Genomic DNA, 129532 nt, shown 5'->3' with positions numbered 1-129532 from the left:
CTTTACCTCTTGTTGAGCAAAGTCACATTTGCTCTCTTTAGCATACAGTTTGTGTTCCCTTAGTTTCTCAAACACCTTCGCCAAATGTTCGGCATGCTCCTCTAGTGTCTCGCTATAGATCAGGATATCGTCGATATAGACGACCACGAAGTGATCCAGATAGGGTACAAAGATGTGGTTCATCAACGCCAAAAACGTTGCCGGCGCATTGCACAGCCCAAAGGGCATCACCAGAAACTCAAAGCTCTCATACCTCGTTCGACAGGTTGTCTTCTCAACATCTTCCTCAGCTACCCTGATCTGGTAGTATCCTGACCTTAGGTCAATCCTCGAGAAGTATTTTGCCTTTCCCAACCTATCGAACAGGTCCTCGATCCTTGGTAAAGGGTACTTGTTCTTCTTGGTATACTTGTTGAGCAACCGGTAGTCTATGCACATGCGCATAGATCCATCTTTCTTTTTCACAAATAGCACCGGCGCCCCATACAGCGACTTGCTCAACCTAACATACCCTTTGTCCACCAACTCCTCTAGTTGGCTCTTGAGCTCCTTGAGTTCTTTTTCGTTCAATCGATAGGGTGGACGAACCACCGCCTCAGCACCCTCGACCAGCTCAATCTTATGTTCTATCGGTCGTGCGGGGGGCAACCCTGCCGGTAGCTCCTCCGGCATGGTATCCTGGAATTGGTCCAGCACCTGCTGGATCACTAAAGGTACTTCTTCCATTCTTGTCTTTTTGTCACTCTTCACCGAGAGTAAACACAAAAAGGCTGCCTTAGTTCCTTTAGTGAGTTGTCCTCTCGTGGACACCAGGTTTAAGCATGACTCTTTGGCCTTGCTTTGCCCTACCTTTAGATCCTGGGCCTCCACCCTAGATCTTCTTCCTTGGGCATTCGCCAATACCACAAGGTTCCTACCTTGTCCATGCAGGGCTACCACGAACCAATTAAACCAATCCATTCCGAAGATCACGTCAAATCCCGCCATGTCCAAGACGGTGAAATCCATGTCCACTTTCCATGTCCCCACTTCGACTCTCACTTGTCGAAGTACCTCATCGGTGCTTTGGCTACCCTGAACAAACTCTATAGTCCTTGGTTCGCCTAGCCGCTGCACCGTTAGTCCGGCTTGCCGGACTATGTCTGCAGCCACAAAATTATCCGAAGCACCCGTGTCAATAAGGATCTTAACAAAGCTACCTCCGAGCTTCCCTCGGAGGGCTAGTAGATGTCGCGAACGACTCTCTACCAAAGTTGCTCGTGTAATGAGTAACTTTGAGTTAGGGACTGGATCACATACCTCAGTTTGGACTTCACCCGACTTGATGGCCATATTGGCTCTTGCCTTCTTCGGGTTCGAGAAGTGTCCCGCTTCGCCGCAGTTGTAGCATACGTTGTTTCCCACGCTGCTATACGACTTGACCTTCTTATCCGTGGGTTTATCTTTTTTCACTTGACTCCCCCACGTACTCGCTCGCTGGCCACTGGATTTGCCTTTCCGGAACCCCGAGGACTCATTCTTAGAGAAACTCTTTTTGAATTTCCCCTTGCTATACGTTCCCCTTGGTTTAGCCCCTTTGCTAAATGTGGATCCCGACCCCGTCGTGTTCCCCTTTCGCAGGTTATCGTTGAAATGCACCTTGATGGCCGCATCCAACGCTTCCTTGTAGTTGGTCGGGTTCTACCGCATCACCTCACCGCGAGCCCAGGTTTGCAAACCTGATATAAAGGCATGGAACGCATCCATATCCCCCATGTCCATGACAAGTATCCTCTTTGCCATGAACCCATTCACATATTCCTGGATGGTTCCAGTCTGCTTCAGCCTACTCAGCTCATCTCTTAGATGTAGAGTGGCATTCGGAGGAACGTATGTTGCGCGGATCCTCGCCTTCATCATGTCCCAAGTGGCCACTGGTCCTTCGTTGGCCTCCGTCGTTCTCCACCAAGACTTGGCATTATCTGCCAAGTATGGTTTTGCACATGGGACCTTCTCCAAGCTCGGTAATCGCAACGCTCGGAAGTAGTCCTCCATATCGTAAAACCAATCCTCCACCACTTTATAGTCGTTCACTCCCTTGAAAACCGGTGGGGGCTTTGGTTTGTACTTGGGAATTGCCTGAGGGACTGATTCTACTTCGATCTGTTCGACCTTGTCTGGTTTTGCCTCAGTCCCGGCCGAAAGATCCGCACCTTCTGCACTGCCAGCATCCGCAGTCTTTTTCTTTTTCTTCCGCCTCTCGTCACGCTTTAGCTTGCGTACGAGAGTTTCCAGCAGTGCATTGGTCTGTGCCAACTGTCCTTCTAGCACGTCCAATCAAGCCTTGGACGACCGAACCTCGCCACCGGACTCCTGTTTGGAAGTTTCCTCACTAGAGTCCTCCTCATGCAAGGATTCCTCATCCATAGCCTCTTGTTCGATCGGAGGCTCCAGCTCCGGCAGAGGTTCCGTCTCCGCCTGGGTTCGCTTACACCCTGCCCTTGCCATCTCCCAACAATCCGCCTCTATCCTTCGCTAGAACTAAGATAAAGGCTCCGATACCAAATTGTAAGCCACAAATTTTTCCTTTCCAATTTGCCAGCTTACCTCGTCTATCCGTCCAACACCGCCTTGGCTTTTGCTAAGTTCCCTTGCCAAGGTTCTCGCCTATGGTACCAGCTCCTACTTGGTCTCAGCTACTCACTGCACGAGCAACGGAGTGTTAGCCATCCTTCCACGGATTCCCAAATCACTCCCAATCCCCCTCCCCGGGTTAGACTGGACTTAAAGTTCGGCTACACTCCCCGCAAGCACAAGCAGCCAAGCACACCAAGCTTCCAGGTTCCTAACATCCTTTGGTACCACAAGACTTGATCATGGGACCCTCTAAATCCCAAGTCTTGAGTGCAACACTTGCTTCGGGATGCCGGGGCGAAACACCGTGGCCTAACGGCCCGGTATGGGTACCTCTCGCCCCCCACTTCCATCCCGAAGGAAGGCCCAAGCCCCTAGGAAGGGCGAGGACCAATGAGCCGCATGGTACTCAAGTGGTTGACCACTCCACATGAGCCGGGAGCACCGCAATCGGTTTCCTTTTCGGGAGTAGGAGTTGCTCATGAGCACTTCTTTGGATGGCCCCTCCGGCACCAACCAAGTCCATGCTCACTCCCACCCAAGGCCCCTCGGTCCCAGTCCCAACCTCAAGTCAGTTTGGGAGCCCCACTGGAGAGTCCCTTCTAAACTGGTTCCTGGACCTCACTATCCCTACTATACTTTTGGAACCCCCTGCAGCCCCCCCCCCCCCCCCCCCCTGGGAGACGCACGCTTTGGGCTTTCACCCCTTGACCCGTATTAGTATTTGGACTTAGTCTTTGGCTCGATCTCGGACCCGATTTCGGATCCGACTTCGGATTCGGGTTCGGACTCGATCTCGGACTCGATCTTGGACCCGATCTCAGACCCGACCTCGGACTCGACCTCTGACTCGGTCTCCGACCCGATTTCGGATCTCGGACTCCATCTCGAACTCGGTCTCGAACTCGGTCTCGGACTCGGTCCCCGAGTCGGTCTCGGACTCGATTCCGGACTCTATCTCGAACTCGGTCCTAGAGTCGGTCTTGGACTCGATCTTCGACTTGGTCCCATCCGATGAACTCTTTGTCATTTTGGTCATGCTTTCGAGGTTCCTTTAGCCTACGACACCTCGGCGAGTTGGTTCCTTACAGTCGGGGTGAAACACCGTGGCCTAGCGGCCCGGTATGGGTACCTCTACCCCCCCACTTCCATCCCGAAGGAAGGCCCAAGCCCCTAGACAGGGCGAGGACCAATGAGCCGCATGGTACTCAAGTGGGGCACCACTCCACATGAGCCGGGAGCACCACAATCGGTTTCCCTTTCGGGAGTGGGAGTTGCTCTTGAGCACTTCCTTGGATGGCCCCTCCGGCACCAACCAAGTCCATCCTCACTCCCACCCAAGGCCCCTCGGTCCCAGTCCCAACCTCAAGTCAGTTTGGGAGCCCCACTGGAGAGTCCCTTCTAAACTGGTTCCTGGACCTCACTATCCCTACTATACTTTTGGAACCCCCTGCAGCCCCCCCCCCCCTGGGAGACGCACGCTTTGGGCTTTCACCCCTTGACCCGTATTAGTATTTGGACTTAGTCTCTGGCTCGATCTCGGACCCGATTTCGGATCCGACTTCGGATTCGGGTTCGGACTCGATCTCGGACTCGATCTTGGACCCGATCTCAAACCCGACCTCGGACTCGACCTCTGACTCGGTCTCCGACCCGATTTCGGATTTCGGACTCCATCTCGAACTCGGTCTCGAACTCGGTCTCGGACTCGGTCCCCGAGTCGGTCTCGGACTCGATTCCGGACTCTATCTCGAACTCGGTCCTAGAGTCGGTCTTGGACTCGATCTTCGACTTGGTCCCATCCGATGAACTCTTTGTCATTTTGGTCATGCTTTCGGGGTTCCTTTAGCCTACGACACCTCGGCGAGTTGGTTCCTTACAGTCGGGGTGAAACACCGTGGCCTAGCGGCCCGGTATGGGTACCTCTACCCCCCCACTTCCATCCCGAAGGAAGGCCCAAGCCCCTAGACAGGGCGAGGACCAATGAGCCGCATGGTACTCAAGTGGGGCACCACTCCACATGAGCCGGGAGCACCACAATCGGTTTCCCTTTCGGGAGTGGGAGTTGCTCTTGAGCACTTCCTTGGATGGCCCCTCCGGCACCAACCAAGTCCATCCTCACTCCCACCCAAGGCCCCTCGGTCCCAGTCCCAACCTCAAGTCAGTTTGGGAGCCCCACTGGAGAGTCCCTTCTAAACTGGTTCCTGGACCTCACTATCCCTACTATACTTTTGGAACCCCCTGCAGCCCCCCCCCCCCCCCCCCCCTGGGAGACGCACGCTTTGGGCTTTCACCCCTTGACCCGTATTAGTATTTGGACTTAGTCTCTGGCTCGATCTCGGACCCGATTTCGGATCCGACTTCGGATTCGGGTTCGGACTCGATCTCGGACTCGATCTTGGACCCGATCTCAGACCCGACCTCGGACTCGACCTCTGACTCGGTCTCCGACCCGATTTCGGATCTCGGACTCCATCTCGAACTCGGTCTCGAACTCAGTCTCGGACTCGGTCCCCGAGTCGGTCTCGGACTCGATTCCGGACTCTATTTCGAACTCGGTCCTAGAGTCGGTCTTGGACTCGATCTTCGACTTGGTCCCATCCAATGAACTCTTTGTCATTTTGGTCATGCTTTCGAGGTTCCTTTAGCCTACGACACCTCGGCGAGTTGGTTCCTTACAGTCGGGGTGAAACACCGTGGCCTAGCGGCCCGGTATGGGTACCTCTACCCCCCCACTTCCATCCCGAAGGAAGGCCCAAGCCCCTAGACAGGGCGAGGACCAATGAGCCGCATGGTACTCAAGTGGGGCACCACTCCACATGAGCCGGGAGCACCACAATCGGTTTCCCTTTCGGGAGTGGGAGTTGCTCTTGAGCACTTCCTTGGATGGCCCCTCCGGCACCAACCAAGTCCATCCTCACTCCCACCCAAGGCCCCTCGGTCCCAGTCCCAACCTCAAGTCAGTTTGGGAGCCCCACTGGAGAGTCCCTTCTAAACTGGTTCCTGGACCTCACTATCCCTACTATACTTTTGGAACCCCCTGCAGCCCCCCCCCCCCTGGGAGACGCACGCTTTGGGCTTTCACCCCTTGACCCGTATTAGTATTTGGACTTAGTCTCTGGCTCGATCTCGGACCCGATTTCGGATCCGACTTCGGATTTGGTCTCGGACTCGATCTCGGACTCGATCTTGGACCCGATCTCAGACCCGACCTCGGACTCGACCTCTGACTCGGTCTCGGACCCGATTTCGGATCTCGGACTCCGTCTTGAACTCGGTCTCGAACTCGGACTCGAACTCGGTCCCCGAGTCGGTCTCGGACTCGATTCCGGACTCTATCTCGAACTCGGTCCTAGAGTCGGTCTTGGACTCGATCTTCGACTTGGTTCCATCCGATGAACTCTTTGTCATTTTGGTCATGCTTTCAGGGTTCCTTTAGCCTACGACACCTCGGCGAGTGGGTTCCTTACAACTTCCAGGAACCAGTTTTGAAGGGACTCTCCAGTAGGGCTTCCCAAACCGACTTGAGGTTGAGACTGGGACCGAGGGGCCTTGGGTGGGAGTGAGCATGGACTTGGTTGGTGCCGGAGGGGCCATCCAAGGAAGTGCTCAAGAGCAACTCCCACTCCCGAAAGGGAAACCGATTGCAGTGCTCCCGGCTCATGTGGAGTGGTGCCCCACTTGAGTACCATGCGGCTCATTGGTCCTCGCCCTGTCTAGGGGCTTGGGCCTTCCTTCGGGATGGAAGTGGGGGGGTAGAGGTACCCATACCGGGCCGCTAGGCCACAGTGTTTCGCCCCGACGTCCCGAAGCAAGTGTTGCACTCAAGACTTGGGATTTAGAGGGTCCCATGATCAAGTCTTGTGGTACCAAGGGATATTAGGAACCTGGAAGCTTGGTGTGCTTGGCTGCTTGTGCTTGTGGGGAGTGTAGCCGAACCTTAAGTCCAGTCTAACCCGGGGAGGGGGATTGGGAGTGATTTGGGAATCTGTAGATGGATGGCTAACACTCCGTTGCTCGTGCAGTGAGTAGTTGAGACCAAGTAGGAGCTGGTACCATAGGCGAGAACCTTGGCAAGGGAACTTAGCAAAAGCCAAGGCAGTGTTGGACGGATAGACGAGGTAAGCTGGCAAATTGGAGAGGAAAAATTTGTGGCTTACACATTGTAAGCATTGCTGAAGTCATCAATGTCGTCTTTCATCTGATCTCCGGATTGTGAGCAGATATTCATGGATTTTAAAGAGCTATTGACGACTCCTCCAATTTTGGCATATCCTGACTACACTCGACCTTTTATTTTGCGCGTGGATGCTTCTGATATTGGTCTTGGAGGTGTGTTGCTGCAAAAGAGCTCAAGTGTGCCTGGTCAGCGCCATCCCATTGTGTATATAAACCGTACATTACAACTATTGGAGGTGAACTACTCCATGACAGAGAAAGAGTGTTTAACAGTAGTCTAAGGTTTTGAGAAACTTCATATATATTTACATGGTTCTTGGACATTATTTAAAGGTGATCATGTTGCCATTACTTCATTATTGAAGCGAAAGAACCTAGTTAGTCATACTGCTCGGTGGGATTTGAAGCTTTATATATATAATTTTAATGTGGTTCATCACCCAGGGAGTTTTATGGCTGATGTTAATGCCCTTTCTCAAGCTCCTCTTCCTTCTCCACTTTCTTCTCATGTTTCTAACGAGCTTATTGTTCTAGCATCTATGAATTTTCTAAATAAGGATTTTGTGCTATCACTGATAGTTGTAGTTGATATTTAGTGTCCACAAGATGAAGAGAAAGATTTACCTTCTTTTGATGAAGTTCACAAGGCTTAAAAGATTGAGCCATAGATTCGAAGGCTTCGAGATGGGTTTGAGAATCTTGCATCATTTACTGATGACTTGCCTTTCTGGCATTTACATTCTCAATATTACTTTGAAGATGGCCTTCTTTATTTTGTGGGGAAGGATCCTAATGATCATTTACAGCTGGTGGTGCCTTTTATCTTTATTCCGTAGTTTCTCCATACCTACCATGATTCTCCTGTTTTAGGTGGGCATATGGGACATCATCGTGTAACCAAGAAGCTGCACAAGTCTTTCTATTAGCTGGAGATATGATGTGATATTATTCGGTATGTGCATAGCTACATTTGGTGCCAAGCTTGTAATACTCTCCCTCGTGCTATGAAAGGACGGTTGGAGTCAATTGTAATTTCCCGTCCATTTAAGTTGGTGGTGTTTGATCTTATAGGACCTTTTCCATGGTCAACTACTGGCAATGAGTATGTTATTATTGTTTTTGACTACTTGACTCGTTGGGTGGAAGTTGGTGCTCTTGCTAGCACCTTTGCAACTGCTGTTGGATACTTCCTCCTCAATCAAGTGGTATTCTAGGAGCGGATTCTTTTAGATAATAGTCTTGCATCTATGGCTAAGGCATTTTATGTTTTGACATCTTGGTTGGGGATATGCCACACCTTCACGAGTGTTTATCATCCACAATCAGACAATCTAATGGAACAGCTCATTCGAACGTTCAAAGTGAACTTTCAGCATTTGGATTAGGATGGTTATTTGCCGATATGGTCATAATTTAATATTACTAATGGAGTTGGGTTTACCTTTACAATTGTTATGAGCTGCCGATGCTAGGTCGTGGGATCAATATTTGACAAGCATTCTTCCACTTGTTTGAGCAAAGTCTGCCGAACACTTAGGCCACATACAAGTGTGACAACAACAATGCTACAACTTCCATTATCGTCCACCTACGGAATACAAAATGGATGACTTAGTGTTAGTCTATTTTCCCCATCTTATTGTACATGGTTTATCTAAAAGGGTCCTTGCTAAGTGGAAAGGACTGTATCAGGTGTTGTGGCAAGTTAGACCACAAGTTTATGAGGTTTGGCATGACGTCCAGAAGGCCGATCCTCCAAAGATTGTGCAGTGGTTGAAACGCTTCATACAAAGGGATCAGGAGCAATTATTACCACCTACAGATCTGCTAATTCCTCCTTCTGACATTCCTCCAGATCCTGGCCCATCTACAAAAGAACCCTAATGGTCTTTCATTATTCTGAGAGGAGGGGATGATATGAGGGCTAAATGTATAGCTATAATGCTGTATACTAATATTAACGTAGTGGGATTTTGGTAGCCATCAAATTGATTTCAATCCGGACCACTCACTTCTACATATAAATTAGGGTTTTTGGGCTAATTGATATGCACATTTTCTATATTCCCTTTCCATATTCTATGCACTCACAACACTTAAATATAACAATTAAAATATATTATAAATTAAATTATTCAGCTTGCCCAATTCTTAAGGTATCTCAAAATATGTGATTTTCTATCAAGTAAAAATTGAATATATTAGCAAGTCCACTGGCTCTATTGTGAAGGCAATCTGCATTCAACATCAGTTTTTATGTACATCCAATTTCTATGCACATAGGCCAAGCAGCCAAATCTGGAGAACTCAAGAGGTATTCCTCCAGTAGGTTGTATTAAGGCTCACACTTCTCATACTCTCTGACTTGATTGAGATCCAGAAATAACCCTCTGTGCGTCTTTTCCCTTGAAAGTGTGTTTTCGCATTTTTTAAGTAAACATTTTTTATACATTGTTTTTGGGTTTTTCTTTCATATGCTAATGCTATTTGGCACTCCCTGTCCCGTGATGCCTTTAGAAGACGTTGGGTAGAGTGCTTTATATGGGACCTTTACAGGGCCATGCCTGTTCTTGAAGGATGGATCTTTGTTCCTGCTCAAGATGGTCTCACCAACTTTGTCGATATCTTCTGCAAACCTGTCAAACGCCTCGAGTGCCTCTTCGTTGTCGGTCCAGATATCAATATGTCGCTGCCCAATGTATTCCTCGGTGTCAGCATGGCCTGATAAAACCTCTATGGCGCTCATCACTACAAACGACTCCATCTTGTTTGATATCACTTTGAAATAATACTCTTCCGGATTTCTTAAAAGCTTTCGGTGCTCCATGGATCCTTTTTCTGGAACTGGCAAGTAAGTTGCAGTGGGACGATTTGGGATGAATCCAGCATATGCATATTGACTGAAGTTAACAGCCGCATGGTTTGCAGTCGTGATCCATATGAAAGTTGTCAGTGCCACCGTCAGGCCCAGTTTGGAGTCCATCTTGAACCATGTCGGGTCGTCCTTCAGATCGCCATGCCCAACGTTCACCACCTCACTCCACCAAGCTTGGAGCTCGGCATCGTTCTGAACTGTGGCATCGTCTTTGTAGTGTACGTCCACATATTCCTGGGTCCATTTCGTCAGCGCAGACCATATCTCGAGACCATCTGCCGCATATGGATAATCCTCAATGACGAGCTTCATGCCGTGTTTTGCAGCAGGATCCGGAACAGCCATCCCTCTGTTTTGAAGAGACCAATGTTAGAAGGATGTATAGTGCAAGGCCTTACCTTTTTATAAGGTCTGCAAGGAGGCCTTCCATGGCAAACTTCCACGACTTGTAGGCCTGAGACGTCAACTCCATGCAATACATTTTCGGGGTGAAGCCTTGCTCGGCAATTCCTGACGCACTAATAAGTAGTTGCCTATCAAGTGCATTGATCTGCAATGTGTACTTCATGTGTGGCTTCAGGAAGGCAAAGATCGGATGAAGGGCACTCAGCTGCCTGTGCGCCGCAATGATAAACGGCTCCATACATGCATGGCACTTGAGCCTGTATACCTAAGTTAGTGATACTCAGTTCGGGGCAAACTTTTCTCACTCCATACCAGTGGCCAACAAGCTGGTGAGCTCCTGAATCGTTTGCTGCTGTGTGTGCTTTTGCGAGCTCCCACAAATAGTCGGTCTCTCCTTCTTCGGGTGGGACGAGGACTCTCCTTGAACTGGGAGTGCTCAGCTCAATGGCGATGGGCTTGAGCGTTCCATCCCCCCTGAGGAACAGGAATGTCCTGGTTGCATACATGTAGATGTCTGGGATCTTGTTGATCCTTTCAATGTAAGGCATGAAGATGTCGTGAAGGTCCACCAAAAACAGCTTTTTGTTTGCGACTGCCTGCAAGCATCCTCTCGAGAGACATGTAAGTAACAAGTGACTTCACTGATGAGATCGCTTCAGACCTCTTGCACTGTCGTCCCCTCCAAGAAACGAGAGATGTGTTCCTCTGTTACAGTTGATTTCCTTGAGCCATACTCATCACCCAGGCCGCTGGTTGGAGGGAATTCCTGAGTACAAGGCGATGTTAAGAATGTGATGGAAACACCATTGTTGTCTACCGTTAGGCATTGTATCAAGATTGGATGTGTTCCAGCCAGCAGTTGCCTCGCATACTCCCGATCAGATCTCCATGCCTGGCGATCAGCTGACAACGGCGGAGAAGTTTACAGAAGTGGACATGTTAGTGGTGCATTGCTTACTTTCTAGAACTGCAGGAATGGGAAACTTGAGCAAGCTCTTATTGGTGTGATCAGTCGACAGATCGTTGAGTATGTCCAACGGCGAGTCTATCCCTTCGATTGCTCCCAAGGCCAGCTTCGACAGGTCAAACCCGCGGTCGTACAGGCTCTCTACGTCCTGAAACGAATCAAAGTATTTGTCCAAGAGCCCTCCAAACGATGTTAGCGTGGGAATAAACGTGTGAGAGAAGCTCCTGACGGTCTGCACAAGGACGCTGGCGGTCTTGGACGAGCTGTAATACTCATCACTGGGAATGTAGAAAAACGGTATAGGAAATAGGTTCTGACCGCCTGGATACGTTTCCTCTGTTGGTTTCACAATCAAAAGCACAGTATTAGAAATGTATCGAACTGTGGGTTACCTCCCAGAAGGCCTTGAATGCGACCCGTACGACACCTTCGCGGGTATGGCATTTCCTTGGATCCCCCCAGCTTTGGTCTCCCAATGCCTCCCAAGTCATTGTAAATGTCGTAGTCGTAAATCCTTTCCGAGTGTTGCCGGATGCCCGTACCATTGCCCTGGAGCTGCTTGAGGTCGGCTTCGCGGTAGGGTACTAGAGACGGCGGTGTGTCCTGTGGCAGGTACAGCTGCGAGAAACAAGAAATTGTTGTATACGTTTGTTTGCAAGCTTTCAGACAGATTCTATCCCTTACGTGGTTGCTGAAGAAGATGCGATTTGGCTTTGGGACCAAATCGAAGCCACTGCTCCTGTACACCCACGAGTTGCAGGGGAACTGAACTTTGCTTCCCCTGGGCATTCTGACGGACAGGGAGACGAAATAGATCTCAGAGCTGTGGTTGTTTTGAACCACGACTGCCCCAGGGGTACCAAAATCAGCGTCCACTTCGAAGTTTATGGTATACTTTACTTCATCCTTTGCAAGCAAGCTTGACGAGAGGGTCCAGTTCTCGATGCGTGCGGGCTTGCTGAGTTTAGGCTCTGCAAGGGAAACAACGAAAGATTAATGATCATTTCCCCTCGGGCTTTTTAGTACTAGCTTCCATCACTTGAAGTTGAAGTGATGCTGATAAGCTGAAGGATGACCTTGAGGCCAATTGCCTCACTCACAGCATCCGTGACTACTCCCAAAGGATTCACAATATCAAAACTATTTTGCTTCTTTACCAAGAGAGATCCTTTCAAGATGATTGCATGGCCTGTCAGATTCACTTTCTGTTGGATAGCAGGAAAATTTGAGGGGAACATAGATGTTGTGGCTAAAACAAGTGTCGATGCAAAATCCATGTGAGAATAAAAGAAATAATTACACAGGTTGAAAGAGTTGAGTTTCAAATCAAAACCTCTATATGTTTTTATACTAAGGATTGCATATAAAAAAAGTGTGCCTAGAAAAGGATTTGTGCACATGGAGGTCCCTCCGAAGTACTGTTATTTAGGCTTTATATATAATGGCTTGACAACTATTCACCAAAGATGTACGTGCATTGAAACAAACAAACATTGTTATCACCCTAGTACTGGTGGCCAGATACATGCAATCCTTGATATAAAGAAATATAAAGGTTTTAATTTAAAACTCAAGCTCTTTCAATTTGTGCAATTAGTTTTTTCTCACCTTGGATTTTCTATTGGCACTTGTTTTGGCCACAAAATCTATGTTCACCTCAGATTTCCTTGCTATCCAGCAAATAGAAGATGTTTATTTTTTAAAGTTGTTTTACCCTTTTCCAATTATTCAGTTAGATTGTCAACAGCGGACTACATGAGTGGATGTTGTAATTCAATATAACAAGCCATATACACCAACTTCTTTTGAGCCTGAGACACACACACACATTGTCTCCAAGATAGACCATTAATTGTGACATTGAAGGATGACCTTGAGGCTAATTGCGTCACTCACAGCATCTGTGACAACATCAAGAATATTTTGCTTCTTTACAAAGAGAGATAATGTTAATGTGATTGCATGGCTTGTCAAATTGACTTTTGGCTGGATAGCAGGGAAATCTAAGGGGTAGGCTGAAACAAGTGTTAATGGAAAATCCATGTGAGAATAAAAGAACTAATTGTTTATATTTTTCTATACTAAGGATTGCATATAAAAAACATATGCCTAGAAAAGGAATTATGCACATCATGTCAAATCAAAACTTCTAAATTTTTTTATACCAAGGATTGCATATAAAAAAGCATATCTAGCCACCAGTACCTAGCCACCAGTATTAGGGTGATAACAATGTTATGTCTTAATCCACGTACATCTTTGGTGAATAATCATCAAGCCATTGTATATAAGTTCCAAAGAACAGTATTTGGGCCTTTAGTTTTGGCATTTTAAATATCGAAACTCAAGCTGTGCAATTAATTTTATTCTTCCATGGATTTTCCATCAGCACTTGTTTCAGCCACAGAATCTATATTTCCCTTAGATTTCCCTGAAATAGAATTTTTTAAAAACTTTTTTACCCTTTTCCTATTATTCAGTTAGGTTATCAACAGTGGACTATATGAGTGCATGTTCTAATTCAATATAACAAGACATACACACCAACTTCTTTTGAGCTTGAGCCACACACATTGCTCAACCTTGTTGTCTCCAAGATAACCCACTAATTATGACATTGTGTCCACAACTGATGAGCTGAAGGATGATCTTGAGGCTAATCGCCTCACTCACAGCATTTGTGACTACTCCTAAAGGATTCACAACATAAAAAATATTTACTTCTTTACAAAGAGAGATCTTTTCAAGGTGATTGCATGGCTTGTCAAATGGATTTAATGTAGTGAAGCTGTCTACAAAATATAGAATAATGTCTTGAGAAAATAGCTGCTTGACTAAAACGTTATTGTTTTAAAACACCATTCCAAACTCAAGACTAGAAAGGCCAAGAGTGATAAAAATATTCCATTACATCTCTCATATACTAATGTAAAACTATTTTCCAAGATGTATTATTTTCTTATACTTTTTAATTGGGTACAACAAGATATGAGAGAGAGAGAGAGAGATTTGTGTAGTAGTCCCTCCCAAGAATTGTTATTTGGAACTTATATAATGCCTTGACAACTATTCACCAGCAATGTACCTACAATGAGACATATACAGGTTGTTATCACCTTAGTACTAGGGTGATAACATACATATTAATGCTATTCAGAGAAGTGGGTGATGATTCGGTGCCATATCAATTTGTAAGAGGCTTTTCTTCTGTCCAGTTAGGAGTGTTAACACTTTTTCATATCGCACGTTTTTAACATGTGTATGAGACATACAATTCAACTTCTCTCTACACGTTGTTATCATCCTCGTTGTCTCCAAGATAAACCACTAAGTTTGTTGCTGTGAGTGAAGACAGTCAATATAAATTCCTCTACTCTAAAACGGTGCACATTGCAAAATGGCTCCCTACCCCTACTTCCTTTTGCTGGTTTTCGTTTTGCAAGTGACTCAACAGTTCCAATTCTCAGCTCTGGAGCTCCCATCCGAGCAGCTTGTGAGGCCACTCTTTGATAGATGGCGTCTCTATCACAACAAGGGGTATTCATCCCAGGAGGAGGAGGCTAGAAGATATGAAATCTTCAAGAAAAACCTCCAAATGGTATTAGATCACAATGCCAACAGTCTTGTGTCCTCATACACCCTGGGCCTGAATCAATTTCAGACATCAGTAGTGACGAGTTTGAAACGAAAATGTCCCTCGGTGTCAATGACATTAGGTTCCCTGTAGCCACATCCTTTCTAGACGATTTTGCTGATGGTGACTCTAAAAGTCTCGAATCTTTTGACTGGAGGGAGAGGGGTGCGATCACTCCTATTAAAAACGTTGGATCCTGTCTGGGTATGTTGATGAATTTCTTTTTTAAATAATAGTTTTCCTTACAGGAGGTACTTGGGCTTTTGCAACAGGAGACTCACTCTCAAGTCTCAATAAGATACTCTTTGGAGGTCTAGCTAATTTTTCAGCGCAGGAGTTTCTAGATTGCACTAAGAAAGCCAAGGGATGCAGAAGTGGCTTTCCCAGTGACGCTTTCGAATACGCACGGACTCATAGCATTGCAGCAGCAGCTGATTATCCCTTTGTTGGGGAAGCTGGGGCTTGCAAGCAGAAGGTATGAATTTATTACAATGCCGCTATTAGAAGCTTTGCGAATTTGCAGGAAAAACAAGGCAAAGTTTCTCTAAAAGAATTTGAGAGCATTGAAGGAACAGACAAAGCAATCGAAAGAAACATGTTGAAGGCAGTACGCAATCAGCCACTGACTGCTGTTATCGATGGCTCAAAGGCCGAGTTCAAGAGCTATGCTGGAGTAAGTTTGTTCTAATCCAAGTCTATGATCACATTGACTAATGACGTGCCTAATCCGTCCTAGGGGATTTACAAAGGACCCTGTGCCGAATCTGGAAGTTTATCAGTGCTGGTTGTGGGCTATGGTTCCGAAAATGGAGACAAATATTGGATCATAAAAAATTCGTGGGGAACTGAGTGGGGGGAGAATGGATACATGAAACTAGAACGCAATTCGAATATCTTTGGTGGACGGTGTGGATTTACATAAACGTGTTTTATCCCACAGAGCTAGGGCCCCCTCCGTCACATTTTCCTCCACCACCACCACCACCTTCACCGTCTCCACCGCCACCTTCACCATCTCCACCACTGCCTCCGCCAAGGCAACGCTGCTATACGCAACTAGGCAAGGCAGGAGAAGAATGTTGCTGTTACTGGGCTCCATGTAAGTTCTTCCACATTTGCTGCCCAAAAGGCAAGTGTGGAATTACCATCTTTTACCCATGCAAACTTATATGAAAAGGGGCTTTGAGCAATAAACACAGCTGCTAGCCATGAAACATTGGCTTCCAGAGCTTCCCAAGCTGGTCCTAGACAAGTTCTCCAAGCAGTGTGTGGAGTATTACTTGCAATTGAGGAATGGCCACACATTGTAGTGGCTCACCAGCATAGTGGTTTCGTGCACAAAGCCCAGCACTGTCGAAATGGACAGCTCTTTTGTCGAAGTATACACTTTCTATAACATGATCTTAGGTGGCAATAGTGCCACTTCACTGATCCAGGTGTAGGCTAGAGGCGTGTCTCTTGACCATGTATATATATCTATAATATTATATATGACTATCCTTCGAGTCATCCTTGTCCATCGTAGCTTTTGCATTTCTCTTCACCTTTCAACCATGTGCAAAATTAACAAGATCAGTACTTGAACTCGCTTTTGCTAGCATGCCAATTGGTTTGTTCTTTAACCAGAATTTGCTAAAGAGGTAAGATTTATCAAGCTGCAGCTCGTGTTTCCAAGGAGGATGCCATTGCAAATATGAAGAAGGCTCGTTTTGCTCCAATATTTTTGCAGCAAAGGTGAGTAGATTGTGTGTTTCCTTTGAGCTTTTTGGTTGTCATTCTGATTGATCTCTTGCAGTACCAACGAGAAGTATAACTTCAGCAAAAAGCTTAAAAGATGAACTACTTTTCTGCGAAGTATTCAAAGGACTCGTCTGGTACGTATCCAGATGGGGAATACATCCATGGTCTGTTGTACTTGCCTCGCGAGGAGTTTATGCTGCCGAACGTGAGAATGTGTGGCTCCGGTTTATGCGACTCTTCTTCCAGAGCTTGATCCGAATCGTTGCTGGAGACAGTGCTCTAGCCTGGACCGAGAAGGACGTTCGCAACATTATCAATGCCAGGATCAAAGCTGCATTTTTTGGCATGTATCCAGCTTCGTCTGTCGATCTTGTGATATCTTGTTGCGATCTAAGAAGTAAGCAGCGAAAGATTGATGTCCTTCCCAGCAAACACAACCACAGTTGTTTTGTTGCAAGAAACCATTTGTTCGAGTGCTTGAGGAAGTGGCGACTGCTATTGCTGGTGACAAGATTGGGGACAACAAATCCCTGGATCCGGATGCTTTGCGTGCTGCCATGGAAGAGATTATTGACACATCACTGGACGCTGCAGTGTAAGTCTCAACAATTCTATTGAATTCATGAGTGCGTTTCCTTGTGTATCCAAGCAGTTCTTACAGAGCTGGAGGAATCATGGTGCATGGAGCGTTAACGCTGGACCTTTACAAAATCATAAAACAAAATACTACTCCAAGGGTTGCTATATCACCTCATGAAGTTTATGAAATGATAATGCATTATCAAAGTGGAACGCCAAGGTTAGCTGGAGGCGATGATGATCATCTTGAGAGCTTACTAGCTGACGCTGAAGTAAATCTTATTCTTTCCACATTTTTGGAACCTTGTGGCTCTGATTAATTATCTTTCATCTTTTTTGTTTTGTCTTAAATGTGTCGGCAGGACTATTGATGACTCTGATGAAACTCAAACCGAGCATGGCTTCCAACGACTTCAAGGATTAAGGACTCTGGCTACGGTTTTGAGAGTGGAATGTACATCGGTAAGTCTTGAAGTTTGGAATGTTTAACTCTTTAACCAGAATACTGCTACCAGAGATGAGATATATCAAGCTGGAGCTTGTGTTTCCAAGAAGGATGGCATTGCAAATATGAGAAATGGTTGTTTTGCTCCGATCATTCTGCAAGCTTGGTATATGGTCAAAGTGGAGAAACAATCGAGTTGTGAAAGTGTGAACTCTCACATCCGGCAGCGTTCCCATGGACGTACTCCCCGTCTGGATACGATTACAACGTGAATAGAAAATGATCGCTCGATATCATGGAATATGATTTTTCAAATAATACGGAAAGGACAGTGGCTTATTCTATAGAACATTTTGGTAATTAAATTCACGTTTAGCGGTTAGGTTAAGGCTGTCGCGAGGAATCCCAACCGTCCGTTGTCGACGTCCTTTATATGAATAGCTGTGTCTCTTCATGGTTTGTTCTTGCGATGCCCGCAGCTCATCTGGATGTCGATCTCACGCCACAATCTCCCAATGCGAGATTCTGCGCCAACGATGGCGGGAATTACGAGTTTTGGCTCAGCGCCCACTCCAAGATGTTGAAGGAAGCTCGGGTTGGGGTCGCCGAAATCGCCGATTCTAATCAGATCTTTTATGTGCTCGAAGGTAAGCGATTGATTTTCTAGGATGTGAATTTTTTTCTCATGCATGCTAAATTCCGGTCTTCGTCCAGGAATGGTAAAGTAGGACTGACTTTTGCGGAGAGTCCCGGCGGATGCGTCTGTTCCTCACGGCACTGTCAACTGGTGGTTTAACTCTGGCACTTCGAAGTTTAGTGTTTTGTGTCTCGCAGACACGAGCAAAAGCCTCAAAGCTGGAGAATTCACTGTAAGTTCTTCTTGGATTTTCTTTTTTTCTTTTTTTGGTCTTGTTGTGACACACTGATAAATCAATCCGCTTGTAGGATTTCTTCCTGGTCGGTCCTGGTAGCGGTGGACTTCTCAAAGGTATACTCCGGACTTCATCGCCCAAGCATGGGATGTCCCAGAAGAAACGGTGAATACTTTGCTCCATAGCCAGAAGGAGGAGAGGATTGTTTTGCTCAAGGAAGGCATTTGTATACCGGAGACAACCGATTTGAGCAACTCTCCCTATGGAGAGTTTGCTTACAACTGCGAGGAGGCAAAGCTCGACGTGGATATAAAAAACGGAGGCAGAGTTTCCGTTGTTTCCAGCGATAGCTTGCCGATCTTCAAGCACGTCGGTCTTGGTGCTGATCTCGTCAAGCTTGATCCGGTAAGTTTTAGCTGATCACTTGGATCTTATAATCACATTCGTGAATTTCTTGCAGCATGCGATGTGCTCGCCAGCCCGACTCCGCGTACCAAGTCACTTACATTGTCCGTGGAAGCGGTCGAGTCCAAGTCGTGAACCAAAATGGCGAGAGAGTTATTGATCATATGCTGGAGCCCGGCTGCCTGTTTATCGTCCCACGATTCCACGTCGTCTCAAAGCGAGCAGGAGAAAATGGAATGGAATGGTTCTCGATCATCACCACCGAGAAGTAAGTTCTCTTCTTTTCCTTCAGAGGTTCTGATCGACCCAATTTTTTGCTGGAAAAACAGGCCAGTGTTCTCTCATCTCGCTGGAAGAACTGGCGTGATCAAGAGCTTGTCGCCCAAAACGATTTGCGCGGCTTTTAACGTGGAAGATGGAGTTGAGAAGGAGCTGCGGCCTCGCAGGACAAACGACGCCATCTTCTTCCCACCCAAATAAGATGAGCCCACCTAGTCAATGCAAGTCAATACAGAGTCAACTCTGGCAATGCGCAATAAAAGTATTCAAAGCTCATTGATTCCAAATAAATTCTAGGGTTTATCATCGCATCGCATCTCGCGCGCGAGGGCGCTGCTTCGCCCTGGCCGATCCGGTAAGCTGCTAGAATGAGATTCTCGGCAATGTAGGACGGAGTTCAGGACATGATTTCTATCATCGGGGATTGCCAAACTCTAGAACAAACGGGATGGAAAGAACAGGAGCAAACACTCTCTTCACGATGTCTCGAATCAACGAAGGAAGAATTTCGAATGCTTTGATGCTGGAAGGTAGAGCCAAACATTTTTTATCCTAGTGACAAAACCATTCGCTATGCTGTCCAGGACGTCGCTGGATCCTAAAGTTCTCACAGGCGATACGAGAACTTATGGTACTACCGGCAACGCTCATCAGCTCGAGAGAAGCGCTTGCCTCGCGGCGCTAAAGTCGTGCTCCAGAGCTAGAGACGTCGAAAGTGGCCGGCAAATCCACGCGAACGCGAGAGAAAGTGGTGTGGATTCGGACTCTCACGTAGCCAGTAGCTTGGTGGCGATGTACATGAAGTGTGGTAGCGTGGTGGAAGCACAGCAGGCCTTCGACAGGATTCCTCGCCCCGACGCAGTGTGCTGGAACGCTTTGATCTTGGGCTATGCGGAGAATGGCGAGGCCGAGGTGGCCTTGCAGCTCTTTCGATCGATGCAACAGTGCTGCGGAGCAAACTCACGAACTTTTGCCGCTGCGCTCGCTGCGTGCTCCACTCTCGCAGCTGCCGAAGAAGGCCGGAAAGTTGATGGGAGGATGGTGAAAGTTTTTTCGCTGCAACGAGGCATAGAAGTTCATCGTCAAGCCGAGGCTGGGATGGGAATAGATGCTATCCATCGCAACGGCTACGTGGGGAATGCTCTCATCGACATGTACGTGAAGTGCCGGAGCATGGTGCTTGCTCAAGAGGTTTTCGACAGGATGAAAAGTCGGGATGTGGTCTCGTGGAACGTTTTGATGCTCGGCTACGCACAGGGTGGTGAGAGCGAGGAGCTAGCTCTCGAGATGTTTACGAAGATGGTGTCGTCCCGAGGCTGTCAACTCGATAGCTGGAGTGTTGTTGCTGCTCTCAAGGCCTGTAGCAATCTCGCAGCCAAGGAAGAAGCTCGGAATCCACAGGAGAAGCTCAGGTTTCTAGTCACGGGTGTGGCGATCCACGGCACGGCCGAGAGACTGGGATGTGACTCAAATATATTCGTGGCCAACGCTCTTCTCAACATGTACGCAAACTGTGGAAGCATGGTGGATGCGAGGAGAGTTTTCGATAAGATGCAGCGCCGGGATGTGGTTTCCTGGAACACGATCATCCTGGGCTATTCTGAGAACGATGAGGGAAAGATGGCCCTTCAACTCTTTGGAGATTTGCTACACTCTCGGTGCTGCGTACAGGACAGGCTGACTTTGGTGGCTGCGCTTAAGGCTTGTTGTACCCTCTCGACTCAAGAACAGGGAAGGCAAGTCGATGGGAAGATCGTGAAGCTGAGTTCGCTGGAAGCAGGAATGGCGGTACATTCTCTGGTATCAGAGCGAGGCTTTGATCTGGAAGACTTGTACGTGGCAAACTGCTTGGTCGACATGTATGGGAAGTGTGGGAGCATGGCCGATTCTCGCAGAGTTTTCGACCGTGTGAAGCATCGCGACGTTGTTATCTGGAACGCAGTGATCTCGGGATACGCACAGAACGACGAAAGTGAGGCTGCTCTAGAGCTGTTTGAGGCTCTCTTGTGCGAAGGTGTTTCTCCAACGAGCTTGACAGTCGTTGCGGCTTTCAAGGCTTGCGGCAGTCTCGCAGCTAAGAACAAGGAAAGCGATCGAATGAGAGCATTGGAAATCACCATGGCTGTTCATTGTGAAGCTGTGACGAAGTTGGAAGCGTCCGAGTGGGACGCTTACATGACGAGCAGCTTGATCGATGCGTACGCCAAGTGTGGGAGTCTGGCGGATTCCAGCAAAGTTTTCTCGAGCAATACCGGCCAGCTTCGCAACGTGGTCTCGTGGAACGTTTTGATCCTGGGCTTCGCGGAGAATGGCGATGCTAGACGAGCTTTGAGGCTGTTCCACAGGATGAGACGCGAAGGCTGCCGACCAAACGCATCAACGTACGTCGCGGTGCTGAAAGCTTGCAGCAGCAGTATTCCTTCCAGTCTAGACCTTGGGAGCGAAGTCAAGGCTCTGATCTACCGTGGAGGCTTTGAGGAAGATGGAGTTTTGGCTGGATCCCTGGTTGACTTTCACGGCAAAGCGGGAGACATGGTTTCCGCTCGCCAGGTATTTGACTCCCTACCGGGAGATGGTGACGAGGCCTGGAGTGCGCTGATCGCCGGATACAGCAGGCAAGGGGACGCAAGCCAAGCGCTGACGCTGTTTCACGAGATGGTAAACTCTGGCATCAAACCGAATGGTATCACAGCTCTCGCAGTTCTAACCAGCTGCAGCCATGCTGGTTTCGTCGAGGCAGGGAAGAAGTTCTTCCACGAAATGCCATCCAGATACGGCATCGTCCCCGAAGTGGAACACTTCCACTGCGTTGTCGATCTTCTCAGCAGAGCAAACCAGCGGGAAGAAACTCTCGCGCTGGTTCAAGGTATGACGAAGAGCTGGAACTTTGAAGCTAACGAGGTAACTTGGACTACCATTACAGGCACTCGCGGAGTGGAATCCAGGAGTGGAGACGCTACGCTTGTCGCGGAGCAAGAATGGCCGTTGTGATGCATGAAAGCTCTCCCGTTTCGTTTCATGTCTCCCAGTCTTCAGAGTCTTCAAGCATTATGTCGGACAAATTCTGCTGAAAATGCGATTTTATTTTTTTATTTTTTATTTTTTGTCAGCGTCTTCTAAACAACAAGAAAAACTTGCTAGCATAGCCTAGCATAGAATTAAATATATGTTCAGTTTCTTCTAAATACCCACTCTTGGTGATCAAACATTTTGTTCATGTAGCATAGAATCTCACTAAACCGTGTCCCGCATTCGATCAAAGGCAGAATACATTAGTTTACTAATTCAATTTATACAATACATTTTTGTGACGAACACGATTTTCTCAAAGTACTCACGAGGAACTACACCGTCCAAGCCTTCAGTCGTTTCTGGACATGAAGAATCCTTCATGGCTTTGGCCAAATCCAAGTATATGAGCACCTCCATTTGCTTGAGGCAAATCCGTTGCAAAGTGTATATGGTTCCTCTACATTAGCTTGAGACCTGAAAAGGTGAAGTTTAAATCTGCAGAGTTCCAGCTTCTCTTTTGTTAATGTTACAGCTTGATGCCTTAAATAACCATTTGGGTTTGCAAATGCAAAGTTAAAAAATTTAACACAATAGCATGACAACTACTTATTGTCAATAACACAACAACACAAGTCATTCTTCTTTTCATTTGCCCAAAGTGTGTATAGTTTTATGATAAAAATAATGAATATTCTAAGAATATATCAAGTGGCAGTGGATTTGAAGTCTTGAGATTTTCCTTGTTATATTAAACATTCAAATCCTTATTAATCAGTCTACTGCTGCAGCTATTGAGAAGAGAGCTAAAAGAGGATAAATGATTTTTCATCTAAAATTTATTTTGGAGGGAGGTACTATTTAATACACGAAAAAGGTCAGTATGATAAATTGTCTATTAGACAAGAAATTTAGTCAATATTATTCTGTTTAGCTCTAAAAAAACTTATTTATTATAAGTTGGTAGATGTCAAGAGAGTGAACTTAAAACAAAAAAAATTAATCTGCACATGTGTAAATATATAATGCATGCATATTCATTGCCATAGATCAAGGACAAATCATGGAAAAGTTGCAAAAATATTATGCACACAATCACTTTTAAATTGTTATATAAATGATCAAAACTTGATTATGTGCATTATCATGGAATATGCCATGTATGCATGGGGTATGACACCTCAGATTGCCATGCAAGATTGATGCCATGTCATCTCATACAACATAACATCATTATAAATTTAGTGAGGTTTTTTTCTCTTTATTTTTGTGTCATTAAATAGAAGTTTATAATCTCCTGATTATGACAATTTCTCTCCTCCTTTGTAAGCACACTATTTACCTCTCATTTTGTGCAACTATACTTTATCTTTTGCCACTTGGAGGCTTATTTCAATTTTAGTATGCTCTAATATAAGCACTATATTTTGATTGCTCTTACAAATGCCTTTTATTTTTTGCAACTTGTTTGCAATGTGATGCATTAATCTAGGTAGTGATTGATTGACACGAAAATGAACACAATCAATTGGAGTGGAAAGGCAAGCATAAATCTTTTCTTTGGGTGTTTAGGGTGTTAAGTATGATGGCTTTTTAATAAGCAAGTGAATCATGTTGTAGTAATTTAGTTTTGCTTCAATTTTTGGTGTTTCTAATCATGTGTGTAGGTTTTTGGCATTATAATGGTTTATTATGCTTAAGTGTGTTGCAAAGGAATAATATAAACCTTTCTTTCTTAAATTTTTAAATTTTTGTTTTAACTTTATGGTTTTTGCAGTGATTGTGTTTAGGAGTGAGGAGTATTGCAATATAACATTTGCACTTAAGTAAATAAACAATTTGTATCCATTTTTTTTCAATGTACACATTAATGTATATGTTTTTCATTCTAAATTCTTTACATGGCCAATGAGTTTTGCATTCGTATGAATAATGCACATCTAGAACATAACTATAATGTGGCAATTTACTAATTTTCTGGGCTTAAAGGCTTATATCATTTTGCTGACATAGTCACAAAAGTGCTTCAACCACATACCAATGGCAACTTTATCCTACAATATCCAAAAAGAACTCAAAATTTGCAATCACACTCGCAAACCCTAACCCAAAGTCTAATATATCATAAAATCTGATGTGAGTCAAAATTTATGCAACACAAAAAATTGCATGATCTTGCTATACATATGTGGCAACACTAATGCATATCTATATCTTTAAAAAACAATTTGTGTTTAAAATATTATTTTGTGAGTCATATATGTATATTACAATAATTCAAACACACATGCATTTTTATTTTATATAATTTGCAATTTTGTATAATTTTTTGCCATACTACCCACCCTAGGTATACCTCCTCCAAACAATTTCCATTTGTCATATTTATCTGCATGAAAAAAACGAAGAAAAAAACTTGGAGGAGTAATTATTATTATTATTATTTAATAATTAAAATATAAGATAATAATAATTGTATATTTTATTATTATAAAGAACATAAAACATGATTTGAAGTTTCTGATGCCCATAAAATTTTATTTGGATATTTAGTTTCATAGAGAACCATATTACAATTATTTTGAATAGAAAATATTGTTGGTAGCAAACAAAATGGTTGTTTTAAGCAATATGTGTTAGTAGCCCATAAAACACTTTTACCATGATATAAAACTAGATTGCCATCGTTTTGTAAAACTAAAATACAATTATATAAATTATTTTTAGATATATTTATCTCCCAAATCACATAGAGTTTTGAATACAACTTAAGATTACAATTTGATTCCAAAATTAAGACATTTTTAGTATTTGAAGAAACTAAAAAATTACTAGTATAAAGTATTGATTTGGTAAAATAAAGACTACTTACATCAAAATAGCAAAAGGAATATAATTTATTATAAGGAAATTGAAATTTTGGATAATAATTTTGTAAATAAAGTTCTGTATCCTTAATTAAACTATATTGTATCATAAAATTTATAGTCTCACTTTTAAAAAAATTTGAAAGATTTATATGTATATCATTGAAGTTATTATGTAAAATATTTTCAAAACCTTTTATTATACTTTCACCATAGAATGTTGTTTTATCAGAACAATCTTTTTTAGCTTTAATAATTAAATTAACAATTCCTTTTGATGTGGATATTTCTATACTATCACTATAACTTGCCGGATATGTATATGCAATTTCTAATTTATTTATTAATTTATAACAAGTTGCAATTATTTGTGCAATATCATGTGAATTTAAAATTCTAAGGTTTCCAAATGATGTATGATATTGTGCTGCATATATAAAATAAAATTTTAAAAAAATCAAAATTATTAAAATTAAAATCTTAATTTTGAAAAACATTATGTTAAAAAAAGTTATATTATTAAGCTTTAAAATTGAGATTTTTATATTAAAGTGCTAGAATAGATTTATACTTTTACTTTAACTTTTATTTTAATAGTTTATGCTAGGAATACTTTAATATATTTACTTTACTTTTATTGCTATACATATATTTCTTTTTCTATTCCTAAAATATTTAAGTACCTTGATCCAAAGGACACTCAAATAGACACTTTGGTATTGGTCCAAATCAATTTCAGTGCAAAATACTTACATACTAAAGATTGTACTCATTGTTAATATATGTCAAATTTGAAAATTAGTTTTTAAATTACTCAATTAATCTTCATTTATAGTATATATACCGAATACAAACATGATTACACAAATCAGTTGCATAAAGTTAATTCAATCTAATACTTGTATTTAGGATAGTTTCTATTTTGAAACACAAATGCTTTTTGATTATCTTACGTCTCATCCTGTTCCACAGGATGAGACGCGAAGGCTGCAGACCAAACGCATCAACGTACGTCGCGGTGCTGAAAGCTTGCAGCAGCAGTATTCCTTCCAGTCTAGACCTTGGGAGCGAAGTCAAGGCTCTGATCTACCGTGGACCCACCCTAGTTGACTTTCACGGCAACGCTGGAGACATGGTTTCCGCTCTCCAGGTATTTGACTCGCTAGCGGGAGATGGTGACGAGGCCTGGAGTGCGCTGATCGCCGGATACAGCAGGCAAGGGGACGCAAGCCAAGCGCTGACGCTGTTTCGCGAGATGGTAAACTCTGGCATTAAACCGAATGGTATCACAGCTCTCGCAGTTCTAACCATTTGCAGCCATGCTGGTTTCGTCGAGGCAGGGAAGAAGTTCTTCCACGAAATGCCATCCAGATACGGCCTCATCCCCGAAGAGGAACACTTCCACTGCGTTGTCGATCTTCTCAGCAGAGCAAACCAGCGGGAAGAAACTCTCGCGCTGGGTCAAGGTATGACGAAGCGCTGGAACTTTGAAGCAAACGAAGTAACTTGGACTACCATTACAGGCACTCGCGGAGTGGAATCCAGGAGTAGAGACGCTACGCTTGTCGCAAACCAAGAATGGCCGTCGTGATGCGTGAACAGTTTGTATATAGAGCTCTCCCATTTCGTAAACTTTACTACGCGCTGAGCGAGAGCGAGCGCTAGAGATGGGAGCAGCAGCCGCAAAACTTGCTGCTCTAGCTGCTCTACTATCGCTCTTCTTCTCAGGTACTTCCATCTTACGTTCTCTTTAGTTTTTTTTACCAGAGATGGCTTTCGTCCAGACATGGTGTAGTAAACGAATGCCAGTTCTCCGCAATAGTGGAATTCACATGAAAGGAGGGTGTCTTCCTCGAGCCGTCCAAGTAGCGGTCCAGCTATGAGGAAGAATTCTACTCAATCCTCCTGGTCCATTGAGCTTGGCCGAGTTTACAGTGGCCAAGAACGGCAAGGACACAATGGATATAAGCCTGGTGGATGGTTTCGACGTTGGAGTGGCGGTGAATCACAGCGGAGGAGGATGCATTCGAAATGGAAGCCCGGCTCCGAGCGGGATCGAGTGCCGGATCGGCTTGGAGCAGTGAGATCAGTGAAGGATGATCCCCACTTGCAATCCCGGGGGAGACTACACGGTGGTGTTCGTGCCTTTGGTAATTGGAAGTTTTGAGACCTCTCAAGTAGACTCTCAAGACCCTCTTCACGATATTTTCGTCTCCATGGCATACTAACATTGCTCTTACATGGAATGCACCACAGAGTCTTCAAGCATTATTCTGCTGAAAATGCGTTGTCAGCGTCTTCTAAACAACCTAAATGTGAAAAACTTCGGCATAGAATGATTCGGTATATCATAGCAATCTATGTGATCAAGTTTTTCTCTGGGACTTGATCAAACGTTTTCTTCGTGTCTTCTATGGAACCTAGAGATTAAGCATTACATTCCATGACACCAAGTTGTATTCTGGCATCTCGCAAAAAACAGAGGGCCGAGCTCTCAATTTGCCCGTTTTGGGCATTAGAGTTTCACTAAACCGTGTCCCGGATTTGATCAAAGGCACAACAATACATTGATTTACTAATTCGATTTATACACTATTCTTCCGTTGTGACGTACACAATTTTCTCAAAGTACTCACGAGGAACTACACCATCGAAGCCTTCAGTGAGCACAACCCCGTTTTCGGACATGAAGAACTTCATGCCATCCTTCATGGCTTTGGCCAAATCCAAGTATATGAGCACCTCACAGTTGCTCCTCATCCCACTTATCACACCGTCTTGAGGCAAACCCGTCGCAAAGTGTATATGGTTCCTCTTCATTCGCTTGAGACCCGTTTTGCGAATCCCCCTAAAGTTGTTTCGAAAGGTGCCGTGGACGCACACAGGCACTTCGTCGGCGGACTTGATCTCCCTTAGCAGCTCCGTTGTCTGCACAACATCCATGGTATGACCTTGGTTGGCCCGTATGTAAACTTGGCCGTCGTCCTCCTCGATAGTTGAGAATCTCTGCTTTGGATCGCAGGCTACCATGTTGATCACGTCGGCTACTGTGAATGAAGCGAGCGGGATTCCATCGCTAGCTTTCACGTCCAACTCTAGCAAATCCTTGATATTGCAATATCCGTCGCTGCGAATCTTCAAATCCATTTTGACAGCACCATGCCTCAAAACCCACGCAATAGTCTTACTCAACATGTCAAGCTATTAGGGCCCTTAACAAGGTTATATATAAACATGTTTAACCTTTTATGTTGTTGGAGTTATAAAAGTTACACAAAAGTTACCTGTTAAGAGAGGCGTTAACTTACCAGAATATTCACACAAAATCTTGCATTGGGGGTTTAGGGTTTAAGGAATTTAGGGCAGGAGAAAGGGGGCGATGGAAGGAATCTTTCGCTCTAGCAGCAGCGATCGCGCGTCACTGGCCAAGACGAAGATCGTGTGCACGCTAGGCCCCAAGTCTCGCGAGATCCCCATTCTCGAGAATCTCCTGCGCGCCGGCATGAATGTGGCGCGCTTCAATTTCTCGCACGGATCTCACGACTACCACCGCGAAACGGTCAGCAATCTCCGCGCGGCGATGGCCAGCACGAAGATCCTGTGCGCCGTGATGCTCGACACGAAGGTGAGCGATGGATCTCGGAAATCTTTTTCCTTGAGTCGTTCCTCCAGGGGCCAGAGATTCGCACTGGAATGCTCAAGGATGGAGCTCCAATCCAGCTGAAAGAGGGGAATGTCATCACGATCACCACGGACTACAGCATCCAGGGCAACGAGACGACGATCGCGATGAGCTACAAGCGGCTCGCGGAGGATCTAGCTCCAGGGAACGTGATCCTCTGCGCCGACGGCACGATCACGTTCACGGTGGTCTCCTGCGATCCAAGCGCCGGGACGATCGTGTGCCGCTGCGAGAACACGGCTGTTCTTGGCGAGAGGAAGAACGTCAATCTCCCAGGCGTCGTCGTGGATCTTCCAACCGTGACCGAGAAGGACGTGAAGGACATCCTGGAGTGGGGCATTCCCAATAGCATCGATTTCATCGCTCTCTCCTTCGTCCGCAAGGCCCAGGATCTGATCAACGTGAGGAAGCTCTTGAGCGATCATCACCCCACCGCGGCAAGAACAATCCAGATCATCTCCAAGGTTAGCTTTTTCTTTCGTTTCTCTTGATGGATCATAGTTTTTCTTACATGATCTCTTGGAAGTTTAGATCGAGAACCAGGAAGGACTGGTGAACTTCGACGAGATCCTCCGTGAGTCGGACGCGATCATGGTGGCCAGGGGCGATCTCGGCATGGAGATCCCAACGGAGAAGATCTTCCTGGCGCAGAAGATGATGATCTACAAGTGCAACGCCGCTGGAAAGCCCGTGATCACCGCGACGCAGATGCTAGAATCCATGATCAAGTGCCCGAGACCCACGAGAGCCGAGGCCACGGACGTCGCCAACGCAGTCCTCGACGGCACCGACGCGGTGATGCTCAGCGGTGAGACCGCCGCGGGGCTCTATCCGGAGCTCGCGGTAGCAACCATGGCCAAGATCTGCGTCGAGGCCGAGAACTCGCTCGACTACCCGGCCATCTTCAAGGCGATCATGGATCAATCGCTACTGCCGCTCAGCCCGCTCGAGAGCCTGGCTTCCACGGCGGTCCAGACGGCCAAGGAGGTGAAAGCTTCGCTCATCGTGGTGCTGACGCGGGGTGGTACCACGGCGAAGCTGGTAGCGAAGTATCGACCAATGGTACCGGTTCTATCGATCGCGGTGCCGGTGGTGAGGACGGATAGCTTGACGTGGTGGTGGAGTAGCGAGTCTCCGGCGCGGCATAGCTTGGTGGTGAGGGGATTGGTGCCATTGCTAGCGCAAGGAGACTGGAAGGCAACGGAGGCGGAGTCTTGCGAGGAGATTTTTGGGGCGGCGGTGAAGTATGCTGTGGAGAGGAAGATGTGCCGAGCTGGGGAATCGATTATAGCGCTCCAGAGGATTGGGGATGCTGCGGTGATCAAGATCATTGCAGTGTGATTGATGGAAGAGAACTATTGAGTCAACGATATATTGTTCTTTAATCTCTAGCGGTTTAGGGTTTAAGAGCTCAGCTGCTCGAGGAGATCACGAGAGTTTGTGTCTTGTGACCGGGGAGAGAGTAAGTCCTTCATCTTCTTGTTGAGATCTATCTTCGAGTCTTATGTGATGCAAACCATTCCAACCTAGACCGCCAAGAAAGTAAGTCCCTTCATCTTCATGCTGGTTTTCATAAACAAGTATATGCTTTGCAGAACTGGCACACAAGATGCCTGGCTGTGCAATTGTGGCATCTAAAAAATGAAAGTATATTATATAATAATCCATATACATTGGGAGATTAACGTAAAATATAAAGTTTTTTTCTATTAAGTAAGCTTTATCTTGAATTACAATATTTCAGAAACTAAGGTATGTTCGTGGAAGTCCAAAATTACCTTCAGAAACTGATGTAGAAACTGGGATGCATATCCTCCAAATCATATGTATATATTGCATCCAGCCACTGGAGCTTATTCAGCAGGAGATGTGCATTCTTCCTCATTATGATCTTGTGTGGAAAGGAAGTGACCATCCAAAAGAAACACATTCCACCTATCTAGGACTGCGTTCTAAGGTCTCTCAGCTAGGCATGGCTCCAACTGTAAAGGGAACTTAAAGACCTGAGCTCTTGTTGAGTGCGCATGCCAAGGCCAAAGCTGGTTTATGCTTGGTTTAAAAATAAGAAGCGCACTTACAAGCTTGAAAAGCTGACGAAGTAATCCTTGATCTCAAAATATTAGTGACTTTTTACTGAGCGAAAGAGCCTTGCCCCAGCGTGTGGATAATATTTCTTAGGTGCAATTGAAACAAAAAATATGCACTCATATGCAATCATATATCCCTTGCCAAATGCATGAGCCAATCCTATCCACCAAAGAATAGGAAACCTCAAAAGTTTGTATACTAATTTATCCTTTAGGGGTTCTAAAAATGAGTTGCCTTAATGGCAAACCAAAATAGATGGTTTTGAAAAATAGAGCAGATTGATTTCATTCTTAGTAAATTCTTTTGGACAGACATAATTGATATATTTAGAAATTAAATTCTTATATTGTTTACAACCCTTTAAACCTAACATATTTTTATATTGAAGCTTTTGTAAGTATTGATATTAAAGAGTTAAGCAACGTTTAGTAAAACATTCGATTTATATAAAGAGAATTTAGGGCATTCAATGGAAACGCTGGACTCCAAGATCAGGGTCATGCTTCGCAGTATGAAGAATGTTCCAGTCACAGCCCCCAGGAACTTGAGGATTGGGCATCCCGAGGTGAGCCCACTGGGGGACTTCATGTACCCAATTGAGTATCCAGAACCGCCCACGGCCCAATTTCGTTGCGGCTTGTATGCGCTTGTGAGATCCGAGTTTTACCATCGCTACGATCATGGCAAACGCATGATGCGCCATTTGTACACCATCACAAGAGAAGGTGGCGACGTAGAGAAGTACCAAGTTGTGCTGGCGGAAGACTCGCTTGGAGAGACAATCAAGGGGTTTTCGAGAATGGATTGGGAGGATTGTGCGATCCCTGAGAATGGGGAGCTTAGGCAAGGGGAGAGGCGGTGTTCTCCGAGGAGGGAGATGACGAGTTATGAAGTTCCATCCAAGGCGGTTGAAAGACTAGACTTGATGATGAGCCAAGATAGAATCTTCCCATCATGTAGAAACTTTGTGAAATGAAGACAAGCTCTTCTCAAGCTTTCGTGAGAGGATTTCGCAGCATCAAAATGGCCACTCTCACATCAAAAGTATCAAGATCTAGGCAAACCTTTTCTTTGGAGGACGTTCTCGCGACTTCCCTCATCCGAGGTAAGAGTGGCTTCCACAGCCAAGCTGTAGAACGGAGGTGCCAGATGCATGCAGGGAGTCGTTCCTTTAAAGAGCTCGCGGCTGTTGGTATCGCGCGGCTTGGATGTGAGGATGTCTTTGCTACCGAGAGAGAGAGAAACAAATAATTGATCGATGGAAACAGCAGCTGTATTACCTGGATACAAAGACAAGTTTTTTAAGGACCTGCAATACGTTCTTCGAAGGCCGTGAGATAGTAAGACAACTACTCTCGCAAAATCTGAAAACGAGCTACCTGATCAAGACGGTCAGAATCTTGCAGGAACCAATTTTTCTTGGGGAACAAACTGGGGGAAAAAGGGGGAAACTCTCGAACCAAACCTCAAAAAAGGCCGGTAAATGTCTTCGGGAGATCGTCGAACAATGCAGCACGCTTAATCGGATCCACTGACATGAATTCAAAGAATTATGGTTCAGTCATTCCTTCAAAAGCTATGGACTTGAGCTTACTAGAGGGCAACGCTACCACACACTCCACCGTTTCTTCCTTCGTGATGTTGTCAAGTATCACATAAGAGACACCATTCTGCCAGAACGAAACGAGAAATCAAATCCAATTCAATAAAAAACCACCATCGCCACCTTCACACAAGAGAGCCTCAAACAACTCTAGAGCAGCCACACTTTCGTCGTTCTGTGCGTATCCAGAGCTCACTGCGTTCCAGATAACAACGTCGCGATCGGTTGAAAACTCTGCGAGAATCAGCCATGCTCCAACACTTACCATACATGTCGACCAAGCAGCTTGCCACGTACAAGTCTTCCAGATCAAAGCCTCTCTCTGATACCAACGAGTGCACCGCCATTCCGGCTTCCAGCGAACGCAGCGTCACGATCTTCCCATCGACTTGCCTTCCTGTTCTTGAGTTGAGAGACTACTACAAGCCTTCAGCACAGCCACCAAAGACTGGGAGTGTAGCAAATCTCCAAAGAGTTGAAGGGCCATCTTTCCCTCATCGTTCTCAGTTGAGAAGAGCGTTGGCTATGAATATGTTTGAGTCACATCGCAGTCTGTCCGCCGTGCCGTGGATCGCCACACCCGTAACTAGAAACCTGAGCTTCTCCTGTGGATTCCGAGCTTCTTCCTTGGCTCCGAGGCCTGGAGAGCAGCGACAACACTCCAGCTATGGAGCTGACAGCCTCGGGACGACACCATATTCATAAACATCTCTAGAGTTAGCTCCTCGTTCTCACCATCCTGTGTATAGCCGAGCATCAAAACGTTCCACGAGACCACATCCCGACTTTTCATCTTGTCGAAAACCTCTTGAGCATGCACCATGCTCCGGCACTTCACGTACATGTCGATGAGAGCATTCCGCATGTAGACATTGCAAAGGATAGGATCTGTTCTCATCCCAGCCTCGGCTTGACGATGGCCTTCTTCGGCAGCTGCCAGAGGCGAGCGCAGCGGCAAAAGTTCGTGCGTTTGCTGCGCAGCACTGTTGTATCGATCCAAAGAGCTGCAAGGCCATCTCGTCCTCGCCATTCTCCGCATAGCCACTTCGTCGGGGCGAGGAATCCTGTCGAAGGCCTGCTGTGCTTCCACCACGCTGCCACACTTCATGTACATCGCCACCAAGTCCGACTCTCGCGTTCGCGTGATCTTTCGACGTCTCTAGCCCTGGAGCACAACTTTAGCGCCGCGAGACAAGCGCTTCTCTCGAGCTGATAAGCACGCCGGTCTTGGTGCTGATCTTTTTTCTTTTTTTTTGTGATCACTGGATTTGTGTGCTCGCTCGCCAGGGTTTTCCTCTGCGTACCAAGTCACTTACATTGTCAACCGGTCGTATCCAATTCGTGAACAAAAATGGCATAGGAGTAATCGATCATATGCTGGAACCGATAACAATGTCCTAATTCCACGCAAGGCTGTGCAACGTAGGATTGTTTTTCGAGTCGAGGCAGGCATAGACTCGCAGCTGCTTGTCACTCGGCTGCCTGTTTATCGTCCCGCGATTTCACGTTGTCTCAAATCGAGCAGGAGAGAATGGAATGGAATGGTTCTCGATCATCACCACCGAGAAGTAAGCTTTCTACCTTTTTTGGCCTGGAGGGCTGATCGATCCAACTTTTTTGCTGGAAAAACGGGCCAGTGTTCTCTCATCTCGCCGGAAGAACTACCATATGCTCTCCTATCGGCTGTGAAAACTTTAGGATCCAGCAAGTCGTGGACAAAATTGGCTCTAAAGCGCTCGAAAATTTGCCTTCGTCGGGACATCTTGAAAAGCCGTCCACGCTTCTTTGAGCGCCATCTCCTCAGCTTCCTCTTTCCAATTGATTGGTCTAGAGTTTGGCACGGATCCTCGATGCTAGAAATCAGGACCTGGAACCAAATCACCTATCCTTGCGGATCACGAAGATGGGACAAGCGAAACCCTAAAATAAAAAAGTTTATGTACTGGGTTGACTCTTCATTGACTTTCATTGACTACCTGGGCTCTTCGTTTGTAAGCTATTTGGGTGGGAAGAAGAGCGTCGTGTGTCCTGCGAGACCGCATCTGAACTCCATCTTCCACGTTAAAAGCCGCGCAAATCGTTTTGGGCGACAAGCTCTTGATCGCTCCATGCTGGAAACAATGGAAACTCTGCCTCCGTTTTTTATATCCACGTTGAGATTTGCCAAGCAAACGTTGCATTATTGCATGAATATTCGAAGAATAAACATAAATGGAGAATATGTTGGCGGTTTAGGGCTCATCTTTTCTGTCCACGAACGGTGGAGATCTAATGGGGGATTGTCTCGTGGCTTTGTATTCAGGTAATATAGTTATTGTTTTTGTTTTTTCTAGCCGTGAGCTCATTTGGCTGAGACCACAGTGTACTACAGGCCGTGAAACTCCTGACTACCTTGATAGACATCGACTAAGCTGGTTTTCAACAGCGGTGGTCTTGTTTTTCGTGTTTTTCTTTCGGAACTCTGTTTCGGAACTCTGATTTGAACTTTTATTTAGCGAACATTCATGGAGGCACCAAAGATGGTGCAAACAGAAAAACATACCTCAGAAGTAAAGGATTCTGAAGTGGAATGCTACTCCAGGTCATACTCTCACAATCCAGAAAAAACAGCTTATACTTATCCGGAATCATTAAGGTGCCTTCGTAAAAACAGATTGGAAGAAGAGGAATGTGGCCCTCATTGTAAGGAAAGCTTGTCTCCTCAACAAATCTCTTTGATGCACAGTCCAACCTTATCAGCATCATCTTCAGAACCCCAAAATCGTTTACCACAGCCACCTTGAAAAACTGTGTTGCTGGTGTTACCACCCAATTGTACACATTCCAGCAAGCTTCAACAGGGGAATGGCCCATGAAAGATGACCACTCAACAGTCCATCTCATTTCTTCCATGTTGAAGCTCAAAGCCCCCCACATACGTTCATGTTCGCATGGAAAATAAGCGTTGCTGTTGGCCATCCCAACTCCATTTTCGAGACGATTCCAGCCAGGAAGATAATCCACCTTGTCCCACACTCCTGATCTCGAGCTATATACCAGCAATTGCTTTTTTTTGTTACACCGCTACACAAATCCAGTAACCCTGCATACACGGTTCCAAAACCAGGGCAGAACGCCATACTATTACTACTTTCAGGGGTGGCGGCGGGAGCACCTTGAGAGCTGTGGTGAGCGGATTGAGAACAACATAGTCATTGCCCATCTGTCCAAACACCAATCCACCACAGGCCTTGAAAACCCTGATGTTGATGGTAAACATCCCTGACGGACCCAACCCTTCTGTGTTTGAGATCCAGCAGCAAACGGGTTTGCACCGATACACTCCCTTACCGAAAGAAGTTACTCCCAAGACATGAGGAGGGCAAATCTGCTTGTTTCTAGAGTGGTGCGCTGAATGAAACTTTCCAAATCCTGGTGAGTCTACGAGATCCCTCCACCGCTTGCACACGACTCTGATGCGGCGGTGCAAAACAACTGCTGGCAAGAGCTTCAACACCTCCTCCTCAACTATGTTGTCCATACCTGCCCTATTACGGAAAGGGCCTCTTTTAATCCCCGTTTACTTCAAAGGATAATGATCGTCCAAGTCGAGGAAGAAGATGGAGTAACTCTTCCCAAGAGCTACTGGGATCCAGGAGGATGGGAAGGAACAGCTCCTTGGTCTTCACAAGAATCTGCTCGACATATGGATCGAATTCTCCGCAAAAGTGGTGTTGTTGCAATTGCCCTTTTATTGGGGCGTAAGGGATATTGTTTCCTCGAAGGCCATTCCTCCAGACAGTGTTGACGTAAGTGAGGCCGGAGACGATGTTGTGACTGACAACGAAGGTAAAACTCCTTGAGAGTGAAGGTATGGCTCTTAGACGCGAATGACAGCGCTCAAACTTCTCAATCGCTTCACTCACTCACGTTCACTCGCTCTGGTGGGGATCAAAAACAGTCCCCCATGCCCGTCGTTGCTCGCCTAGGAGTGGTGTCAAACCGGTTGTTGCCGCGACACTTTCCAATGGCCGCATGCTCGGGCCTGCTCTGTGGCGTCCTCAGAGACGACTTCTTGACTGATTTGGAGCCACCATTGTCGCGTATGGCCGTTGCGGGTGGCTGTTTGCGCACCGGATTCCAACTTGAGCTTCCTGTTGTGGAAGTGACCTTTGCAAACGCGAGTGCTCCTGATTTTGCGTTTGGACCGGGTCAGATCAACTTAAGAATAAGATCAGGCAACCAGGAGCAGTTTAGCATTCACCTGCTCTATGGACGGTAGCTGGAGGTCACAGCGTTTATACAGCGTTTCCCATGTCTGGAAGTCATCGCATACTGACGGGACATCTTGCTGGGGAGTTCATCTTCCGGGATAGCAAGCTGCAGGCTTACGACCTGCGCACTGAGGCAATGGCAATCCCAGGTGCCAAAGCTTTGAACGACTTCCCGCTGCCTCAAGAACTCAAACTCGCGGGCTACATTTATCGCAGGCTTGATCCTTGCATTACGGGCCCAAGGTGATCGTGGTTGGCCAGTGCGAACTCATAATAGGTCATCTTTTCAAGGGAGGCATCGTATTGCTGGAGCTGGATGAACAAGAAGAATGCGGGCGTCACTGGAAGGTGGTTACGTGGGCAAAAGCGGAGCAGTTTGCAGATAATGACACGCCACATTCACGATTCATTACCCATTTTCCTCTTCAAGGTGGCGATCTGGTGGTGCTGAACGAAAAAAAGCAGGTTCGATTCTGGACCAGGCTGTAGCTTTTCATCTCAAGCATCATAATTGGTTGGAACTTCCTACAAGAGCGTGCGGTGGCCTCCTCGGTCTCCTGACAGCCTGCAATGGAGGAGGAGGATAAATTTTGCGTCTACAGCTCGTAATCTTCGTCAAATAATAGGACAAACAAATAACAAAAACAGCGCAACAATGGAGGGAGGAGGCAGGATCTCAAGAGATGTACCATGAATTACTGTGTATGCACTCGAAAACAAGAAATAAATACGATTGCCAAGAAGGAAGCTAGAAAATAAAAGTGCTTCAGCCTTCAAAAGCATGTTCATCGTCTCTGCTTATTTGCTGGAAGTAAGTCAAATCCTACAGTTTAGAAATTTCACTTGACATATACGTCGTCGTGATAAAAAGCGTACTTTGATCCTCGAATTTATCCCAGTCATTGCGTGTTGCTGATGCCAAACGAAATACTAATGCTCACTGTTTCTGCATAAGATAAGTACCATTGCAGAACGCAAGCCAGGCTTTTACTCAGTAACCTGATGTTCCGCAACCCAATCTTTCCTATGACATTCTTCTTTGCTGCTGACAAAGAAACTGCGGTTTAGCTCAAAAGAAAACAAACTAAAAAGTGTAACCTGGATATTATCCACCAGCCTTGACAATGTCGTAATCACACGCAAGGCTGTGCGACGTAGGAGTGTTTTTAGAGTCGAGGCAGGCATAGACTCGCAGCTGCTTGTCACTCGGCTGCCTGTTTATCGTCCCGCGATTTCACGTTGTCTCAAATCGAGCAGGAGAGAATGGAATGGAATTGTTCTCGATCATCACCACCGAGAAGTAAGCTTTCTACCTTTTTTGGCCTGGAGTGTCTGATCGATCCAACTTTTTTGCTGGAAAAACGGGCCAGTGTTCTCTCATCTCGCCGGAAGAACTACCATAAGCTCTCCTATCGGCTGTGAAAACTTTATGATACAGCGAAGTCGTGGACAGGATAAAAAAAAATTTGGCTCTACCCAAAGCGTTCGAAAATTTGCCTTCGTTGATTCGGGACATCTTGAAAAGCCGTCCACGCTTCTTTGAGCGCCATCTCCTCAGCTTCCTCTTTCCAATTGATTGGTGTAGAGTTTGGCACGGATCCTCGATGCTAGAAATCAGGACCTGGAACCAAATCACCTGTCCTACATTGCCGAGAATCTCATCCTTGCGGATCACGAAGATGGGACAAGCGAAACCCTAGAATAAAAAAGTTCATGTACCCTTGCATTGACTGAGTTGACTCTTCATTGACTTTCATTGACTGCTCTTCGTTTGTAAGCTATTTGGGTGGGGAAGAAGAGCGTCGTGTGTCCTGCGAGACCGCATCTCAACTCCATCTTCCACGTTAAAAGCCGCGCAAATCGTTTTGGGCGACAAGCTCTTGATCGCTCCATGCTGGAAACAATGGAAACTCTGCCTCCGTTTTTTATATCCACGTTGAGGTTGCATTATTGCATGAATATTCGAAGAATAAACATACATGGAGAATATACTGGCGATCTTTTCTCTTCTTTTCTCGCAGGTAGCTCGTTCGGAGATTTTGCGAGAGAAGTTGTCCACGAACACAGGCGGTGGAGATCTAATGGGGGATTGTATCGTGGCTTTGTATTCAGGTAATATAGCTATTGTTTCCATCGATCCACCGAATGATTTGTTTTTTCTATCCCTCGGCAAACAGCCGTGAGCTCATTTGGCTGAGACCAGTGTCCTACAGGCCGTGAAACTCCTGACTACCTTGATAGACATCGACTCAGCTGGTTTTCAACAGCGGTGGTCTTGTTTTTCGTGTTTTTCTTTCGGAACTCTGTGCATGTGGCTCCTCTCGTTCTACGGCTTGGCTCTCGATTTGCACGGGACATGGTCGAGCACGGGATGCCAAGAACGTTAAAAGCGTGGACTGACGAGGTAAGAGCCTTGCTTTTTCAAGCTCGCATGTAAATCCGTGTTGGCTGGTCAGAAAATCTGACATGGCTATGGTAACTTTGGGATTTACTTTGGGATTTGCAGGTACAGGTAAGAAAAAACGCTTCAAAGACAAACGGATCTGAAATGATTTGAACTTTTATTTAGCGAACATTCATGGAGGCACCAAAGATGGTGCAAACAGAAAAACATACCTCAGAAGTAAAGGATTCTGAAGTGGAATGCTACTCCAGGCCATACTCTCACAATCCAGAAAAAACAGCTTATACTTATCCGGAATCATTAAGGTGCCTTCGTAAAAACAGATTGGAAGAAGAGCAATGTGGCCCGCGTTGTAAGGAAAGCTTGTCTCCTCAACAAATCTCTTTGATGCACAGTCCAACCTTACCAGCATCATCTTCCGAACCCCAAAGTCGTTTACCACAGCCACCTTGAAAAACTGTGTTGCCGGTGTTACCACCCAATTGTACACATTCCAGCAAGCTTCAACAGGGGAATGGCCCATGAAAGATGACCACTCAACAGTCCATCTCATTTCTTCCATGTTGAAGCTCAAAGCCCCCCACATACATTCATGTTCGCATGGAAAATAAGCGTTGCTGTTGGCCATCCCAACTCCATTTTCGAGGCGATTCCAGCCAGGAAGGTAATCCACCTTGTCCCACACTCCTGATCTTGAGCTATATACCAGCAATTGCTTTTTTTTGTTATCCGCTACACAAATCCAGTAACCCTGCATACACGGTTCCAAAACCAGGGCAGAACGCCATACTATTACTACTTTCAGGGGCGGCGGCGGGAGCACCTTGAGAGCTGTGGTGAGCGGATTGAGAACAACATAGTCATTGCCCATCTGTCCAAACAGCAATCCACCACAGGCCTTGAAAACCCTGATGTGATTGTAAACATCCTGACGGACCCAACCCTTCTGTGTTTGAGATCCAGCAACAAACGGGTTGCACCGATACACTCCCTTACCAAAAGAAGTTACTCCCAAGACATGAGGAGGAGGGTAAATCTGCTTGTTTCTAGAGTGGTGCGCTGAATGAGACTTTCCAAATCTTGGTGAGTCTACGAGATCCCTCCACCGCCTGCACACAACTCTGATGCGGCGGTGCAAAACAACTGCTGGCAGGAGCTTCAACACCTCCTCCTCAACTATGTGCACCAGAATGTCCATAACTGCCCTACCCTATTACGGAAAGGGCTTCTTTTAATCCCCGCTTGGTTAAAAGACGAGGAAGAAGATGGAGTAACTATTGGGATCCAGGAGGACGAGAGTTTGCGGTGGAAGGAACAGCTCCTTGGTCTTCACAAAAATCTCCTCGACATATGGATCGAATTCTCCGCAAAAGTGGTGTTGTTGCATGCCCTTTTATTGGGAGGTAAGGGATATTGTTTGTTTCACCGAGGGTCGTCCACACTTATTCATACCCTTGTCTTTGCCGGAATCCCACAGGGTGTTGTAGTTAAGTACTGTTCGAGTGTGGTCCACTGTAAAAGTCGTGTTTTGCTAGGACCAAATGGACACTCCATTGAGTGTTCTTTCATCTCGCTGGAAGAACTGGAGTGATCAAAACGATTTGTGCGTGGAAGATGGAGTGCTGCGGTCTATCTTCTTCCCAAAATAGCTTACAAACGAAGAGCCAATGCAAGTCAATGAAGAGTCAACCCAGTCAATGCAAGGGCATATTCAAAGATGTAATTGAGAACTTTTTTATAGGGTTTCGCTCGTCCCATCGCCCGCGCGAGGATCCGGCAAGCTGCAAGAATGAGATTCTCGGCAATGTAGGACAGGAGATTTGTTTCTTGGAGTTCCAGGTCCTGATTTCTAGCATCGAGGATCCGTGCCAAACTCTAGACCAATCAATCGGAAAGAGGAAGCTGAGGAGATGGCGAGAGCAAACATTCTTTTCAAGATGTTCCGAATCAACGAAGGCAAATTTTCGAACGCTTTGATGCTGGAAGGTAGAGCCATCCTTACTATGCTGTCCAGGACTTCGCTGGATCCTAAAGTTCTCACAGCCGATACGAGGTACTACCGGCAACGCTCATCAGCTCGAGATAAGCGCTGGCCTTGCGGCGTTAAAGTCGTGCTCCAGAGCTAGAGACGTCGAAAGAGTCCGGCAAATCCACGCGAACGCGAGTGGACTCGGACTCTCATATAGCCAGTAGCTTGGTGGCGATGTACATGAAGTGTGGCAGCATGGTGGAAGCACAGCAGGCCTTTGACAGAATTCCTATGCTGAAACGCTTTGATCTGCACGATCAAATGCAGAAGAACGAAAAAGAGAAATCAAATCCAATTCACTCCAAAAATTAGTGCAAATCTGATGCTCTCAAAGTATGAGGAGAGAGGAATAGACTGCTTGAGAAGAGCTTGTATTCATTTCGCAAACTTTCTACATGGTGGAAAGATTCTATCTTCGTCCCCGCCCATCATCGATGCTAGTCTTTCAACCGCCCTGGGGAGAACGTCATGGCGCCCCATCTCACTCCTCGGCCAGCACCGCCTCTCGCCATCCCTAAGCTTCCCATTCTCAGGGATCGCACAATCCTCCCAGTCCCTTCTCGAAAACCCCTTGATTGCGATCCCACGCGAGTCTTCGACCAGCCCAACCTGGTACTTCTCAACCTCGCCGCCTTCTCTGGTGATGGTGTACAAATGGCGCATCATCCGCCTGCCCTGATCGTTCTCAGGGTAGAACTCGGACCTCACAAGCTCGTACACGCCGTGGCCGGGCAATTCGGCCGTGGGCGGCTCTGGATACTCGATCGGGTACATGAAATCCCCCATTGGACTCACCTGGAGATCCCCAATCGTGAATTTCTCCGGGGCTCTGACGGGAACATGCTTCATAGTGCGAAGCATGACCGCGATGAACTCCAGCGTCCCATCAGCCATTGAGTGCCCTAAAAATTTCCAAGAACCCTAAAAAGCAGAGCCCTAAATATTCAAGAGAAAGGATATCTTTAGAATATGCTCATTTTTACCACTCTCTGCCCTAAATTTTGGTTATGGCGCTCGCGCCCGAGGCGGTGCTCTACTCCGGCTGCTTGTGGCGGCAGTCAAGGATCTTCTCCTCTCCGAGCTCCGTGGTATGTCACAGCAGCAGCAGGAGCAGGAATCGACGTAGCAGCGGCCGATTGAGCTCCGCATTCTTGGCTGGGAGGAGGGATTGGAGCAGGGGTTTAGGGTTTAAGAGGGAGAGCGCAGCAGCAGCAGCAGCCGCGGCGGCCGTGGATTCTTCCACTAGCGAGGTAGAATCGGCGGCGGAAGCGTTGAAGCTCGAGGAAGAATCGGCCGCGGAAGGTGTAAAGCTCGAGGAAGAATTGGTGAGAAAGGAAGAGGAAGATGGAGCTGCTGGGAGTTCTAAGAGAGACGAAGAGGTGGAGTTTGAGAAGGGATTCAGCATGAGGAGGGTGTGTGACAGGTTGATCGAGGTGTTTATGGTGGACAGGCCCGATCCAGACGAGTGGAGAAAATTGCTAGCGTTTAGCCAGGAGTGGAGGAGGATTCGTCCTTACTTTTACGAGCGATGCAAGGCGCTGGCAGAGTCCGAGGACGATCCGAGAAAGATGGGAAATCTTTACAAGCTCTCCAGAAAATTGAAAGAGGTATAAAGCTTTTCTTGTGTTCTAGGCTGTGTGAGATTTTGTCTTAAGTTTTAGCTAAGTTGTTTTTTATCTTTCTTTCCAGGTAGATGACGAGATGATAAGGCACGATGAGCTGCTCGAGGAGATCGAAGTTAACGAGACGGAGATAGATGTCATTGTTGCCAAGCGTCGGAAGGATTTCACGAGCGATTTCTTCAAGCATCTTCGAGTTTTATGTGATGCAAACCATTCCAACTTAGATCGGCGAGAAAGTAAGTCCTTTCCTTCATCTTCATGCTGGTTTTATGAACAAGTCTATGCTCTGCAGAACTGGCACAATTGGCAGCAAGATGCCTGGCTAGCGTCGAAGAGTATGACAAAGGTGCTGAGAACAGTGTAGCCTTGGATGCTGCTCGCCGGAAGTTTGATGACATCCTGAACTCCTCGTCCCTGCAAGATGCCTGCAAGAAGATTGACACCCTCGTCAAGAACAAGCAGTTTGATCCGACACTGATGCTGGTGATCAGCAAAGCTTGGGCTGCTGCAAAGGAATCACCACTGATGAAAGAGGAGGTACAGTCTAGTGAAAAGGAAACGACAATCTCATTTGTTTGTGTTAATTTTCCAGGTGAAAGACATAATGTTTCATCTGTATAATGTCGCCAAAGGAAATATGCAAAGGCTCGTCCCAAAAGAAGTCCGGATCTTGAAGCATCTGCTGACGATTGAAGATCCTCGAGAAAGACTCGGTGCTCTGGCGCAGGCATTCTCCCCTGGAGACGAACTTGAGGGGAAAGATATCGACCTGTTATACACGTAAGTGAGCAACCAAATGCAAGTTTTTTTGTGATCTCTGTGCTCTTTCCAGGACTCCAAACAGGCTCTACAGGCAGGTGCTGTTCATTCTCGACGCTTACTACAGTAACAAGGAGAAGACGCTGATCCAAGAGGCTCAAAAGCTCATGGATCCACTCGTGATCAGCAGGCTCGAAATTCTCAGAGATGTGATCAAAACCGAATTCCTATGAGCAAGCTTTTGTAAAGATTAATAGATGTATTGCATCCTACTTTTGTGTTCCATTCATCCTACCACCCTCATGTCCTTGGCGAATTTCACTCCGACCTCGGCAATCGTGGACACAGTCCGCAATGCACGCGGGACCTCGAACGAACGAATCTATATATTATTAGTGAAGATTTCTTTAAAAGTTGGTACAAATTTCTAAAACTATTCAAATCATTTGACAATCATTTCTCTCACATTCCTCCTCTGAGACGAAGACTCTTTCTGCGTCTTCAAGCTGCTTTACTGCAATAAGACACTGCTGATCTTTCACGCGAGCAGTTGATGGTATGAAGGACTTCATTTCCGACTAGCTTCATCTTGCAGTTCGGCTGCAACTTAAACTACAACATGGAAAAATGCAAGGACTCAGCATCAAACAAAGAAAAAAAAATGTTCAGTTCCCACCTCAGGCAGCAGCTTGCGTTTCTTCACAGGTTGCTCCACCATCTGAGCGGGCTCCTTCTTTGGCAGGCAGACAACAACTGCCTCTTGGTCACTATCCCAGCTGAGGCCTTCCACTTCTCTAGAAGAGAAAGGAAAGACAATGTCCACAGAGCACTCCTTGGTAGGAAATGCATTGCTGAAGATTCACCCATCCACGAGACCACTTAGGAAAGTCACTCTGCCTGCAACACAGTGATGAGAATGAATCACATGGATTAACTCAGTCCTCCTTACCTGCAAAGTTGGGGATGTTCAGCGTGATTATGTAACGCTCAGCATTCTCTTGCAGATCCCAAAGATCCGTCGTCGTCCTCAGCTCGGCCAGGTACAATAACAAGTTTCTTTCAAAGTACCTGGAATTCAAGACCTCCCGCTGCTCCTTTCGGATTTCTATCAGCCTCTGCCGGTAGATATTCTCCACCACTTCTGGGGTCCATCCCAGAAACTCGTTTCCAACATGCACACGCATGAAGCCTTGAACAAAATTATACGCGTCAGTCTTCAACAACACACTGGTAACGCCTGCAAGATGAAATGAGTCGTAATCAGTATCTAGCAGGATCATTTGACAAACTTACTCAAAACTTGCAGGCGTGATTGTATGGTTCAACACCTTGACGCTTCCGAAAATGTCAAGAATACCATAATTATACTCCTCTTTTGCCCAGACGTAACAGTAGGGCCTCTCAATCGGGTGAGAACTCTTGAGCTCCTTGAGCAACTTGTTGCAACCGGATGAGCCAACCTGATATATATCTTCAGGAGCCATACTGACCAAACAGAAAATTAGAAAGAAAACAAAATAACGAAAAAAGCTTACATCCACTTTGCCTCTATTGCTGAGGCCGGCTGCCAGAAATTGCATGACATATATTGTTTGTCAAGCCACTCCCGCAGTGCAGATTTTGGTCACGAATTCACACCTCCACCTCTGCAAAATCAACAGAAAAACTGTTAATAAACAAACGAGAAAACTTCACAGTACATACCCTGTCTTCCTTTTTGTACTGGATCTCATGAGACTCCTGAAAGTCAGCTGAGATTTCCACCAAAACGGGTTTCCCGTTGTCTCCAACGATGACTTCCCCCGTGTTTTCCCGAGCAACCACAAGATAAGTCACCCCTTTCACCTCAGCAACCATGTCTCTGTCCTGCGGTATGACGTATCTAAATCCTGGAAAAAGAGAACCCATATAAATTCTATCTTGGTTCTCCGAGGAGGCGTCCCGGAAGCAGGCCTTTGTTTCAGTAGGTCCCCGAAGCACCTTGTCCATAATCCGGTCAAGCGTCTCGTTCTTCAAACCAACGCGTGATTGATCCATTTTGTCGTTGGTTGGAACACCTCTGAACAGATCACCAACGGATTTTGGGTTCGTCAGCTTGAAATGGAGGACACGTTAAAAGAGCTTTGGCAGAGGATGCAAAGCCCACCACTTCCGAGTTTGCCTGCCCGGGTGTTGATAGAGACGACAAGGCCATGCTTCTGAAACTCAGACACGGTACACTACCTCCCGGTGCTTGTGCTTGAAGTTGCCTGTTCAACGAGGTAATGAGAAAAACCTTAACAAGCTTAGAGAGAAACCGGAATTCCTATGAGCAACCTTTTCGAGAAAAAATTGTGCGATCCCTGAGAATGGAATGGCAAGACCGAAGAGTGAAATGTGAAGAACTTGACTGAAAGATTAGAATCGATGATGGGTGGCAACGAAGATAAAGTCTTCCCACCATGTAGAAACTTTGCGAAATGTATACAAGCTCTTCTCAAGCTTGTCTTTGACAGACTGTTCCTCCGTGATCTCGCTCCTCACTCCTCTCATCTCCCCATACTCACTGAGTGGAGCGGCCAAGATTTTTTATTTTTTGTTCACGTCACTTTCTTACTTCTCTATTATCGTGACGCATCACTCGATCTTTGCGGGGCAAAACCTGAAGAAAAAAGCATTATAACAACTTGAGAAACTTTCAAGATGGAAGTCATTGTCTTCAAACCTCTTGATGTTTTCTTTCCGGAGCATCAGGAACCTGAATGTACTGTTGTGCTGTCGCAGAAGACATCAAGGGAGTCAAGAGTTTCACCTCAAGTTGTACAAACATGGATCATCGTGGTCTCTTAGCAGAGTAGTTGGTATTGCGCAGCTGGGATGAGAAGCGAGAGAGAGAAAAAAAAAAAAAAAAACTAGCTATATTACCTGAATAGAAAGACAAGGTTTTGAAGGACATGATGCGACACGTTCTTCGAAGGCCCAGACTTTTGTGAGATCTCCACCGCCTGTGTTCGCAGATAAGCGCTTTCAAACAAGAAAAATGCCTGGTCAGAACCTTGCAAGCTTTCTCTTGTAAGAACCAATTTTTCTCGGGCTGCAACAAACCGGAGAAAAAATGGAAACTCAGTGCTTGTGCCAACCATCGAATAAGGAAATCCTCACCTCCCAGTAAATCTCTTCAACTTAATAGAGAGCATAACCACACATTCCACTGTTTCTTTCTTCGTGATGTTGTCAAGTAGTACCATAAATAAAATCCAAAGCTGGATTCAAGCAAAGAAAATTCAAAGTACCTATCAATCTGCTGCTGATCGTAGCGCAGTCCAGCCCTAAGAAAATATCTTTCCCGCCTAAAAGAATTTGTAGAATATGCTCATTTAGTGAGTGATTAACAATCTTTAGTGATGGTTAATTTTTTTTGATAGCCTGTCAAAAAGTATGGCAGAATAGCATAATTGTACATCCTCAATTCCTCATCTTTGCAAACTGTTTATTAATAGCTTGATTTAAAACTCCTCATCCTCACAAGATCTTTATTAACAATTTGATCCAAAATTGATATAGCGAAGTTTGGATTGTTGTGTAGGAATCACATTTGATAAAAGAAGAAGTAGCAGTTTTGGATCAATATCAAATTTTTAGATGATGGAGGCGGGAAGTTATCTTGGAAGTTACATACATGAACACTTCCTTATTCAAGTTTATCTTCAAAGGAGAATATTTATATGAGAATAATATATTTTGAAAAAACATTTCTAGACTTATTTATGAGAAAATATTTTAATAACAATATATAAATATATAAAATATATTTTAATTGCATTTTTGTTCATTTAAAATAAGTTTTTAAGGTATATTATCATTTTATATGCTTAGTAGATTCAAAGTTTACACCATCAATGGCACTATAAGTTTATGGTTTTCTTTAGGAATAAATATTTTTGTAACAATATATAAATAAATATAATATGTTTCACTTACATTTTTTATTCATTCCAAAATAAGTTTTTAAGGTACATTGTCATTTTAAATGCTTATTAAATTTAAAGTTTACACCATTAGTGGCATTATTAGTTTATGGTCTTCTTTAGGAACAAATGTATAAATAAATATAATATATTTCACTTGCATTTTTTATTCATTCAAAATAACTTTTAAAGGTATAGTACTATTTTAGATGCTTAGTAAATTTAAAGTTTACACCATTAGTAACATTATCAGTTTATATTCTTTTCTAGAAAAAAATATTTTTATAACAATGTATAAATAAATATAATATATTTCACTTGCATTTTTTATTCATTCAAAATAAGTTTTAAAGATATATTGTCATTTTAGATGCCTAATAAGTTTAAATTTTACACCATTGATGGAACTATTAGTTTTTGGTATTTTTTGGAGGTCAATATATATATGATTGGAATAAAGAATAATATAAATATAAAATATTTATTATTAAACTAAGTTAAAGATATTCGTTTATAGGATTTTTGCCTACTACAACTTTCACAAAGTTCACAACTTGATATAAAAATAAAAAATTATATAAATAAACATAAAAAAGTAAAATACTTTAGAAAATTAATATAGAAATATACTCCACATTGATTCTACAGAAATAAAACTAATTAATTGGTAACTTCACAAGACATATCATTATCTTCATTGTCTGAGGAATTTGAGAAAGGAGAGAGAATATTGACTATCTTATATAATAATTTTCATTTTAAAATTTATTAGTTTTATAATTTTAAACCTATATGACAAACTTAGAATATCAACCATTTTATTTAATAATTTTTAACTTTTAGAAGTAATATAGCTCTTTTTTATGAGGTTGTAATAAAAATAATTATTTTTGAAGTTTATGAATATAAATAAATTATAAATTTCCTCACCTTTGATTACAAAAACCACTTGAGGGTCTCTAACTCCTCCCACGAGTTTGGGACAAGATCGTAAAGTATAAACTCTTTCCTATCAAGGAAATTATTTTAAAAAAAATTATAAATAATAATATTGTTAATAATATAATTATATTTTAGTTTTAATATTAAATTTTTTAAATAAATATAATAGAAAATTCCTTAATAATAGTATGTGATATTAAATACATTAAAGATTTTATGAAAATTAGAAAACATATATTACAAGTGGTTTTCTTTTACATTTTAATTTAATTTTTAATAGAAAGATCTACTCATTTTTTTTGGAATTGTTTAAAAAAAGTTACCCTATTTGTCTTTTATGCATATTTTTTATTTATTTTAGATATCAAAATTTAAGTATTTTTAAAAGTGAATTCTACTATACTTACTTTTAATACATGTTTTATTTACTAGCACTAGCTGCTGTATCAAGAAATAATTTTAATAATAAAAATTAAATAATTTTAATATTAATAAAATTAAATAATTTTAATATTAATAAAATTAAATAATTTTAATATTAATAAAATTGAATAATTTTATATAATAATTAAATTGAATAATTTTATATAATAATTAAATTTCTCAATAATTATTTGTGAAATTTATTTGAATAAATGATAAGTACACATTCAAATGATTTTGGGTATTTAATTGACCTTTTAGGGTTGAACTTACTATTTGTTCTATATAAAAATATATATAAGTTTTATTCTTGAGGTTTCTATTATTTGCCCTGATTTTCAACATGGTGTATGCAGCTACAAAGTCTGCACCAAACAGCAGAGAAGAGCTTGGAAAAAACAAAATGCTCGGTCGCCAACTTATGACCCTTCGTACCTGTGGGACACCAGCTACTCCATCAGCGTTATCTGGCCATACTCCCCAATGGCCTCAACGGAGGAGGGGCGGTAGAACGTTTACAGGTTTGTGGGCTGCTCATGAGCTGTATGAGCGTGTCCTCGAGTTGTCAAAAGAACGGCGAGGGCACCAGATTTCAGTGATGGGTGCAATGGAATTGGGCAAGTCGTATTTGGTTGCTGCAGTTTGCAGTCACATACAGCAGTCTGGAGACAGGCATGTTGTCTTCCTCAACGCTGGAGATCTAGTCCGGAGCTTTCTGCCGCTGTGTGGGAGGGAATTCTCATGGCATTCCATGGCCACGAGACGGCAAGCCAGGAGCTGCGAGATCTGAATGAGCTCTCCTTCTGGTGTGGCCGCAGACGGGAGCAGCTTCTGTTCGTGGTGGATGACTGGGAGGTGTTTGACGCCCAGCACGGGGACAGTGAGGAAACGAGGACAAAACTAGACAACGCATACTCGACTTTGTGCGGCGCCGCCTCTTGGTTGAGATCTCAGCCAAACGCTATCATAAGGAGCAAAGTCTCAAGAGGAAGCTGATCCTGGACAGGCAGAAGTTTGTGCTTGACGGGCCTTTCAGCCAGATGGAGCTCAAGACATGGCTGGCTTTGTCGTCGTTACCAGAGAGCCTCAAGACGTCTGCTAGCATCCATTACCTTACTGGTGGCATGCCGGGCTTGCTCGAATACCTGGAAGTGACAAATGGAGACGAGGCTGTGTACCTGGAGTTGATACAAAGGTGGTGGTGGTAGCATTTAGATCTTCGTTTGATCCTTGAAGGTGATGAAATCATTTCACTATTAATGTTAATGTCGCTAATGCCTAATTATATTATTTACTATTTATTTATTTATTCATTTTGGTTTTTATTTATTTTGCATAAAACTTGCATACTTTGCATTCAACAGAAGCTTCTGAACACAAATCAGAGCCTCCTTTCTGACTTCACTGTTATCGTGGTTCATTAGACGCATCACTCGGTCTTTGGCTCTCATGTCCAAGACAATGCCGCGGCCAGCGGGATGAAACTGGATAAACTGCGCAATGTCTTGGCACGCGACGGCCTGCGTTCTCGGATCACGAGAGTTGTCGAGAATGGTCACAAGTATTCGCAAAACCTGGAGCAAAAACCACAAGAACTTAGATCCCACCTTTAAAGAACTTCAACACTATACCTGGAAGTCATTCTCCTCGAATTTCTTGATGTTTTCTTTCCAGAAGAGAGGATCTTTGTGCATCGGAGTCCAATCCAAGTTACCGGACAGCACCTCCTGCTTGTACTTCTCGAACGAACTCAGCAGCTTGAGGTTCTTTTTCAGTGTCTCTTCCATGAGATTGAGAGCTTCGGTGAGATCCTGTCCAGCAAAACGTATTTACATATGCAAGCTTGAAAAAGCAAAAGCTCTTACCTCGTCACTCCATGCTTGCATCTTAAGGTTCTGGATGATCTTTGGCATCCCGAGCTCGACCATGTCTCGTGCAAAAGTTCCTTTCGTGAGAAGATTTCGCAGCGTCAAAATAACCACTCTCACAACCTGCAACACTCTCGCTATTGTTTCGAAAGTAACACAAAGAAAGATGAAAACAAACCTTTTCTTTGGAGGACGTTCTCGCGACTTCCACCAGCCGAGGTAAGGCTCGAGTGGCTGCTATAGCGTCCACGGCCAAGCTGTAGAACGAGAGGAGCCACATGCACAGAGTTGCCTCGTACAGTAGCTAGAAACGGAAAACAAGACCACCGCTGTTAAAAACCAGTTGAGTTGAGAGCACAGCATCACGAACCTGAATGTACTGCTGTGTTGTTGCGGGAGATATCAATGGAGTCAGGAGTTTCACGCCCTCAAGTTGGACAAACATGGATTTCACACCGTGGTCTCTTAGCAGAGTAGCCAAAGAGCTCACGGCTGTTGGTATTGCTCGGCTTGGATGAGAAGGATGTCTTAGCTGCCGAGAGATAGAAAAAACAAATCATTCGGTGGATCGATGGAAACAGTAGCTATATTACCTGAATACAAAGCCACGAGACAAGTTTCTGAAGGACATCCTGCAATACGTTCTTGGAAGGCCCAGGCTTTTGTGAGACCTCCACCGCCTGTTGTCGTGGACGAGCGCTTTCAAACAAGAAAAAGTAAGACAAATTCTCTCGCAAAGTCTCAAAACAAGCTACCTGATCAAGACGGTCAGAATCTTGCAAGCTTTCTCTTGCAAAAACCAATTTTTCCTGGACAACAAACTGGGGGAAAGAAAAGGAAGACTCAGTGCCTATCCATCGAATCAACAAATCCTCACCTCAAGAAAGGCCGGTAAATCTCCTCGGGAGAAAATTCTTCATCGTGGAACAATGCAGCATGCTTTATCGGATCCACTGGCATGAATTCAAAGAAGTTTGGCTCAGTCATCCTTCCAAAAGCTATGGACTTACCAGAAAGCATTTCATCCACCAACGCTACCACATACTCCACCGTTTCTTCCTTCGTGATGTTGTCAAGTAGTCTCAAGAACACTCTCACATAAGCAACACCATTCTGCCAAAAACAAAGAAATCAATCCTCTCCAATCCAATTCAATCCAGGAAACTAGATTCTAGCAACGAAAATTCCCAATTACCTCTTCTAGCATAGCAATCTGCGCATCCTCGGGCTTGTGATCGTAGCGCCTCAGCAGCTGCAAATCCGTGCTGGAGATGAGCTTCGCATTGAGGTAATTCTCCCATGGAATGTCTCTCGTCAACACCTGCAATGGGGTTTTCGCTGAGAAAAATCCATCGCAATGGGGGGAATCTACCTGATCTCGCGTGAGATCCATTGGCGGATCCATCGCCTAGTCCATCCAAGAGCCACAAATCCAGCAGCGGCAGCTCGGATCTATCACAATTCGCGCAAAGAGAAGAGAGAGCCTCGTTGCCCTAATCAATCCTTTCACATTATAGGGCTCTTCACAGAAACCAAAAAATCTGGACGAGCAAAAGAAAACTTTCCTTTCTTTCCTTTTCCTTCTAATCCTTGAGAAAATGGGGTGAGAGGTACTTGGTGATGCCGATTCCAAGCAGCGAGTCACACTGGAGTAGTTCTTTGAGCTTGGCGTCGCAAATCACTCGCCTCCTGTCCTCTGGATCCTGGAAAAATAAGAAAGTGTTGGATCGATCAAGAAAAAACTGTTTTTTTCTTCTTACCTGAAGGTTGTGCTCTTTGATGTAATCCCACATGAGCTTCACCACGTCCGATCGCACCATCTCCGTCTCGTTCGTGGCCAGGAAGGATTTGAGCGCTTGCGAGATCCGAAAAGGCTTGCTGAGGCCAATTCCTCTGGAAGACGAAGACGAGGATGGTGACTTCGGCGGCTTTGGCTTGGATACTCCAGTTGGTCCTGCCACCATCGCCAGAGCATAGTAAGTTCTCGTCGAGAAAACAAGACCGAACTTCACTCCCAATAAAAGTTTCTTAATCTCTTATGAATCTAGTGGTAAACTATGAAAAATGCTAGCTCTCCTTAGAAGGAAACTATGAAAACAATGCTAGATCCCCTCTCACGAAAACTAAAATGCTAGCACTCCTCTCCTAAACACTCTCGGAAGAATCTCTCGAGGCTAAGAAAAAGGAGGAAGTTTCTCTTACCCGTGTATGTGAGATGCCTGGAGAGTAATCGGCTCAGCTGGAACATATCAGTCCTCTCCACGCCCAAAACTTGAGCCAAATCCGCATTGCACACGATGCTTCGCCGGTCGGCCGGGTCCTGGAGGTTGTGCTCGTGAATGTAGTTCCACACGCTCTTCACCACCTATAGAACGGGAACGATGAGACCAAAATTTACAAGGAAGAACAAAGAAGTTAAGAACAAACAACCAAAGAACATAGAAACAAGCAAAACAAAGAGCATCGAAATGGATGAAAGAACAGAAGGAAAAATTTGCTTGGAAGGAACAAGCAAGAGATAAGAGAACTAGATCCAGGAGAGAAAGAAGGAAGAAACGAGAGGGGAGAGCTAACTAGAATGCAATCTAAAAGAAAACAAAGAATCTAAAGAGGAAAAAGAGGAGATGGTTACTTACTTGAGGCCGCGGAAGCTCTTCTTTGCCGATTATCCTCTGGAGCTCCTCCGAGATCCGGCAGCTCCTGGTGAATCCACTGGGCACCTCCTGGTGCTTGGCCGCTACGGCGCTGTGGCAGCATTGCAAAGATTTTTAGCTCCTGGCCACGAGAATTAGAGATTTCTTCTACCTCTCGGCGTGCGATGAAACCCTGGCGAGAAGAAAGCCCTTCCTCGCCGCGCACCCCACTGCCAGAGCCACGATCACATACATTGCCTCTCGAACCCACGAGAAATCTTACTGCGAGCGATGGAGCTGAGGCCCAGGATCGCCGCGCCGCGCCGCAAGGAGGGATCATCGCCGCCGCAGTCGTGCTGGAAGGATTGGATGAGGGAGGACGACGAAGAGGACAAAGCCGCCATATCCAAAATGCCAAAGAGATTTTAGGGTTCCTGGGAGTAGGCATACCAGAATATGCCAAATTCCCGTCGGAATATGCTTTGTTCGTCCAAAGATGACGATGGCCAGTACGAACTTAAACTAGGTCATGTTTTTCGAATTACTTTTTCACGATATTTATCTACCTTCTAGAAAAAGAAAACAAAGGGATGAGGTTAAACCATATGTACAAAATTTATCCACTCTTTCCTCTTAAACCCCGGAATACCTTTGTTTTAATCTCTCCTTGAGGAAAAGCGGGATTCACACTGGAGCAAAATTCTCAGAGCTTGGCGGCGCAAATCGCTCGCCTGGTCCTATAGATCAATCCATCGAAAAAAGAGTTGGATCGATCCAGAAAAGAAAAAAAATACCTGGAGGACGTACCATCTCGGTCTCGTTTGGCCAGGAAGGATTTGAGCGCTGGCGAGATCCGGAAGGCTTGCTGAGGCCACTTCCTCTGGAAGTCGAGGACGAGGATGGCAGCTTGGGCTTGGATACTCGCCAAAAACATAGTAGGTTCTCGTCGAAAAACTAGACCCCGATACTCAAACTTCTAATCGAAAGAACTCCGGATCTAGAAGTAAGCTATGAAAGATGCTAGCTCTCCCTAGAGGAAACTATGCTAGCTCTCCTCCCGAAAACTGGAGCCTAGAATGCGAGCTCCCCTCTCTCGAAAATCCACGAAACTCACTCTAAGAAAAAGGAGGAGGTTTCTCTTACCCAACATATCAGTTCTCTCCAAGTCCGCATTGTTGCACACAATGCTTCGCCGCTCGGCCAGGTCCTGGAGGTTGTTTGTGCTCGTGAATGTAGTTCTCACGCTCTTCACCACCTATAGAGCGAGAACGATGAGACCAAAACCAAGGAAGTTAAGCCATTGAAACCAAAAGCAAAGAAAGGACCGAGGAAAGATTCACTTCGAAGGAAAAAGCAAGAGATAGAGAACTCGATCCGAGAAACGAAAGAAAGAGGGAGAGAGGGAGCCTGGAATGCAATCTTACAGAAAGGGAAAAGAGGAGAAATTCTTCTACCTCTCGCATGCGAACGAAAATTCTTACCGCGAGCGATGGAGCTGACCCAAGGATCTCCGCGCCGTGCTGCGAGGGATCGCCGCCGCCGCCGCCGCCGCTGCTGGAAGGATTGGATGAGGGAAGACGACGAAGAGGGCAAGGCCGCCATATCCAAAATGCCAAATTTTAGGGTTCTAGGAGAATAGAAACGAATGAAGCGCGCGAGAAGCTCCGATGAAGAGGAGGAAGAGGAGGAGGAGGACGACGACGACGATGAAATGGACGAGGAGGAGATCGCGCTGATCCAAGAGCGAGCGTACGAGGCCTGCATTGGCGAGGTGAGGGAGCTCGTCGGGCCAGAAGCTCCGAATTTGCTTCGCGACACGACGAAGAGAATCTGCGCTGTTTGCCCGACGAGGACGGAGTTCACTGGCTGGAGAGGGCTCATCGCTCACGCCGAGACGATCCGGTGAGAAAAGCTCTTCTTTTTCGGTGTTCTTGGATTCTTTCTTGGAAGTCTTGGCGTTTTTTTTTTTTTGTGTGTGTGTTCTTCCCTTGCGTTTCTTCCTTTCTCTTTGCTGATGATGAGCAATGGTTTTCCAGGGACCGGAAGAAGTTTGTGAATCGGCACCGAGGCTACTATCGAGCTCTGGTGGAAGTGCTGTCGCCAAATTCAAGGATGCACGGCACGACGCCAACTCCGGCCCAGAAAATGAAGCACGAAGTGAGCAAGGAGAAGCTGCGATCGTTCAAGATCGAGGAGAAGAAAGAACTCGTCGCCAGCAGCAGGAGTGCCATCGAAGCCGCGCTAAACGAAGCCACACAAAGCTTGGAAACCGATAGAGCTCGAAGGGAAGAAATGCAACGACGCTTCGCACAAGAGGTAAAGTTCTTTCTTCTTTTTGCAAGTTCTTCTTTCCTTTCTAATCAATCTTTTGTTCAGATTTCTCGACTGGACGAAGATTTCGAGAGGAGAATGAGACGGCAGCAAGCTGAGTTTGAAAAGGTGAACTTGATGCTGCGAGAGAAGCTTGATTTCCAGGACTCCAAGACTGAGAAGGAGAAGATGGATCATCTCGAATACTTGCAACGGCTGCGAGCTAAAGAATCAAGGAACGCACAAGAGACGTAAGTTTGCGATCGACTCTTTCGGCTTTCGCTAAACGCTGGCTCCACAAATGCAGCGCCTTGAAGCTCCAGGCCATGGAAAACAAAAAGCAGCAGTTTGAAGCCTCGGTAAGAGAGGCCGAGGAGAAGTTTAGGCAGGAACACGATAGCTTGGAGATGGATCTAATCGAGCGTGAGAGCAAGGAAATCCTGGAAGTAAGTCTCATTCTTTCTCTTCTTTAAGTTGATCATTTTGTTTTTTTTCTCTCTTGCGTTTGCAGCTCCAGATGCAATTCGAGAAGGAGATTGCAGAAGCAATGAAAGAGTCTTCCAACACACCAGTCGCTGCCGCTCCTCCTTCCAGTGACAAGAAGGTGAAAACTTCTGAGACTTTTGCTTCTCTTGTGCTTCTACTTTCGTTTTCCAGGACGAATGCTCGCACTGTTTGGAGGATTTCGAGAACTGTGGCACAAGGGCGTTGCTGATTCCTTGTGGACATGCGCTCATGTGCATGGAATGCGCGAAAAAAGTCCAACAAGAGCACAAAAGCTGTCCTCACTGCCGGGCTCCAATCGAGCAAGTCCACAAGTTTTACAAGTAAGCTTTTGAAAGACAAGCCCTTTATTCACTGAAGAAAAACTGTCAAAACTTTCCACTTGCAAAAATCCTTGGTTATTCACATGTATACAAGCCTCCCCTCGTTTCTTACCTCTAGAACTGTCGCTGAGAATCACCTGTTAGACCATTGGAATTCTATCTCCAGCGTGCGCGGACTTCCATCTCGGTTGCTATCGGGCTTGAGTTGATACTCTCCACTTAAGTTGCCCAGCAAAACCACGCGGTCGATCTGTATGGTGACTTTACCAAGCGATGCCTGCTCGAGAGAAAGGACGAGAACATCAATATCTCTCTCAAACAAAAGAGAGAACTTTCGTTACCTTTCCAAAGGCTCCCTTGTTCTTGCATGATATGTGAAGCTTCTGGCCCTTTGGGGGCGTGTCGAAAGCCCACGCAAATCCTTGCTCCCATTGCGGAGCACTGTTGTTGGAAACAACCTGTGACGGGCGAAGCAAAACACCATTTTTCTTTAGCTTCAGTAAGGATCGAAGGACCACTTACTCGTGTCTGTCGAGGAGGTCCACTTCCCAGCGTAATCTTGCAAAACGCGTTGGTTCCACCCATGGACTGCCGCAAGTTGTTTCCACGCTTGATGTTAACCAGCAAGTTCCCGGGTAAGCACTGCAGGAGAAGCTCTATGCGCTCGTGGAAGCGCTGAGGACCGGTTCTCATGAGCATCTGGAGCACGGGTATGGCGTCCGCCATTGCGTTTGCTTGAGCTCGGCCTTCTTCTTCCGGACTGGCCGACCATGTCTGGCGAAAGAGGAAGAGAGTGTCCAGTGCTGCCTCTTGCGCCACCTCCGACTCGGTCTTCATAGCTCCGATCAAAAGAGGAATGCTGGCGGTGGCTATCTCGGTGATCCGGAACTTCGGATAGAGGTTGAAGAGCGTGTTGATGGCTTTGATCACCTCGTCTTTGATCGGTTCTCTGGACCACAAATCCTTCTCGAGTAACGCTGAAAGATAAGGCAGAAAGTCATAAGCTCTGGATGACAAAGTTTAAAACTTACCGAGTAAAGCTTGGATCACCTCTATGGATGCGAACTCCTGGATCGTATAGTTGGAGAAGAGAATCCGGATCAGAGCCGCAGCTTGCACGGCAGTATCGGAACTTGCGGTGGCGACGAGCTCTTGCAGAGCTTGCACTCCTCCAGCCTCGGCAACAGCGCGCTTGTTTGGACGACTGTTCACCACCAAGTTTTGCAACGCACAGATTGCCACCATTTGTATCTCTTCGTTGTGCTGGCCCTCCAGTAAACTCACCAAGGCACGGCATGCCGAGACAGCATCAGTCGACTTGCAGAGAGTGTCGTTCTGGAAGAGATCACCAAGAGCGAGAGCTGCCAGCAGTCTTGCCTGCTCCGACTGTGTCTGGGGATCCAGAAGAAACTCGGACAAGGGACAAACTGCGAGCTTGGTTGCTTTCATGCCCCGAACGGTAACGTTGTTCACGAGTGACTCCAGGAGGCGAGCAGCTGCTTCTTCGCATTGGTGGCTCCTCAAAATCTCCACTAGAGACTCGACAGCTCCATTCTCTGCCATGATCTCCGCGGTGGACGCGTCCTCTTTCTCCATGACCAGCAAGGCGTGCAGAGACACAGCCACCGTCGCCTCGGACGTGGATCTTAAAAGCTTCGAAACCACTGCTGGCGTGAGCTCCTGGCAGTAGTTCTGTGAAACATTGGAGAGCAGCTTTGCAGCGCATTCCCACAGGCCGTGCGGAGCCGGAGGATCGGTCTGCAAGATGATCTTCGAAACCTCCGAGATACCACCCGACTCCACCAGTGCGTCCGGCCAGCTGGTAGACGCAAGCTCCAGAGCATTCACGGCTCTTTGCTGGACGCTGAGAGCACCACTGCTGCCCGCCAACTTTACAAGCGCTGGAACCGCAGCTTGAGTGATTGGATCCTGCTGGAAGCGAGGCTCCACGAGTAAATGCGAGAGGAGCTCCGCTGCTACTTGTTGGACGGACTGGGACGTCGACTCGAGAAGCTGCAGCAGCGGCTGTAGAGCGAGACCGCAACTCAAAGTTTGCGAAGCCGTGCATTGTGGCTTTTCGATGATGTTTACCAGCGTCTGGACGGCACTGTGCTGGCCTGCAGGTCCAATCTCAGCTCGAGTCTGCAGCATCGTGAACAGGGGCTCGACAGCCTTGGCCGCCGACGTGCTCTTTGCAATGCTGCTGTTGTTGGTCAGAATCCTCAAAAGTTCTGCTCCGCGAGCACAAAAAGAGTCCGGCGAAGGCTCCTGTCCCATACTGACGAGAACTCTGTCGATCACTCCGGCTTTTACCATGTCAAGCTTGCAAAGTGGTCGATCCTTCCCGAGCTTTATCAGAGCACTCACTGCCACCTCGTGCACCTTGAAGCTAGAACCGACTATGAGCTCCACGAGTGGAACCACAGCACCATATGCTGCTACTGCCTCGGCCTGTTGCTCGTCGTCCAAGAGATTATCGAGAGCCTGAGTAGCGACGTGCTGCACGGACTCGGCCTCGGCGGTACTGAGCAAGTCGATCAGTGGAAGGATGCAGGTACTGGCAGCAGCCTTGGATCTTACTCGTGCGTTTGCAAAAAGGACCGAGCAAAGCTCCGCTGCATGCTCTTTAAGCTGAAGTGACGACGAAGAAGTGTCGGCCGACAGTATCTTGCTCAAGATCTCTAAAGTATTGAGCTCAACGTCGCCAATCACGATCGCCTTGTGAGGATTGTCTGCCGCTAGAGATATCAGCGCACCGATTGCCGCTCGCTGCTCTCGCTCCACAGCGGCACTCAGCATCTCAACCAGCGGTACAATAGCTTGAGTCGCTATGTCTCCACCTCGTATTTGCTCAGCACCAAAAACACCCTGGAGTGCTCGAGCTGCTGTGTACCTGGATCCTCGAGCTCCCATTCTCAACACTGCTACAAGCTGGTCTACTGCACCTGAAGCCGAGTCGTGACGTCGAAGCTCGGGACTGCTGAAAAGAATCCTCAGGAGCTCGGCAGCAGCTTCTTCTATGGCATCTTGAGGGCCGAGAGAGAGATACTTTGTGAGAGCTTCTAGAGCTCCAGCTTCGGCCATTGTCACCCTGTTAACGTGGTTTGCTTCGGCAATCTGCGTAAGTAGACTGAGTGCCAAAGGTGGCGCACCAGGACGGCCTGGATTTGGCTTGAGGAGCTCAACCAGAGCTGGTATAGCCTTGCGAGCAGTAGCACCGTATCTGATATCGTCGACTCTAAACAGCCTCTCCAAGGCAACCTGGTCGGGACTGGAAACCAGCAAAAACTCCTCCGAAAGTGTCACCAGATTTCCTGCCTCCACTTCTGCACTGCCGAGAAGAGAAATCAATCCCGGGACTGCTCCAGAGTTGGCTACAGCGAGTAGAGTTCCACGACTCCCGTGGCAGACGAGGCTTGCCAGTGCTTGCGCTGAGAAATATCTGTCCATGGTGTCCTCCGACTTGAGCAGCAGCGACAGCGCTGGAATAGCTCGAGACGTTGCCGGGGCACGGGAGACGTCCCGGTCGAGAAAAAGGATCGCGAGGAGCAAGGCACTGATCCAGTTATTTCCAGATTCCTCGACCTTTGCCTGCATGGAAGTAGCATCAGTGAGAAAACTGGAACTAAGTTTAAAACATACCTGTCGAGCGTTTGGAGCAAAGATGGCGAGCTTCTCCGCAAGAACATCAATCGCTCCAGCCTCCATGATGGCAACTTTGCTGCCGCTGTCGTGAGTAGCGATCACGGAGAGAAGCCAGAGAGCAACAGTCGTAGCTCCCAAGCCTCCGGGAGAGGCTGTTTCAAAATCACCATCTCCGGAGCTCCCTTGAAGCATGCCGACTAGAGTCTGGATCAGCAGTGAAGCGCATCCCGACTCGGCAAGAGCATCCATGGCTTTCTGACCGTGTTCCTTCGCGGCACATATGAGAAGAGCCGTTCCACCAATCTTAACTTCAACGTTGCTCGATCTGATGATCCGGTCCGCTAGAGAAGCTATGCACTTGTCAGTGTTTGCGATCAAGCCTCCCAAGATCGCAGCTTTGTCCTGGCAAAGTCTCGCCAGCACCTCAATAACTTTCTCGCAAAGGACGGGTGATCCGATTGCAGCGCACGTAACCAGCGGGCCCAGGCTCTCGATCACACCCAGAAGTTGACGGCTATAAGATGCATTCGTCTTGGACCTTGCCACCGCCGAGAGCGCGTCGAGAGCTTGGATCGTCTCCACTTGATCGAAGCTCACTCCAGTTAAGAGGTCCGCTAGAGCCACCATGGTGCCGCAGAAACTAATACTCTCCGCAAGCTTGTCGTCGATGGAATGCACCGCAAAGAGCCGAGCCAGTGCCGCAGCAGCATCGTCTCTTCCAGCCTCACTGCCTTCTCGTAGAATCCGAGTGAAAGGATCTATCAAGTCTCCAAGCGGCACGTCCAAGGCAACCTCCTCGTCCACCAAGAGAAACGCGAGTGCTTTCACTGCTGCTTCAGCGGGAGCTAAGCTCGTCACCTTGGCCAGAGCAACCAGCGGTGTTATAGCGTCCACGGCAGCGTCTTTCACGTAGCCATGCTCTCGGATAGAAGAAAACAAGGCAGCCAGAGCTAGCGCCGCCTGAGCAGCAACGCTGATCGTCCCTGGCTCCTCCTCGTTGATGTTCCTGACGAGCTTGTTTAGAGGTCCGACGGCCTTTTGGACAAGAGGACTGTGATGCATGTCCTGGCGAAGAGCAAAGACCCTGGCTATCACCGAGGCAGCCTTTTCTTGCGTCTCCTTGCTGCTTGGAGACTCGAGTAAAGTCATGAGCGTGTCGAAGGCCTCGTAGCCAGCAGCTCCTTCCTTGCCCATGTCTTGCTCCGCAACTACAGCGAGCAAGCAGCTCGTAACTTCCAGTACGTGCTGCTTCGAAGATGGTAAGTCCCCGACGAGCATGGCCGTAAGCTGGCTCAAAGTATCAGCGTCCGGTCGTCTCACAAGCTTAGTTATGGCACGAGCAGCGATCTCTTGTCCTTCGGGGCTAGCGTTCTTGAGCAGCCACAAAAGTGCTGCCTCCGCTTCGGCAGTCTCAACACAGGCACGGATATCTTCGCTGTGAGAGCAAAGATTGCCGAGAACAATTGCCGAGTCTTCTTTCGCCTTTGGAGAGCCTGTTTCGAGAAGCTGGACGAGCGGTGGAATTCCTCCAGAGGCTGTGATGGCCCAGTTACTTTCATCGATTTGTCTCGAGAGAATGGAAAGCAGCGCCACTGCGTACTCTTGCTGCTGCTCGGAAGAAACTCCAAGCAAGGATATCATGAACTGGACACCATCCCGACCGCGGATAGACTCCCAAAGTCCGGCCTTCCCACTGCAAATGCTGCTGAGCGCTCGTATAAGCTCCACTCGGATCCATGGATCGGCCAACGTCGCTAAGCCGACAAGCATCTTCTTCGCCTCGGCATGCTCGAGATTGGACGCCAAGTACGTGTTGCTGTACAAACTCGCCAGTGCCTCGATGACGTGCTCCTTGAGTAGTTCATCAACATCTTGATGCTCCATCAGCTTCACCAGAAGCCTCTCCAGAGAGCTCGGATTGACGACACAGCCGGAAGAATCCTTCTCTGCCGAGGAAGAGTCGATGACCATGAGAGCGTACGCTAGAGCGCCGACTGTGTCTGCACTGACCGCTCCAACTTGTTGCTGCTGGTTGAGCTCCTCGGCTAAACGCCCGACCACCGTCGTCATTCCTCCGAGAACGTTGGCCAGCGATCCCATCGCATTCTCCTGAAGCTGCTGGGCGAAAACTCCTTGCATGAACTCCTTGGAAGGAGCTACCACGGCCGCGATCAATTCTCGTATCATCCCGCCACCATTTGTCTTTGTGATATACTGACGAGCTTCCGGTGAGTGCTGCGTGAGAGCACGAAGAGCTCCGGCGGCCTCGGCTCTCACTCCCGTCTCGTGTCCATTCTCAAGCAACTTAAACAGCTGATCGAGAGCTCCAGTCGTGGAGAAAACTTTGGGTCCGCTTGTTTCTACAGCGTCCATCAAGCTGGCCAGGATGGAAGCTGCATTGGCCTGTGCGTCCGAGTTTCCACTCCCGAGAAGAGCTGCTAGAACCTGGATCCCCCCGGCGTCTAGAGTTGCCGACCAGAACCCCTCTACGACGTTGTTCTTGTTGCAAAGGTTGCGAAGAGCTCCGGTCAAGAGCCCCAGCACGCTAGTTTCGAGCTTGTTGCCCGGTTGGAATTGCTCCCACAGGCTTGGAACCACACCCTCGGTGGAAAAAATCTTGGCCCCAACGTGGTCGACAGTGGTGGTCACGGCAAAAATCGCTTTTGCTGCAGCACTGTGAGCGACTGTGGATCCAACCTTGAGCAGCGCGAGCAAAGGCGGAACGCATCCCCCCAGAAGAACTTTCATTCTCAGCTCCTCCTCCTTGCAAAGAAGGGCCATGACCGCCGCTACATTGATCTTGGAACTGGTGGTACCTGTTCTCAGCAAATTCACCAGCAGTGGTATCGCTTGCGTGTGAGATGTGATCGCCTTCTTGGCATTTTGATCTCGCTCCTCCACGAGCACCAAAAGCTGCTTGGAGGCATTCTCTTTCTCCTGGGGGCTGAAGCTTGCTCCTCTCAGCTGCTCGATGCACAGTGCTACACTGGCCAGGACACCGTCCGGGTCCTCCATAGCCGAGTCCCTGGAAGGAAAACAAAGAAAAACCATCAATGTGGACAAGACTCCACCAAGAAGAGCTCAGATCTAAGCTTACCTCACAGCTCTGGTGCTCGTGACGGACCGTGGAGTCGCAGGCTCAACATGGCTCTTGAGAGACTTTGAAATTTGCTGCAAGGCTGGGCGAACAAGCCGCTCGTGCTCCTCGGACACCATTCTGGAGCACGAGGGTCAGCTCGGCCGAGAGTGGATGCGAAAAACCGAGAATGCAGGCACAGATCCTAGCTACAAACCCACCTGGAGTTGGATCCGAGCGATCAACCATGCAGCGCCAATGGATCTGGAGAGCCGACCCAATCAATTTGGACAAGGGGATTGTCCGAAGAGGCGAGCTTTACGGACCATTCCTGGAGGAGATTAGCTTTAGCGTAAGAAAAGGAAAAAAAGAAGAGATATAAGTACCTCGTAGCTTGAAGAAGATGCTTGGCGACCACGTTGGTGAGGTGAGGCGGCCCATCACTATCGTAAAACGAGCGACTACCAGCCAATGGTAGGTCCCCGACGCATAGAATGCGGTACCACTTCCTCCAGCCTGGAAATCTCGGGCACCCCGCTTGATCGAGCTTGAGTGGTCCTCTCCTCCATAGCTTCACCACCTTGGAGCTCCTGCTAGAGATGGAGCCCATCTCACTTCCTTGATCTTTTCGTGGAGACCATTCTTCTCCGAGAACTCGATCGAGTCGGCTGTGCTGCTACCAGTAGTCTTGACAGGAGCACTCTCCACTTGCAAAGTGATGGAACCGACGAGTGTCTCGAACGAGGATCTCCCGTCCCACGGTCTTGGAGATGAGCTTGACAGCGGCATGGCAGTCGGAGCAAATCCGGAGGTTGTTCACGACTCGAACGATGGTGTCACTGCCACCGCGCATCAAACCGAAAGCTATGGCCATTCTCTCACTGTGTTGATGGAGGACGCCTTCCTTCTCAGCCTCCTCAACATCGTGCATTACCACACTTGTGTCGGGGACGTAGCCAGCGCTCTTGATAAGCTCCTCGAGCCTTTTCATCTCGCTGTCGATCCCCTTGTGCTCTGGATGGAGGTGGAGTTTCCCGGCGACGAACTCGTGAATCGCGCCTTCCACTTCGATGAAGCTACAACCCCTTTGCCTCGACGTGATCATCCCCTTGGACCATTCCTCCGTAATCTCGTTCCTCACTCCTGTCATCTCCTCCCACTTCTTCGCTTGAGCGTATATGTTCGAGAGCATCACCAGTGGAGCGGCCGAGTTCTTGAGGTGCCAGGAGCCACTGCCGCTGCTGCTGCTGCTCAAGAGCTTCTTCTTCTTCGCTGACAGAACGGAAGAAATTCTTGCTGCCCTCTTCACGTCTGTATGAACTTTGCAAGAAGCCAGCAAAGCCATCCACGGTACAAACTCGTCGGCTGGATTTGAGAACGCTGGCATGCGCTCTACCAATCTTTCAGCCGCATCTAACCAGCCTGCTCGTCCCAACATATCCACCATGCAGACGTAGTGATCCACACTCGGCTCCATCCCAAAATCTGCCCGGATGGAACCGAAGTGCCAAACGCCTGGCTTTACCATCCCTGCATGGCTGCATGCCGTAAGAATCGTCACAAAGGTGATCTCGTCCGGAAGAACCCCGTCAAGGCACGCAAGTTCAAAGAGCTGGAGCGCTCGCTTCGGATGACCGTGCTGCGTGTATCCCCCCATCATCGAGTTCCACGCTATCATATTCCTGGCTTTCATCCCGTCGAAGACTTCCCTTGCCTCGACCAAGCTCCCACATTTGCAGTACATGTTGACGATCGCACCAGCGAGTGGAAGTTCGTCTCCAAAACCAGCAGCTACAATCTCTTCGTGGACCTGACGCCCGACTTTGAGAGCGCTCAAGCTGGAGCAAGCTTCCAGGACGCAGAGATAGGCGACGGGATCCATTTTCTTGCTCTCTTCCCGCTGGATCATCTCCTGGTAGAGCTCCACCCCTGCCTTGGCCTGCTCGTTGCTCGTGTAAGCTGCTATCATCGAAGCCCAGGACACGGCATTCCTAGCCGAGTGTTGCAGAGAATCAAAAACTCGCCTAGCATCGCTCGGGCTCCCACATCTTCCATAAGTGTGGATCAAAGTATTCGCCACCACCAGCTTCTTGTCGAGCTCCAAGCCACCACTGGCAATAAACTCGTGGATCACCCGGACTTGGCTGCGATCGCCCAAGTTCGAGCAAGCTCCCAACACCGCCAAGCAGCTGATCTCGTTTGGAGCCACATTTTCCGAGACCATTTCCCAGAAGATCTCCACTGCCTCGTTCCACTCTCCGTGCTCCGAGAGAGCTGTGATCATCGTCGTCCAGGAAACCACGTCTCTGACCACCATCTCTTGGAAGGAAGCTCTTGCCTCGCGGAGAGATCCACACTTGCTATACATGTTGACAAGAGCATTGCCAATCACCACGTCTTTCTTGGCAGCGATCACTCGGCCATGGATGGATCTCCCTCCAGCTAAATCCTTGATGCTGGAGCAAATCCCCAGCACAGCCGCGAGAGTCACCTCGTTCGCCTTGACACCCTCGCGTTCCATCTGCCGGAACAGCACCAGAGCCTCCCTGTGATGCCCATTCTGGGCAAATGCCGAGATTACGATCGTCCAGGAGAACACATTCTTCGCAGCAATGCGATCGAACGCTGCCCAGGCTCGATCCAGTCCCCCGAATTTCCCATAAACCCTTACCAGATTGTTCCCGAGATAGGTGTCGGCATCCAGCCCCTGCGCGATCATCCGACAATGCAGCTCCTCCACCGCCGCGAGGCATCGCGCATTCCTTAGCTCGCGAGCAAAATCCTCCGCGATCGATCGATCGCGAGCAGCAGCTCCAGCTCCACGCTCTCGGGAAATTTCCTGCGAGCACGAAGACCTAATCTTACGGAGCAATGTGGTGGCGCCACGTCGCACCATCCACCAAACTGACGGCTGTGATATAAGGACGCATACGTAGCAAGATCGGACCGTTTAAACGTGAACGGCTGCGATAAGACCGTCCTCTAAACCCTTAACATTCAAAAGAGTTCCAATTCTTCTCGGAGAGGATCAAAGGGACAGGTCACCGCCCCCGCGATAGCCGCTCGATCGATCGATCGATCGATCCATCCCAATGGCGCACTATCCAATCCTCAATCTAGGCCTTCTCGGAAAGCTTAGAATCCACTTCATCCTTGCGCTCGTCCAGGTCGGCTACGCAGGATTCCAGCTCCTCACGAAGATCGCCTTCGAGCAAGGATTGAACAAGACGACCTATCCGGTCTATCGGAATGTCATCGGATTTGCGGTGATCCTCCCTGTTGCCGCCTTCTTGGAGAGGTAAATTTCACTCCTGCCAGGGTCAAATTCGTACGATTTCGCGATTTTTGACAGGAAGGAGAGGCCGCAGCTCCGATTCACGCATTTGATCCATTTCTTCTTCCTGGGAATCACAGCGTAAGCTCGATCTTGCTTGATCGAAATATTGTTGTTGGATTGGATCCATCCTCTCTCTTATGTGTGGTATGACAGCGTTGCTCTTGGCCAGGGATTGTTCCTTTATGGACTCGCCGACACAACTCCCACGTTTGCTTCCGCGTTCCAAAATTCCATCCCAGCTGTTACCTTCGCTATGGCAGCGATCTCCGGGTAAGCAACTAAAGATGATTGATCCAATCTATTCTTTTCTTTTTTTTTCTTTGCTTGAACATCTCGCTTCTTCCAGCGTTGAAGACGTCAATCTATCGCGAAGAGATGGTCAGGCCAAGCTCTTCGGCGCAATCTGTGCAGGAGCTGGAGCTACCTTGATGACTGCTTACAAAGGCCCTCTTCTTTTCAACCATCTTCACCATAGCGCTGCCAGCACAGAAGCAGCGAAATCGATCCAAGCAACACCGATTCTCACCTTGAGTGTCTGGCGACTGGGATCGCTTTACCTTCTCATCAGCTGCCTGGCATTCGGCGTGTTCTACGTACTACAGGTACGAGCTCATTCCTACACCTGTTTATCAATGCTTATTTTATTTCTTCTCCCAGGCCAGGACGCTCAGAATGTATCCAGCCAGATACTCGACAGTATGTTTCACCAATTTCTTTGGAGCGATTCAACTCTCGGTCTTCGCGGTGGCAAGCCAGCCATCGCTCTCGATCTGGAAGATCACCCCAGGAATTCAGCTCACGAGTGTTCTTTACGCGGTAACTTTATACCTTTCTCGATCATGTAGCGGAATCGAGCTTACAGAAACTATTCTTTCCAGGGATTTGTGGCATCGGGGCTAGTTTTCTCCGCTCAAGCGTGGTGTATGCAACAGGCCGGGCCCGTCATAGTGTCGGCGTATCAGCCCCTCCAGACAGTAGTGGTGGGATTCGTAGCGCTGGTTTTCCTGGGCGAGCCCTTTTACTTGGGGAGGTGAGTTGTCAATGCCAGCGGCCTACGTCTGGTTTGAAGAATTTGTCACTGACTCGAAAACTTGCAACTTGCGCAGTTTGCTCGGCGCGATCCTCATCATTTGTGGACTATACATGGTGACCTGGGGCCAAGAACAGCAACAGGAGCACGTCACGCGATTGCAGCGTCGGCAGAGTGACATCGGTGAGAGTGATCCAAGCAAAATGGAGGAGGGCTCTTTGCTACACCGCCCACTGCTACACGACGAAGAGAAGCCGCAAGAGCAACGTAACAGCGGATCAATCTAGAGGACGAGACAAAGGAAACCACGCACGCCTCTCCAATCCTGTCATCGAACTATACGCGCAAGATCGTAGAAAGTTTGTACAAATTCGATTGTAAGTTTTCCGGGAGCCTTACGTGATTCTTCCGTGAACTTCGGCCGGAAGAACAGGGAATGATATTGAATTACTTTCCAGGCACACCACTTTGTGCTTAGAGTTGGCGGCCCTACTGCAACCGGTTTCCAGTTGTCGAGCACACATCGTGCTTCAATATTGTGCTTCAACTTGTTGATTTGATGCGCTTCTGCCGACTTGACAGAATCGCCCAATACGATACGGGTCATATCTTCAAAAACCTCACGTTCTCCTCGCTAAAAGGAGCTGAAACGTATGCCTCAAACAATCTGCCAGCCTTGAGTTCAAGCCGCCAAGCGTCAAGCCCTCGTTTTCTTCGTGGCCGAGTGCTCTCTCAAACGCCTCGACATTTTACGCAAAGGATCGAGAACAAGAACGAGCAAAGGTGATGTTTACCTCGGAAAGCTTCCTGGTCAATTTCCACGTCAAAACTGTTGTTTTGTGGCCACCAAAGACGTACTTCGTTGAATGACGATGACTTTAATGAGGAGCTTCAGTTTGTGTACTCTACTTCAGACTCCCAGGAGTGTTCTGGCTGAAATTTTACGGTTGAAGATTATGAAACACGGCCGAAGAGACTTGCCATGTCTTTTCTCATAGAAGATCAATCTCGAGTATAGATCCGCAAGGTCTCTCGGCGTGAAGTTAGTGAATGCGATTGATCAACTACACGCTAAACCCAATGTATATCTGACCTTTTGCTTTCAATCTGGAGGACGAGACAAAGAAACCACGCAAGAGAAGCAGGGACCAAAAAACCAATCACTCCTTTTCAAAATTTGACTTGGGGAAAATGTTTTTTAGACAGAATGGTTTCATGGTGTAGTTGGTCATCACGTCAATCTAACACACTGAAGGTCTCCAGTTCGAACCTGGATGAAGCCAAAAATGTTTTTCTTTCAAAGATTTAATGACAGTTATTTCTCTCTTTTAATAAATGTACCAGAACAAATTGAAAAGACTTTAAGTGATTCGTCCATAAAGATGTGAGTCATGATATCAATCTAACGTGATTATTCCGTGAACTCCGGCGAGATCACCGGAAGAACACAGTGGCCGATCGCATTCTACCAGTGCCCAGCAGCTCCAATCGATCCTCGTACACATCCACGCGGCCAAACGAATTCTCCCCGGGCGGGCACTCGAGCACGGCCTCGAGGACGCGGTGAGGAATCCCTTTCTCGTCCACTCCCTCGCCCCCATCGTGCTTGTGCCCAGCCAAGCTCGCCACCACGCAGCGATCGTAGCGATGGATCACGCGCAATACCTCCTCGGCATTCCACAGCAGCGTGTCGTCGTAGGTGGATTCGCGGAGAATTGGGATGTGGCAGGCGATGATCACTCGCTCGTTGCGATCCTCGGCCTCGCGGAGCTTCCGATCGAGCCACTGGAGCTGGGCATCGCCAATGCCGCCGTTGAAAGCCACGAATCGCTGCTGCTCGGGCGCCATTCCCAGGGGGCTGTTCTTGTCCACATTAGGGTTCTTGGCATCCAGCAGCGCCATAGCCCGCGAGGAGTGATCCCTCGATGATCCGCCCAGCACGCTCACGTCGTAGCTATCCAGGACGATGAATCGAAATCCCGGGTGGGGGACGAAATCGTAGTAGAAGGATCCATCAACACGGAGGATTTCCTGGAGCTGGCCGCGCGAGAGATTGTAGAGGCAGTGATTGCCGATGGTGTGGTAGACGCGGCCGTGCCGGAATTTATCGAATGCTGCCACGACCTCGCGCGCTGCCGCGGGAGCTTGATCGCGGGGGCAGCGCCCGTCGATGAGATCCCCGAGCTGGATGACGAAGGACAGATCGCTGCCCTGATCGTTCCAGCTCGCAATTGCCTCGTTGAGCGCGGCGAGGCTGCCGCGGTAGAATCGCGGAACGCCATGGAAGGAACGCCCGTCGGGAACGTCCGCGTACTGGACATCAGTGATCACTCCGAAAGAAAAGAGGGGCCGCGAGGAATGAAGATCATTCATTTCCCACGAACCCTAGATCTAGCCCATTCCCCAAGAACCCTAAAATCAGAAGAGAACTAGAACACAAAATCTCCATTGATAGTCTCCAGGCTTCGAATCAAACGATGGCATTGGCAGCGCTGGCGATTCGAGGCCACAAATCCGCGCATTCCTTGCCGATTGGGCCAGTGATGGCAGATCCTAAACAAGAACAAGCATCAAACTCTCATTCCAAAGCGCGAGAGGCGAAGAACTCCATACCTTTCATCTCGCCCTTGGGATTTACGATCACGCCCGCATTGTCTGGATCAAGCAGCCAAAGAACCATCAGTCTCTGGCAAGAACAAGAATCTAAGCTTCCTCACCTTCGAAGTACATGAAAACTCCATCTTTCCTGCGATACGGCTTCCTCTGGCGGACGATCACCGCGGGCATGACCTTCTTCCGGAGATCCGGCTTGCCCTTCTTCACAGTGGCCATCACCATGTCGCCGATCGCCGCCGCCGGGAGCCGATTGAGCCTCCCCTTGACGCCCTTGACGGAGATGATGTAGAGATTCTTGGCCCCCGTGTTGTCGGCGCAATTCACCACCGCGCCCACGGGCAATCCCAGCGACATCCGGAACTTGTTGCCCGAGGCAGCACCTCTAGCTGCAGTGGCAATCGATCTATCAGCGCCATCGAGAGAAGGAATGCTGAAACCTTACCGCGCTTCGACATCGCTCCGCTTCCTTCCTGTCGCCGCCCAGAGTTTTAGGGTTTTCAAGATTTAGGGTTCTTGGGATTTTAGGGCTTTCAAAACCGACGGTGGAGATCTGTTACAAGCTAAAAAATGTCAAAAATGTACATCTTTAATGGTTAGGGTTAGGTTTAAATTTCCGGGCGGCTAGGGTTTTAGGGTTGTGGGGAAGCCGCAAAGATGGGTACGTTCTTTCTCGCGATCTCGCTCTGGTTCGATCGATTTCCTTTGTCTCTCAGCAGGGAAGATCAAAGTGCACGAGCTGCGGACGAAATCTAAGCAGGATTTGCTCGTCCAGCTCAAGGAGCTCAAATCCGAGCTCGCTTTGCTGCGCGTGGCCAAAGTCACTGGAGGCGCCCCCAACAAGCTCTCCAAAATGTGAGATTTTCGAGTGTTCCCTCGCGATTTTGATTTTCACTTCGGTGTTTTGTTTCTCCAGCAAGGTCGTCAGGCTCTCGATCGCGCGCGTTCTCACAGTAATCTCCCAGACCCAGAAGGCCAAGCTGAGAGAGGCGTACAAGAACAAGAAGTACATGCCTCTGGATCTTCGTCCCAAGAAGACCCGAGCGATCAGGCGACGCTTGACAAAACATCAGGTAAGCAATTTTCCATTGTAGAGGTGGTGGCAGCTCTGAAACTTTCTCGTTTGTGTTTTTTCGCAGCTTTCCCTCAAGACGGAGAAGCAAAAGAAGAAGGAGGCTTACTTCCCGATGAGAAAGTACGCTGTGAGGGCGTGAGGAGAGACGCAAGCAGCGTGAGATGGATCTTTCTTGTTTTCGAACGCGCTAACTAATGCGAGAGGAAAATTTTTCTTTGCAGTGTCTTTGGCTTTGGTCATTTTAGATTGCTTTAGATGATTTATTAAGAACCGCAGTTTCTTTTTTTGCTACCACTCGGCCATAATGGCCGAAGAACACGGAGAAAATGATCTTAGAAGTTGAAAATATTCTCAAGAATATTCTTTATCTTTAGAATATTCATTAGAACGATCGCGAGATACGTGAGCATGGTTGCAACCAACAATGTTTACGCTTGGATAAATTTGGGCTGGAAAGATTTTATACTCCTACTAAACGCGGGGCAAGAGAGGCGTAAATCTATCTATCCTATTGTAAAGTATAAATTGCTAGCGTGCGTGTGTGAGTGTCCGTCCCTGTGTCTCTGTGCTACAAGTGAATCACAGGCTCCAAGAACTTGTCCATCTTCCAGTTTGGTGGATAGCTCGCGATCTGCGACTCGAGATGGAGATGCCACACCATGATTTTGGAGCAGCCGCTGGGAAGTCCTTCCATTTGATTCTCATCCTCCACGAGCTGCTCGATGAAAGTCGTCTCCTGATTTTTCCAGAGTGAAATGGTGTGAAGAAACGTTTCAAAGGATGATTTACCTGGAATCCTTCCTTGACAGTGTCGAGCTGACGAACTGGTTGCGTTGTTGGCCGCTTCCACCTCCTGGGATCCCAGAGAATGGTGCTGTTGAATCCAAAGCCGGACATATCGACGTGAAATCTTCGCAATCGCTTGCTCTTCTCGTTGGTGTGCCAGCCCGTCACCTTGTGGCCATCGCAAACGGGGCCCTCCAGGATGGTCTTGGATTTGCTGTGAGCCAGCATCGCCACTGGCCAAGTGCCAAATCTCCTGGAAAAAACCATCAAGAACACAGGAAAAAAGAGCTTTAGATCATGACAATAGAAGCAATGAAAGATAGAAACGTACTTGATTTCACGCAGTTGGTCGAAGAGTTCCAGCGAGTAGAAGTTGTCATCGTCCGCGAAGTAGACGATTCCATCCAGCTGATGAATCTCGATGTGCTGGAGCGCCAAGTTTCGTTGTTGGGTGCCTCGATCTTTGATGTTGGTGAGGTTTTTCTCGCAAGCCAAGTGCCTGTACATGACCCCAGTCTTCCTGAGCAGCGACGCGGTCTCCAAGGATTGCCCCGGCATCTCCACGACGATCCACAAGAGCGGCGGATCCACGAGCTTGAGAGTGTGCGCCAATCGCGTTAAATACATCGCCTGGAATGGCCGTGTATACGTTGGCGTGACGATGATGAGGAGCTTCTTTGGATCCTGGAGTGGCATTCTTCCCTGCCCTGGAAATCTCGAGGAATTCGCGGAGATTTCCAGTGGCGAGGACGAATCCAGAATCACAACCTGTTCTTCCGTCGCGATTCTCTTGGCGGCCGTGAAAGAATCTCGCGGCCGCTGCTGCTCGCGAGCGCTGCCGCCGCCGCTGCTGAGAGGCGTGAGGCCGATTCCAAATCCCACGAAGAAGCACAGCACGAAGTGGAAGAAGGGCTTCCGTAATATCTGCATCCTGGCCTTGGATCTGTCCAGACCTTGCCGCGCCGACGCCATCTTCATCCAAGACATCGCTCGGAATGCCCGGATCCCTAGCTCTGGCGCTCGATTTCTACGCTAGATCAATGCGGCTATTACCCGATTTGCGCGGCATCCGCGAAATGCTAGCGCTGTGCCGATCGCCACAGCTACATTTGATGCCGCGATGGAAATGGCCGCTCACGAGGATCGATCGATCCAGCGATGCCCATTGTTGTTATTCCTTTAAGTTCTTTCGCGTGTTCTTGTTTGGGCCGTGGCCACTACTGACCAAATGCGACGTGACGTACGGCAGTGGCTATTTGGTAGCGGGGAATATGACAAGGCATCCGCCCGTCATCATATTTTAAAATCGGCCACGTAGGAGAGAGAGGCGCCAAATTTTCTAGGGTTCTTATTCTAGGGCTCTTGGAGATTTCCCAGCTCTTCGCGCGGCACGACTTCCCGGTGAGATTTTCTCTCGATCCTAAGCATTTCCGGGCTATTCCAATGATTTTCTCGCTCGGCGCAATGTAGATTGATTCGCGATGCAGCAGCAGCAAATGGGAGGATTTAGGCCTCCGACGCTACCAGGTAGGCCGCCATTCTTGCCTGGAGCTCCTAGAGCTAGACCGCCTGGGCCGCCTCCAGCAGCGCCAGGAGGAGGATTTTTTCCTCCCCAACCAAGGCCTCCGCCTCCTCCGCCGCCGCCGCCACCGTTTAGATCTCCAGCTAGACCCCCACCGCCGCCTCCTCCTCCTCCTTCCAATTATCCTCCAGGGAGCTTTGGACAGTCTTTTGGACCTCCACGGCCACCGCCGCCGCCTCCGCCGCCGCCACCACCACCATCTTTCAGCTATGCAGCTCCACCACCTACGCCTTCTTCCACGAACTTTGGAGCTCCCAGGGCCAGATCTCCTCCTCCTCCTCCTCCACCGTATTATAGTCCTCCTCGAGGACAAATGCGACGAGAGTTTGATCCTCCTCCTCCTCCTCCTCGACCTCCAGCCTTTTCGGATCTAGCAGCAGCCCATCTCATGCTCTCCGAAGTCGACTCGCTCGACTCTTTCTCCCTGGCATCACTTGTTCTTCTCAGGCAACTCATTGACCAGCTCTTGATGTTTTATCAGGCGAGCGGGCCATCGAGATCTGAGATGGAGGAAACTTGCTGGCCCGACGAGGAGAGCAGCACTTCCTGGCCCAGGTCGCCGCCGCCCCCGCCTCTCTACAACGATGGAGCTTACTCGGATATGACCAGCGAGAGAAGTGGCAGTCCGGGATTTTACGACAGATACTATGACTACGACGACGAGGAGTTTGCAATGCCACCGAGAAGGCCGCCGCCACCTTCACGACCAAGGCCGAGGTCTCGAGGAGATTACTACTATCCGGATGATGATCAGTGGGGAGGAGGGGGAAGTTACGGGCCGAGGCAGCCGCCAGCTCCAAGGTTTGTGGAACGCAGCAGGAGGCGAGGGGATGGTTACGGCGTGAACCCGAGCTTTTACAACGAAGGTGATGATTCCGATTCTATGTCAAGTCGAGATGCTTCTCCGTCTTCTCACCGGCGTCGTCGTCGACAACACAAAGATCGAAGCTTAAAGTTCAAAGTTAAAGACAGGTCCCGCTGGGTGCTGGATCCGGATGAGAGTGGCAGCATCGAGTTTAACGGTGGTGTTCGGACGCAGGTTTCTAAGAGCGATGACGATTCACGGCCGGCGAGTGTTTCTTTCTCGTACCGCCCGTTTGCCTTTCAGCGATTTTCCAGTCCTCGTCCACGGGAAGATTCAGCTTAAGGTCTACACATGAGAAGAAGAAAGTTACAACCGTGATCGAGAGTAGAATTCGACCAAAGCGCGGGGTATGTTTTTATGATGTGTTTTATTCCTTCTTCTCACTTCATAACATTGTTTCGTGAACTTTCAGATATCGTTAAGCAGCAGAGTCATTTTGGCATAGCAACAGTTCATCGAGAGCGGCCCTCGCCGTCTCAAACTCATAGCCCAGCAGTTTGGACTGGAATGTTTTAGCTGCCGGGGAGAGATCTTCCACAACATTCATCAGCTTGCGGACGTGATAAAGATCCGAGCGCTCAGTGTATTTGCCGTCCACAAGCGTGTGCTTGTCCCAAGCTAGCAGCTCTAGCAACTCACACTCGGGCTTCTCACCAGCCGCCCACACCGTCTCCAAGTCGATCAAAACGCAGCCACCAGTGCGAGCGTCTCTCATCACGTTCCTCCACTTCACATCCCGATGAACAAGCCCCGCTTCATGCAACTTCTCCAGGCCGCGAAGAATCCAGTGAACAGCATCGAGAAGTTCCACTTCGGTAGAAGCTCGCGGCTGATCCTGCAGTTCCTTCATGGTGACTCTGTACTTGTCCCCCTCGAACGCCAACACGCCAGAGATTAGACCTTCGGCCCGGAGTCCGTGCGCTCTCTTGACAAACTCCAGCGTCGTGAAGCCATCAGCGACATGCTCCGACCAGGGATCTATCTCTTTAATCACCACAGCGTTCCCGAAGCGGAGCGTTCTCTTGATCTGGTCCTCGGATCCATAGAACGTAGGCCAAAGCTTCATGAGCCGCGAACGGTCCGGAGGGAAGAAGACGTTCTCAAGCGAGACCGCAACCCGGAGGAGATTTACAGAGACGCGCAAGCACGTCAACTTGTCCTCGATCTTTGCAAGTTCCAGAGGCCCGACAAGAACTTCTGCTGGCGTCCTCTGTCCGTGCGTGAACGCCCACGCCTCCATCCGCTGGCCTGCCAGTCCCACGCCGATCATCCACGGCACCAGGCCATAGAACTGCCGGTCCAGCTTGACGAGCTTCTCTTCCAACTTGGAGCACGCTTGCTGCAACTTCGGTTCCTTCTCTTTGAACATGGCACACAGGCGGTTTTGCATCCACAGCATCATATCCCGGCCACTGCTACTGTCCGACCGGACGCGATTGAACTCGACGATCGTTATCCCAGCAAGCTCGAGTAGCCTCATCCACAGGTGGGAGAATGCCAGATTCCAGCAAGGCTCGTGGAGGCTGTACGCGTCCAGCTTGTCGTTTGATCGAGAGACGAGATGCTCTCCGCTGGGTACGAGCCGTGAGGAACAAAGTTGGCGGCCATGGCACCGGCGTGCTACGCGTACGTTGCAGAGCCAACAGGCAGCGGCAGTGGCAGCGGATGCGAGAGAGCTCTCCGCAAGCCGGCCACGTCCAAAACGGAGAACTGGAACGGCAGCAACACAGCCGCGGCCCACTCCTTGCTCCTGTCAAGTGCTGACAAAGAAGTCACAAGCACACAAGCGAGATCACAGCGCTAAAAAAGAACACACGAGCAAGATCACAGCGCTGAGAAAGACGTCAGAAGCACACAAACAAGATCATAGCGATCATCATCGTACCAGCAGCTCGAGTGAAGCAGAAGCAGTCTGTGTCGCCCGCCAGGCGCTCGCTCAGCTTCTCGCGTCCATCCTTTGGGACCGAAGGCAAGCATCTTCAAGGCGTCGGCGAGAGACGTGCCTGCGGCTACAGGCATGCACCTGGACGAAGGATGGCTTCAACGCCGTGTCAGTCGGAAACATGGATTCGGCTTCGTCGAGAACGCAGTAGAAGAGATAGCTCTCTTTCGCGCTAATAGCTAAATCTATTTGTGTTTTGTTTTAAACAATGATATTTAGTGTGTTACGATCATACTCAATCACAAATGTTTGACCATTCTATCAATATCCAATCTAATAAAGGTTAATCTATCAATATATATATTAACCTTTATTATCTTATTTTACATTTAGCTAAATGTGTGTTACTATTATACTCAATCACAAATGTTTTGACCATTCTATCAATATCCAATCTAAACTGGTCACAACCAAGTATTAAAGGACAAATATTGCATCTTGACTCCCTTATCATCAAATAACAGCACTAATTTAGTAGCTACCAAAATATTGGACTTTACATGGAAGACACTGACTATCATAGCCTCACACTAAACACTTTTAAATGCAAGTGGCTTTGCTCGCGCTAATGGTTGCAGGCACTGGGATTTCCTCTAAATAGGGGAGTTCAACTCGGTATCTGGGAGAAGAATTGCTCCTAGTTAACTGCTAAAAGTTAACATTATTGTCAAGGCCAGTCTAAAATAATAATTTGTAGATAGTTTAAATCACTGATGAGCAAAATCTCGAAGAACGATTCATCTTTGTAGAAGCCTTAAAACTAAAAAGCATAAGCTTGGAAAAGAGCAAACATTGCTTGAAGTGATCTACTATGCGTGAAGCCTGCAGAGCTTGCAAACTCCACAACATCCAAGAGGGAACTTATACACATCCCAGATGTTCGTGGGCAGATCTGGCACATCCTTGAAGATGGTATCTGTGGGAACAACAAAGCACCCAGCCGAGGATACCCTCGGAGCTCTCCGCCATATCCAACACACGCCTGGAACCACACTCCTCCACTCTCCTCCTCATAGCTGACGCTCTGTCCAGCTTCATAATCTCCCTGACGTTTTCCTTTAGCTTGTCGTAAGACTCATTGTAGAACTCCACCTCCACAACGACGATGGGAATCTCCATGGATCTCTCCTTCCTCGTGTAGAGGACGTTGTCCACCATCTTTTTCATGCCATTGGGGAGACTCAAGAGCCTGTTAGAACCCTAACTTAAGAGTTGTAAGATGTCTATAGCATAATATCCTCATTTTCACAATGCAATTCTCATGGAAACATGGCCGCATGATTTTCTCGGCCAGCGCCAGCAGCAAGCAGCAGTGCGTGTGCCTCAATTTTCCGTTACGATCAATCAATCAATCACACGCTCATCTCAACGCCGCCAAGAACACGCTTGAAAGTCGTGAAAAAGGGTCACTCTGTTTGAATCTATCCTCAGCCAGCAGCAGTAGCAGTAGCAGCAGCAGCCGCGTGACTGACAACGAAAGAATTTTTTTTTACAAAAAAAATAACTCTTCTTCTCACAAAGCAAACTTTAGCTTCGATCATCAGCGTAAAAACTTTAAAAAACTCGCGAGCGTGGCCCCGGATTTTTTTTTCCTTTCTTTTTCGCTACAATCAACTCATCAATCAAAATCACCTCCGTGCGTTCATGGAATTGTGTTCTCTGCAGCGCCGCGTACGTACATTCCCTTGTTTTTCTATTCCTGCTGTTCTTGCCTGCTCGCCCCCCTTTAAAAACTTCTCTCGGCCTTTTTCTCCTCCTCCTCCAATCCATCCATCCATCCCAAGACCAGAAAACTCAAACACTGCCAGCAGCTCCACCAGTGGCCACAGTGCCTTGCTCCAGAGTTTTCAGTGCCAGTGCCGCGGAATCCAGGGACACATCGCATTTACGCCGAGATTTTCAGTTATTGCTGGCAAATCTTTCCGAGAAGACGATCGGCAACACGACGAGCGATGCATGAAAATATCGAGCGCGCGGAGCTTGTGTTGTTTCTTCTTCGTCTTCTCGGCTTTTCCTGGGAAGCAAACAAACACCAAAAAGTACGCTTTAGTAAAAACCTTCCACGAGACACGAGAGAGATCATAAGAATAAGAAATCAGAAAAGCTCACCAGGAGTGTGGCGAAAGGAAAAAAAAAAAAAATTATCTTTTTTCGCTGCTTACCATCGAATCGATCGGAGGGAGCAGCAGCAACGTCGACGAGATTCGAGAGATTGATTCTGTTTGAGCCGGACGAAGATCGCGATTCCACGGGCACGACGGCCACGCTGCAGTGACTTCCATGCTCCCCCTGTCGTTTCCGAGGTTTTGGATGCTTGCCTGGCTCGCAAATGGCACGTAAATTCAAGCGCTCCGCCCTTACGTCTCCTTCCTTTCACGGGAGAGAGTGTGAGGCAGCTTTTGCGTTGGGACGATGAGACAAGTCCGTGATCGAGCGAGGTACTGCCACCACCAATCGTGTCCGCCGTCTGGGATATTTCCATGCTTTCCAGAAGAGAACCTGTGGAAGAAATTCAAGCGTGTCATAGCAATCCGGTTCCACTTTTAAAAAACCGCGGAAGAAAACAAGCACAGGAAAAACTTTTAAGTTGGCTATACACGTAGTACCTTTGAAAATCCTTCTTTCTCGGCCGCTTAGGAGAACGTTGGTCGCTCTTAATCTCGTCCCTCCCATGTCATCTTGTCGCTGTGCTGGGCCGATAAAAAGGTATTCAAGCGGCAGCGTTTGAATAATGCAAAGCTAAAGGACAAGGCTGTGTACCTCGGCACGCAGCAGCACTGAAGTTACAAGCCCAACAATCTGCTTGGAGCTGTTAATTTGTCAATTCCGAGCACATCTCTTTCTTGGCACATCTCTTTCCCTGCCTGCATGCACAAACAAACACATAATCGTCTCCAAAGGCATCATCCAATCCAAGCTTTCTGAGACACGAAGAGCATCAAAGCCTTCGAATACTTACACATGAAATGCATATTTCGTTGTCTTCTTTAGTGTCAATGCCGGGGAGGCCGACGACTCCTCCATCACAGCGGTCTGGCTGCACACTTACTATACGCAGTCATGGAACTTTTATTAGTTTTTCAACCAACATTCCTGTAGAGAAGGCGATGGCTGACGTTTTAAACACCGGTGTGCTCTCAAGTGTGCTCTCGCTGTTGCGTACAGCATATGATAAGTGACAACGTCTATCACATACAAAGGATGAATATTTATGTCAAAACACAGCACCAACTTAGAGAAACTTACCCCTCAAAGATTAAAAAGGATCTCCGCCGCGGGACAGCAACAAAAGCTGCTGCAGCTAAATAATGTGGTGATGGCTCGACTGCAAATCTCGCAGGACAATTCGTTGGTTGGAGGAAACAGAGACCTGCAGCTGCAGGCATTGATCAATCAAGGGAGAAAAAGGAACAAAATGAAAACAGAGAAAGATAAAAAAAAAGAGAGTCTTTGGAACCTGAAAACAAAACCAAACGAAGCCAGAGAGTGAGCGAGCGATGAGAGGAGAGCACGAGCGCATAAGTGTGCGTCTAGGAAACAAAAAAGCTTCTCATCTTACTTGTCCGTGGTCCTTAGCAATACTTCCTCCCTTTTTTCCTTCCTCATCTTTTCTTTCTCTGTGGCTAGAGCGAGCTTCGATTTCTCGTACAGTGGGGTCTTCCTTGGTTCACTTTGAGCGAGCAACTTCCACATGGAACGCTTGCATCATGCTGGATTGCCAAGGAACACTCACGTACGTCAGTCCACCACCATAGAAGAAGAAGAAAAAAGAGACGAGAAGCGAGCCACAACAAGAGACAAGACCAACCAGTACTCAATCAAAAAAACAAAGAGAAAGGAAAAAGAAAGATAAAAAGAGAGAAAGACAATACATTTTCAACACTCTTTTTGGTACTTACAGCAAACCAACAAGAACAAAGAAAAAATGCTATAGGCTTCTTACTCACAGGTAAAGAAGCCATGCCATGGTCCCCTCCTAAAACATAGAGTTTCCACCTATGGATGGCACCACTCTTTCTTCCTCCAGCGATGCCTTTCTATCTAGAAAAAAGCCCCACCACCATCAGACGTAGGAGATCCCAAATCCTGCTTGGAAAACAAATGACGAACCTTTTCTACCTTTTCCTCAGCTCGCTCGGGATTGCTTGCAGTAAGCGATCGCCCCTTGCACATCGTGATCATTCGCGACTGGAGCCGGGACCGCGAGGAGCACGCCACTGTGTGTCGGTGAAGCTATCGGAGTGACAGTGGTCGATCTGCTGGGCCTTTGCCTGGTCCCCTTGAAACCCCCGGATGAGAAAAACAATGAAGAAGTGGAAGATTTGTCGGACAAAGAGGGGGATCCTCCGCCGCCGCCAAGACCATCAGCTGGAAGTGGAACTTCTGGCGGCCTAAAATACGACCTGTGATGCTGCGACGTCCTGGAGATGAAAGGCTTCAAGTACTTTCGCCAGAATTCTTTAGCCCTCAAAAGACTTTGATACGCCGCCGCTGGTTTGTTGGTGGGCGCGTCAAACCCACCCGAGGAGATCGCTCCAGTGCTGTGGCGCGGCATAAAAAACTTGTCCCGGCTCCTGGTTTCGTGAAGACCGGCATGGGGCGAGCTCGAGAATGTGTCAAACCTTTTTCTCTCCCACGTAGAAAAGTCCCGGGCCTCGGTCATGGACTTTCCCTGCCTCTGCCCACACGACTTGCAAACGCTGCTACCACCACCACCACCACCTTGCTGATCGCAGCCAGTGGAAAAGGAGGAGGAATTCTTTCCCCCGGCCGTGACTTTGGAGCTCCTTCTCTGGCCGCCACCGCCACCGCCACCGCCACCAAGCGAAAAAAGGCTCCATCTAAAACGACCACTTACACTCTCGCCGCCGCCCGTGTTGGAGTTCTTCGCTACTGCCGCTTGCCCGGACGATGACGATGACGAATCCTCCTCGCCGCCGGACGAGGAGGAGTCCTTCTCGCGAGAATTACTGGAGCTCTCCCTGCTGCTCTCGTCGCTCGGCTCCTCCAGGACCATGTTGATGTCGACGCCGGCGCGGTGGAGGTAGCAGGAGACCGCGATTGAGGAGTGATCGCTGCTGCTCGGCGGCTTGGATTTCTCCAAATCCGCGCCTACATTCTTGGAGAGATGGAGGCGCTCTGACATGTAGAGAGGGAGGAGCTTGCCCTTGTAGAACAATTCGTCGGCCGGGGAGATGAGATTGCTCCGCAAGGAAGAGGAAGACGCCGGATCTTGGAGGAGATCCGGAGTCGACATGCACAGCTTGAAATCGAAATCCTTGGAATCGGAGGAGGATTTCGATGGCCGGTGACCCGCTGACGATGCCCGGTGGTGGAAATCCTGCCCGCCGAGAGGGAGAGCCAGATCGAAATCGAACAAGGAGCTTGGATCTGCCATATCGTCGTCTTGATCGAAGGAAAAGGCGGATGGAAATTCCGCCGCTGCCGCATTCCCCCTCCCGATCGATATTCTCGCCATTAATGCTCCGCAAGCTAGAATCACACTCGATCTTTCGGGATTCCAGAAAAAAGCGATCGATCGATCGCCGAATAACCCCTGTGCTGCTCGAAAGATTCAAGAAATCTTTGATTCATCCAAGGATTTCTAGACGATCATCGGAATCATCGTGGCGCCTAGGGATACGCAAGAGGAGCATCATCAAAAAATCAAAGGCCCTGGCGATGGCGCTTTCTTCAAACTCTTCCCTCACCTCTAGGGCTTTTACTTAACTCCGCCATTAAAAAAAGAAACCTGGATGGAAATGGCATACATCCGAGCGCCGGGATTGAGCCACGTCAGTGCGCCTTTTTCACCCTTCATTCAAAACGATTCGGCATATTCGATAGGGGTTTGTGTTTTTTAGGGTTCTTGAGAGCATTGGCGCAAGATGGGTATGTTCTTCTTCGATCGCTCGTTCTCGCACTGGTTCGATCGATTTCCTTGTCTCTCGTGCAGTGAAGATCAAGGTGCACGAGCTGCGCACGAAATCTAAGCAGGATTTGCTCGTCCAGCTCAAGGATCTCAAATCCGAGCTCGCTTTGCTGCGCGTGGCCAAAGTCACTGGAGGCGCCCCTAATAAGCTCTCCAAAATGTGAGTCTTTCGAGTGTTTTGTCGCGATTCTTTCCAGCGGATTATAATTTCGGTGTTTCCAGCAAGGTTGTGAGGCTCTCGATCGCGCGAGTTCTCACAGTAATCTCCCAGACCCAGAAGGCCAAGCTGAGAGAGGCCTACAAGAACAAGAAGTACATGCCTCTGGATCTTCATCCAAAGAAGACCCGAGCGATCAGGCGACGCTTGACAAAGCATCAGGTAAACAATTTAGAATCTCCATTGCAGAGGTGGAAGCTTTAAAACTTTCTCGTTTGTGTTTCTTCGCAGCTTTCCCTCAAGACGGAGAAGCAAAAGAAGAAGGAGGCTTACTTCCCGATGAGAAAGTACGCTGTGAGGGCGTGAGAGGAGACGCAATCAGCGTGAGATGGAAGTTTTTTTTTCTTTTGCTTTCGAACACTTCAGCTAATGCCATAGCCAGAAAATATTTTCTTTCGAGCTGTCTCACGCTAGAGGTTGCCTTGGATGCAGCGTCTCAGTTCTCGTGCTGTGGTGTAGAGGATCGGGACCCGTTGGAACGAGCCTTTTGGATTCGGATGGAACTGCTGGAGGCGCCAGTTCTAGAAGCTCCAGCGTCCTCCTAGCTGACAAGTTCTGATCACAAAAGGCAAGGAGAAGTTTCGTTTTGTTTATCTCGCTCTGAAACTTACTCGGATATGGTTTCTTCCAGATAGCGATGCAGCAGTCTTTGGTAGTAGCCTCTTCTCGATGCTAAGAAGTTTTTCTCGGTTTCTAGACCGCGCTTGCAAGTGGTGTTTTCCAGATTGCGCTCCACCGATCCTCGTTAAGCTCTGCTCAATGATAAGTATGTTAGCTTCCTTGTCAATTTCTAGCACTCACTTGGAGCTGGTTTCTTCCTCTCGCAGCATCCGCTGATCCTAAAACTCAAGTGAGGTGACAAGATCTCTACACAGGTTACGTACCTTGCAACGCAGCAGAGATGGCGACCAAGATCGCCAGCGCTCTCAACATGTTTGCCACTGAAACTTCCGCGAGAAACTTTAGGAGCTGGAGCTTTTTATCGAGGATCCTCGTGGCTGTACGAGGCGAAACATCATAGGAGTGTGCCGGGAGTGGCGCAACCCAGACCCAACACGCATGGCTGCCGGGGTGATTGCTCGGCTTCCAAGCGAAGAACACGCAGCTCCTCGTAATGGAATGGATCGCTGGTTGGTGCTCTCCATCAAACCCGAGCATTCGACACGATGAAGATTCTTGCTGGTGACATCATGGTGAAAGAATGATCTCAAGAACACCAGCACGAACAAAACCATAGCTTTCGATGTACTTTGTTCTTGTCCCACTCTTGGCCCGACATTCCCGTAAAATGTCATCCTATACTAACTACATACATTCTACATTTTATGTGATACGCTACCTTAAAATGTGGCGTAAGATACAATAATCGTTTTTATATGTTAAAGCTCGAGAGATTGAAAGGCTAACCTAGGTTTCTAATGGATTGTGCGATGGAAGTGACGATGGCGTACGATGGAATGGAGATCGATGACGCGGACGTGGAGATGGCGGAGGTGACGAGGAAGAGCTGCCCTAGAGCGCTGCCCACTTTCTATGTTCCCAGGCAGCACAGGGAGAGACACTATTCCGTGGAGGAGAGTCTCAAGGTGGCTAGGGTTGATCGATTCAAGGCCGCCACAACCCACAAGGTGGCCAAACTGGCTAACAACATCAACTTGGCGATGATCCGGGCGTGCTAGCGAGTTGGGTTTCTTAGAACTTGGATCAAAGTTCATCAGAAGCTCGCTGATCGACAGCGCGGCCAAGATATGTGTATTTTTTGTAGCAAGACAAGTATGAATGTGATCTTCCTCCGGGATCTTCACATAGAAGGTACTAAGTTTATTAAAATCTAAATATTATATAAAATTTGCGTCAGCAGCAGGATTCGAACCTGCGAGGGTGTAACCCAACAGATTTCAAGTCTGTCTCCTTAACCACTCGGACATACTGACTTCTTACTAAAACAAATTTATAAATTATGTTAATGTGTACTACTTTGGTATATTAAAAGCTAGCACATCCAACGGTTCTCATTGTCTTTATATTAATCACGGGTTTATTAATTATAAACATATTTTAATTTTAACTGGGCTTGCAACGAGTAAATATTCGCATCTGGTAACTTATAAAAAGTGTCATTGGACAGAGATGCCAATTCTCGCCTCTAAGCGAGGCATACATTTCTCGTGTTTGGGCGCTGAATCATCGATCCATCGGGGAAGCGGCGGCCCAGCGATGGCAGCAATCCATCCATCGCCCACGCCGCAATGCCGCCCCGCCACGAGGAGCTGTGCGCGATGGCGCTGGTAAGCAGGCATCGCCATCGCTAGGGCAACGGCGAGAAAGTCTCCGCGGTTCGTCTTCTTGTTCCTCTTCTAGGTCTGGTCCATCGCAGCGCCAAGCGATGGTGATCGGCTACATTGCCAGTTTCTTGCTGGGAGCTCTGGCTTTAGGGGTTGTGGAGATTGCGGTTCTGTGGTACTTGTTCGTCCACAAGCCCCGCCATCGCCACAAAGCGGCAGCGGCGATTCTACCGTCCTTCTCCATGGAAGCCGATCCAAATTCTCCATCGAAAATCTCCATCGAGGTGAGTGAGGAGTTTCCTTTCGCTCGAAATAAAAATCAGAATGAAACGATGGGATTTTTTTTTCTTGTTCCAGGGAGAAATTTGGGTGGCTTCTGTGTCTCCTTTTCAAGTAGAGAATGCGAACAGCTCCAAGTTGCTACCCAAAGATCGAAAGCAAAAGAAGGCAACCGAGCAGAAAAACGAGATCTCCGTTTCACTCAAGTTTGCCAAGTTGCAAGATCGGACCTTGATTCTCACCGGCAGCGATGGTGCGGTTTCTTCCATCCAGTTGCAAGGATGCAGTGTCCTGGCCGTGTCAAGCACAGCAGCAGAAACGAGGAAGTGGTACGTGTTTTTTATTTCCATCTTCGTAGACTTCCTGAGATCTGGGCATTCTATATTGTTTTTCTCTTTGTGCTCTTTGGTCCATGCTTGCTCTAGCGTTTTCTATCCAGATTTTTCACTCTTTTTCTCTTCCAATCCTTGCAGGGCCAAGAAATATCCTATCAAAGTGGAGCACTCCAGTCGAACTCTCCTGGGAACCACGGTATGCTTGCTCTACTTCAAAACGGGATGGGAGAAAGAAACATGGTGTGAGGCGCTTCGTGCAGCTGCAAGGAAAGACTACGGGCCAGACGACTGGTACTCCAAGCTCAAGCATGAGTTTGCGGAATACGTGACTGGCCTCAAACAAAACTATCCAGAGGTTTTCAAGGCCGGCTCTAGCAGCAGCAAGAACTTCAGAGGGAGTGCTCCCGCGACGAAGAAATCCATGTCGTGGAAACGACTGCTAAAGAAGAAAAAAGTCGACGGTGCAAGGACCAAAGCCGTGACCGTCCAGACCGAAGATTTGAAGCCCGAGGAGCCTTTTCTTCATACTAGCAATAGCTACCAGGAAATCGACCAAGCAAAGGGAGAGTCGGACGCGAACCATTCAGATAGTACGATGGAAGGCTCGTCGTTCAGAAATCTGGCAGACGCTACGGAGTTTGGAAGTGCCGAGTTTGACGTGCTCCCTGCGAAACATCTCCCCGACAGCAGTGTTGCTGCGCTGAATCTCATGCTCTCGCGGCTCTTCTTCGACTTGTACCACAGCTCGGACTTCATCTCCGTTTTTCATACTCGGATCCAGGTTCACCTCTTATACGATAACACTTTTCTGTCACGGAAGGAGATGTTTTTGACCACTGGTGTTGCAGACGCTCTTGTCGAGAATTCCAACTCCTAGCTACATCAGCCCGATCACTTGCTCTCGGGTTGATATTGGCAAGTCTTGCCCGGTCGTCCACGGGCTCCGAGCTCTTCCCCTCTCGGACGACACTTTTGGAGTGGAAGCCGATATTGAGTATACCGGTGGTGCCGTTCTCACTCTCGAGACGAGGCTGGACATGAGAGAGTCTCGAGTTGGAGTTGAACCGAAAAACGACACAAGCTCGGCAGCGGCAGCGACTGCTGACATTATAAACAAAAGCTTGGAAACCGTGGAGGATGATTTGGAGGTGGCTGGAGAAGGTTCGGGAGATCAGGGGGGCTCAGGTAAGAAGAAAATCGTTTTCCTCTTCTCCTTCCTAAGAAGAGCAAGCTTTGATGTTGGGTGATCCAGGCAGCGCGAAAAGAAAGCGGTGGAGTCAATGGAAGGCTTTCTTGTCTTCGGTCGCTGATCAAGTTTCCCAGGTACAGAGAGATGGATTTTCTGGAAAACTTTGGCTTAGATATCTCGTATGCTCTTCTCAGGTTCCACTCACTTTGTCGATGCGAGTAGTGTCAATCAAGGGAACCTTACAGCTCCGAATAAAGGCATCGCCGTCCGACCGCATCTGGTACTCCTTCTCATCAATGCCGGCACTAGAGCTCTTCCCCGAGCCTTCCGTTGGGGACCATAAGATCACGACAGGGCCACTGATAACTTACATCGCCGAACGAATCCAGGTTCCTCTTTTTGTTTTTTTTTTTTATTTCCACTACCATCAAGCTGAGTGATCGAGCCACTCGTTTGCAGATTCTCGTGCACGAAACTATGGTGTATCCAAACAGCGAAGATATCCACATTCGCTGGATGGTTTCGGACGATGGGAACTGGGTCCAGCAAAGTGCTGCTCCGTTTCCTCAAAATCTAGCCGAGACAAAGCCGCCAGAGAAGCCGAGAGAAGGAAGCAATCACAGGAACGAAGCTTCTCCTCCGGAAGTAAAGGACGAGCACGAAAGGTTGATCACTGGCGAAACTAGCGGTGGCACGTCCGAGCTGGAGAAACCATTGCTGGACAGGAAGATCGAGCGGGATCATCGAGCCGCCAGGGAAGTAGCAGGAGCGATGATGGAAGGCAGTGGCGATTTCCAAGGAGCGATCGACGAGGATTCCAGCGAGAGCAAGAGGAAGAAAGGGACGAGGCGCGAGAAAATGCTGAGCTTGGGCAAGAAATTCGAGGAGAAAACTCGGCTCTTCGCGGAGAAAATGCGGGAGCGATTCGACAAAGAATCATAGATTTTCCATATTAGTGGTTTAGCTTAATTAAATATGATTAATATTAGCCCTTCATTTTTAAAATTCCCGCCAAGATTGCCCTAAAAATTGGCAATGTGGGCGAAGGTAAAGCTATGGTGGTTTCGATCGCTGTTCTATCGAGCTAAAATCTGTCCTCTCCTTTCTTTCTTATTGACAGAAGAGGCCGCGGGAAGATCCATCCAATGCCGATCGCGATCGTGAGTCTCTAGGTCGAAATCTCTATTTGATTCCTTTGTTTCCAGATGAAGAAGCATTGCCCGGATCCTATTCCAATGCGCTGATCGGCGATCGTGTGAAGAACACCGTATTCCAGGCGCGAGAGAGAACACTAGACAAAGTTCTCAGCGATCTGGCATGGAATGGGCCGAGAGAGCTCATCCCGGCGATTCCCTTGTGCCGGCTAGCGCAAACCCATCTCGTCCGCCGCGCCAGCCAGGTAAACTGCTCTACACCGCCTTCGCCAACCTGGGCTTCGTCGCGAGCGCTGGAAGCTCCAGCTTCATCGTCTCACCGTTTGCTCCCGGGACGACGAGGATGGAGGCGGTGACTAGCACCGCCAGAGACTCGTGGGACGAGATCTGGCGGAGGAAATCGGCGGCTTTCGACCGAGCTTTGGATCAACACCCCGGGACGAAGTATCTGGTTGGGAAGATGTTCTTCGTGGTGGATGGAAACCACCGGTTGCTGGCGTGGATGAAGTGTATCCAGGATCGTTTCTCGGGTGATCTCGAGCGGCATATCGAGGTCCCGGTGGTGATGATCGCTGCCAGAGACGAGAAAGAGCTGCTCAAGCTCAAGAGTGCCTGCCACAAACTCAACGAGTAAGTAGTTTGCTTCTTCTTTTCATTGTTCTTGAGCTTCTTTTCTCTCGTTTTTCCTCACCACTTTGCTAACTCTTGAGCTTTCTATCCACCAGACTGAGCCAGTTTGCATTTCAAGCTCATACGCTCGTCCATGAGATCGAGTACTTGCGATTCCTGGGCCTGATGACCATCGACCAAGTTCACGCTTTGTATGGAAGAGAATGGATGGAAGATGTTCGCAGGAAGCTTCAACGTGGTCGTAAAGAGACATGGTACACCATGCCTTTCGATTTCATACACACGGCTTGGGCAAGAGTAAGTAAAATTTATGTGGATTCATAGCTCTAAACTAAAGTGTTCTACTTTTTGTGATTCAACAGCCGATGATCAAGGCGGAGCAAGATTTCTATCTTCGAAGAAACTCTGACAAAGACGACGAGACGAAGAAGCTTGAGTTACTGAAAATCCAGCACCGAGTACGAAGTACTAAGAGAACCAAGCTGTTGAAACTCCTCAACATCGCAGATGTCAATCGCAACCAAGACTGGCTCGATTGTATTGCCGAGATGTGTGCTCGTGGAAGTGAGTCTTCTCATATTTTTCTCTTCTTATAAATTTTTTGTTCTGTGTAGGGAATGCCAAGGCACCAGTGGAGATCATCTATAACATCGCAAAGAGCAACCTTAGCCTCGAAGATCAAACCTCTTGCCCTCCAGCATCTCAACGAACTGATGATCCAAAACGAGAGCTCTCTCGAGAGTAAAATCGAGAGTTTCATGAGGCACAAAGTCTACATCGATCAGACAATCAAGCATGGAGAGGAGCTTCTGGCCTCGTGGAAACATTATCTTTACTCGGCGGCCACTGGAGTAAGTTTCGCGGAGTACGTCCGTGAGTCTTTAGAGCTCTTGGGCGATGGATGGTTACCGGAGAATTCATCGAGCTCTTCGAAGAATCAACCTGGACAACCTTTCTTCGCGAAACGAGCTGTTTACAGGTAAAACTTTCTTCTGTTTTTTCTTCGAAGGACACAAACACGCTTTCTATATCTCACAGGTATCTTACGAACTCGGGTGATGCACCAGCGTACTCCGAGGCAGTGCTTGAGCAGCTCTTGGCGGGATCACAGCAAAACTCTGGGATGTATGAGTCGGGATTCGACTTTGGCTCGCCAGGAGAGAAAGTTTTGTGTCCCTGGTATCTAGAGCTTCCTGCGAAGAGACCAAAAACAGATTTCGAGGCAAAAATCTACCAACGTTTCCATCCAGGTAATCGATGGCATTTGAGATAAATTAAAAAGTTTTGGAATGGTTTCTAGATTCGACTGGATCTTCGAGAATTCGAAAACAGAAAAAATGTCGTCCCAAATCTCGTGACCTTGGCACAGGTACGTAACTTACACAGATTTTCTTATTTTCTAATTCCCTTGATAAGTAGGATTGGAGGTAAACAAGAGAACCCAAGCTTTCATACACTTCTCTAAAACTTCACACAGGATGGTTAGTTCTTCGTTTATGTCCTCTGTTTTTCATTCTTGGAGTGCCAGGTTCATCCAAGTTCTCGTGAAAACCCACTCGCAAAATTTACCGTCTTGATAGGAGATTACATGAAGCTCTTGGAAGCTCATTCCTTCGAGAGTCGAGCATTTAGACGCTGGATCGGAGATTTGAGAGGAGGAAACGATCCCATTCTGGCGAGCTACTTCATGCTCTTCGATGGCCTCCATTGCAATCTGGTGGACTTCGTGTTCTTCGACATGCCCGACGGCCTCCCTTGGATCGATGGAAGAATCTCTCCATGGAACGTTCTCACCAGCGAGCATATCTCCAAGGCCATGGAGGTGGCAAACGAGCTGCTCACAGACTCCGGCACGGTTCTTTTCATTCTTCCACCATCTTCGACCTGGGCAGGAGAGCTTGCAACTGTGGCGAAATCGTTTCGATTTGCGGAGTTTGCGACTGGCTGCCTCGTGAACAACATCGGCATCGAGACTTTGCAAGGTGATGGTCACAAGCTGAAGGTACAGAGCAACAAAAGTTGATAAGTTCGTGGATTTCACAGTTGAAAATGCAGGTATTTGCCTGGACTTACTTCGCGCTTTGCCGAGCTGGGCGAACGGGAAAACGAGATTGCGATCGCGCTGCCAGAGTTTTGCCTGGATACGACAGCGGCACGGACGTTATACCAAATGTGGTTGACGAGTTGAGGGCCGAGCTGTATCCTGGATATCGTTACCGGTCACCGTTTGCGATGCAAGTAATGTTAGAGCTCTTTTGCCCGCCGGATGGAGCAGTGGTTGATGCTACTGCGGGTTGCGGATCCATGGTTCGAGCAGCATGGAATTCCGGGCGCTCGGTTCTTGCGATTGAAGTTGATCCCCGGTTTGAACATCTGCTCCGCCGCATCCGGTTTGAACAATCAGTTAAGTGAAAGTTTTTCATGCTACCTTTCTCGCTTTGATCGTGTTCTTTAAGCTCTTTCATTTTGAAATGAAATATTATTACCTTTTTCACTTGATCCTGGATTTGATTATGTGACACACCTGCCAGTTCCAACGCAATAATCAATGGAGCACCAAAACAAACATTCCATGCTCTTTTCGATTCGTCCCACCTTAACTGAAAGATCTGTTGGTGATTTCCAGTGATTTCACATATCCTTTCCGTCAAAACAAGGACTGACAAGAGAAAAAGATAAACAGGTTTGCATTATTATCAGTTGTTTAGCTTAATTAACTCTAAATACCTTTAGCCCTTGTGTTTTTAAACTTTCCCGCCCATATGCAATTCCTGGGCCTGACCAAGTTCACGCTTTGCATGGAAGCTGTTCGCCAGAAGCTTCAATGTTGTCGTAAAAAGACATGGTACACCACGCCTTTCGATTTCATACACAGCTTGGGCGAGTTGTGGATTCACAGCTCTAATCTATTTTTTCGTTTCTCTTTGTGATTCAGCAGCCAGTCATCAAAGTGGAGCAAGATTTCTATAGTCAAAGAAATTGTGGCAAAGACATGGAGACGAAGAAGCTTGAGCTAGCGAAAATCGAGCACCGAGTGCTAAGAACTAAGAAAAGCAAGCTGATGAAACTCCTCGACATTGCAGAAGTGAGTATTCTCATCTTTGTATTTTTTTTTTATCATCTATACCATCGTGAAGAGCAAACATAGCTTCGAAGATCAAGCCTCCTGCTGATGATTCAAAACGAGAGGTCCCTTGAGAGCAAAGTCAAGGGCGTCCGTTTAAGGCTTTACTGCCCACAAAGAGGATGCTATGGACCAACTGTTTCACTATCTTTGACCAGGTACATTTGTTGGAGTAAACTTCACTCTGGTGGAGCAAACTTAATTTGGAGTACAATTGAAAATTAAAAAAACTATGAAGAAGAATGAACTTCACTCCAAACTAAAGAGTAAAGGTTATTCCTTGGGAACAAAGTTTTGTCTTGGTCCATTTACATGTGATTATAGTTTTAGTGAATCTTATTTAAAATTAACCTGTAAAACAGGTTTTTTGCCATAAAAATTGCTATTATGACTAATAATTACTATATGATATAAAATATTCATTAATTAATAGTTATTTCTTAAATAATTCTGGTGTTCAATTTCACAAATTAAATCTGTGCATGTGCTCGATGACATGGCAAAAAACAAGCAAAGTGTTAGGCCAATGACTGTGATTAACTTTTGGTTAATCAGTTGCTTAATTTAGGATCTCTCTGTGATGGCAACAACAGCTAGTGTCTCCAATTTAGGGTCTCAAAACCATGTAGACTACAGTTACTAGATTGCATCTATTAAGCAAATAAGGCACCATAAGGAATGCATGTGCTCAAATGATATGGCAAAAAATAAGAAGGGAGTTCTTTTGATTCCTGGTGGTGCCCTCAAGTCCAAAACCTAATTATGAGATTTAGGGTTATGTGAAGGAAGAGTTATATAGATTTGATCAAGGGCGATTGGGATTTCCACAGCATTAGCGACATGTCAAGGTTTCTTGCTGCTTTGGATGTCGGATCGGTTGTTATAGCTCAAGAATCTCTAGCACCACCATAGAGTGACAGTAAGAAATTGCAAAATTGGTTCCTCCACTCAAGAATCATTCAAACCCCCAATAAAATGAGTGTAAGCAACTAAATTTTCCATTTTACTTTAGTCATTTAACCACACCTTCGACCACTTAGAAGAATTTCACTCACAACCTCCATAAGTCTAATTCTAGACTTAGGGACTTATTAGCCCCAAGAATGGCATTCATGCCACTCAACTTTTGCACTTGGTCTAAGTGCTCTATGTGTTAGATCCCATAACCGATGTACCATCAATGTATGAGCCCGGTACACTAAGATCATGCCCATTCACCTTTATCACACTGATGATCCAACACTACCTACATCCCAGTCCTATCTTTCAAAGACTGAGCCATCCGTCTATGAGTGATCTTCCCAGATCCACTCCTTAGCATCCTTAGGATGCCTACAAACATGGGAAATAACCTTCCCTAATATCCCTTTTTCAATCCCTACAAGTCTTTTTATGTTTATAGCCGTGTTCGCCAACATTACCACTAGGTTACGGCCCATAGGCTTAACCACTAAGTCCCACTATCCTCTAGGACTTCCTTACCATGTGACCGTATCATTAGTCATTACATTAGAGGACTACTCCTCTTTTTTTCCACAATTTGGGACTTTAAAACAATATTTCGGAACACCATAGCTCTACACAAGTTTCATAGGTACTCTCCCCACCTTCTGCTTGCAACCTAAACCCCCTACAGCCCCCCCCCCCCCCCGAGGGATGACCGTTTTTGTAAGCAACCAAAGGGAACGAGTCGAGAGATGATCCATAGGGGTTCAAATATAAAGGGAAAGGGTCTATGAACAAGAGTGCACCCTCTTTTCTAATCGGTTAAGGGTCTTTGGATATTTAGGGTTAAGTGTCTTTAGGTTTAAATAATACTAGGCTAGGTGACTATGAGACACAAAATCCCTAGACCCCAAAGTGGAGCCAAAAGGGTGCCACATGGTAGTGGCCGAAGTGAAAGCCAAATGAACATAACACATTTGGACTAAAAGGCTCTGACTTGAAAGGTCGAGAGCGGGAGTGGAACTCCCAATGAAGTGCCCGAAGAACAAGCACAAAGCAAGAAATAAATGAGTCTCTAGAAGATGGACCAAGATGAAGTCCAAGATGGACCTAAGATGGAGTCCGAGATAGACCCAAGATGGAGTTCAAAATGGAGTCCAAGATGGAGTCCAAGATGGATCCGAGATGGATCCGAGATGGAGTCTGAGATGGATCTGAGATGGAGTTTGAGATGGACCCGAGATGGAGTCCGAGATGGAATCCGAGATGGAGTCCGAAGTCGAGATCGAGAACGAGACCGGGACCGAGACCAAGACCAAAACCGAGACCGAGGCCGAGACCGAGACCGAGCCCGAGCCTGAGTCTGAGTCCAAGTCCGAGCCCTAGCGCGAGTCTGAGTCCGAGTCCGAGTTCGAGTTCAAGTCTGAGGGGGTGAAAGCCCAAAGCATTCGTCTCCTAGACCCTAGGGGGTTTGGTGAGCTCCAAAAGTATAATGGGGGGAAGACTCTAGTGGAGCTAGTTTGGCCAAAAAAGGCTAGTTTGTCCCAAGAAGGCTGTACCCAGGTGTTAGGTGATGGGATAACCATTAGGAAGTCCAAAACTAGAGTGAATATGGACTGTCAAGCGGGGTAGCTTGGTGAAGTGTTCAAGAGCCAGCTCTAGTTCCCCCGGGAGATCGAATGGTCGATGCTCCCAGTCCAAGTGTGGGTGGCACTACCTACTTGGATACCTTGCGTGGCTCAACAGAACCTCACTTTAAGCCCATGGCTAGAGCACCCAAAGGTGAAAGGCGGGGAAAGTACCCATAAGGCTCACGTAGGGCCACAGTGTTCCGAAATATTGTCCCAAAAGTCCAGACTATGGAAAGGAAGAGGAATAGTCCTCTAGTGTAGTAACCAAAGATACAATCAGGTGGTGAGGAAGTGCTAGAGGATTGTGGAACTTAGTGGTTAGGCCGATGGGCCTCGATCCAATGGCAATGTTGGCGAACATGGCCATAGGCAGAAAGGGACTAGGTGGGGACCGGAAAAAGGATATTAGGGAAGGCTATTCCCCATGCTTGCGAGCATTTTAAGGATGCTAAGGAGTGGATCTGGGATGATTACTCATGGACGGATGGCCCAGTCTTTGAGAGACAAGGCTGTGATGTAGGTGGTGTCAAACCACTGGTATGACCAAAATGAATAGGCATGGCCTTAGCGTAACAGGCTGATATGTCAGTGGTACCTTGGGGTGTCGGTCATGGGATCGGACACGTGGAGCACTTGGACCAAGTGCAATGGTTGAGTGGCATGGATGCCATTCTTGGGGCTAGCAAGCCCCTAAGTCCAAAATAGGACTTACGAAGGTTGTGAGTGAGACTCCTCCAAGTGGTTAGAAGTGTGGTTAAGTGACTAAAGTAGAATGGAAAATTTAGTCACTTACAGTGACCTCCCAGGAAATTCAAATTCAGGAGCTTACATTTAGTATTAAAGAGGTCTCGAGTTCAACTTTGTTGGTTGGCTAAGGGAATCACACCACATATTGATTGACATCTAACAAGTCTAGTTTGCTCCCAGCTGAGCTTGACTTAAGGGGTAGGGTGTCAAGAGAGCGAGGCTCTCGAGAGAACTACAGCTCTCAATTTCCTTTCATGAGGGCGTGAACTTGTAAGGAAGCATAGTGGATTGTAAACAACCAAAGGAAACAACTTGAAAGATGATCCATAGGGGTTCAAATATAGAGGGAATCACACCACATGTTGATTGACATTTGGCAAGTTCAATTTGCTCTCAGTTGAGCTTGACCCAAGGGGTAGAGTGTCAAGAGAGCGAGACTCTCAAGAGAACTGCAGCTTTCAGCTTCCATTCACGAGGGTGTGAACTTGTAAGGAAGCATAGTGAATTATAAACAACCAAAAGAAACAATTCGAGAGATGATCTATAAGGGTTCAAATATAGATGGAAAGGGCCCATGAACAAGAGTGCACCCCCTTTTCTAATCGGTTAAGGGTCTTAGGATATTTGGGGTTAAGCGTCCTTGGGTTTGAATAGCTTAAACTCCATCTCAAGTCCATCTTAGACTCCATCTCGAGTCCATCTCAGACTCCATTTTGGATTCTATCTCTGGTCTATTTCAAACTCCATCCTAGGTCCACCTCAGATTCTATTTCAGATTCCATCTTGGGTTTACTTTGGACACTTCCACATGTCATGTGTTTGTCCTCTTGTGTCTTTTTTTTAGAGATTCATTTATTGCTTGTTTCATACTCATTCCTCAAGCACTTCATTAGGAGTTCCACTCCCACTTTCAACTTTTCAAGTCGGAGTTTTTTAGTCCAAACATGTTATTTTTGTTTGGATTCTGCTTTAGCCACTACCATATAACACCCTTTTGGCTCCACTTTTGGGGCTCTAGGATTTATTTCTCACAATGAGGAAGTCATAGGAGCTCATTGCACACTACAACTCCAAGCTCATCCCACTTCCATGCTCACCATTGGCACCAAGCTCAAGCATCATTTGCAAAGCACTTAGTTCAAGGCAACTCTCTATCGGGAGAAGATCTTGGGAATGGTATAAAATGGAGTGAGGATGCATTGTCTCAACAGTAACTTCTCCAATTATCTGCTTCTACAAATAGCTCATATAGTCAAGATTTCAATGAATCCAGTAGCTCTTTGCCAAGGGCTTTTCTAGTTTAAAAAGGAGGAGATAGAACTCCACAAAGACCAGACGATCTTGGGAGTCCATCTATGCTGAAGAGTTTTTACATGGTTTGCTTCTTGGGGTGAGATTTCAGTCTATAGCTTCCTCCACACTCACTAATGAGCAAAAGGAGCTAAAGAACTTGTGGAGCCACCTAGGGGAGATTTCGAGCTCATAGTTAGAATATTTTTTGCTTGATGAAATCCTGGGTCCAAATGCTATTCACAAATCAAAGTTGTTGGTTTTTCTTCTTAAAATTTCTAGAACTTACAAGTGATTGTGTGACTCTAGAGATGTTTTGGCATGGAAGTGTTATCTTAAGTGTGGCTGATGCCATGACCACAATAGCCGAGAAGGAATCGACATACAAGAGGAAGAAGAGTTTCGGGGAGATTCATGCTCTACCTCCACTTCAAACTTTTTGCTGTTCAATCACATAGGAAGTCATGGAGATAATCAAAATGGAGCTCAACTCACTGAAAGTGAAGTCAAAGTTTGGTGGAGAGTCCTCTAAGAGACTTTGAGGTTGCAATCTAGCACCAAGTGAATATAATGGATCCCAAATACAACTATGTAGCAAGTTTATAGACAATATATTGTACAAATAGAAAATAAAAGCACACTGTGGAACAAAAAAAGAAAGTGTATAATACTTTAATCAACCTTGAACACAATAACCTTTTGGGAGCTTTGATCAGCATCAATCGAGAATAAAAAGTGGCTTGTTGCTAGCTTCTTTGTCTCTAAAAATTTGATTGCCCCAAGCATCCAAGGAAAGTGAACATCTTTAGAAATTGGCCAAGAGTAAGACTATATATGTGGTCTATATAAATATTTGGAAAAATGTTCATTTGTTTGTTTTTGTAATGGTGGCATCAACCAATATCTCACATTTATTTCTCAATCCTAAACTTTTTGCAAACATGGCAGCTGTAATAAATAGAGATTATTCAAGGGTTTTTAGGGATGAAGTGGCCATGCACTTATTGACAAAACATGCATTATAAACCATTGAAAAAGATTATGAAAAACATACTTTGAAGTTCTTTCCATATATGAATAAGATATAGTGCAAGTGCTTCTATATGTGGTCCCAAGACATATTGTAAAGAATTTTCAAAATAATAGTGAAGGGTGCAATCTTGCACACATCTTTATCTTTAGTTCCTTAGAGACTATAGAAAATACAACTTGGCATCTCCTTAGCAAATCATGACAGTTTGAGCTCATGATAGGCATGGTCTATATCACTGAACACATGCACATGTTTTTGAAGTTTGTAGAAAAAATCAAATTAGAATATTATAAATACTTTATAGGTATTTTTAGCTTCAAAATCATTAGCGATGAACATGATGTTTGTAATGTTAGTGGGGTGAGAGAAGAAGGTGTTATTACACATGTTATATGCAATGTGGTGACTAGTATTGATGCTCAACTTTTTGCAATGGAAACTCACTATATCATTGGCTTTTATAATTCTTTTTAAGGAATTTGATAGTTTTCTATAATGAAACACATATATATAATTACTTTCTCAATTCTTTTTTTCAAAGTGGAAGAGAATATATATTGTTTTGATACTATTCCAATTTAGTTTTCTATGTAGTAAAATTATGATAATCAAAACAGTGTTTGCTAACTGAGCAGCATATGCTAGGAAATAGTTAGTAAACTTACCGTATTTTAAAATAATTATTTTATATTAATCTATATCAACTATTATTTCATTCAAATTAAATTATATTGATTTGTCATTTAGTTTCAATATTATTATTATTAAAAATATATTCTAATTTAGATACTTTGATCACCTATTTCCATAGTCTTCTCATATATTGTTGCAATTAATTTTTCTCAATCATATCCATTAGTATATTATTGGTTTTCTAGCTATGTATATATTGTTAATTTAGTATATTTTAAAATGAAGTAACTCATGTTTATATATTGGTCCAAACTGAGAATATTAGTGAGATCATTAATCACACCAGGGAGTTCTTCAAAGAAGAAAACTTTTTATGATGCAAAAATACATTTTTTTTCTTGTGTTTTATATAAAGAATTATGATATGCTCTTTTATAAATTTTAGATTTATATTTTTAAGGTAAATATTTGTAATTATAGTTGTTCTTGATATTGCATGTAACAACACTTGGTTTGTTTAAAAGTAGTGTTTTTCCTATTTATTAATCCAATTGATCAAATGGAAGTTTATAAATTATAAACATGTTTATAATGTATAAAAAAATTAATCTTATTACAAAAATGTTTATAAATTATAAAGAATGGCAGAATGTCCTAAAATATTCAAGCATATTTTAGTTAAGTAGAAACTTAAAACATGATGGAATGTTGTGAGAGTGAGTTCTAGAGTTATACAAAGCTGAGTAACCATCATAAGATGAGATAGATATTAGTTGTATTATTCTACATTTTCTTTGACTGGAATTCTTTGCAAGCACGATAGTGTTTCAGCCGCAAGCTCGGATTCCAATGTAGAATGCCAGTGTAGACGACTGCAGTGTCGTGAAGTGTGGCCGAGCCACCGGGATCACTGAGTCGTGGTTGGTCACTATACATCAAGCGGGATGTTCGTTTGGAATTGCTGGGAAAGGAGAATCCATATCCATCCAGGAAAGGAGCTCCAAAGAAGTCTCCAGAGTGAGTACTCTGTCCACTTTTTCTGATTCTTCTTGCGGCCTCTTAGAACTTCTCTTCGTTGCTAGCGTTTGTACGGAGCGTTAAGGAGGGGAGCTTGCAACTCTGTGTTGTTCCTTCATGCAAGATGACTAAGTTCGTTTTCTTTGTTGATCGATCTGGTAGACGCTACCGGAGCTTGCGCTTTCAAGGGACAAACTTTTGGAGTTGATAAGTTCGTGGATTTCACACTTGAAAATGCAGGTTATTGCCAAAAAAACCGGGGATCCAACCTAGCAACACCAAAGAAGTTGACAAGTTCGTGGATTTCACACATGAAAATGCAGGTATTCCGTGGACTTCGCGTTTTGCCGAGCTGGGCGAACGGGAAATCGAGATTGCGATCGTGCTGCCAGAGTTTTGCCTGGATACGACAGCAGCACGGACGTTATACCAGATGCTGTTGAAGAGTTCAGGGCCGAGGTGTATCCTGGATATCGTTACTGGTCACTGTTTGCGATGCAGTGATGTTTTAGCTCTTTTGCCGCCAGATGGAGCAGCGGTTGATGCTACTGCGGGTTGTGGATCCCTGGTTCGAGCAGCATGGAATTTCGAGCAGCATGAAAACAAGAACCGAGCGCCCATCGGTTCTTGCGATTGAAGTTGATCCCGGTTTGAACAACTGTTCCTGCATGGAATCAGTTAAGTGACAGTTTATCGTGCGGCAGTGATGAAATATTTTTTTCGTCGTGAAATAAAATACTATTACCTTTCTTGATCCTGGATTTCATCGTGTTCTTGAGCTCTTGTCCTGTTTCTCATTCAGGCTTTGCTAACTTCTGAGTAACTGTGTATGTCAAGTTTAAGCCATTACGCCTATGTTTCAAATTGTCTCACTGCGACACAGCTACCACTTCCAGAGAAATGATCAATGGAGCATCGAAAACTCTGGACAAACCCAAAAGAATAGAACCTCAAGATGATGAACATTTGAGATGCGATGGAGGAGGTGTTCTAACGGATGTTTTACTTAACGGGATAACAGCTACAGAGTTTCCTGAAAAAGGAAAAGAAAAACCGGAATCAAGAAAGAGGTCAGGCAAAGGAAGGAAGAGATTGTAAGTATACCTGTTCGCTTGTGAGTCGTCTAAGGAGTTTGTAGGCTCTTTTCGATTCGTCCCACCTTAGTCGAAAGGTCTGTTGCTGATTTCGTGGAGTCTTTGCCCAGTTTCTTCAATTCTGCCTCAAGCTTTTTGATCTTGGCTTCTTGCTCTTTGACGGTAATTGCCAGTGACTTCACATCCGCAGCGCTGATCCTTTCCGTCAAAGACATGGACTGTTACAGTGGACAAAAGTAAAAGATCCGTCAGTCTCCGTAAAAGAAACTGACGCATACATAAACACATAAACAAAGAAAGCATTGTCCAGCAAGCAAGCTCGCTCGCGAGCAAGAAAAGAAACATGTAGAAACTAGAAAAATAAAGCAAAAGCTATGACCTCGTCACCGGAAGAAGCAAAACACGAAAACAAAAGAACAAGTAGCAACCATCTCGATCACGAAACTAAAGAGAGAAAAGATCATGCAAGCAAGATCTAAGATGAAAAACGAAGAAAAATATGAAGAAAGTGAAGAGAGCCGAAACCAAAGATCAAGCATGACAACCATCTAAGAAAAAAAGCACGAACAAAGTAGAGTACCTTTTCAAGGATGGAGAGACGCTGCACTAGACTGTCCGATCCAAGCCGGTGCCTCTCCAGCGATTCCAGCACGAAGAGGAGATGCGTGGTTTGCATGCTGCTGTGGTGCTGCTCGAGAGCTCCTTGCGGAAGAACATGCGAGCATCCAGCGCTGGAAAAGGGGCAGCTCACCATCTTCATGGAGCAAACGGTGGAGCAGTGCCGCTCCATCTCCATCCTCGCCACTCCATCTCCACAGCCTTGCTCGCAATCCAACACCTTGAACGGGCACTCTCGATCGTGGCTGGCGGCATCCATCGCCGAGAAGATCTCTCCACACCCATCGTTCTCGCAGGCCAGCGGACGAAACCGGCAATCCTTCTTGTGGGCTGCTAGAGCTTCCAGAGAATCCACCCTCTCGCGGCAGTGGCTGGACTGGCGATGGTGATCCACCCTCGCCAGCAGCGATCTCGCGAAGCTCTCGCACTGCCCAAGATCCCAGGCGCCGCCGCCCCGCTGGAGATCACCTAGAATTTCATCGAGCTTGCCTTCCCTGCTCGTCTGGTCGGCCAGACCAATCTTGGTGGACATCCTCCGCAGTAAATTCTTCTTGGATCGCACGAATTCGCCCAGCAAATCGTCCACCGCGGCCGAGGGAGGAGCGAATTCCCGGAAAGAATCGCTGCTCTGCTCTAGGAAGTCTAGCATCTCCTTCTTTACCTCCGCCGCTAGTGCCACCAGCGACGATGGTCGGCGACCGAAAATCTCCCCCGACGCGCGCTCCAGCGTCGCCGCCGCCAGAGATCGCTGAAGAGACCTCTCGATCCGCTGTAGCTCGCGGACGTCCATGTAGCCACAGTCGAGGAGGAGAGGCGGCGCTTCCTCCATCGCGCCCAGCATTTCTTCCACTAAACCCTAAAATACATATTTATCTTTTAATTTTATATATTAACACTAGCTACACACAATATTTTGAGAGTAAGCATTTTAATATTAATTTAAGTCAACATATTGTTCAGTTGAAATTTACTCTAAGTGCTTTTTCTTCTACATTTCCTATCAAGTTTTAATGGGTTTCAACTAGTGATGTTCTACTTTCAATGTTCTACACTTTCCTAGATTTTGGTGTGTATGTCAAACTTTCATATTGCCCTCAGAACATCTTGAGGTAGCTAATCAGTGTTAAGTTTTAATCCTCCTTATAGAAATACTAAATTCTTTAGATTTATAGAAAGTCTTGTCTTAGCAAGATTGCCTACTTGACTTAAGATGACATGAACACTAGTGACCACAACTGCATCAGAAATCTCATTCTTTCCTCAATCCTCCTTTCAAAAGGTCAAAGAGTAAAGAAAAGGAAAAACATTACTTGAGTTGCATCTAACAAATAATTTCTAGAAATGATGCTTATATACTGTTGCAGCCACCCATGGTCAAGATATGGAATGTCTAACTTCAACAGGAGTGCTTGCCAGCCCCAACACTCCAATGCAACTAGAAAGGACGATACTTACTGCTTGCCCTTATGCTCACCAAGCTCGCTTTTGATAGAGCATGCTTCTATGCTCAATGTTAATATACCTGAAGCTTTCAGCAGTTCATATAAGTTCACCCCTAGAGCCTCATTGTATCCACTGTGCTGGCTGGAGAGATGGGCAATCTGAGTACCATGCTATGGTGCTTTATGGCCTCTTGAAACTTCCCATGTCTCTAGCAAGAAGCTACTTCAAGGTACACATGAAATTTTTCTCAATGACACACTGAAAAGTGGCAAGAAGAAAATGAAGAGTGGTGGTGGAAATTTACTGAGGACCTAAGCAGCTTTCTTCTACTCAACATGGACATTGAGTTCAGAGCTATCACCTCTCGGAACACATCAAAGGCAGCTTATGAGTTCTTCTCACAGAGGAACTTCTTGCATGCTCACTTGTGATCATAAAGCATTTAGTGTAACAAAACTGCTAAAAGAGAGAAAATCTAAGACATAATAGTAAAGTGAGGTGTTAAACCATAAGATATAAAGCTTTTGCCAAAGCAATGCGATAGATTAGATCTGTGAATCTTAAATTTTCAGTTCTAAGAAGAATACTATGGACACCCTGTTCAAATAAACAGTAGAGCTTACAGTCCCTGTTTGATTGATCAAAAACTTTGTGAAAGTCTAGTGAATTCGATCGCCATCACTCTTGTCCTTGAGGTACTTGAGAAAACTGCAGTGTTTGGGCCATTTACATCCAAACATCATCAAAATTCTTGATAAAATATTCGAATTGGATCCAATTCTGAGTGAGATATCCCTCGTACCCTTTCAAAGAGTGGGAAGTGTGGCCCAAATCAAGATGAGACTATCTCTTGAAGATACTCTAAGCTGAGTGGCTCTTGCACAGCGAATTGGTTGCATGGGAATGCCAAAATCTCTAGCCTTGGTGAATCACGACTATAATTGAAGCTATAGTTTGGACGATCCCAGAGAAAGAAACAAAATATCAAAAGAACCTTTGTCTACATATTTTACATGGAGCTCGTTGAGCTCCTTGGACATGCTTGAAGCACATGGATCATATGAGAAATAATGCAATCAATTAAAAACAGGAGATTGACAATCAAGAGAACTTTGTTTTTGTATTTGCTCATGGAATCTTTCTGCCTGTGTTTGTCCTATGACCACGTATCCATCAATCAAAAACAACAGGGAGTTGGATGGAGGAAGAATACCCTAACAATGGTCTCATAGAGTATAGTCCAGCTCCCTCATGTTCACGATCTTTTCGTCTCTTGCCATAGCTTTCCTCAAACCCTAGTCAGAACTTTGTAAAAATGAATCAGAAAACTATACTTTTCCACAAACCATTATAAAGTGAAAAAGACTTGATAACACATTTGTTTCCAAAATAACATTTAACATGAGCTTCAGGCATTTTGAATCTATAGTTATGCTGTTTCATTTTACAAATGCACCAATCACAAACTGTGGACTATTATAAAGCTATGACAAAGGCAACACAGAAAAGTGAAATTCCTTCCAACCACTATGAAGAAAAATTGCAAATGCAAGGCTTGTATATGCTGCATAGTATTGCTCTTGGTTGTGGCTGCTATTGTTACTGCTAGTGTCCCACCATCACCACCACTACTCAGCCAAACAAAGAAGCTCCAGAAGGCCCAAGCTCTCATAGTATGATCCTAAGCACCTAACACTTTTCATCTCCCTGTTCATCACAATCTCCACATGCTTATGGATTCTTGGACATACCCACCTCCATCTCTAGCTGGAAGCCATCCTTGAACTCCCAACACTTCAGCCCTAATTAGACACCTCTACCACCTTTCCCTTTTGGTTGTGTTCTAGGGCACCTCCACCTAGGCAAACCTATTTGTCGATCACATCTTGTTTGGAAAGCTTTCAAGGATATTGCTTCCCTGCCTGAGCTCTTGCCTCTCCACCTATTCCAACCAGAGCCTTAACTATGTCTTTCAAGATGTGAGCTACATATGTTGAGTTGTGGAGGCATATCCAAATGAATTGCTTCTACTCACTAGCCATAGTGTAGTTCTTGTCTCAGCATTATTTGGTAGACTTGTCATTGTTGCTGCTTTCATCAGCCAGGCTTGCTGCAATTGAGGTCCTTGCAGCTCTCTTTGGAGATTTTTGAGGTTTTTACAGCTCTCTATGCTTTATACTTGATTTACTTATTTATTTTAAAATTTATAGAAACTTTATAAATGATTTAAGATCAATCTAATTGAATGAGGAGGTGTTTTTAAAAAAGTTTATAAATATGTTTATAATTTATAAACATTATGAATATAGAAATAACCCTAAACTTATAATAGTAAGTGTAGAGAAAAGGTGGAATAAAAATTGAAGGCACTACCAAGGGCATATGGTTATCAAAATCAATTCCACAAAGTAAAAAGAAGTTGTTTTTAAGGTAATATTGAAAATGTAAATATCAAAATGCCAAGTCATCAACAAGTGATATAAAAATTTCAAACTCATTATGACAATTTTTTGAACCTCACAAACCTCATATAGAGAGGTATATTTAGCATTGTTCTTTATGGACACTAAACATCAACCATAATAATTGCCAAAGGTATAAAATATTTATCTATAAAATCCAATAATGCTAGAAAAATAGACATCTCAAGAATATAAAAAGGAAAAAGGGAGAAAAAATTGAGAAAGAGCATCAATGTCAATCATGAAACTTTTTAGGCAATTAACAATCTTAAAGTTCTATATCACAAGCTTTAAATACCATTAAGCAATATAACTAATTAAGTTTTTCTGCTTTAATAATGAAATGACTATAACATAATTGCCCTCTAACAATGTTGAAAGACCATACAAGTATATGTGAAGCTTTTCAAAACCTTAAATTAAACACTCTTTTATTGTGGAGTAATTTATCTTTACTAATTATAATGTATAGTTAATATGCAATAGTCACCATAAACCTTTGTAAGATATAGAGGAATAAGAGAAACTCCTCTATTTGTACTCACACTTCATTCTAAAACACTAAGTGTTTATCCTTGAAGGCTTACATGAGGTCCGAATAGAAGTAAAGAAGATATGAAACAACCTCATAATCACAAAGTGCATTAGAAAGTATAAGTTGAGAATATGCTTTTATTTTATCAATACAATAAAGTTATATTTGTAGAGACCTTAATGGAATATCATAAATGTATCAAAAATAAAACTCAAAAGAAAATTCTTATGACAGAAACTCTAGTTTGTAAAAGAATATAGCAATAGTTATTATTTATTGTGCAGCTAAGAGAGCAGCTTGCAAGTTACATAAAAAAATTGTTACATTTTTTTATTTTTTAATTTTATCCATATTTTTAATTTTTATTTTAAAATACATTAAATTAAAATGGTGTATTATATAAATATTTGAATTTTATAACAAATAGAAAATATATCATGTTTAAATTTCTTTTTCTTTTTATATTCTATCCCAAATTTTACTCACCATTAGCATTTTCTCAGCCAACTATTATAAAGAAAACATAATGTAATTATTTATCATTAGAAGACTTTGTACATTTTATGACAGAACTCACAGAATACTTAAATAGTACATATATAGATGATACTTTTTATCAGGTAAGAACTCAAGGGTCCTTAAACATTGATAATTTAGAATTATCAATGTTTCAGGTTATAACACAGAATAGTTACTGACCCTAATTATACCTCCCAAGGATTTGGGACAAGTCATAAGAGAAGATTTAGAGCTTTACATGATTTAATAATTACGAACGCTTTATTTTATCCTGGTAGTATGAGAGTACAGTATCTTAATTTTGCTATTGGTTATTCTTTGAAATTCCAAATAGATCTTTATTATTTGTTAGTACATCTAAAAGAGTTGATGTAAAACCTACAGATACTATATCATGTTGGATTTTCTCTTTAAATATTGTAGGTGGTTCTTAAAGAGAGATTGGATCTATTTTATTACTTGGAAATGGTATATATTCACAAAATAGAAGATTTCAATTGACATTAGATACAGGTTGTTATATGCAACTTCTCATATAAAACCATATCGTATTAGATAAAAATAAAATTTATTATTCTGATTGCTACCTACATTTACAGCCTGATGGAAATTTAAAATCATAATTGATAAGGATATATTCATTTGGGACAGTAATGAATATTGCACACTCCAACCTTTTTGCACAGTGATATCAGCCTTAGTTGTTACTAATGCTGGAGACACTATAATTTATAACTTACAAACAGGAAGCATGATATGTGGATTAGTGTAAATAATGCAGGTAACTCAACCAGTAATATGTGATTATCCTCTATTTCTTTATGTTTCATATAAAAATCAAATAATACAAATGGAATTTAAAGCATTTTTTCTCAAACCTTGAGTTGCTTGACAGAGTAGCTTGACCTCCTCTCAAACAAGACTTGTCAAGGTCAGCTTTTTTTCCAACCTCAAATCCCTTGGAAAGCAAGCCAACAAGTTTAGAAGGAAAAACTCCAATGCTCAAGGCACTTTCTTGGCAGTGGCGCCGCCACCCAGGCGATGGCTCCGATGTGCTGGTGGCGACAAGCCTGATGAGCATGTTTGGCAAGAGCAGCAACTTGGGGGATGCATGGCGGATCTTCACAAGCTCCAGTGGCTGTGGGATTGTTTGCTGGAACTCCATCCTCTCGGCATTTGCACTGCATGGGCATCTCTACCCAGAAACTCAACACAGTTAATCTTAGATGAGATTTTGAGGAGAGCCACTCTCAATATTGTTAAAAAAAGGAAAATAATAAAATGGTACTTAACACCCAGAAATTCAACACAGTTAATTTAATAATAAAATAATAAAATAATAAAAAAGTATTCATGTTTAGGGGGCGACCCTAAGACCGTATTGTTCTTAATTGAAAGTTGAGGCGGATGGGAATCGAACCCAGCAACCCTACACAATAGAACATTACAGCGTGCATGCTATAACCACAAAGCCATGAACACTGGGAGATAATAAAATATAACTTCAGTACGTCTTATTGGACTTGGAATGCAAAAGAAGATTTGGAATCCATCTGACTGTCCACGTGGATGACATCCAGGGGCTGCGAGGCCAGAGATTTGGAGGATCCACGAATCGATACCTCTCCAACATGATCGCTCCGAAGCGTTTCCAGCCCAGAATCGACCAAGCCATTTCAGACTCTGGACAATTGCAGTCCCGGGGTAATCTCGACGCGATCAACTTCACGAGCTTCCTCAAGGTGGCGATGGATCCTGTCCGCGGAAACCGATAGTAAAAGACAGCGGCACTCCGGAGAATGCAGCAAGAGGGTTGCAAGGCCGACGAGATCACTCTCTCCACCGCGCTCGCAGCTTGCAGCCACTCGGGGTCGATCGACGAGGCCCATGGCTGCTCCGTGTCGATGCTCAGGGACTATGGCGTGAGGCCAATCGCCCAGCACTACAGCAGCATGATCGATGCTCTGGGCCGGGCGGGACGGATGGAGCGGCTCAAGAGTTTCTTGCGGAGTAAAGGTGGAGCTGTGGCGGCGGCCATGGATGCAGTAGCGTGGGCGGCGCTGCTCAGCGCTTGCTGGAACCACAGCGATGTGGACCTCGCGATGCTGGCGTGCGACCGGACACTGCAGTTGGCCCCGCGCTCGTCATGCTCTACAACACCGTGAGTTCGTCCAAGTCGTCGATCGGCCCGAGCTTGACGCTCAGCTCGGCCTCCTTGCGGACAAGAAGTTAAAATGGAAATGCTTACCCAGTGGAAGATGGTGTCGATATGATACGATGATCAGCGCTTCCCCTTTGGAAGCTCTTGAATTATTTGTTAAAGGAGACGCTTCTCGATGGCTTTCGCTCCAGTCCGCCCGGCGAAGAATTCGACCAGTACTCTGCGACGAGTTTTGCAAAGAGCGAGGTTTTGTTCTCCAGGAGCTTGAGTGGCTGGTCGAATTCCGCGAGGATGCCTGCAAAAGCAGAGACGCTGATCGATCGTTCCAAATGAAAATGAGAAAAATATAAGAGCTCTCACCGTCGCTGAGCGCCAAAACCATGTCACTGTCTACCACGGTCGGGATCCGGTGAGCAACGGTGATCACAGTACACACTGCGAATTCCTCCCGTAACAACTTCTGGAGAACAGCGTCTGTGGCGTTATCTATGGATGCCGTGGCCTCGTCTAGAATGAGAATGCGACTGTTCTTGAGGAGGACTCTTCCGAGACAAAAAAGCTGCCTCTGACCAACACTCCAGTTCTCGCCATCGTCACCAACTGGTGAAACGAATGGTTACACCAGATATGAAGCCAGTAGAAACAAAAAATCTCACCTGGGGCATCCAAATGCTCTGCTTTCTCTCGTACACTCTCTCCAAGGTGGCATTTGTCCAGAGCCTACACGAACGTTCTTAATTTGACAAATGGATAGAAATTTTACCTCCCAGATTTGTAAGTCAGTGTAGAGACCTTCCGGATCCAGATTAAAACGCACGGTCCCTCGAAACAGCGTTGGCTCCTGCGGAATTATGCTTAGCCTGGACCTCAAATCTCGCAAGCCAATGGTGCTGATGTCGATTCCATCGATCGCTATTTGGCCGTCAACCGGCTCGGCAATGCGAAACAAAGCTGTGATAAGGGTGGTCTTTCCGCTCCCAGACCTCCCAACCACGCCAACTTTTTGTCCTCCCTCAAAGGTACATGTGATACCTCGAAGAACAAGCGGACAATCAGGCCTATATGATATCTGTAAAAGAATGCTTTTATCTTGAGAAAAATCACATCAGAACTTCTTACTTGTAGATCTTTTAGTTCCACTCTGCCCCTCGCTGGCCACAGTGCCGGGAGTCTCGATCCTTCAATCGTCGCAGGAGCTTCAGATGGAATGCCAAGATACTGCTTGATTCTTTCAACCGATACACTGTAGTTGGATAAGGTACACTGATGTTGTATGCTGAATACGAGCGAGACATTGAGAGACAAACCATAGGAGATAGCAAGTCCCACGAAGCCTGTTCAACACATACCCGGTGAGAACATATTGGGCAAGATAAGATGAAATGATACAGTACCAGGATCAATCTTCCCAGGTGGAAGTAAAACCATGATAAGTGCCGAAGAGCAAACCACTGCTGTACACAGCGCTTCCAAACGCAAAACCAGCCATTCGTTGGCAGCAAAGCTGTAAAAGAAAGGCCCACAGTTGCCGTCTACGAGGCTCAAAATCTTTCTCATAAACTGCTCCTGTCTCTGAAATGCTCGGATGGTACCAGCACCGGTGATAGCTTCTCCGAAATAGTTGAGGATTGGGGACTTCGTGATTCCATTAATCCTGTTAAGCTCTCTTGCCGATGCCATGTAGTACGTCTGAAATGGTTGCATATGTCAAAGCACAAAGCTGATGAGAAAATGGATTGAAAGAATACCTGTAGTACTCTGTTCAAGTAAAGCATAGGAATGATAATCACGAGAAGCTGCCATGTTACTGACGCCGTAACCGCTAAGTTGCTCAAAGCGTTTACCGTGGCAGCAATGAAATAGCAAAGGCTAAAGGGAAAATCAACGTCCACAATGCTCATGTCCACCGAGACCTGTGAGTGAATGAGATAAAAGCACAACGGAAAGTTGAATTAGCGATAGAAACTTATCCACAGTGAAGCAAACCTGTTGAGTTTTAAAGATCACCGTGTGCTTAAAGGAATGATCCCAGATGACTAACCCGGCTAAGAATTCTGCCACTGGGAGTCGAGTCGAAAAATGCCATAGGAGCTTGAAACAACGAATTTTTCAGTCCAGAAAAGAATGACTTCGAAACTGCGATTCCCATGATGACGATGAAAACTGAGCGGAGAAAGAGGAACGAGACGGTGCTCAAGCCAATGGCTGCGTAAACTCCAATCAGTTTTCCCGGGCCAACAGCCTTGTTTCCTACCTCTGCTGCTAGCCACCAGTTTGAAGAAAGCTGCCCCACTGCAAAGACGATGTGGGATAATGCCGCCAACGAGCAGTACAAAAATCCCCGAGCCTGGCCTAAATAATCCAGATATGGCTTTGCCCCGGAATCTCCTGTTTCCCTCTCTTCCTCTTTCGTCAACTGGTCTGGCACTACTTCATCCAGCACGTAGGAATCCTTTAAGGACTTTGCGCTGCTGAGCTTTCTCAGAAGAATAGCGGCACTGCCAGGAGGAGTGCCGGACGACTTCTGCCCGGATCCATGTTTCATAATTCCCATGACCTCGTTGTGTGCGTTGACGAGCTCTTCAAAGGCACTGCCCGGTTGCAAGAGCTCGTTGAATTTCCCAGCTTGGCATATCTCGCCATCTTTTAGAAGCTGTTCAACAAAATGGATCATGTCTGGGAGTGCTACAAACGACAAATATTAACGTACCAAGATCGTATCAAAAGCAGGAAGAAACTCCACTTGATGAGTAACAAGCACAACCGTTTTCTTTGCGAGAAGGCCCATTATGCAGTTCTGCAGAGAAGCATGTAAACTGTGAGAGGCTGAAGCAGAACAAGGAGCAAACCTTGAACAGTGCAGAACAGGTATGAGCATCCACGGCGCTGAATGGATCGTCAAGGAGGTAAATGTCAGCATCCTGATAAACAGCACGAGCTAGTTGAATCCGCTGCTTCTGACCACCACTGATATTAATCCCCCGCTCTCCTATCTCAGTTAGATCCCTAAAGGTGAAGTTTTCCAAGTCTTTGTCCAACGCACACGCTTTGAGAGTCCTTCTGTACCGTTGCTCATCCATAGGCAAACCAAACAAGATGTTTTCCCGAATGGTTCCACTCTGGATCCACGCAATCTGAGGTACATATGCCACGGTACCGCAAACTTGAACCTGCGAAAGAATACATGAGTAAAACTCCATCTAAAGGACAAGCACTTACAATCCCGGCAAGCTTTGGAGTCTCTCCGAGGATGGAACAGATGAATGTGGACTTGCCAGATCCAACTTCGCCGCAGATTGCAACACGCCCGCCATGCTTAACAGTCAAGTTGATATTCCTGAGCGTCGCGTCTCCCGCACTTCCATTCCAAGAGAGCAATGCTTTCGTCATTTGAATCGCATGCTCTGTTGTTGATCGCGTACCCCGGATTACTGCATGCGTGTCCAGCTCGTCATCTTGTAGAAACTTCTCAATGCGAGCTAGTGAGACTCTCACCTGAACCAATATGGCGACAACATCCGGGACCGCACGGATTGGTTCCTGAATTATCCGGAAAGTAGCAAGAGCCGTGAATATGTTGCTGGCAGTCAGGGGCTTCCCGAGCATGTATCGAGCAGCGAAAGTTGCCGTAGAAACCAGTATTGGTGACAGCCAGAATACGAGAGCATTGTAAGTTTTCCGGTACTGAAGCGCCGAGAGCCCGTTTATCTCCACCTCACGAAGCTTGTCTATCATACTCCGGAACTTTTCCTCCCAAGCTTGCAGCTTGACAATTTTCATGTGCCGTAAAACCTCCGACGTTGCTCTCAAACGCTCGTCTTGGGCCTCCATAAGCTCGTTCTGATACTTCTGCTGCAGGCTAGCCATCGGTGCGTTGATCACCATTGTCAGAATGAGGATCACAATTCCAGCAACGGTGGCCAATCCCATGGAGTAGAACAGAATGATCAAGGCGAAGATGATCTGCAATGGCGTCGACCACAGCAGATGGAACCAGAATGGAAACTCCCCAATCCTGTAAGCATCCACTGCCATGTAACTCACAACCTCCCCTCCAGCGTGAGCATCCTTGCCAATGCTCGACAGCCTGAGCTCCTTCTGGTATATAGCCCCGATCAGCGCCGAGCGGACATGCATTCCAATCCTCCGGCTTCCAAAATACCAGAGCCGCTGTGCCACCGATTCCGCCAACTTTGCGACGAGCAGTGCCAAGACTAGAACGTACCCCTCGTACTTGAAGTAGATCTTTCCCTGTGCATAGTCGATGAAAACCTTCATGACAAGCGGCCCGGCCGAGAGCATGGCGCTCTTGAACAACGCGTAGAAGCCATTCCAGGCCAGCCTCCTCCAGAAACACGTCGTCAAGACCCGGCGAAGCGATGGTTTCATCTGTGGATGCCTGAGTTTCTCCTGGCTCCACACCTTCGCAAAGAGGTTGTAGCTAGCCTCGGCCTTGTCCTCCTGTCCGAGATTTGGAATGTCCCTTGGCTTGAGAGGCCTGCTGTTGCCCAGTGAGAAGAGAGGATTGAGCCAAGTGAAGCACACCCGGCTCAAGCACCCGGCGGACTCATACGTCGAGCAGTGGACGTGGTAGAGATTCTCGGTGTCGCGCGCGGAGCTGCTGCTGGACGCTAGAAATGGCTCCGAGAGCGTTGCGGACGATGGACACTCAAAGCCATCATTGAGAGTGCCGGAGAAGGAGAGTAGCACGCAGCAGACTGGCCAGCTCGCTAGCGCCACTAGCGTCTGGGAGCTCGAGTTATGGCGGACGATGGCGTGCCCAGCATACACGGCCATGAATGTCCCCAGGATGAAGTTCACGCTCCACCAGCTGCGTAGCACTGCGATCAGTGGCCCGCGGCTTGGCTTCATGAATGCTGTGAAGGAGAGGACGATCCACGCCACGCCTTGGACGATCGATGCCGCAATATCGTGTCTGGGAGCCCCCTGTTCTTGGAGCAATCCGCCGAGAATGCTCCAGTGTGCGATGCCGATGAGAATGGCGAGGAAGGAAGCAAGCCATTGGCGAGGAACAGGATGGCTGCCAAAGATCCCGGCGCCGGTCTTGATCGACACCACAAACCCTAGCGCAACAGCGGCGAGGAAGAAGAGATGGAGCCCTGAGACGACCCAGTGCCACAATCCCTGTGAGAACGGCGAGAGCTTGCTGGCGAGAGCATCTTGCCCTGGAAATATTATAGATCAGAGCTGCGATCGTCACAAGAAAGATTGGATTGATTACCTTCCATCCCGCAGCAGCAAGATTTCGATCGTCCCGAGAGCGCCAAGCGCGAGACGCGAACGGTGAGGCCTCTGCCCCAAATAATTAGGGATTTGCCTTCTCGCGATTCACTTGAATCAAGCATATTCGCCGAGCGGAACGAATATGCCCAACCGTTGGAAAAGCGAATCTTCACATGGCGCCTGAAGTCCCGGTATAAATGTAAAACTGGGTGTCTTTGGGATTAATCCACTGTTCCTCCATTTCCGTATCCAAGTAACTTCTTCTTCCCTCCATTCTTAGGGTTCTTCAATCCGCGCGATCTACCAGGCGGAGGAGAAGGCGTCATTGGAGCGCGCGGATTATCGATGGTCGGCTGCGTTCGGGGCGTCGCAGCGATGATCCAGTCTTAGGTGGGAGGAAATGCTGGATAGATTCTAGGTTTTTGTGTGGAATGGAGGAACCTGCCGGGGCGCGCAGCATGAGATTATGTGATATTGCGTTTGATGATCCGTCCGCTAGTCTCTCCAGGTGTGTATTATTTGTTTTGGTTGGCGAGAAAGATCTCATTCTTTGCGCGCTCCACTCCAGGGACGTATAATGTCGACGAACAATAACCAAGAGAAGCAGAGGGTGATCCTCTCTCTCACTGTCGAGATCCAAGATGGGCGTGAGGAGCACATTCAAGTTAAGGAGGGGGATTCGGCTGAGATGGTCGCGAAGTGCTTCGTTAATCAGCATGGACTGCCTCAGCAATTCGAAGCTCCTCTAGCTGAGCTGATTGTTGATAATATCATCCGGCTGAGGTACTGGAACACTTGTTTTTTTTTCTTTGTTCTTTTCGCTCGAAACCAGGTAAACTTTGTCAGCATTGTGCAGCAAAGACGATGGCTGGCGAAAGGAAAATCAAAGGCCAGCAACAGCGCCCGCGAGGCCGACCAGAAGAGAAGCTGCTCCTGCAAGCAAGAGTGAATCGAGCGGCAAACAACCGGGAACTCATGAAACCTCTGCGGCCAACAAGGCTGCGGGCAAGACTAAATCACCACCAGCAGGCAAAATGTCCGAGCGTCTGCTGGCACATACGTACACATTCCGAGCAAAAAGTAGCGTTTTTTGTCATTTGGAACCAAGGAAGAAGACAGGCCAACGACCGCTTACCGAGAAACAGGTGCCGGTTTTCCTGTCCCGTTTTGTGACGTTTCTGACTGGGCATTTTGTGCAGAGAGCTTTGTATTTGCGTCTACATATGGATTTTGTAAGGCACAAACAGAAAATGGAAGATGGACGCCGGCTCCTGCACGAGCAGTTCGTTGAGAAGGTGCACAGGAACAAGACACACATGTCAAAGGTTCAAGAACGTGCCTTTCTTTTGTTTGACCTCTCTCTTTGTTTTATTTTCTTTAGAGATCGAGCATGATCATGCGAGTCAGATCGACCGCCGCCAAGCAGTTTCACAACTACGGCGAATTGCTGTATCAAGAAGGCATGAACAAGCAACATGAGAGGAAAGTCCAGATTCAGAAGAAAAAGCAGGAAGACGAAGCGAACGAGCTCAACGGGTTTACTTTCAGGCCGGAATTAAGGTTTGAAAACTTTGTTTTCGCTCATAAGCCGGCTTATGTCTGTTTTGCAACAGTAAGACGGCTCGGAAGCAGAAGAACAAGAAGGTCGTTTGGAAGAGGCTTCTTGAGGATAGATACGCAGAGCACTTGCAGCAACTGCGTAATGAGGTTACTCCGCAGAACTGGTTGCAATAATCTCTCGATAACAGGGTAACTTGTTAACAAGAAACAAGCTCTTTGTTTTCCTACATTTCTAACTTAGTCCTCCAGGCCTTTGAAGCTCAACTGATGGAATGTACATTTAAGCCCCGTATAAACGAGATACTCCGGACAGATAGAGATAATCGAGAGGACAAGCTGCAACAGCAGCAGCTGGGATCTCGTTTCGACCAATTATTTTGGGATGCCGAAATTCGACGCAGGAGACAAGCAGAATACACGCAATGGTATCCGGAAGGGTATGAGTCTTGGTTACCCCGTTAGACTGATTACTAACATTCTTTTTTGTTTTTAACCAGAGTAACATTTCGTCCTAGCATTAGTAAAAGCCAACGGAGTCATCCGGACACGCATGAGCGAGAACCAGGAAGATCTGTTTTTGATAGGCTGCTGGAATATGCAGAAAGAACAAATCTTTTAAAGCAGAAGCTTTTGGACGAGTTTTCCAAGCCGATTGATCCCTCAACTGGACAAGAGCTCTTCACTCCTATCACGGGGCGCAAGCCTCAAGTTGAGGTAGAGCTACATTCTTGCGAGAAAAATACTAATACTTTGTGTTTGTGTTTCCAGAGGAATGCGTCTTTTCTTCCTATTGGGGAGTTTTTGTACCAGATGTATTTTGATCTTGACCACAAAAAGCAAGCCAAGTTTGAAAAGAGCTTGCAGCAGACCAAGATCAAAACTCTGGAGTACGTATTGCCCAGGTCCATCGATATTCTGAAGGAGCTGGAAAAGCGAAGCTTTCGCCAGATATTTGACTATCTCGACACCAATAAGGTAGGCAATTTGTTTAATCAGCCTTGGCTAGTCGCTGACATGTGAGTCGTGCCAGAGTGGTATTGTTAACTTGGAAACGGTTGTGACGGAGGCTTTAATGGATGATGTTATTGAGGACATCGAGGATATGAAAAAGTCTGGCAGCCCAGTGACTTCACTAAATTACGAGGGATTTGTGCAAATGCTTATGCCGATTCGAGTAAGTCTTGGATATATTTTTTATCTTGTCTCTCACGTCCTGGTACTTCGCACAGAAAGCTAAGAGGAGAGGTGTTCATCTAGTCCTCAAAACAAGAAGGATCGATGACCCTTTCAAGACCTTTACTTTCCGGTTTAGAATGAGCCCTTACTCTCGAGCGCTGGCAATCAAGAGACGGAAATACAAGTAAGTTCTATCTCAAATTCTTTTTATGAATCTCTACTGATTTCTACGTGTGGCAGAGGCACGACTAATTGGTACAAAATCCTCTGCCAAGAGAAAGGAAGACGCGCCACGAGGATGGAAGATCTTCAAAAGGATTTGCAACAAGTTGCAATGCGGGAGTGCACATTCAAGCCCGTAATTCACAGCAAACGGGGCAAGAGCATCGTCAAGGTGAGTGCTTTTTCGGATTTTCCCAGCGTAAAATCTCTGTCGCACTGTCCCGTGTAGATGCGTATCACTGGGGGAGGAGGAGACGTCGACAAGGAGGAGGAACAGCAAGAAGTTCACGGCTTCATTTTCAAAGAGAATGGTAAGTCTGTTTTTTTCTTCACATTTTTCTTTCAAGTGTTCTAATCTTCTCGATTTTTTCCAGCATTTATTCCAGGTAGATTTGTGAGTTGAGCGGCAGCACTACACAATTTTGTGGACCTTTGGTTTGTAAATTTTCTGATTTTGTGGATTCTATCTTTGCTACCACAACGCTAATTGTCTTTTGATCGATTCAAAGGAAAGGAACCAATTTACAGGAATAATAAATTGTCCACTGTGAGGATGGATTACTATGTACAGCCAGGCAGTGACGCTCCCGTCTCACGCCGAAGCCATGGATTTGCGGTCCACTCCTCCAGTGTAGCGCGCCGGGGTGCGTTCCAGCATCTTTGTCCCAAGCAAATCCTTGGAGCTCTGCGGAAGATCACAACGAACGAACGATCAGCCACAACGGGTATGCAAACAGAAAACAAACGAGCTAACTTACCCTGAGGCAAGTGTTGGCCTGTAAGTTGCAGATCGGGAAGTCGGACGGGCAGCAGTGGTAGTGATCCTCGCAGCAAGTGGCCGACTGGAGAGGACAGCATCCCCACGCGAAGCAGTACTTGCCATAATTGAACAGGCAGCAGCAAGTGCTACTCTCGGGGCAAGTGTAGTAGTCGTCGCACTCGTTGGGTGGCGGCGCTGGCGATGGCGGAGTCGGGCCTGGGTTTGGAGGATTTGCGCCGGTTTTAGTCGGATACGATGCCTCCATGTTGATTCCACACAGCCCAGCTGCTAGTCCCGTGTTCCTGGCCATTTTCACGTAGCCTTTCTCTCCCCAGTTCGAGCCCCACGAGTTTTTGATGATCCAGTAAGCCTTGCCGTCTTCCTTGCCGTAGCCGACGTTGGTCACACCGTGGTCGAGGTCGGTTCCACACCTGCCAGTGAAAATTCCCTGCAAATCACGACTTTTAGCTCGCGAGCCATTGAAGCTCTTTGCTTAGAGTTTACTCACCGATCTGTAGAACTGCATGCTCGAGCCACCGGCGTCGATGGCTACGCTCACGGGCTGATGAGCCACGGCTTTCAAGAGCGCTGTCTCATCGTTCACTGGGACATCCTCGTAGCCATCAATCGTCACAACTTTGGCGTTCATCTGGTGGGATCCGGAAAGAGACTTGTAAGTACTTTAGAGTGTCGACACGGAAGTACTTATGTTTTTTCACTTGCCTTGCTCCTGTCGCAGCGGGTGCCATAGCCCTTGTAAGGATAATCGGCCTCGGTGTCCAGCCCACCGTTCTTGATGACAAACCCAAACGCGTAGTCCATGAGACCGCCATTGCAGCCCTCGTCCTCTCCCTTGTCACAGTCGACCAGCTCTTGCTCCGACAATGAAACGAGCTCTCCGGTGGCAAGCTTGTTCACGCCCTCAATCGCTGCCACAGCCGAGAAGGCCCAGCAGCTCCCTGGATGGAATCACCGACCAAGACAAAATCCGTTAGAGATCAGAGCAAAGAAAACGATTCCTTCTCTAGAAATACTACGCTGGGAGTAAACCTTCCAAGAACTCCGGACTTACTGCTATTCTAAAACTTACCAGCAGCGAAGGACAAAAGGAAGAAAGACTATAGAAGTATGTGTCACATACCGCATGAGCCTTGATCTTTAACCCCGACCACTGCCCCCTTCTCTCTCCAGTCGATAGAGTCGGGCAAATCCTTGAGCTGGACGCTGCCATAGCGGAATTCCTCGTGCGAGGTCCTCTCGCGCGACCTGTCAAAGCGGCCGCCGTGACGCTGCGCCCGGAACTCCTCGTTGGTGAGGTCGGCGAACGCGTTCAATCCCAGGAAATATCCCTGGTTCTTCTCATTCTCGCCATGGATGAACCTAAGATTGTCCTTAAAGATCCCATACCTCGTCGCCTTCTCGCCGGCCTGCGAATCTCCCGACAGCGCGTTGTCGGCGTAGGATTTGCCGTGCTGGAGCATCCACGAATCGAACAGCGCTTGCAGCCGCTCCTCCGAGCTTAAATCTTGCGGATCGTAGCCAAGATCGAGGATGGAGTAGTCGGCGCCAGCGGCAGAAGTAGCAGCGGCAGCGCAGGCATGGAGGATCGCGGCCAGGGCGGCGAGGAGGAGCGATAGAACCAGCGCATTGGACGACGCCATGGAGAGAACGCCGCTGGAACAAGAATAACGTGAGATACCTCCGCGCTTTGTATATGATAGAAAAGGCGCTGGGTAAATCTAGGCCGTAAATGGGTGTCGATCGTGACCGCCAATAATATCGACGGACGAGGATGGGCCTGTCTCCGCCGTTGGATGTCAAAGATCTACGGCTGTGCGCTAAACACCGTTGCCTTTGATGTGTGCCGTGTATTCATGGATCGTGTTGACAAGATAGACTAGATGCGTTCTTTAGATCTTTTATTTAGGGCATTGCGTTGCGTGTGTGACTACTAGCATTCATGTCTAGCAATAATTTACCTCATCAAATGGGACCTTTGGCTTCGAAATGTTTGCAACTTGCGTCGTTAGTTTTTTTGTCCGATTGCAAGGATGATTCTTACCCGTTCTTTTAGGGCTTGTGTGGCTTGCGGATCTTAGAATCTTTCTTATTGTCTTCATCTGAGATCCAGGAACCTTCGCCCTTGACTCTAACGAAAGATGAAAGCTTTTTCAAGTGGATTATACAATCCATCCAAAACGAGCGAGAGCTCAAGAAATGGACAGCAAAGCTTGGCCTTGATCTCAAGGAGGTGCTCATTAGACGATTATAGCTGGAGGATGTCGCAGGCCTTTGAGCAATGGCCGCTGCCAAGAACAGTGGGAGCCCCAATCTGATAGGCATGGATCCCCACATCTATCATCATGCGCCGAGGTGGGCTTGCTACAAGCTCGTCACATACAGATGTGGTAATCACCACCTATGTGTTGAGATGGCCCGCCAAGTTAGACCTTGCATCCCTCGCTGTCTTTGCCTTTGCCAAATAGGATGTTTTCCACATCCTCTATGACTGTAGAGCATATGACAGCAGCTTCCTACCATTCCTTGGCGAAATAGGGATCTTTCAGCCTGCCTATCCAACATTGCGACCTTGCGAGGTAGATTTTGAGGATGGAAGAAATTCATGAGCAGCTTCTGGAAACCAAGGCTGCACGAGTTCAAGGAGTGTAGGTAGTGAGAGTAGGCAGACTCGCACTGCATATATTATCTTATTATCTAGGATTAAAACTATTTTCCTATAAAATACAAATTCTAATAAATTCATCAACTGCCTTTTAATACTTTTTTTTCTATCTAAGTAATTATAATATTTATCTCCACCAGATAGATAGAGATCCAAGGAAGTTAGAAGTTCAGCTTCATGAAGTCTAGCACAACAAGACTAAACGGCTTGAAAACACTTCTGTTGGGAAATATGTACAAATTTTTATTAAGAAACTAATGGATAGGCATGTAATAAGCCCAAAATCTATATTTATTTAATTTTTTCTTATATATAAATAACTGGTCTTATCTTGTAATCACTGCAAATATTTCCATGACCGTCATAACCTGTAGAGAAGATAAAAAAAAAGAAGAGAAAGCACACTTATAGATGGTTTCAAAGATCTCTACTTGCTAAATCAAAGCTGGTAACATTTCAAGTAAGAACCCCTAATACCTGAAAGTGAAACAGTTTGAGAGCTGCATTTATGCTTTCTAGAGACTTCACCTCCCCTGCATCGTGTGTATGCTGAACTATCTCCTTAAAGCATATCCTTGAAGCCGATCATCATGTATACTGGATAGTGGCTGTTGTGCTAGATGTCTGTCTGCTCTATCTTTCTAGGCACCAGCCAATGTGCATCGACTGTCACACCAATCATGCCCCTAGCCTGTAGATCAAGAACTTTGTAGTGTGAGTAGTAGCAAAGTAAAAGGTGTTCCTGGCTAACATTCATTCAACGACATAGAGGAAGATCAAAGTTATTTTCTTCTTGCACCTGGAGCAGCGGCAATATAATGTTCTTTTAACTTTCTGTCTTGGCAAACTTTAGTGGAAGGGTGATGTTGCTGGCTTCATAATAGCAGCAATATTGACTGGCCACAGATAATCTAGAAATCGAAAGTGTCTCAGGAGAGTGGGGCATGACTTCCATCAAAAAGAGCTTAAAAAAACCACCTATTGCTTGTGGATCAATATACAACAAATTGATAGAAAGCTTGTAAAGGTGGAGTGCTTCAGGAAAGGAATAACAACAACCAAGGCAAGACTGCCATCGAGCTCTTTGAGCAAATGCAATGCAAAGGATGCATCCCCAGCGCTTGGACCTTTCTGATTGATGCTAGTAGCGACCTCCAACTTAGTAACTTCAACGCAAAGCAATGCTACTCGCACTTAGTGTGCATGGAAGTTGGGACGAACTGGCAGCTCAAAGTCACTGTGCATTGTACGCTTTCATCATTCAGGCTAGAGTAGAACCCCATGGGCTGGCTCTCGATTAGGAATGGGATCCCAGTGACCGCATTGTTCTTTTGGACACAAAGAGGAACATCATTGGTGTATAATCTGAAAGCCACAATTAGAGTGATGATCGAAACTGCAAAAAAAGACACTTACCCAATTTGCTGATTGTTCTAGAGGAAGGAGTAGCTGTTGGAAGTCCTGAGCTAGATCAAACTAAAGTTTCTGGTTTCCAATGCCATTGGCAAAAATGTTGTATGGCTGGCTGAAAAGATTCCAAGAACTTCATGATTCTCGGTCTCAAATGACATGTAGAATGCCATCACAGTTCCAGCAGAGTCACTGGGAAAGCATGATCTTCATGCTGTGTGCAATAACTCAAAGTAATAACTATATTATCTTTAGTTTTAAGTAATAATAGTTTTCAATGTTATCTTTATATAATACACCAACAGCTTACATGTAGACTTGGATTCCTATGAGGAACTGATTTTTCTTTTCTTTCTTTCCAGTGTGCTGTATCAGCTTCTCTCTCAGATGTTGTTGAACCACAACAACGATAGGAATGATGTCCAAACACATGGTCGGTGTTTGAATTTTCTGCACATTAAATGAAAACTAAACTTCAACATTCATTCAGACAAACCTCCAATGGGACCTTACAACAAATCAAAACGATTAATTGAGCTATGAAAGCCATCACCAATCCTTAGACCAAAAGGCTGACATCCACTGCCAAGCTCTCCTGCAGAATGATCACTATGACTTTCTGCCAACCCTATATTTCCACTTTGACAATATACTAGTCACAAAAGTTTGATGATGTGAAAACTCCTCTTCACTGGAAATCTATTGTTAGTAAGAAAACAAAAGAGAAAAGGGCCCGATCTCCAAGGGCAGAGAAGAAGCACGAGTAAAAGAATGCTGTGTATTGATAAGAAAAACAATGGAATGGAGATAGGGATCCACAATTCGGATTCCCCCTTTTGAAAGGCTAGCGGTTCTAACTGCTAGCATATACTATATGCTATGCATGATTTAATCTATGGCTCCGATGCAGCCCTGGGTTCAAAGTCAGAGTCCCCTGAACCTGGGTTTTTGGTTGCTACATTCTGCTCCCCTGACAGAACTAGACACCGTCCTCGGTGCGAATATAGTCAGTTTCCATCGCTTGTTGCTGCTGCTGTTCAAGTCGATAGAGGCGACGTTTTTGCTGTGGGAGTGTAAGCTTGTGGTTAGGGACGCTGTCTGGTGGATCTGTCCCATCTTCCTGGAGGTCGGCTACCTCAGCCAGCAGGGCGGTATGATCATCCTCGAGTTTCCGGTAGCGGGCGTTGAGCTCTTCATATTTGAATTTGTAGGTGAATTCGTGAGCTGCTGATGGGGTTGATGGCTGCTTGGAGACGATCTTCTTGATGTCCCGGAGGTCAGTGCGGATCTGCTTCATCTCTTCAATTTGAGTATCCAGCCGGTGGTTTAAAGGCTCATAAAATTCCTTCTTGATCGCTCCCCAGGTGTATATGAAGGAGTTTTGCTTGAGAAGATGCTGTGCAATGTCGGCTGGTGTTGGGAAGTAGTTTGCTTGCTCGCGGTGCATGCGTTGATCCAGGGCTTCAAACAACTTGCGGGTGCAGTAGCTTGGGTCGCGAAGTTTATCTTCGTACTCCTTCCTGATCTCGTCATAATCACGGCGTACCTGACTCTGTGGCTGAGGCATGGTTGCTGCTCCTGCTCCTGCTCAGTGATCCTGGTGTTTCTTGCTAGGGTTCGCTGTGTTCTTGGTCCCGGGAGTTGAAGTTGCTGGAGGCTGAATCTGCTTCGTTGGATGTGGGTGACGTGGTCGGGCCAAATTCTTTGAGGTGGTTGGAGATGAGCTTTTCAGTTTGATGGTGGATGAACGGCCCAGATGTGGCGCTGAAATTAATTTATCCGTTGAGAAATTTTTCGCTTGGAATTTTGTTGAAGGGGTGGAATTTTTGTGAATGCTGGTCGTGGTATTTGCTGGAGGAGACATGGTTGCGTGTTCTTCAAGTAATTGGCGAAGGTAGTCAATGTTTTCTTTTGTGGAACGTGTCAAGGAGGTCGGGGCGTTGAGAATGTTGTTCTCAGCTGGTGTAGAAATTGAGTTCTGGGCGATCAACTGACGTTTTTCTTTGGCGATGTTGATGTGTTTGTGAGAAGTTGTCGGTTTTGGGGCTGATTCGAGTGGATGCGGGCTCTGGGGTGATTGTTGATGGTGGTGTGAGTTGTGTTCCTTGTTGCTGATGACGAGGTGCTCTCGGATCAGCGGTTTGGGAGCTGGATTCGCTGGTGTTTTGCGTGTGAAGCGGTGGCGAAGTGGAGTTGAATTGTTGGAGTGTATGTTGCTGGAGCTGGTGTTGTTGGAGTGAGTTGAGCCTGATTGTTGAGATGCTGGCTTCGGTTTCTTGCTGGGAGTTGCTCCTTCTGATTCTGAGTGTTCTTCGGAGCTGTCGCTTTGTTCTGTGGAGTTCGTTTGGGTTGTCCACGGTTGCTTGTTGGGAAGAGCTTGGTGTATAGCGATCAGCAGTGGGAAGATTACTGTGCGCATGGTCTTCTTGTTGAGTGTGGCGAGGATGGCGCGGTCGAGAAGCTTGAGAAGGAGCTCGTGGAGATGATGAGCCACGTTCACACGTTTGCCGTTGAGTAGAGCTCCGTAGACTTCTGCTGTGCGCTTGCCGATGGTGCGATCTGTTGGGCGAAGTTCGTAGTAGAGGAGGAGGGCTTTGAGGCGATCCATATGCTGCTCCTCGATGTCCTCCCATGTGAGCTCACCGGTAATTTCTCGATTGGCCTTGATGATTTGCTGTGGAACTTCTCCTAAAAATTTGAGCAGTCCCTTGTTGGAGATTTTGAAAACAGAGGCGATTCTTGCTGGGCTGAGGGTGATCTCGTTGGTGCCGTCGGTTATGGTGCTGTTCTTGGGGTTGAAGGAGGCGGCCAGTTTCCTCGCTAGTTTTTGATCAGGGTGTGTTGAAAAGGCCTTGTGGAGGAGCTCGAATCCGTGGTCCTTGAGCCAGGTGGTTGTGTCGTTGCTGGGAAGCCTAGGAAAATGGTGTATGACATATCTGAGGCATCGGGGTGGATGAGCTGGCATCTTTCTCTTCATTTTCTGCGATCGAAGTGCTCGCCCCGTTAGGGTTCTTGAAACCTGTAACTGTTGGTTGGCTGATCGTGCGGCGCTCGATTGCTGGTGATGAACGGTCAAGATTTGTTGACGGAATTGATGTGGTTTGCTTTGTCTTGATTGCAAATCAATGGTGGATATTAGTGATGAAGTTAACTCAAGTTCAACTGTTGATATTTGGTCAGGTGGCGTTGATCCAACGGTAGCTTGGGACTTACAGATTTTTGCTACTGTTTGTTGCTGAAGTTGGTGGATGAGTTCGTGTTGAGTTGAGTTGAGTTGTGTCGAACTGATTTGAGTTAAAGTTTGTCTATTGGGGTGAGTGTTGATTGTTGGTTTTGGGGTGTTTGTCGGTTTGGGTCTGAAATTTGTTGAGGTGCTGATGCTGAATATGTTGATGTGATATGGTCGAAGCTTGTTGAGGTTGACAATCTCAGTGAAGTCTTCGGCGAGTGTGCTGACTTTGGCGGTGCCGTTGGGGTATAGTTCAATGATTTTGAAAGGTCCTTGCCAGTTGGTGTGGAGTTTTCGGCCAAGTTTGCCGATGGGTCCTCGGTACCAGAGAACATGATCATCGACGCTGTATTTGGGAATGTTATGCTGGGATGCTTGTCGGTCGTGCCGAGCTTTTCTCTGTTTTTGGATGGCATGAAGTGTCCAGAGGGCGTTGAGTCGGAGTTCATCGAGATGTTCGAGTTGCTGAAGCCTTTCTCGAACTGCATGTCGGGTGTCGAGATTATAGTTGACGGTGACTCGCATGCTTGGGACGATGAATTCAATTGGTGTGATGGCTTCTGTTCCAAAGGCGAGTTTGAATGGCGTCATGTCAGTGGTGACTTTATACGCAGTGCGATAGGCCCAAAGTACGTCGAGAAGTTTGTTGTCCCAATCTTTGCCGGAATCGTTGATGACTTTTTTGAGGATGGTCTTCAGTGTTTTGTTCGTTGCTTCTGCTTGACCGTTGCCTTGAGGATAGTATGGTGTCGACGTTTTGTGTCGGATTTTGAACTCGGTGGCGAGATGTTCGATTGTTTGGTTGATGAAGTGGGTGCCTCTGTCGGTGACGAGTTCAAGTGGTGTGCCGAAACGAGTGATGATATTTTCCTAGATGAAGGTTGCTGTTTCTTTTGCTGTGGCATGTTGGAGAGGTATTGCTTCGGCCCACTTGGTAGTGTAATCGGTGGCGACAATGATGTACTGATTTCGTCGACGGGTGCTGACTTGGGGTCCAATGAAGTCAAGTCCCCATTTCTGAAATGGTGCCATTGGGAATGTTGGGTTGAGTTGTTGAGTCTAAGTTTTCGGCGGTAGTCGGTGTCTTTGACATGTGTCGCAGCGTTTGCAGAATTCTTTAGTGTCATGCCAGAGTGTCGGCCACCAGAGGCCGGCTTGAAGAATCTTCCGAGCTGTGGTGTCAGCGGCGAAGTGTCCGCCGGAAGGTCCATCGTGAGCTTCCTTGATGATTTGAGTTGTGCTTTGTGGTTTGATGCATCGGCGAAGAATGTTGTCAATTCCTAGTTTGTAGAGATTGCCTCCGATGATTGAGTATCATCAGGTTTTAGCAACAAAAGACTTCTTTTGGTCAGACGTAGTGTACTGATCTGGAACTTTTGCTGAGTTTAGGTAATTGAAGACGTCGTCGAGCCAGGTTGCTGGTATTGAAACTTGGAATAGGTTTGAGTCGGGTAAGTCATCGGTAAGTCTTTCGGGTTTATCGCCGGTGGTGATCCGGCTGAGATAATCTGCTTGCTCGTGATTTTTACCAGGTTTGTGGACAATCTCAAAGTTGTATTCTTGTAGTAAAAGGAACCATCTTGATATTCGACCAGATAATATCGGCCTGTTGATGAGGTAAAGGAGTGCCTTGTGGTCGACAAAAATTACGACTTTGGTTGACAGTATGTAGTGTCGAAACTTCTGAAGTGAGTAGATCATGCCGAGAGCTTCTTTCTCGGTGGTGGTGTAATTTCGTTCAGCTGGGTTGAGTAGTCGGCTGGCGTAGTAGATCGGTTGATCTCGGTTGTCGTGTTGAGTTTGGCTCAGAATTGCACCAGTGGCGACGTCGGAAGTGTCGACATGAATGTGGAACTCTTGTGTCCAGTCGGGCTTGGCAAGGATCGGTGCTGTTGTTAGTTTGAGTCGGAGATTGTCGAATGCTTGTTGCTGTTCGGACGTCCATGTCCATTGGGCATCTTGTTTTAGTCCATCAGTGAGTGGTTTGGCAATGTGAGCGTACTTGTGGATGAATCGTCGGTGATATCCGACTTTGCCGAGGAAGCGCTGAAGTTCTTTCTGGTTCTTCGGCGGTTCAAGTTTGGAGATGACGTCAACTTTGTCCTTGTCGATGAGAATGCCGTCTTTGCAGACAACGTGGCTGAGGAGTACTCCAGATTTGACGAAGAAAGCGCATTTGTCGGGGTTGAGTGCTATGTTGTTCTCCTCGCATTTGTTGAGGCATTTCTCCAAGCATTCAAGATGTTGATCTTCCGAGCTGAAAACGCTGAAGTCGTCCATGAAGACTCTCATGAAGTCAGTGAGGTAGTCTCGGAAAGTGTTGGTAACAAGCCTTTGGAAGGTGAATGGGGCGTTGCAGAGTCCAAAAGGCATTCGTCGATAAGCATAGGCTCCCCATGGACTGATGAATGCTGTCTTGTGCTGATCTTCTTCGGCGATGTGAATTTGGTTGTAGCCGGAGAAACCATCGAGGAAGGAATACATCTCGTGTCCGGCGACTGCGTCAAGAACTTCATCGGTAAATGGTATCGGGAAGACATCTTTTTCGGTGGCGTCGTTGAGCTGTTTATAGTTGACGCAGATTCGAAGTTTGCCATTTTTCTTCGGTACAACCACCAGTGGTGAAAGCCATATCGGATTCTGAATTGGGTAGATGTACTCGACTTGGAAAAGCTTGTCGAGTTCTTTCTTTACTTGTTCCATCAGATTCGGATTCATCCGGTAGGCTGCTTGTCTTCTTGGTTTTGAGTTTGGAAGAAGGGTGATGGTGTGAAGGCTGAGTTTTGGCGAAACTCCCTTAAGGTCTCGATAACTCCAAGCGAACAAGTGTTTCTTCTTTCGGAGAAGATTGATGCCTTTGTCTCGAAAACTTGCCGAGATGTCAGTGGCGAGTACAATGTAGTGTTCGTTGCCGTCGTCGGTAAGGCTGACTTTTTCGAGTTTTTGGTCTGCTGGAATTGACGGAATGTAGGCAAATTTGTTGTGGTTGTCGACTGTGAATGCCGGTGGCGCTTTGAGTTTTGTATCTCGAGTGACTGGATTTTTCAGTGCTGATGTAATTGGGGGTCGTTCTCGTTGGAAGTCGGCGACAATTCGGAAGAGGTCGATCTCGGCCAAAGGTTCGAGATCGGGGTAGGCTTTGAGAATTTGTTGTTCTTCATAGTCGTCGAGGCCATCTTCGAGATTATATTCTTCCAAGTCAATAGGTCGGTTGTGGCTGGACAGCAATTTAGTCGCTTTTGTCGACACAGTTGTTGGTCCATCTGGTCCGTGAAGGATTGGGCCAATCTTGATAAACTTGGGCAGTTCGGAGCCAAGGTCGACCGAGGAGAATTGAGTATCCATCGGTCTGCTCCGGTAGTTTAAGGACGACATAGTTAACTGGTATTTCGACGCCTTGAATGGTGGTGTTGACTTTTCGGATGATGCCTTTGGGTTGAACAGATCGGTGGTCGGCCATTCGGACATTGAAAGGTGCTGGGTGAACTGGGCCGATGTTGAGTTGTTGAACAAGACTTTCTTCAATAATATTAACGCTGGAGCTGCCGTCAATTATGGCTCCTCGAACAAGATGTTTGTCGAGTCGTAGGTCGATTGTCGGAACATCATTGTCACAATCGCCTGGTTGAATCTCGGTTCGAAATGTGTCAACAGCTGTCTGTGTCGAGTTGAGTGTGGGCGAGTCTATCAAAGTGTTGGTCGGTGCAGATGTCAGATCAGTGAGCTTTTTGGTGAGGTAGGGTGCAATCTTTAGCAGTTGGCCGATGGTGATCTGAATATTTTGGTTGAGGATAGTCTCTGCGACTGCTTGGATTTTGTCGAAGTTTGCCGAATTGTGTTCTGGTGTCGGTGTCGATGTTGGACGATTTGTCTGTTTGTTTTCTGGTATTGAGTCTTGGCATTGTTGTCGAGCTGGTGATGGTTGAGCTTCATTGTCGGAGTCTAAAATCACTAATTCGGGTGGTTGTAGAGCGAGTTGCTGCTGTATCTTGGCAGCTAACTTCTGCTTCTTTTTCCATTCCCGGAGTTTTGTCGGGCTCTCAGGGCCTTTCTCTTCACTATCTCCAGAATCTCTGTCCGGTTGTTGTTGTTTTTCTGCTCGAATTTGTGCTCGGGTTTGTACTGCCATGACTTGAGGATCTGAGTCGTCATTGTCGGCATAAGGTAGTTCGTCAGTCTCGACCATCCTTGTTGTTGGTGGTTGCTGCTGGTTCTGATCTTGTTGTCGAGGAGGCGGTGGACCAAGTCTCGGCGGACCGCCTTGGTTTTGAAGTCGAGGTTGCCATGGTCGGTTGTTGTAGTTGCCTTGGTAGGCCTGGTCTTGATAACCTTGGCCTTGGTATCTTCGGTTCTGGTATCTTGGGTATTGTTGGTATCCTTGGTTGTAGTTGTCTTGGTTTGCTGGGTAGTTCCGGTTCGGCAGGTGTTGGCGATTGTTGTAGTTGTTATTGTAGTCGTTGTAATTGTTGTAGTTGTTATAGCGAGGTTGATCATTCCATTGTCGACTCTGGTGTTGGAAGTTGTTTCTCGGTGGTCTCCAGTTTGTCAGAGGTGGTGGCTGGTAATTGTCGAAGTATTGATTTGGATATGGTTGTCGAAACTGCTGTCGGGGATAGTTCGAGACTTGTCGAACTTCTGGAGAATTTCGAAATCTGCAAGTCTTGGCGTCATGACCTTCTTTGGTATAGATCTGGCATTTGGAGATTTGGAGCTTGCAGTCACTTGCCGGATGTCCTTCGTTCTTGCACTTAGTACACCAAATTCCAGATCGAAATTCTTTGATGTCGGCCTTGGCTTTTCCCTTGAGCTTGTCAATTGTTTTCCTAAGTTTCTGAAGTTTTGACTTGGTGCTCTCTCCGAGTTCATCATCGGAGTCGTTGTTGGAACTGCTATCAGAATCTGAGTCATCCGTGTCATCTACTTGTGTTGTCATTCGTCGAGCTTGAACATCTTGAAGGGCTCTTGCGAGTTCGAGATAAGTGGCAACGTTGATGTGTGTTGCCGCTTCTCGGAGGGATCGTCGGAGGCCTTGCATGTACCATTGGTAAAGTAATGTTTCGGTGGCACTGTTGCCGCATTTTCTGGCATGTCGAGTGAAGGTTTGAGTGTAGTCGTCGATGGATTGTCCAGACTTCTGCTTGAGTTTTTGGATCTTGTGAAGTCGTTGGCTTTGAGTGAGGGAAGACTTGAATCGGTCTACGAGCTTGAGTGTGAGGTCGTCGAAACTTGTATTTTGAGGAAGTGTTTGAGCCCATTCATTGGCTCTTTTTCGAAGGGTACATCGGAAGTAGTATGGAAGTTCAGTCGTCTGGCCATTGATTCGGATTGCTTCTCGGAACTGTTCAACATGTTTCTCGGTGTCTTCTGACTTCAGACCATGAAATAGTGGATAGGAGACGTGTCTTCCGACAAGTATGTTGGCGACGGCAGTAGTGACTGCCATTTGTTGTTGGTAGTAATGTCGGTATTGTCGAGATTGTTTTGTCAGGTTGTCACCGTGGAGTGCTAAGGTGATTTGTAGCAAGGGGTTGTCGGGGTTGATGGCAAAGTTGGTGTAAGAGGAAGGTGGTGAATTGTTGTTGTTGTTTAGTGGACTCTTCGTTGTTTGTTCTTCTGTGTTGGGACTGTTTTTGGGTGTGTCGTCGACGTCGTCGTCGGTGTTGGGTTGCTTGCTGGTGTTGATTTTGGGAAGATGGTGCTTGAACTTGTTGTCGACGTACTTGTCGGAGTTATGTTGTGTTGGTTGTGGTTGTTCTTCTAAATTG

General features: G+C 46.6%; 28 protein-coding genes, 1 long non-coding RNA gene, 2 other non-coding genes and 1 pseudogene across 41 annotated transcripts; 13 read left to right on the top strand and 19 right to left on the bottom strand.

Moving 5' to 3' along the window:
* Window positions 1-9191: 9191 nt before the first annotated feature.
* LOC9647887 (linoleate 9S-lipoxygenase) lies at window positions 9192-12316 on the bottom strand. The gene is made up of 9 exons (XM_024685244.1): window positions 12079-12316; window positions 11724-12010; window positions 11432-11657; window positions 11031-11375; window positions 10890-10975; window positions 10734-10838; window positions 10385-10668; window positions 10066-10329; window positions 9192-10016 (listed from the first exon to the last, which is right to left on the bottom strand). Exons 1-9 carry the CDS (start codon window positions 12314-12316, stop codon window positions 9263-9265), a joined length of 2589 nt encoding a protein of 862 aa, XP_024541012.1. The 3' UTR covers window positions 9192-9262.
* Window positions 12317-14436: 2120 nt separating this feature from the next.
* On the top strand, window positions 14437-15920 carry LOC9647511 (probable cysteine protease RDL6). The gene is made up of 3 exons (XM_024685243.1): window positions 14437-14762; window positions 15178-15346; window positions 15410-15920. Exons 1-3 carry the CDS (start codon window positions 14437-14439, stop codon window positions 15593-15595), a joined length of 681 nt encoding a protein of 226 aa, XP_024541011.1. The 3' UTR covers window positions 15596-15920.
* A 1167-nt stretch (window positions 15921-17087) lies between these two features.
* LOC112349943 lies at window positions 17088-19242 on the top strand (annotated as a pseudogene).
* Window positions 19243-19303: 61 nt separating this feature from the next.
* On the top strand, window positions 19304-22092 carry LOC112349982 (pentatricopeptide repeat-containing protein DOT4, chloroplastic-like). Of its 2 annotated transcripts, XM_024685344.1 has the most exons (3): window positions 19304-19523; window positions 19578-21859; window positions 21917-22092. In XM_024685344.1, the coding sequence occupies exons 2-3, from the start codon at window positions 19786-19788 to the stop codon at window positions 21982-21984; spliced, it is 2142 nt and encodes a 713-aa protein (XP_024541112.1). In that variant the 5' UTR covers window positions 19304-19523; window positions 19578-19785; the 3' UTR covers window positions 21985-22092. The 2 variants fall into 2 exon arrangements, with proteins under 2 accessions (XP_024541112.1, XP_024541111.1); XM_024685343.1 differs by having other exon boundaries at window positions 19578-22092.
* Window positions 22093-25842: 3750 nt separating this feature from the next.
* LOC112349942 (pentatricopeptide repeat-containing protein At5g56310-like) lies at window positions 25843-26460 on the top strand. Its single transcript, XM_024685242.1, has one exon. It carries the CDS (start codon window positions 25843-25845, stop codon window positions 26458-26460), a length of 618 nt encoding a protein of 205 aa, XP_024541010.1.
* Window positions 26461-27461: 1001 nt separating this feature from the next.
* LOC9647886 (putative tRNA 2'-phosphotransferase) lies at window positions 27462-28016 on the bottom strand. Its single transcript, XM_002980181.2, has one exon. It carries the CDS (start codon window positions 28014-28016, stop codon window positions 27462-27464), a length of 555 nt encoding a protein of 184 aa, XP_002980227.2.
* A 205-nt stretch (window positions 28017-28221) lies between these two features.
* Window positions 28222-29925, top strand: LOC9647885 (pyruvate kinase, cytosolic isozyme). Its single transcript, XM_002980348.2, has 3 exons — window positions 28222-28494; window positions 28542-29015; window positions 29083-29925. Exons 1-3 carry the CDS (start codon window positions 28249-28251, stop codon window positions 29890-29892), a joined length of 1530 nt encoding a protein of 509 aa, XP_002980394.1. The 5' UTR covers window positions 28222-28248; the 3' UTR covers window positions 29893-29925.
* Window positions 29926-32745: 2820 nt separating this feature from the next.
* On the bottom strand, window positions 32746-33356 carry LOC112349941 (pentatricopeptide repeat-containing protein At3g16610-like). The gene is made up of 2 exons (XM_024685241.1): window positions 32978-33356; window positions 32746-32882 (listed from the first exon to the last, which is right to left on the bottom strand). Exons 1-2 carry the CDS (start codon window positions 33354-33356, stop codon window positions 32746-32748), a joined length of 516 nt encoding a protein of 171 aa, XP_024541009.1.
* Window positions 33357-38230: 4874 nt separating this feature from the next.
* On the bottom strand, window positions 38231-40097 carry LOC9647508. The gene is made up of 2 exons (XM_024685240.1): window positions 39112-40097; window positions 38231-39038 (listed from the first exon to the last, which is right to left on the bottom strand). The coding sequence occupies exons 1-2, from the start codon at window positions 40095-40097 to the stop codon at window positions 39023-39025; spliced, it is 1002 nt and encodes a 333-aa protein (XP_024541008.1). The 3' UTR covers window positions 38231-39022.
* A 1833-nt stretch (window positions 40098-41930) lies between these two features.
* On the top strand, window positions 41931-43592 carry LOC9647507 (uncharacterized protein At4g37920). Its single transcript, XM_002980346.2, has 5 exons — window positions 41931-42535; window positions 42618-42786; window positions 42843-43087; window positions 43143-43330; window positions 43383-43592. The coding sequence occupies exons 1-5, from the start codon at window positions 41936-41938 to the stop codon at window positions 43540-43542; spliced, it is 1362 nt and encodes a 453-aa protein (XP_002980392.2). The 5' UTR covers window positions 41931-41935; the 3' UTR covers window positions 43543-43592.
* Window positions 43593-49922: 6330 nt separating this feature from the next.
* Window positions 49923-51994, bottom strand: LOC9647882 (probable V-type proton ATPase subunit H). The gene is made up of 11 exons (XM_024685324.1): window positions 51862-51994; window positions 51685-51810; window positions 51500-51602; window positions 51367-51442; window positions 51245-51310; window positions 51083-51188; window positions 50860-51021; window positions 50668-50793; window positions 50487-50612; window positions 50253-50432; window positions 49923-50195 (listed from the first exon to the last, which is right to left on the bottom strand). The coding sequence occupies exons 1-11, from the start codon at window positions 51892-51894 to the stop codon at window positions 49944-49946; spliced, it is 1356 nt and encodes a 451-aa protein (XP_024541092.1). The 5' UTR covers window positions 51895-51994; the 3' UTR covers window positions 49923-49943.
* Window positions 51995-52033: 39 nt separating this feature from the next.
* Window positions 52034-53545, bottom strand: LOC112349976 (SWI/SNF complex component SNF12 homolog). Its single transcript, XM_024685325.1, has 6 exons — window positions 53406-53545; window positions 53295-53352; window positions 53126-53234; window positions 52692-52854; window positions 52250-52443; window positions 52034-52192 (listed from the first exon to the last, which is right to left on the bottom strand). The coding sequence occupies exons 1-6, from the start codon at window positions 53524-53526 to the stop codon at window positions 52073-52075; spliced, it is 765 nt and encodes a 254-aa protein (XP_024541093.1). The 5' UTR covers window positions 53527-53545; the 3' UTR covers window positions 52034-52072.
* Window positions 53546-53642: 97 nt separating this feature from the next.
* LOC112349977 lies at window positions 53643-54729 on the bottom strand. Of its 2 annotated transcripts, XR_002993594.1 has the most exons (3): window positions 54604-54690; window positions 53930-54377; window positions 53643-53859 (listed from the first exon to the last, which is right to left on the bottom strand). It is a non-coding gene; the product is annotated as an uncharacterized LOC112349977 (long non-coding RNA). The 2 variants fall into 2 exon arrangements; XR_002993593.1 differs by having other exon boundaries at window positions 53643-54377; window positions 54604-54729.
* Window positions 54730-54732: 3 nt separating this feature from the next.
* LOC9647505 (trichohyalin) lies at window positions 54733-56352 on the top strand. Its single transcript, XM_002980344.2, has 6 exons — window positions 54733-55024; window positions 55159-55438; window positions 55499-55683; window positions 55740-55878; window positions 55944-56036; window positions 56090-56352. The coding sequence occupies exons 1-6, from the start codon at window positions 54768-54770 to the stop codon at window positions 56261-56263; spliced, it is 1128 nt and encodes a 375-aa protein (XP_002980390.1). The 5' UTR covers window positions 54733-54767; the 3' UTR covers window positions 56264-56352.
* LOC9647504 (protein CELLULOSE SYNTHASE INTERACTIVE 1) lies at window positions 56266-63621 on the bottom strand. The gene is made up of 8 exons (XM_024685323.1): window positions 63367-63621; window positions 63202-63311; window positions 63002-63121; window positions 59902-62929; window positions 57291-59850; window positions 56782-57236; window positions 56601-56717; window positions 56266-56536 (listed from the first exon to the last, which is right to left on the bottom strand). Exons 3-8 carry the CDS (start codon window positions 63118-63120, stop codon window positions 56393-56395), a joined length of 6423 nt encoding a protein of 2140 aa, XP_024541091.1. The 5' UTR covers window position 63121; window positions 63202-63311; window positions 63367-63621; the 3' UTR covers window positions 56266-56392.
* A 35-nt stretch (window positions 63622-63656) lies between these two features.
* LOC9647881 (pentatricopeptide repeat-containing protein At3g26782, mitochondrial) lies at window positions 63657-65876 on the bottom strand. Its single transcript, XM_002980174.1, has one exon. The coding sequence runs from the start codon at window positions 65874-65876 to the stop codon at window positions 63657-63659; it is 2220 nt and encodes a 739-aa protein (XP_002980220.1).
* Window positions 65877-65943: 67 nt separating this feature from the next.
* Window positions 65944-67824, top strand: LOC9647503 (protein WALLS ARE THIN 1). The gene is made up of 7 exons (XM_002980343.2): window positions 65944-66278; window positions 66333-66395; window positions 66471-66587; window positions 66664-66919; window positions 66975-67133; window positions 67196-67347; window positions 67424-67824. Exons 1-7 carry the CDS (start codon window positions 66073-66075, stop codon window positions 67632-67634), a joined length of 1164 nt encoding a protein of 387 aa, XP_002980389.1. The 5' UTR covers window positions 65944-66072; the 3' UTR covers window positions 67635-67824.
* Window positions 67825-68556: 732 nt separating this feature from the next.
* On the top strand, window positions 68557-68630 carry TRNAV-AAC. The gene has a single exon. It is a non-coding gene; the product is annotated as a tRNA-Val (tRNA).
* A 55-nt stretch (window positions 68631-68685) lies between these two features.
* LOC9647502 (manganese-dependent ADP-ribose/CDP-alcohol diphosphatase) lies at window positions 68686-69743 on the bottom strand. The gene has a single exon (XM_002980173.2). The coding sequence runs from the start codon at window positions 69718-69720 to the stop codon at window positions 68782-68784; it is 939 nt and encodes a 312-aa protein (XP_002980219.1). The 5' UTR covers window positions 69721-69743; the 3' UTR covers window positions 68686-68781.
* A 30-nt stretch (window positions 69744-69773) lies between these two features.
* On the bottom strand, window positions 69774-70488 carry LOC9647880 (60S ribosomal protein L23). Its single transcript, XM_002980172.2, has 4 exons — window positions 70406-70488; window positions 70065-70349; window positions 69961-70002; window positions 69774-69900 (listed from the first exon to the last, which is right to left on the bottom strand). The coding sequence occupies exons 1-4, from the start codon at window positions 70416-70418 to the stop codon at window positions 69818-69820; spliced, it is 423 nt and encodes a 140-aa protein (XP_002980218.1). The 5' UTR covers window positions 70419-70488; the 3' UTR covers window positions 69774-69817.
* A 78-nt stretch (window positions 70489-70566) lies between these two features.
* Window positions 70567-71258, top strand: LOC9647501 (60S ribosomal protein L35). 2 transcript variants are annotated; one of them, XM_024685322.1, is made up of 4 exons: window positions 70567-70621; window positions 70677-70815; window positions 70877-71033; window positions 71100-71258. In XM_024685322.1, exons 1-4 carry the CDS (start codon window positions 70618-70620, stop codon window positions 71172-71174), a joined length of 375 nt encoding a protein of 124 aa, XP_024541090.1. In that variant the 5' UTR covers window positions 70567-70617; the 3' UTR covers window positions 71175-71258. The 2 variants fall into 2 exon arrangements, with proteins under 2 accessions (XP_024541090.1, XP_002980388.1); XM_002980342.2 differs by having other exon boundaries at window positions 70573-70621; window positions 70680-70815.
* Window positions 71259-71383: 125 nt separating this feature from the next.
* Window positions 71384-73028, bottom strand: LOC9647879 (probable beta-1,4-xylosyltransferase IRX9H). The gene is made up of 3 exons (XM_002980171.2): window positions 72153-73028; window positions 71825-72074; window positions 71384-71771 (listed from the first exon to the last, which is right to left on the bottom strand). The coding sequence occupies exons 1-3, from the start codon at window positions 72806-72808 to the stop codon at window positions 71604-71606; spliced, it is 1074 nt and encodes a 357-aa protein (XP_002980217.1). The 5' UTR covers window positions 72809-73028; the 3' UTR covers window positions 71384-71603.
* Window positions 73029-74685: 1657 nt separating this feature from the next.
* Window positions 74686-75763, bottom strand: LOC9647499. Its single transcript, XM_024685346.1, has one exon. The coding sequence runs from the start codon at window positions 75746-75748 to the stop codon at window positions 74687-74689; it is 1062 nt and encodes a 353-aa protein (XP_024541114.1). The 5' UTR covers window positions 75749-75763; the 3' UTR covers window position 74686.
* Window positions 75764-77772: 2009 nt separating this feature from the next.
* LOC9647878 lies at window positions 77773-81928 on the bottom strand. Of its 7 annotated transcripts, none has more exons than XM_024685434.1 (9): window positions 80158-81928; window positions 79770-79920; window positions 79457-79667; window positions 79327-79395; window positions 79170-79258; window positions 78971-79074; window positions 78817-78900; window positions 78373-78709; window positions 77773-78224 (listed from the first exon to the last, which is right to left on the bottom strand). In XM_024685434.1, the coding sequence occupies exon 1, from the start codon at window positions 81687-81689 to the stop codon at window positions 80337-80339; it is 1353 nt and encodes a 450-aa protein (XP_024541202.1). In that variant the 5' UTR covers window positions 81690-81928; the 3' UTR covers window positions 77773-78224; window positions 78373-78709; window positions 78817-78900; window positions 78971-79074; window positions 79170-79258; window positions 79327-79395; window positions 79457-79667; window positions 79770-79920; window positions 80158-80336. The 7 variants fall into 7 exon arrangements, with proteins under 7 accessions (XP_024541202.1, XP_002980214.2, XP_024541207.1 ...); XM_002980168.2 differs by having other exon boundaries at window positions 79170-79395; window positions 80158-80251; window positions 80321-81928; XM_024685439.1 differs by having other exon boundaries at window positions 79170-79395; window positions 80154-81928.
* A 156-nt stretch (window positions 81929-82084) lies between these two features.
* Window positions 82085-82756, top strand: LOC9647877 (60S ribosomal protein L35). The gene is made up of 4 exons (XM_002980340.2): window positions 82085-82102; window positions 82167-82302; window positions 82365-82521; window positions 82591-82756. The coding sequence occupies exons 1-4, from the start codon at window positions 82099-82101 to the stop codon at window positions 82663-82665; spliced, it is 372 nt and encodes a 123-aa protein (XP_002980386.1). The 5' UTR covers window positions 82085-82098; the 3' UTR covers window positions 82666-82756.
* Window positions 82695-83654, bottom strand: LOC112349940. Its single transcript, XM_024685239.1, has 4 exons — window positions 83417-83654; window positions 83161-83204; window positions 82971-83111; window positions 82695-82914 (listed from the first exon to the last, which is right to left on the bottom strand). The coding sequence occupies exons 1-4, from the start codon at window positions 83652-83654 to the stop codon at window positions 82765-82767; spliced, it is 573 nt and encodes a 190-aa protein (XP_024541007.1). The 3' UTR covers window positions 82695-82764.
* Window positions 83655-84211: 557 nt separating this feature from the next.
* On the bottom strand, window positions 84212-84293 carry TRNAS-UGA. Its single transcript has one exon. It is a non-coding gene; the product is annotated as a tRNA-Ser (tRNA).
* A 111-nt stretch (window positions 84294-84404) lies between these two features.
* On the top strand, window positions 84405-87452 carry LOC9647876 (testis-expressed protein 2). Its single transcript, XM_024685426.1, has 7 exons — window positions 84405-84928; window positions 85002-85252; window positions 85397-86039; window positions 86107-86443; window positions 86511-86581; window positions 86642-86836; window positions 86907-87452. Exons 1-7 carry the CDS (start codon window positions 84746-84748, stop codon window positions 87387-87389), a joined length of 2163 nt encoding a protein of 720 aa, XP_024541194.1. The 5' UTR covers window positions 84405-84745; the 3' UTR covers window positions 87390-87452.
* A 12019-nt stretch (window positions 87453-99471) lies between these two features.
* LOC9647496 (TNF receptor-associated factor 6) lies at window positions 99472-101205 on the bottom strand. Its single transcript, XM_002980167.2, has 3 exons — window positions 100326-101205; window positions 99756-99963; window positions 99472-99684 (listed from the first exon to the last, which is right to left on the bottom strand). Exons 1-2 carry the CDS (start codon window positions 101202-101204, stop codon window positions 99775-99777), a joined length of 1068 nt encoding a protein of 355 aa, XP_002980213.1. The 5' UTR covers window position 101205; the 3' UTR covers window positions 99472-99684; window positions 99756-99774.
* Window positions 101206-107374: 6169 nt separating this feature from the next.
* Window positions 107375-112784, bottom strand: LOC9647875 (ABC transporter C family member 10). Its single transcript, XM_024685320.1, has 13 exons — window positions 112726-112784; window positions 110703-112669; window positions 110333-110653; window positions 110194-110280; window positions 109525-110136; window positions 109232-109396; window positions 108878-109172; window positions 108603-108817; window positions 108247-108552; window positions 108140-108203; window positions 107844-108083; window positions 107571-107778; window positions 107375-107473 (listed from the first exon to the last, which is right to left on the bottom strand). Exons 1-12 carry the CDS (start codon window positions 112730-112732, stop codon window positions 107633-107635), a joined length of 4425 nt encoding a protein of 1474 aa, XP_024541088.1. The 5' UTR covers window positions 112733-112784; the 3' UTR covers window positions 107375-107473; window positions 107571-107632.
* A 206-nt stretch (window positions 112785-112990) lies between these two features.
* LOC9647494 lies at window positions 112991-116172 on the top strand. Of its 2 annotated transcripts, XM_024685318.1 has the most exons (9): window positions 114363-114476; window positions 114537-114724; window positions 114785-115001; window positions 115056-115262; window positions 115318-115461; window positions 115517-115647; window positions 115704-115857; window positions 115915-115996; window positions 116060-116172. In XM_024685318.1, exons 2-9 carry the CDS (start codon window positions 114555-114557, stop codon window positions 116086-116088), a joined length of 1134 nt encoding a protein of 377 aa, XP_024541086.1. In that variant the 5' UTR covers window positions 114363-114476; window positions 114537-114554; the 3' UTR covers window positions 116089-116172. The 2 variants fall into 2 exon arrangements, with proteins under 2 accessions (XP_024541087.1, XP_024541086.1); XM_024685319.1 differs by lacking the exons at window positions 114785-115001; window positions 115056-115262; window positions 115318-115461; ... (2 more) ...; window positions 115915-115996; window positions 116060-116172 and adding exons at window positions 112991-113235; window positions 113296-113510; window positions 113584-113872; window positions 113927-114052; window positions 114109-114287 and having other exon boundaries at window positions 114341-114476; window positions 114537-114652.
* LOC9647493 (low-temperature-induced cysteine proteinase) lies at window positions 116154-118154 on the bottom strand. The gene is made up of 5 exons (XM_002980164.2): window positions 117587-118154; window positions 117169-117404; window positions 116954-117094; window positions 116444-116893; window positions 116154-116370 (listed from the first exon to the last, which is right to left on the bottom strand). The coding sequence occupies exons 1-5, from the start codon at window positions 118104-118106 to the stop codon at window positions 116278-116280; spliced, it is 1440 nt and encodes a 479-aa protein (XP_002980210.1). The 5' UTR covers window positions 118107-118154; the 3' UTR covers window positions 116154-116277.
* Between the last annotated feature and the right edge of the window lie 11378 nt (window positions 118155-129532).

The sequence above is a fragment of the Selaginella moellendorffii genome, unplaced genomic scaffold (genome assembly GCF_000143415.4).
Source record: "Selaginella moellendorffii unplaced genomic scaffold, v1.0 SELMOscaffold_44, whole genome shotgun sequence".
In the NCBI taxonomy this organism is placed as follows: Eukaryota; Viridiplantae; Streptophyta; class Lycopodiopsida; order Selaginellales; family Selaginellaceae; genus Selaginella; species Selaginella moellendorffii.
This window is presented reverse-complemented; position numbering and strand designations above follow the sequence as displayed.

What these genes read in the sequence shown, in the direction of transcription:
- LOC9647493 (XM_002980164.2), bottom strand. Translation starts at nt 118,106, where the DNA reads ATGGCGTCGTCCAATGCGCTGGTTCTATCGCTCCTCCTCGCCGCCCTG. An exon ending in TAAAGATCAAGGCTCATGCG is followed by an intron (nt 117,405 to 117,586) that starts GTATGTGACACA and finishes GATTCCATCCAG; the next exon opens with GGAGCTGCTGGGCCTTCTCG. An exon ending in GCATGCAGTTCTACAGATCG is followed by an intron (nt 116,894 to 116,953) that starts GTGAGTAAACTC and finishes CGTGATTTGCAG; the next exon opens with GGAATTTTCACTGGCAGGTG.
- LOC9647502 (XM_002980173.2), bottom strand. Translation starts at nt 69,720, where the DNA reads ATGAATGATCTTCATTCCTCGCGGCCCCTCTTTTCTTTCGGAGTGATC.
- LOC9647875 (XM_024685320.1), bottom strand. An exon ending in ACTTGAACAGAGTACTACAG is followed by an intron (nt 109,173 to 109,231) that starts GTATTCTTTCAA and finishes CAACCATTTCAG; the next exon opens with ACGTACTACATGGCATCGGC. An exon ending in GGTTTTGGCGCTCAGCGACG is followed by an intron (nt 107,779 to 107,843) that starts GTGAGAGCTCTT and finishes CTGCTTTTGCAG; the next exon opens with GCATCCTCGCGGAATTCGAC.
- LOC9647499 (XM_024685346.1), bottom strand. Translation starts at nt 75,748, where the DNA reads ATGAGGCTACTCGAGCTTGCTGGGATAACGATCGTCGAGTTCAATCGC.
- LOC9647876 (XM_024685426.1), top strand. Translation starts at nt 84,746, where the DNA reads ATGGTGATCGGCTACATTGCCAGTTTCTTGCTGGGAGCTCTGGCTTTA. An exon ending in GCAGCAGAAACGAGGAAGTG is followed by an intron (nt 85,253 to 85,396) that starts GTACGTGTTTTT and finishes CAATCCTTGCAG; the next exon opens with GGCCAAGAAATATCCTATCA. An exon ending in GGGAGATCAGGGGGGCTCAG is followed by an intron (nt 86,444 to 86,510) that starts GTAAGAAGAAAA and finishes TGGGTGATCCAG; the next exon opens with GCAGCGCGAAAAGAAAGCGG.
- LOC112349941 (XM_024685241.1), bottom strand. Translation starts at nt 33,356, where the DNA reads ATGTACATGAAGTGTGGCAGCGTGGTGGAAGCACAGCAGGCCTTCGAC. An exon ending in GCTCGGCTATACACAGGATG is followed by an intron (nt 32,883 to 32,977) that starts GTGAGAACGAGG and finishes GCTGCTCTCCAG; the next exon opens with GCCTCGGAGCCAAGGAAGAA.
- LOC9647505 (XM_002980344.2), top strand. Translation starts at nt 54,768, where the DNA reads ATGAAGCGCGCGAGAAGCTCCGATGAAGAGGAGGAAGAGGAGGAGGAG. An exon ending in AACGACGCTTCGCACAAGAG is followed by an intron (nt 55,439 to 55,498) that starts GTAAAGTTCTTT and finishes TCTTTTGTTCAG; the next exon opens with ATTTCTCGACTGGACGAAGA. An exon ending in CTCCTTCCAGTGACAAGAAG is followed by an intron (nt 56,037 to 56,089) that starts GTGAAAACTTCT and finishes TTCGTTTTCCAG; the next exon opens with GACGAATGCTCGCACTGTTT.
- LOC9647878 (XM_024685439.1), bottom strand. Translation starts at nt 81,689, where the DNA reads ATGGCGAGAATATCGATCGGGAGGGGGAATGCGGCAGCGGCGGAATTT.
- LOC9647503 (XM_002980343.2), top strand. Translation starts at nt 66,073, where the DNA reads ATGGCGCACTATCCAATCCTCAATCTAGGCCTTCTCGGAAAGCTTAGA. An exon ending in TTCTTCCTGGGAATCACAGC is followed by an intron (nt 66,396 to 66,470) that starts GTAAGCTCGATC and finishes GTGGTATGACAG; the next exon opens with CGTTGCTCTTGGCCAGGGAT. An exon ending in GAGCCCTTTTACTTGGGGAG is followed by an intron (nt 67,348 to 67,423) that starts GTGAGTTGTCAA and finishes CAACTTGCGCAG; the next exon opens with TTTGCTCGGCGCGATCCTCA.
- LOC112349976 (XM_024685325.1), bottom strand. Translation starts at nt 53,526, where the DNA reads ATGGCGGCTTTGTCCTCTTCGTCGTCCTCCCTCATCCAATCCTTCCAG. An exon ending in CCTCAGCTCCATCGCTCGCA is followed by an intron (nt 53,353 to 53,405) that starts GTAAGATTTCTC and finishes TGGCTCTGGCAG; the next exon opens with TGGGGTGCGCGGCGAGGAAG. An exon ending in GTTTCATCGCACGCCGAGAG is followed by an intron (nt 53,235 to 53,294) that starts GTAGAAGAAATC and finishes ATGCTGCCACAG; the next exon opens with CGCCGTAGCGGCCAAGCACC.
- LOC9647882 (XM_024685324.1), bottom strand. Translation starts at nt 51,894, where the DNA reads ATGGATCCGCCAATGGATCTCACGCGAGATCAG. An exon ending in CAACACAGCAGTACATTCAG is followed by an intron (nt 50,794 to 50,859) that starts GTTCGTGATGCT and finishes TTCCGTTTCTAG; the next exon opens with CTACTGTACGAGGCAACTCT. An exon ending in TGCAAGCATGGAGTGACGAG is followed by an intron (nt 50,433 to 50,486) that starts GTAAGAGCTTTT and finishes TTTGCTGGACAG; the next exon opens with GATCTCACCGAAGCTCTCAA.
- LOC9647494 (XM_024685318.1), top strand. Translation starts at nt 114,555, where the DNA reads ATGGAATGTACATTTAAGCCCCGTATAAACGAGATACTCCGGACAGAT. An exon ending in AAATGCTTATGCCGATTCGA is followed by an intron (nt 115,462 to 115,516) that starts GTAAGTCTTGGA and finishes TACTTCGCACAG; the next exon opens with AAAGCTAAGAGGAGAGGTGT. An exon ending in GGGGCAAGAGCATCGTCAAG is followed by an intron (nt 115,858 to 115,914) that starts GTGAGTGCTTTT and finishes TGTCCCGTGTAG; the next exon opens with ATGCGTATCACTGGGGGAGG.
- LOC9647877 (XM_002980340.2), top strand. An exon ending in CCTAATAAGCTCTCCAAAAT is followed by an intron (nt 82,303 to 82,364) that starts GTGAGTCTTTCG and finishes CGGTGTTTCCAG; the next exon opens with CAAGGTTGTGAGGCTCTCGA. An exon ending in GACGCTTGACAAAGCATCAG is followed by an intron (nt 82,522 to 82,590) that starts GTAAACAATTTA and finishes GTTTCTTCGCAG; the next exon opens with CTTTCCCTCAAGACGGAGAA.
- LOC9647507 (XM_002980346.2), top strand. Translation starts at nt 41,936, where the DNA reads ATGGCGCTCGCGCCCGAGGCGGTGCTCTACTCCGGCTGCTTGTGGCGG. An exon ending in CAACTTAGATCGGCGAGAAA is followed by an intron (nt 42,787 to 42,842) that starts GTAAGTCCTTTC and finishes TATGCTCTGCAG; the next exon opens with AACTGGCACAATTGGCAGCA. An exon ending in GATATCGACCTGTTATACAC is followed by an intron (nt 43,331 to 43,382) that starts GTAAGTGAGCAA and finishes TGCTCTTTCCAG; the next exon opens with GACTCCAAACAGGCTCTACA.
- LOC112349940 (XM_024685239.1), bottom strand. Translation starts at nt 83,654, where the DNA reads ATGACATTTTACGGGAATGTCGGGCCAAGAGTGGGACAAGAACAAAGT. An exon ending in AATCACCCCGGCAGCCATGC is followed by an intron (nt 83,205 to 83,416) that starts GTGTTGGGTCTG and finishes ACCTCACTTGAG; the next exon opens with TTTTAGGATCAGCGGATGCT. An exon ending in CTGGAAGAAACCATATCCGA is followed by an intron (nt 82,915 to 82,970) that starts GTAAGTTTCAGA and finishes TTTTGTGATCAG; the next exon opens with AACTTGTCAGCTAGGAGGAC.
- LOC9647880 (XM_002980172.2), bottom strand. An exon ending in AGTTTTCATGTACTTCGAAG is followed by an intron (nt 70,003 to 70,064) that starts GTGAGGAAGCTT and finishes TGCTTGATCCAG; the next exon opens with ACAATGCGGGCGTGATCGTA. An exon ending in TCCCAAGGGCGAGATGAAAG is followed by an intron (nt 69,901 to 69,960) that starts GTATGGAGTTCT and finishes GTTCTTGTTTAG; the next exon opens with GATCTGCCATCACTGGCCCA.
- LOC112349942 (XM_024685242.1), top strand. Translation starts at nt 25,843, where the DNA reads ATGAGACGCGAAGGCTGCAGACCAAACGCATCAACGTACGTCGCGGTG.
- LOC9647885 (XM_002980348.2), top strand. Translation starts at nt 28,249, where the DNA reads ATGGAAGGAATCTTTCGCTCTAGCAGCAGCGATCGCGCGTCACTGGCC. An exon ending in CCGTGATGCTCGACACGAAG is followed by an intron (nt 28,495 to 28,541) that starts GTGAGCGATGGA and finishes TCGTTCCTCCAG; the next exon opens with GGGCCAGAGATTCGCACTGG. An exon ending in CAATCCAGATCATCTCCAAG is followed by an intron (nt 29,016 to 29,082) that starts GTTAGCTTTTTC and finishes TTGGAAGTTTAG; the next exon opens with ATCGAGAACCAGGAAGGACT.
- LOC9647508 (XM_024685240.1), bottom strand. Translation starts at nt 40,097, where the DNA reads ATGGACATTCTGGTGCACATAGTTGAGGAGGAGGTGTTGAAGCTCCTG.
- LOC9647504 (XM_024685323.1), bottom strand. Translation starts at nt 63,120, where the DNA reads ATGGTGTCCGAGGAGCACGAGCGGCTTGTTCGCCCAGCCTTGCAGCAA. An exon ending in ACGAGCACCAGAGCTGTGAG is followed by an intron (nt 62,930 to 63,001) that starts GTAAGCTTAGAT and finishes TTTTCCTTCCAG; the next exon opens with GGACTCGGCTATGGAGGACC. An exon ending in GACCTCCTCGACAGACACGA is followed by an intron (nt 56,718 to 56,781) that starts GTAAGTGGTCCT and finishes CGCCCGTCACAG; the next exon opens with GTTGTTTCCAACAACAGTGC.
- LOC112349982 (XM_024685343.1), top strand. Translation starts at nt 19,786, where the DNA reads ATGTACATGAAGTGTGGTAGCGTGGTGGAAGCACAGCAGGCCTTCGAC.
- LOC9647879 (XM_002980171.2), bottom strand. Translation starts at nt 72,808, where the DNA reads ATGTCTTGGATGAAGATGGCGTCGGCGCGGCAAGGTCTGGACAGATCC. An exon ending in GACCAACTGCGTGAAATCAA is followed by an intron (nt 72,075 to 72,152) that starts GTACGTTTCTAT and finishes GGTTTTTTCCAG; the next exon opens with GAGATTTGGCACTTGGCCAG. An exon ending in CTGTCAAGGAAGGATTCCAG is followed by an intron (nt 71,772 to 71,824) that starts GTAAATCATCCT and finishes TGGAAAAATCAG; the next exon opens with GAGACGACTTTCATCGAGCA.
- LOC9647496 (XM_002980167.2), bottom strand. Translation starts at nt 101,204, where the DNA reads ATGCTGGGCGCGATGGAGGAAGCGCCGCCTCTCCTCCTCGACTGTGGC. An exon ending in GTCTCTCCATCCTTGAAAAG is followed by an intron (nt 99,964 to 100,325) that starts GTACTCTACTTT and finishes CCACTGTAACAG; the next exon opens with TCCATGTCTTTGACGGAAAG.
- LOC9647501 (XM_024685322.1), top strand. An exon ending in CCCAACAAGCTCTCCAAAAT is followed by an intron (nt 70,816 to 70,876) that starts GTGAGATTTTCG and finishes TTGTTTCTCCAG; the next exon opens with CAAGGTCGTCAGGCTCTCGA. An exon ending in GACGCTTGACAAAACATCAG is followed by an intron (nt 71,034 to 71,099) that starts GTAAGCAATTTT and finishes GTTTTTTCGCAG; the next exon opens with CTTTCCCTCAAGACGGAGAA.
- LOC9647886 (XM_002980181.2), bottom strand. Translation starts at nt 28,016, where the DNA reads ATGGATTTGAAGATTCGCAGCGACGGATATTGCAATATCAAGGATTTG.
- LOC9647881 (XM_002980174.1), bottom strand. Translation starts at nt 65,876, where the DNA reads ATGGTGCGACGTGGCGCCACCACATTGCTCCGTAAGATTAGGTCTTCG.
- LOC9647511 (XM_024685243.1), top strand. Translation starts at nt 14,437, where the DNA reads ATGGCTCCCTACCCCTACTTCCTTTTGCTGGTTTTCGTTTTGCAAGTG. An exon ending in TCAATGACATTAGGTTCCCT is followed by an intron (nt 14,763 to 15,177) that starts GTAGCCACATCC and finishes TGCCGCTATTAG; the next exon opens with AAGCTTTGCGAATTTGCAGG. An exon ending in AGTTCAAGAGCTATGCTGGA is followed by an intron (nt 15,347 to 15,409) that starts GTAAGTTTGTTC and finishes AATCCGTCCTAG; the next exon opens with GGGATTTACAAAGGACCCTG.
- LOC9647887 (XM_024685244.1), bottom strand. Translation starts at nt 12,316, where the DNA reads ATGGATTTTGCATCGACACTTGTTTTAGCCACAACATCTATGTTCCCC. An exon ending in CACCAGCTTGTTGGCCACTG is followed by an intron (nt 10,330 to 10,384) that starts GTATGGAGTGAG and finishes TTAGGTATACAG; the next exon opens with GCTCAAGTGCCATGCATGTA. An exon ending in CTTGCAGACCTTATAAAAAG is followed by an intron (nt 10,017 to 10,065) that starts GTAAGGCCTTGC and finishes TCTTCAAAACAG; the next exon opens with AGGGATGGCTGTTCCGGATC.